The following is a 143,598-nucleotide window of genomic DNA, read 5'->3' as shown; positions in this document are numbered from 1 at the left end:
TTTGTCCTCACACACATTGCATCTGTTTTCAGATAAATCTGAACAGCTCCAAGCTTAAACTCTGTGACGTATCACCTTAGCTTCCAAAGTTACAAAATAAATTCTCTTTACAGCATTCAGATGTGGGAGATTCACTCAACTGACAAACCAGTTTATTGACAGTATCTCTCACTAGTTATTTCCTTTATGTGCCAACTGCACAGTCATAAAAGCCTCCCAGCTCTTCTTCATACTTCTCAGCTTTGAAACAGGAAAGGATCAATATAGATATCTCAGGATTAACAGACCTAGGTGCAGGGAAGAAAGCAACTCTTCTGTACATCAGTAATTATTGCTCAGTATTTATCTGTTTTAAGCAACATCAAGACAGTATTTGAATTTATGCTGTACTTTAGCAGACAGGCTCCCTAACATTAAAGAACATGAGCCTTTCTACAGAAGAAAATCTCTATAATTTAACTGGCCATTTTTTCTCAACTGTTACTTGTAACAAGGCAGATTTGTTTAGGTTCCCATTCCAACAACATTATAGTTGTCAAAGTACATGGCTCATACCTGTGGCCAGTCTTTAGAGCAGGTGGGCTGCACATTTTCATAACTACAGAAGTTTATCAGCTATGCTAAAACACTACATAAAAAACCCAGGATTGTTTGCAGACTCCCCAGCTACCTACACAGAACAGCTGTTCCACAAAAGTGATTTCACTAACGACTGAACTTGAAGACAAACACTACAAGAAAGCCAACAAAGGATCTTGTGTGATCAAAGGTTCTCTTACTATCTCATTTGAAAGAAGCTACCTTCCACTTTGAACTATCTCCTCCTTTCATAGGAATAACCAACACACCTTTTTGAGGCAATTTAGACAGTGACTGCTCAAAACCATTTCAACAGAACTGCTTTTTGGAAGAGAGAATAAGTTATTTTACTATTTGCACAAATTGAATTTACTACACTCATTTTACTCTGGTAATGCTTTAGCTACAAGGTATCTGTACAAGACATATCAGCAGAGATAGCACATTGTTAACACTACATATGTAAACTGAGAGACAACAGGTCCTTCATCCAGGTGTCATATTGCAGATAAACCATTGATGTCAGTCTGAGAGGCTGCGGAACCGCACTTCAGCACCACGGAGATTCCCGGGGAGCCCAACAGAAAAGCTGTGCTCTACAAGGGTGACTGTCCATCCTGGAACAGCAGCAGGAGGAGAATCAAGCAACCAGTGTTTGCAGTAATATTCTTGAGGAGGATTCCATTCATTCGGTGCATATTGCTGTACATAAGGTGCATAAACCTGCCACGGAGGAGATCAGCGGGAAGAGAAGCCAGTGGCAAGGCTGCAACCAACTACTGGTGTCATGTCCCAGATCTGGAAGAGAATATCGTGGAGAATTGCACAGCTTTAGTGTCAGACTCACAGGTCTTTCTGCAAGAGGCATAAAAGCAAACACAAAGACATCCCTGGACACAAGGTAACAATTCCTTTTTAACTTATGCTTGAGGAAAATTTCATAAAGAGTTATACCAGCCTTACAAACCAAAAGCTAAATTTGGGGTTCAAGAGTCTTCTTGCACTTCTGTAGAGGTCTGTTTTAAGAAGTGCTATGCAGTTTGTCACAAACATGCTTACAGCAACACAAGGACAGGCTGGCACAGTCTCAGCTCTGGCATGCATGGTGAATGTAGAGCTCAAGCACAGCAAGATTCCGTATCAGTCTGAGCTCCGTGTCATTGTCTCACAACCAGGGCTTTCAGTGGCCATGCTCCTAGCCATGGAGCTCAGAGCAAAGGAACCTGTACATTTCCTCAGGTCTGTGTCTTTAAGGCTGATGGCAGATTCTCCTGCTGCCCATGCCTGCTGTGTTTGTTCAGAGACACAACAGTAACAGATCCAACAGCTGCACTCCATACAGTGGAGTTACAAGTCATTTCCTCACGCAGCTGCTGAAGAACAGCCTAGCAAATACAATTCCTTCTTCCCACAATAGATAGCTTGTAGCAGTAGTTGTCAGAAAGAAAAAAAATTTACAAAAATGAATTCTCTATTAAATATCTCTAAGAAATACAGAAAAATATGCAGGAATACCTTCACAATCCGGTCGCTCCCACAAGTCACCATTAGCCCTCTGGAGATGTCCATGGACATGTGTGAAATGTTGTGTTTTCCTTCATGAAAGGTTGCCAAGGAAGTACGGCTGCACAAGAACAATTGAAATGAAAGCCAGCCATGAGATGAAGCTCCATGGCATCATTACAGTAGTGCAAAATAAAAGAAAATTAAGTTGCTCAAGTACTAATAGATCAATTCCAAGAGCTGCAGTGCCGTATTAAAGGCGACAGAATTAAATTAGTAAGTCATGCTAAGGCACTGCTTGTGGAGTTACACAGGTGTGACATTTCCTGGCCTTCTGCAGCCTGACTGTTAATAATACTGGAGCAGAAGTGGGACACTGCATTAGCAAATACTTCTGCTCCTGGTTAACAAAGTCAAGCTCAGCTACATTTTTCCCCTGCTGGCTGCAGAAACCAACTAGGGCACCACATCTCACTTTTCAAGAAAACCCAACCCCAAGCAAACAAAAGGCCTCAACAATGAAAAACCCAACAACACAATAAAAAACCCCAAGCCCCCCCCACATTTTCACATCTGATTACTCTGTTCATATCCAGAGAAAAGGCGGTCCTTCATTTCTAAGACAAGTTTAATGAGACAGCAAATGATGTTTAACCCCAGTTGCTTGCATGGGGAAAAATCATGTTGAGCTCTGAAGAATATTCCCAAAGAAATAGTTTTTAGAAAGTGTACATGAACTAATGCATATACATTCTGGCAGCTGAAATGCATTGTCTGGCACCCACTTAGCAATGTTAAGTGCAATCAATAGCTTTTAACTAAACTGAAATGTTGAGACAAATATATTTCAAGTTTAGATCTGGGCTCTTGGAAAAGAACAACTAAAAAGGATAAAAAGTTGTAATTCCACATCTGATCCAAATGCACTTGCAGAGCCAGATGGGGGATCTCTGCCATCAGAGTGCTTTCAGTCCCCAAGGCCTATTAGCAGAGAGTCAGCTCAGTGGGTTTTGTAGCATTGTGTGTGGATGTGGAGCAAGCCCAAGGGTTTCTGCACACCAGCAGTGTTACTACAGTTTATTACTCCTTAATACTCACTCTTCATCCTTGATTGACTCAAAACAAGAATCACAGACACGGACCTGGAACTCAAATCCCATGATTGGGTAACTCGACCGTTTGGTACTGCACTTGCCACACACTGCTTGTCCACATTTTCTACAATGATGCTTCATGGAGCAAGAAGAAAACAAACAAGTAAGTCACTATACTATGTCACTTGAGCACCGTACCAAAGGTCCACCAAACAACAATACAACAAAACTTCTGTTTTGCGACCTGTTAGAAAGCAACCTGTTAGGAAATGCTCTGTTACTTCAACCAAAGACCGTCTCTGAAGTTCTGAACAGCTGTTTGGGTCATTAATGGATTTATCTCCATATTCTCTGCATACATCATCTTCTCCAGCAAGCTCCTTCTGGGAGAAGGGGAAAAAGAGGGTTGAACAAGCACCCCAGTTAAAAACAGTCTAAGGAAGCCAGAAACAGATGAATGTCTTGGTGCCTGTCCAGTCCCTTCTTAAAGAAAACTACCTGGAAAGCTTTCACATTCTGGTACAGTAAGAACAGGGCCATTACTGCTTCCCTGGAGTGAGCATCAATATGCTCAGTTATGGGGCACTGTTTGCCATTTTACACAACACTTGAAGATTAGCTGCCCATGGTTCCAAAGCATGGAAACATTCAGAGAAATCCAAAAGAGCACTCCTAGCTCAGCCTGCTTCAACCTGTGACAGAAGTTTGATGCAACACTTTCATAGAATTTGGAAATGTCTTAGCAGTGCCTAGAAGCTGTAACTTCTCAATATACCCTCACTTCAAAGCAGCAAAAATACCAAGAGTTGAAAAGATCTACCAGCCTTAGTGGTTTTCTGTTTGCATTTTGCTCAAATGCTGACTGAAACCAGGCATCTCACCTGTCTCAACCCTATCGTCTTTGTGTCCCACATTTGCTTTATATTCCAGAAGAAAGGTTGTTCACACTTCTGACAGGAATCACTTTCTAGCCATTGAGGAGCCTACAAAAGAGCAGGAGATGCAAGCAATCAGAATTGTTTTCCCCTCATACAACAATCAAGGAAGTTTATTTTAAGAACCCAAAGTAAAATTCTACTTGGAAAGATGCCCTGGCTCAGTTCTGGACATTTCAACAGTAAATTGCCTAGAACATAGTACATAGTAAGTTCAACACAAAAACCCCAAACCCCAGAATACAGTTATTAGTTACCTACACACCTCCCACACTTTTTAAGCCTACAGTAACATGTTATGTTACTGCCTTAATAAGAAAACTCATTCAAACATCTAAGTTACTAAACCTGCTGCAGGCATTCAAAGACTGCTGCTCTGGTTTGCCTGGATGGCTTTTAAGGACCAGTGTAGTCCAAATTGTAGAAACTATGAGGCAGTAATCCCCTCTAAGAAAGGGGGTGTCCAGAAATAAATTCTGTGAGTAACTATCTTTTCTACTTTCATGGGATTGCAGTTGAAATAATTAGGAACTCATCTGCATTTTCCATCCTGCCCACATCTTCGTTAAGCAACCCTTTGCCCACCCACACACTTTTCCTGCCATAAATGGACTAGGCCAAATGAAAATAGAGCCTTTGCACATTTCAGCTGTAAAAGAGACACGATATTTTTAGTACACAGACTTGAATTTGAACATGTATATTCTATACAACTTTATACATTTCATGAGGAAGTCTCCCTTAGACTTGACAGGAGGAAAGCTGGAACAACGAAGCATTTTTTCTTTTCAATTCACTTACACTGCTGACAGTAAGAAAACAAGAGCATTCTGAGTTGCACCACCATGGATATGAACTGATGCAGGAAAAAAGTGTATAGCTGGGTCAATTGCTGTGTACTGTGATCTTTTAAAAAAAATGTTGCCTGGGGACTGAACCTCTGCCTTCTGAACTGCATCTCAAAACCTGCCTCTCACTTCTTTACCTGCTTTGCCACAAGTTGAGAGCTTATTTCAAGACTATTGAAGCATAGTCCACTAGTTTCTTTACTGCAAGAGTGTGACTGCTTTAGATTGTTCCAGCAGCAAAGGCCACAGCCATTCCAGTGAACCTGTTGTCTCTTTGAGAAAAAACTCTAAGCAGTCCCAAGATGTCTCGCACTTTTCCTGTCCTGGGAACCCATTTACAACAATGCAGCATGGACAGCCACTAGAACAGAACAGGTTTCAATAATATCATCCAGCCTTAAAGTGTCAGAGAACATGAGGAAAGCAGCCTGCAGAACTGGCTAAGGAAAGTAACATTAGTCTCTGAAAAAGGAAAAAAAAAAAAAAATCTTTGACCTAGGACATGAACTTACCTCTTCTCGGCTGATATCCATGTTCCAAACAGCAATTCCCCCATCAGCTGAACAAGACACCAGCTGCCGTGTCAGCTGGATGTAGCAGATAGCCTGCACCTTGTCACTGTGAACAAAGCACACACTATTTACCCACAGGTATTTAAACAAAGCTTGGTTTCCCAGCAAACCCTGATTTATCCTTGTAAATAAAGCTAGTGAGGAAGCCCAAAACTGATTTCCAGTTTGCTAAGTCCACTAAGTAGAGCTCTGAGGATGAGTGAACAGATGCTGTCACCTGAGCGCTACCCTAGCATCAGGATGTTGCTGAGAGTGTTCTTACAGGCCTGACCAGAATACCAGAGGTACAGTTCCATGTCAACATTTGCTGGCAGTAAGCCCTGATGGTGAACTGAGTGTCAGCTGGCTCAGAGTGTGTGTGCAAATACTCTTCTGCATTGGCAAGGAGAGCCACTTACCAAAACAGAGACAAGTGGAAAAATAAAGAGAAATATTTGTTTGAAGATGCAGCTAAGAAGCAGGTTCCACTGTTGCTAACAAATCACAGTAAGTCAGTCTGTAGCTGCCACGCAAAGTATAGATGCACCAGTAAAACAATTTAATCCTAAAGAAAGTCATGGCAAAACAAAAGTCTACCCTAAGAAAGTAAACAAAGAATCTGAATAGTATCACACTGCTTTGCAACATCTAAATTGAATTTAAAGTCATTCTGCTTCTCAGAAGAACTTACTTTCCCATTCAGTACGAAGAGAAACTGTTACAAGTCTTCACCAGGACACATGAGGCAGCAGTAATAGCAGTATAAAGTCCTCCAGTCACTAACTTCAGGTTTTTTTTGTTAACTAGGCCTCTATTATTAATTCTTTAGCCATAAAACTAAATCCTCAAGATTTAACAAGAGTTCTAGGGCTAAGGCTATCAGTCTTGATCAAAGGTGGATGGAGGCATCTATGGAATTAGACAAGAGGAGAATACACTATACAAATATCTTTAAACATAAAAAATATCTCTACTACCACTGCATTTCTAAGTAGAATATATCTTCAGTGGTGAACTGCCCATCAGACTGAATTAGAGCCCTACATTTAAAAATGGCAGCTAGCATTGTGTCTCTAAAAATTAAGAGTTGATTAATACAGGCAACTACCTCAACTGCAGAAGAGGGGAGACATAATACTTTCTGAAGTTGAGAGACTATCCCTGTAATTTAGCCAGTTTATCACCGTGCTGACAGAAAGAGAGAACAGGAACATATTGAAGCTTATTTTATACGGGTACATGAACATGTTTATACATAAAGGTTTTAGCCCTCCTCTCACAGGTAACTCAGTGCAGTATTTACAATACAGACACATGCAATTTTTACATAAAGGCCAAACCAGATGATTTAGGGGTTTTAGTAACTTCTGTGTTACTTCTAAACCATGGTAATAAGAATATATTAAACATGAACAAGAAAAAAGATGCATCAGTAAGGCTTTCCTAGTACTGATTATCCTTCTTCCCCCTCAAAGTCCTCAGGGTTCTGAAAAGAGTAACTTTCTCCATTATTCAAAATGACTGAAATATCTTGCCACACTATTTAGTGTTCCTGGGACTGTGTGTTCATTACAGGACATGTATGAAAAATAAGACTCCATTACATACTGATGTCCCTGGAGCAGCAGCGTTCGCCCCTTCCTTCCACCAATATCCCACATGATAATGCTGTGGTCAGAGGCACCTGAGAAGAGCAGCCGTTGAACAGGATCCCACCACAGGGAAGTAATACTCCCTAGGAAAGAACATTCTGCAGTTAGATGTTAAGGGACTGGCTCCCCAACACAGTGATGCCCTCCTGGAGCATTAAAGTGAAACCTGAGGTACTGCCTTACTCCAGTAACATATTGAAAGCCTTAAGGCAAAGGAAGCACCCAACAGCAAGGTGCAGTCCTGACAGAGAGGCAAGGAGTACTGGACAGTAGAACAGAATGTCCCTAAGAAGACAGATATAGCATAAGCCAGAAAGTCTGAGTTCTGCCCCTTGTATTTAGGCAGGTGATTTTAAGAGTTACCAGGCTGCTATGTGAGCTTTGGAAGATGGAAGTACTAACACTTGCCAAGCAGAAACCATTATCTACAACACAATGAGATGCTTGGTCAGTGGTTGCAGGACAGCTCACAGTGCTCTCAGGTAAAGCCACTGTCACATAACCATTTACAACCTTAAAATAGCTGGACTAAGAAACGAAGGGACAGTTTCACTGCTGTTAGCAAATCTGCCACTACTCACTAAATTACAAAACTAGATTTCAGAAGGCCCAGTGCAGCTGTGAATTAGTGGATAGAAAGAAATGAGTCATCTAACAGTAGCAGCCTTATACTAAACCCATATGCATGGTAATGTAGCCAGGAGACTAAAGGAGTAATTTTGTTACTCATGCCACATATAGGTGTGAAGTTGGGACATTTTGTTCCCTTGCAGAGATCCTTAACTTTAAAGAATCCTTCCATTGCTCAGTTGTCATCAAAAGCCTTGTTAGTCTGAAACTGAGATGATGAATGATAATTAGAACCCAAATCAGTCCTTTCCAGTGCTCCGGAGCAAGACGGTTTTTTTGCCTCCTTTAAGGCTACACTATTTTCAGACTGACCCATTTGGGAATAGCATGTGCACCAAAAAGGCACTAACTTTGAGTATTATCTCAGCATTACACAGAGCAGGCTGTTATATATGGTGAATTCTGGAAGCTGAGAACAAACTCTGAAACCATTTAAACTGCAAAGCAAACACTGCTTGCTTATGAAGTCACATTTACCAAGAGCTAGAAAGCAAACAAGATGAAATCAGACTTTTGAAGTCTGTCAAACACAGCTGCACTCAAAAAAGAACTAGATGCCATTTAAGTTTAGAGTTTCTGTATCTTGAGAATATTACAGAAATACTATGGAAGAAAAAAGGTTACACATAATCTGATTTGCTTTAAAAAAAAAAAGGAAAAAAGATGAAATAACTAGGATTATACCAGTTGAAGAAAAACCTGCTTCTGCCCCTGAAATCCTCTTTTATGCTAGCTCAATTCTTGTTTTAAGGATCACAGTCCCCATATGGAAATATATGAGCCGAAGTTGGCGGCTGTGTAGACAGCACTGCTGAAGTTGGTGCTTGGAAGCCCATCACAACTCAAGAGATAGAACACACACTATAAGAAAGTGCCACACAGACATACTGCTTTTAGACTAACAGTAACATTTACCAAGGGAGCTGCATTTGAACACAGACCAGTGCAAAAGTATAGAGAGGCAAAGGAGTCTCTAGGGCCAAGAGAATGATTTTGCTCTAAACTGAAACAATCTGAAATTCCCCTTGAAAGCAGAAGAGACATTTATCACTTGAAAATCTCAACTTGCCTCCTGCATTCAAAACCAGCTGTATCATTTTACAGTCATCTGTAGATCAGGAGTCTACGCAGCTTTAACAAAGCCTACTCTATACTTACAGCTGTTATACAAAGCAGCCTTTTCCAGTGGGTCAGAGACTCATGACCCAGTAGTTCCATCCCTACCCACATGCAAACTGTCAGCTGATTTGAAAGTGACCACATGGGAAAAGACATTGTCTTGTTTATTTTTCTCAGCATGCTATTAAGTTACCCATTATTCTGTGATTTGCTTCTTCCCTTACTCATTACAGCAGATGGTGGCTCCATATCATGTTATGGACCACCTGATTCGTCATTGGTATAAGGACTTCAGCTGTACTATACAGGATGAGACATATGCCTTAGACTAGGCAGCTTCTCCAGTGTTAAAGAGACTAAAGCTTTTAAAGGTGGCCATCTAGTGGGTAACTTGTGTTTAACTGAATGCATATGTTTACCTTTATTTTTCATCTATAATAAAAATACCTGTAGGTATTTATAAGGCTAAGATTTCCCCTCAGCAAGAATGTGTTTGTTCTTTAACAGGAAGTCATGTACAGCTTTGAACAGCTTATGATAACCACTACCCTGAACTGGTTTTTCATCCAATATCTACTCTTAAGAGGCAGATATGCAACTGACCATCTCACCCCAGCTTACAAAGAGGGACCGTATCTGGGACAAGTGGATTTAGGACAAGGAGTTACTTTACCTTCATGCCCTTTGAGAGTTGTGATAACTGAGCAGGTATTCTGCTCAAGCTTCAGAAGAGTGATCTGTCCAGAATAATCACCAACAAATGCATGCTGAGTTTCATGATCGTATCTGAACACCAGTCAAGGAGAAGCTTCATTTGATCAAAGAGTATTTTACATGAGTGAAACAGTCAGCTACAGCGTCTAAAAAAATTGGAAAAGAACATTTTAATATGCCAGATAAATATTTACATAATTAATTCTAAAGTGGTTAGAGGGTGTAATAAACCTTTTTGATTCCTTCCTTCCCATCACTCTTCCCTACACGTGCAAGTAAAACTGTATAGAAATTAAGCGATGAGAGTTTTAGAAAGCCAGTAGAGGAAGCCAGGAGATAATCCATGCCCTAGTTTAAGGCAAGCCAAGTAGCTTTAGGCCATTTCTAGCAGATACTCACAGAAAACGCTCATGCTCGTCTACAAGATGCCAAAACTCATCAGGCTACTTGTTGCAGTGCAGAGCTCTCTACAACCATTACGAGCACCTCACTGGACACTGGATGGCATTCAGTCTTACCTACTATCTCCTCCAATAAACCCTTAGTTTTCTAGCATGTTAGCAGTTGATATCCCCAGGAGAGGAAAACCAAGATACAAGGATGCTGTCCCTCCACAGCAAGTTCACCTTACAGTGGAAGTACATGCACAGTGTTCTAGCTACTGCCAAGGTAAGACTGTCTCATTTCTTGTCCTGTTCTCTGGACTTCCCAGTTTACCAGTGCAGGTCCTTGAGTGTGGTATTGAAAACTGAACTGTATTTCAGAAAGGATTCTCTCAGTTAACACTGAGACAAAAGCCACACCACATTCTAACATAAGATCCATTAACAGGGTGGCACATTGGGCAAAAGCATTACACCTCGTAACAGTTCTGGTAGTCAAATTTTGCCACGATGTAACTATGAATCCAGAAACCAAAGCATAGCAAGCCAATGGAACTAGATAATTTGCTGCTTTTAGAAAACTTCTGCTATTCAGAATATAAGCAAGAGCTATGAAAGACCCATGCAGCTGACACCACAAAACCCAAGAGCTGTGTATAAACTTAGGTGTCCTCCTGGAACCACATAAAAACAAAAGCAGCAGCTAGAAAAGTAGTCTCTGGTATCCAACAGAAAACGCTAACTTTAAAAAGACAGCCTACCAAAAAGCGCACCAGCCTAAGTGAAAATCTAGAGCCTTTGCCATCTGATGACATTCCGAAATCTCTTAAGCCTTCAGGATCTTGAGATAAACAATTTGCTTTCAACAAGTCCTCTAAGTCCCTGAATATGTGATCCTTTCTTCATCTTGGAAGTTCAGACTTGCCTTATCCCCACTAATTCAGTAAAGAATAGGCACTCTGATGTGTTTTTTAGAAGCTTACACATAGGATCATTAAGAAACAACTTCTAAGGGACCTCCTGATAGGGAGGCCAAGCACCTAGTGCAGGCTGGTTCTTCCAAACACAAGTCCAAAGGCCGATCAATTACAATGGATTTTCAAATGTCATGTTCTTCAGTGGAAATTTATTTTTATATTGATATAAAAGGTCATATTCTTTTCTCCATTTTAATAATAAACTGTGCCATTATTTGCAATAGCATTAGCTATAGAAACCACTAAATTCAGTGAGGCTCAGACTGTTCACCAGACTGTGCTGTGAGCTGGTCTCCAACACACACACCAGCTTTAACCTATTCTGTGCTGCACTCAGCTGAGGTGAGCTGCACATGGAATGTCTTATGGGACGCAACTCCCCTGGACTCTAAAAAAGAGCAGCAGTACAACAGTACAAACCTGACAATTCTTCAGTCAGTAAGGCAGGGTCTGCACAGATGGGAGACCTCAGAAGGCCAGACATGCAGCTGGCAACTGAGCTTTCCTCCCAGCTTCTTACCAGGACACAGGTGTACAGCCACTCTGGAGAGCTCTTCATGTTTTCAAGCGATGTAGTTGACTTGTTTCAGCTTTTGAATCTTGTATTTCTAAAACATTACTGCCATTAAACCTCATACAGCAACCAGTACACCTTCAATTACCGTCCAGCCACATCTAAATTGCCACCATTAACAAGTGCTAAAAAAAAGTTTTAGAATTTCAAGTATTTAACTTGCTTTCAAAAGCTTTGATAAGTGAACTACCTTTCAAGTTACTGGCTTTGTAAGTCTTTTACATAGGGTAAAGAATGCCCTGAAGTACTTACAGCTGAATAGACAACCAGAGTGCCTAAGCTGAAAATGCTGCAGTTAAATGCAGCTTGCAGAAAGCAAATTGCACACAAACAAATTACTACTGGTGGTGAATAATGTTTCAATGTACCCTTGTAGCTTAAAGATAGAAAAGATTAACTTGAGCAAAAATAGAAAAATTAAAGCAGTTCAAAGGGTTTTCATGATGTTTTATGCTCTAGAAGGACTCAAATGCACACTGACATCTGTTGAACAAAGTGACTTGCCCAGGAAGTCTACAGGCCAGGCTATAGATACAGTCACTGCCACAACATGCTATGGACAAACACCTCAAAATTAGCAACTAGTACAGATTGGGATTTCTGCAGCGCAAGGTCTCTTCTGCTATCTAATAACCACTAATAGAAATAAAGGTATTAAAATAACGAGAATAAGGGTTAGCAGACTTGCAAGAGATGTCACTCTAGGTTTTATACATGCAAAGTTGAGAACAAATTGAGGTAAAGGAACAAAGTACTCTTCCAGCTTCAGGGTAGCAATCATTTTTCAAAGGATACTGTAGACATGAAGCCCAAGAGGTGAAGTAATGTCTCCCCAGCATGCTCCCACTCCTGGTGCACATCCAGCTGATACACTTGTCATGACCTGTGCTGATAAGCCACTCTGATGCCAGGCAGAAAGTAATAGCAGACACTCGATTCTGGTGAGCTGCAATAAGAAAAAGATTCTGGCACTTTTTCCCCAAAAATCCAAGTGCTGTGTACTTCCATTCTAATTCAGACAGACAGAGGTTGAAGATGATATCTAGGCAATGCCCCAGGGAGATCTTTTACCATTATATTATACTTGCATCTAGGCTGAATGAAAAGGTTCCCATAGCTCTGTTTAGGATTTGCCTTCTGAATAGCTCAAGTGAACCAAATCCATCAGTCAGCTGATGTAAGCCTTTCTCCCAAAGAGAGAGAAGCTGAGTTCAGCCCAGACACCCAAGGTTAAGGAATACACAAACCCTCAACTTCCTCTAGTTAGCCCAGGACTTCTGGGGAGTAATGCAACACATCTAAAAACTTGAATTGCTTTACTAAATGCATCTTTTCCTAACCCCAGAGAGCTACGCTCACATTCATACGTTTAAGCACCTGAAGGGATATCTAGTCCATGGCATTCAAACTGCTTCCTGTGACAGCAACCAAATCCTGCCCAGCTTTGTTGAGAATGCTGCCCCTAAGCAAGAAGTTACACGTCCTTTAGAAAGAAGCCTCCCCTGCCCCCCAAGATGCAAGTACTTCCCTTGACTGAATTGTAATCATCTCCCTCAGGATAAAGGGAGGTTTTGTTGCTTTAAGAACAAGGTCTTTTTCTCCCAAGCAAGAACATTGCTTCTATCGGTATCAGGGAGTTACAAGACAAACTGCACTTTGTTTTGCTACATAATCTGCAGTCTTTAACAGCTTCTTTCAGGCCTTTCACATTAATATTCCAATTTTAACCAACAATTGAGTTTTGTGTTTCTTTAAAGGATGTGTAGACAAATGCTGAAATTAGCATCTCTGTAAATATTAGAATAATCCCACAATCCTTGTTTCCCACATAATGGAAAAATAAGCTCTTTTTCATCCCTGTTGCTCTCCTAAGATGACAGAGAAAGGAAGGACTCTTACCTTGAGCTAGAAGCAACCAAGTCCATTGATTACAAAAAGTAAGGACAGAAATTGCAAACACCAAAATGCACCTTTAGAAAGCTCTTACACCAACACTCACACAGCACTACTTCAGCTGAAGAGCAAAATCTGAGCTCACTAGTTCTGGCTCATTAAACTTGCAGGCTAATGATGTAGTGAACTTAATGATAATGACTACAACTTAGACTCAGCAGTTATCCCCAACTAAGCGACAACTATAAGGTCAGTCAGAGTTAAAGCATATCTGGTCTTGATTAATCTGTGACTGTGTCCAGTTTCCCAAGCATTTTAGATGCCTTTCCTTCACACAAATGTTAGTGTAGATAGTGGTTAACAGTTTACCTGGATAGGTTTTCACAAAGTTCATCTTATTAAAGTCCTCAGAAATATGAAACTCCTAAAAGCAAAGTGAAATTGTTAGAAGATACCACAGTGGCACAAGCAACATTGATACCCAAAAAAGAGCAGCAACCTCACAGACCGATATTTGCATAGCAGCAGTATATCTCACAAAAAACAAGCACCTTCTGAGGCTGGAGCAAAGCACACTGAAATACCAACTGTAAATTAAAGTTTTAAGTGACTGAATTTTCAACAGGGAACATTCTTTCAGAATTGAGTTTGCTGAAGGGAGATTATAGGAAGAGATAAGATCTCATCTGTCCCCAGCAGGAGCAAACAAAACTATCTTGTAGTATTTAGGATTTGCATGTTTGCGACTTCACAATGGACAGGTTTATGTGAGAGTGTTTTCTATGTGATCCATTAGACTTAATGAAATTTTTGAAGTCTCAACTTAAAATTTCCAGTAGTTATCACTAGAATTCTATGCAGTTCTTTGTAGGCTATTCATAGCAGTTATCTGTAGAATATGACTATGACACTCATGTACCCTGGCTCCTTATTATTTTGACCTTATCTTCACAGAGAAAGGAAACCATTAAAGCATCTGAGAGTCATAGGATTCCTCTCCTTTACCAAGGAGGGAAGAATAAAACCTAATTTCTCTTCTGCCAAGTGTATGCTCTCCAAGACAGGGACAGCAATTACAGCAAGAGTATAGAAAGAGAGAAGAAAGAATTCCCAGCAAGAAAAGAGATGAACCCAGCCTCTTATAACTTCAGAGCTAGTGTTGAAATTTCTACATCATAAAAAGATCTGCAGCAAGCAAATCCAGAGATGTGTGCACGGCAGGATACAGACAGATCCATACTCCTGGCCAGGAGCAAACCAACTGCAGTTCACCACCCCTGTCAGAGCACCACCATGGCACTCTGCCCAGCTTACTGTACTCCCCTCAAAACAACTCCTTGGCAAAGCATAACTGTTTGGGCCCACTGCTGCACTAATGGCTCAAGGGCTTCTTGAGGCTACCTGGCTCACACCTAGTCAGAAGAACCTTTGCTTTGCAGTCCTCTCATGTACATCTCAGCTGAACTGCCAAGAAGCTCAGCCATTTAGCAGTAGCTGCATTCCAAAATGAATGGAAAGAAAACAGACTATCAGCTGCCAGCAACACATGGACAATCAGAGCAATTCTAACCTACATTTGGAAGAAAAGTCACAACAACTTACCATGACAGCTCCATTATCCTGGCCAACAAATATCCGTCTGCTGTCATGATGATAAGCCATGGCAGAACATGGTGCTGTCAAAAAAAAGCAAGTACATTACAGTTACTTAAATGGAGGTATTAGGATACACATGACTTTAATAAAAGTAAATTCTTTCACTCAGGACAAAAGCTGTTCAAGTAACATGATAGAAACTAGTCTGCATAGCTAACATCCCTTGGAAAGACAGTTCAATTCCCACATATGAAGCTGAGGACAGGAACATGACTACTGTAACTCAGATATACCAACAGGAACCATATGCAAACACGATTTCCTGCCACAAGGCACAGCTCAGCAAGAGGAATTTTACACAGGCTGAAAGGTGAGCTAACAGTAACAGCTGGTTACACTTAAGATCTTGAGCTCACTCCAATTATCTCAAAGGGAGCCCTGAAAGATAAAAATGCACACCTTGGAAAGCAGAGAGTATTCTTATGTCTGAACTTTCACTTAGTGATTAGAAAAGCTCACTTAATTGGCAGACAAATTATTTGCCATCATTTGAGGCACCTCCTGCTGCAGATCCACAATGATTTACCTGGTAAAGGATGTGGTTCTGACAGAACACTGCCACAGATCTCACCCACTATGCAGCTAGTTTCAAATCAAAGTCTGAGCTAGATGCTGCAAAGCTCCCAAAATCAAGATCATTGAGGGAATCCAGCCCTTGAGGAAATGAGAAGGAGGTATTCCCACACACAGCACAGGTACAAAACCCACACTATGCCTGGCCACCACTTACCATCTCTATATTGTACTTACATGCCATAGTGTGATAGATGCTGGGCCAGTATTGCCCACTGTCTCTCTTCAGCCATACTCGGATTGTTCTGTGTCATGGGAAGAGCAGGGAGAAGCCAGCTGTAAGTGCACCAGCCCTTGCATCTGAACCACTTCATTACTTATGTATCAGCTCCATTCCCCTAAGTTTTTGTGCTACTCAAATATAATAGTGGAATGACATACCAGAAATAACAGTACTCAAATACTACTCTAACATAACAAGAATATTAGCACTAAGAATAGTCACCCTTGGATTTGGAGAAGTTTTCTTCAAAACTATTTATACAATGAGTTTCAGTAAGTATGAAATGAAAATACTATTTCAGCTAACTTCAGAAACTGCTACAAATTGCATCCCTTTACTTCCTTCTTGGCTCTGGCTGATATAAGTCAAATTCAAATTGCAGAAATGTTCTGTCTTTGGAAGAGCAAACCACAGTTTGTTTATAGCTTGCTTGTTTATAGCAGATTATGTGTCTGATACATTTCATAAAAAAAAAGAATTGCAAATAATTTCATTATGGAAGTCCAAACTTTTTAATTTTAACAGCATCTCTGTGTAACTCACCCTTCAGCAAGCCAGATACTGAATATTAATAACAGAAGCACCTCATCCTCTAGACCAGCACATTACTGACATCTCCATCCCCAAATATTAAGAATCCATAGAGGACAACATATCTAACTCAGTATTATTTCCTCTAAGCCATGCCTCTAATCCCTCATGCAGGAATGCAAAGGGCAAGCAACATTAATTGCTGTTAGTTTCCACTGCTTCTCTGCCCTAAATATGATTAGGATTGATGAGCCAGTCAAATGGAAACTGAAAAGCTGACAAGGTAAGTTGGACAGCATGTTAAGATTCTTTATAAAAATGGCTTTAGTTTGCGACCTTCCAGAATAATCTCTTGGAAGGAAGGGATAAATGGTCTTGAGAACATTTAGCATTATACTACTCCGATGACTGTCAAATCCTGGGAGGAGGGATATAAGAGTATCAGTAAGGAAGTGGAAAACTACTGTCAATTAAAACCATTGCTACAACAGACACATTGAAGGGATTCTACATCAAGAAATTAAGAGCACACATGTAGACAGTATTAAGGTTTATTTAAGTCCTCTTGAAATTTCCTCTCCAAACAATTGTTTGCCTTTTTGTTACTGTTTAAATACAACTTCCTCATTCCTAAATGATCTGTAAATATACGTACCTGGAAACACTGTCAAGAGGCTTCATTGAGATGTGCTGTTCTATTTACTGTTAGCTAATAGAAGTTCTGGTGTTCAGAATTTTCTAGAAAAATACTAGGGGACTGATTTGCTAATCGTGTAAGATCGACAGTAAGGAGTTTAGCTAAAAGAGCACAGGAGGGGACTGGTGTCTTGCACCAGAACTAGAACTTTTCAGAACTTTTACTTTTGAAGATACAACAGTAGCATTCTAATTTTGCAATCCATTTAAGGGCTTTTCTTTAACAGACCATCCAAAATAAAGCAGACAATGCCCACCCTTAATGTACTACTTTTAGAAAACTTGAAATCACTACAGCTAAGCATACACTGCCCCAAAACAATGATTTTCAGCTTTTAAATCAAGTTACTTTTTCACCAGTTTAGGGGCATGTGTACATTAGTGTAGTCCACTAAATATTTTACATTAAGCCTGTCTCTTAAAATGTATCACTTCCCCTTTACAATAATCAGGCCTGCCTTATGCCAATAAGTCAACACTTCAGAAGAGCAGTTGCTATTTCTTGGTAACAGGGAATATGGGGAAAACAATGTTTCTAAGTCATTCTGATGATGCCAATGCCACTAATAGCACAGGTTAGCACCTATGGACTTCTATCAGCTTTTTAACTTGCTTTTTAAAGCAGATCCATCATATTCAAACTGTTCTGAACATCTCAGGTGGTACCTTCCACCCTCACTTATTTGACTCTTTCACTTCAAGCCAAAGTCATGTAATTATTTTTTATTTAAAAAAATTACATGATAACAAGTTATCATGATGATCAAGACCATGCATTGCTGATTTTTCAAAAGCAGACTTAGCTTCCTCTCAGTATTGTGGTTAATTATACTAAACTAAAGGAAGCAAAGATTTGGTTTTTTAAAGAAATTATTTAATGGGAGTATAATTTCTGCATTAATTATCAACAGTACAGTTCCTCAGTGAAGTCAAGAGCCTAAGCAAATAGCTGCAAGAGTTAGCAAAATTAACTTCTGAAAGCTTCTTATTTTGGTTTAAGTAAGATTTAGACTCCGCTCACCTCATGTTTGCAAAGATAAGCTGTCAGACAGCTTTATATCTAATTATATAAAGCTCTGACTGAGCAAAATTTGAAGAGATCGTTTCACAGTAGTCAGCAAGTGATCTGTGCCAAAGTGCCACTTCTCCTTGATTCTCTCTCCTACAGTCCTGTTTTTGTGATGCATCTCCTTATGTTAGGACAAACTAATTCGTGAAATACTAGTTCCTAAAGAACTAAAGAAGTCCTCCAGTAATGCTGCTCCCACAATCTCCATCTACCACTCAACTGTCCTAGAGTCTTTAGCACTTTCCTCAAAACTTGGTGTTTATTTAATGGAGAATCCTGTGCTCAGTACCTGAGAAGAGCTGGCTACTGCTCACTTCTCCTTAAGCATTCCCTCCTAAGGGTCTAGAAGGACACAGGGTTGTTTGACAGCAGTCTCAGTAAGAATATAAAAATGCTAAAACTCTTTAAGGAGCACCCAGAGATAGATACAGACTTTTAAAATTTTAGACTCGGATCTCTGAGAGTGGCAGGAGGAAGCAAAACTTTTTAAAAAAAGATTAAAAATTACCTCCAAACTTCCTTAACATTCAGTATTGAGCCAGAAGCTGCTTTCAGCTGGGCAGCATGCACATTTATAGAAGAGCAATTCAAAGGGGTTTTTGCATAAAGAAAGACACTCAAAAGCCATCTTCAAGCAACATTGACCATGGCCTTACCAATTTCTAAGAGTTTTTATTGTTCTCAATCACTGTTTCATTTACAGAGTGAGTAAGCACCCAAGAGAGCTGAGAAAAAAATTGGGGTTTGAGAGCAGAGACAATGCTGTGTTCCAACAGTGTTTGTGCTCCTGCTACAAAGCTGCCCTCTGAAAGCCAACAACACAGGTTTCAGGGACGGAGAAGTGATGAAAGACCAGCAGGCAAATCCCAATCTGTTACAATACCAGCATTGCTGCAGGTTACTACACAGCTACACCAGCCCTGTTCCCAGCAGTGCATCTTCCTAACTCCTTCAAACCACCACCAACTGCTTTCCTACCCAAAATCAATCACCGACAGTTGTTTTCCTAGCAAGAACAGAATACTGTCTCTTTCTGGTAGTTAAACTAAATAAAACATATTTATACTGTTAATGACCTTGTTCCCAAAACAGCATTAGGAATCTGGTTTAATCACAGTACAATGGAAGCTCAAGGACACAGCTGATAGTTTTTATCAAATTTCTGCTAAAACTAAAACATGTTTTGACCAATATTTAAGTTTCATAAGCAAAAACCAACAAAAGCTAATACTGTACTTTAAGCAGCTACTGATGGTCACCAAACACCAGCACTGAAATGTGCCAGTGATTCCAGAGCTCCTGTTAGCCTGTAGTAAATACATTACTTTCATCTTGCATTTAGGGTCTTGTATACAGCTTATCATCCCTCAGCACTCCCAACTGCAGCTGGGAAACACTCATCTTGGCGTAGCTATTTGTCTGCTGAGGGACACACTACAACAATTCCCAACATTGTCCTCGAGCCAGGGTCAGACAAGATGCCAACAGGAACAGAGAGTTAATCATCCTTTCTAGATAAGTTCTGAGAAAGCTTCACAGATGGCAAGTGTCCTGCTGAAAAATCCAATTGGGAAAATTAACTCTTTGTCTCCTGCAGGTACTCTTGCTTCGTTCTTCATCTTGAAAACTCGAAAAGAAAATCCTAGAATTTTGTTGGCATTCACAGATCTACTATGAAATTTTTTGTATCCTCTGAAAAAATAAAACCATTACTTTTCATTCTAGGAAATATAATTTAAAATAGAACTACAACAAGTAGTTCTAACAAGAGAATAATCTACAACATTCTCAAAGAATGTTTTTGCACCAATGTTTTCCTCACTACCCAACTTGTAAACACATTCCTTTGACTGGTTATTATGAAATACTTGACAGCCTTAGCTGCATTAAGATGTAATAAAAAATACTTTAGCCCTGCTCTTAGTGCACACAGCAGCTCTTTTGCTCCTTGTACTCTACTCTGTACTTAGCTGCCAGTAGCATAATCAGCTACACAGTATTAACACCTACACCCCACTTGTAGTGAACAAACAGGGGAGCACTGTTTGACAACATGTTAAACTGCAGGTGAAAGCTTTGATGTACTGTAGGAGGTATCCCAGATTAGAGGTAATACAGTGCAACGGTTTCTGAAAGTTTAAAGATTAAAGTAATTTCTCACAGTAAGGCAGGTGACACAAATTCAGCCACAAGTCCACAGACTCACTTGGAAATTACACACACCAAAGGTGGGCGGTGGCCTCTGTACTCCTTGCACAGGTCTGTATCTGACATCGAAACTTGCCCAGATAAAGATGCAGCTCCATCCTTGCCTCTTATCAGCAGTCCAAGCATGCAGACTGTTTAACCTTTGGCATTAGACCTTGAGTTTAAAAGCTGGCACTGTCTGCCACAGGCAAGCCTCTGCAAGCCTGTACCATGAAACTCTGTGCAGGGTAAGCTCTGATATGGACTCTTAAAATTTACTATTTCCTCTTCTCTCCTTCAGGAAGCCCACCAAAGCAAACTGAACACAAGCACAAACAATCACACCTAAGTGTGGAACAAAAAGGAAGCTGCCCAGTCCCATCCAAAAGCTGTTGTCCAACATGTACTGCACGAAGCCATCTCCATGGGAAGGGATGATACGAACCAACTAGACAGCTGATCTGTTTGCACTTTTTGACCTAAAAATAAATGCCAGAAAACCCAGTTCAGGTAACACCCAGTTCAGCACTCATACCCTCCTGTTTCTCACAAGGTCAAGCTTTTCAAACAAAAATTCATGCAAATTTAATATTAAAAGTTTTATAGTATAATAGTAAAATTATCCCTGCATCAAGCTACACCTCAAAGAATGCACTTTCATACTTTTACCATCCTCCTTCCAAACCATGCCCCAGTTTCTTAAGAAGCGTCTCCTACCCCTCTTCACATTTAAGAGTCACTTTCCACATAGCATGGGTGAAATTCCATCTCTCGCTATACACTGCAGACCCCTCAGCACTCTCCTGGCCACAACCCTCTGTGCTATCTGCTTCCTCATTTCCACTTTCCTTTCATCTGAGTAACTGCTTAATGACATTACCAGCTCTTGTGGCAGACGTTTCACATGCTATGCGAGCCAGTGACGAGGATCGGGATCAGACTCTGAAGACACGTTCCTTTCGAAGCAGAAAGCACCGTGCTCAGCAGCTCATCACCCGCTCTCACCTCAAGTCTGCCACCTCACTCCCTGAACGGCTTCAGCCAGAGGGAAGCAGGTTTGAGACCTGCACACCGAGCCATCAGAATGGGCTCGTTCCGACTGGAGCAGCTCGGGAAGCTCCAGCTCTCCCGACGGGCAGGGGAAGCAGTAACACACTGCAAGTGTTTCAGCCAGCAGAGCGGAAGGCCGAGGGAAACATATTCCCTCACTCCTTGTTCTGCTCATAACCTCTGCAAAACCCATTTACACATAATACAAGCTGTGCTTTCCCAGCTGCTCCGCGGGACAGCGCCCATGGAGCACAGCAGCTTCTCCCCGCCGGTGGGAAAGTGTCAGCCCCGCGTCCCGCACGGGCGGGCCGAGCCAGTCCTCCCTCACAGCTGATGGCATCTTCCTCCCCCCGGAACCGCGCCTCCGCGGATTTCCTTACGGCTGCAGGCACGGAGTCCCTGGCGCCTCCCGGCAAAGGGACAACGCCAACGCACACACGGATTTCCCTCAACAGCCCCCGCTGCCCCGGCTCCCGCCCCAGCCCCAGCCCCGCGGCCCGGCCCTGCCCGGCGGCGAACGGGCGCTGGGTCACCTGTCCTCGCCGGCCGTGATGACGCCGTCCTCTTTGGGGATGAGGAGCGCGGCACTCACGGCGTCCTGGTGGCCCTCGACCTTGCTGAGCAGGACGGGCCGGCGGCTCTGCGGCCGCGAGTGAATCTCGGCAGCCATGGCCCGTAACGCTGCGTGTAGCGGCGCCGCCCCGCCGAGGTGTCCCGAGTAGCGGCGCAGCCCCACCGCGCGCCGATGTCGTCACGGGCATGGGCGGGCCGCCGCCAGCCGTATTCGCTGGAATAGAACGGCCGCGAGGCCGTATTTCATAGAAGAGCGGAGAAATCCATCTGGCGGTGGGGGGCTCCGGCCGCCTACCCGGGGTGGGACGTGTCCCCTCCGCTGTCCCTGGGCTCAACCACGGGTTTCTGTGGCGTGGGCCGGGGGGCTGGCTGTGCTCCCCGTGGGTTCTGTCCAGGAAAAGTCGTTGCCGTGACCCTGGCTCTTGGAGCCCAGCTCGCTGCCCAGCCCCGCTGGCATGGGGCCACCACAAGGCAGCAAAGGAAAGGCTGTTCCCCCTGCACTAACTAACGGAGGGATAGGGGCTGAGGAAGGATGTGTAGTTACAGGAAATACATTAGCTCCTTTCTGTCTGTTACAGCAGCTGTAATCCTTCATTTTATAAGTTCTTAAGCAGCTGGAGTGTGCTGTTACTTTCTCTGTGAACACTGCATGGGAATGTTGGCCACGTAGCTGGGTAACCAACAGCGGCATTCCTCCCCTCGGTGCTCGGGTTTTGGTCTTATATCTGAACACCAGCGTTTGGATATAGCCAACACGCACTGTGCTTAACTGAAAACTCTAACTGGGAACTGGGTGAAGCTATTTGTGCTCTGGATGTCCCAGACAGAGCTGAGCTCCAAGAGGAGCTGCAGACAAACCTCCTGGAGCAGGGGGCTGGGGATTGTACCATTTGATAAGCTGTCACAGACCATGTCACACACCTGCAGCCAGGGAGGGTGAATGAGGCTTCCCCAGGATCCTGGGGGAGGGCAGCAGACAGCAATTATCTTTCCCGTGAGCTCTCCCAAGAGAGGAATAGTGTAGCTCAGAAAGCCAGTAAGGGAGATTGGCTACGCAGCAAAGAAAACAGACATAGGAAGAATGGGTCCATCTTGAAGCTTTAAAGATACATGTGGTTAAATACACTTTGTTTTGCCTCAGTTTTTCCCTGCTTCCTTATTTTTCCTCTGTATTTCCAGAGTGACTTGGTCACTGAGGACAAGAATATTACTTCAGGTCTGACCTAACAAATCATCATAGTCAAGACAACAGGCAATGACCACTTAAGCAAAATACCTGGCACAGCTGGATCTAAAATTCTTCAGACACGATATTTCAGGCCTTGACCCCGTTTGCTGTGCAAGGTTTCACTGTGCTTGCGAATAGCAATGCAGTGCTTGGCCCAAGACATACCTATAGTCAGAATGATAATTTGTGATCCAAGCAGACACCAAAAAGCACCTTGTTGCCCAATGCTCTGGTTATTATTCAGAGTTGTACACACCTATTCCTCTGCTTTTTAAGCCTGACCTGCTTAGCTCCTGCCAGTTGTCAGAGTGAGTCTGGCTCTCTGCCCAAGGAGGGGAAGACAGTGTTCTCCCCATACAGAGGCTTCGCAGCAGGGATTCTGAACGAACGTGCAGCTCTAGGATGGCATATCCACAGGGAAACGTTTTCAAGAACTACTATCCAAAAACTTTATTTGATGACTAGTGGGTATGAGCTTTTTTTAAACCTTCCTTTCTTATCACATGACACATTCCCTCTAGCCTCATCGTCTGCTACTCATCACCCTGCTGACTTTGGCTAGAGACGCGTGGTGGTATTTCGGCTTGGAGGTACATCCTTCTACCCGCTCCTTCGTCTCCTGGCTGGGGACGCCCGTCCCGCAGGCTGCGGGGGTGTGCAGATGCCCGGTGTTTTCCTGCTCCCGCACCGGGGCCCCGTCGCGCCCCCGGCTGAGGGACCGGCACCGGGCTGCGCCGTGCGCTCAGGGCCGCCAGGGGGCGCTGCGGCCGCGCCCGCGGCTGAGGGACGGATCCGCCGGACGCTGGGACAGAGGGATGTGGGGACAGCAAGAGATGGGGACAGGGGGATATAGAGACAGGACGATGTGGGGAAAGGGGTGCAGGGGAAATGGGGATGGGGACAGGAAGATATGGGGCAGGGGGAGAGGGGAAGAGACACAATAAGATACAGGGAGATGGGGACAGGAACAGCACGGTATGGGCATATGGGGAAGATGGGGGCGGGGAGATAGGGACAGCAGGAGATGGGGAGACGGTGAAGGGGGACAGCGGCATGTGGCGAGAGGGGGACAGTGGGATGTGGGGAGAGGGACAGGAAGATATGGAGCAGGGGGAGAGAGGGAGAGAGGGAGAAGAAGATATGGGGAGATGGGGACGGGGGTTAGGAGGCTATGGGGACAGGGGGATATGGGGACAGGAGGGCATGGAGAACCTCCTGATGAATCACTGTCTTGTGCAGAGGCCAGCTGGGCAGGAAAGTTACCCGTTCAGTCCCCTCTGCTTGACCCTAGTGCTTAGAGGACACTGGTAAGAGCTACCAACAGAAAAAAAACGCCAAAAGCCAGAATAAAACTGTCCAAATGCCATCATTCTGCCTCAGAATGGATTTAGAGGGGTTTGGGGGGATTTTCTTTGATTGCGTTTTTTTGTCATTGTTTTGGTTTGGGAACTTTTTTAAGCCCAAGGTGGAGCATCAAGGATGGGACTGCTTCTCAGAGGCACTCACAGTGCCCCATCCCCCTGAAGTCCAATTGCTGCTGGGGACAGCTAGCAGCCAGCCCGGTCCAGGGGCAAGAAGGGCCAGAGATGACACAGGGCTGTGCTTCCCACGGGCACACAGCTGCTAGCAAAACCTTGAACAGGCCAATTGCAGTGTCCTCACCTGAACCATTTCAGGAAGGGAGAAGAGCCCAGGTTGGTCAGATACAGTAAAAGATATAGCCCTGCCTTCCCCCTTCTCCACCATCTGTTCTGATCCCAAACCAGCCGAGACGCTTTAGTCTGGAAGTGAAACAAATACTGCCTGGGATCCAAGCAGACAAACCCAGCCCTTCTGTCTAGGACAGGGTGGCTCACAGCCAGTGTAATTAACTGATGGCCACAGGCTCCAGGTGCTCAGTGCCCCAAAGAAAAATCATCTGATTCACTCCCTCTGTTGCACAAGCGCCCTTCAGGAGCTTATACACTTAATTACAGGGACCAAGGTGCATTAGGAGCCCAATATTCAAGGGGGATGCCATGGACTTAGCAACCCAAAAAGTTTGGGAAGATAATCCTTGGATCAGGGTTGACTGTGTGTTGGCAGCATGTTGGAATGGAAATGACACTGGGTTAATGCACAGTGCATGGCACATGCATCCCACAGGGCCCAATCTTTCTTCCAGTCTGTAGCAGTTATCCTCACCACAGCCTTGAAAGCAAAAATTAGCATCCCTGGGAACTTGAGCATGATGTGAAGGAAAGAGAGGACAGCACAGCACTGAGATGGCCATCCTGCTGTGAGCTGGCAATACACACCCATCACTGCTCCAGTAGCAGCACAGAGAAGTGTCATCTAGTAAGTGAACAGTGCCCACCGGGCTATAGCAGCAAGCCCAGAAGTCCTAGATCAAGGAGAGCTGCACTCTGTCACCACCACCACCCTCTTGGGGAGGAGGGCACCCGCAGCTTCTACCTTTAGGTTCCCCTACAGCGTTTGATAGGGGCTGATCCCCTGGGTATCACATCCAACACAAGACCGTCACAGCCTCCTGGTACCACAGCAATAATGGAAATTGCTAGTGTTAGACAAGTTTCAACCACTGCAGGTATTGGCATTACTAATAAATGCACACAGTTTAAACTGGTGGGGCTAAGCTAAAGGGCTTTTACTTTCTTTGAAGCACAAGGGAGAGTTTTTAAAATATTGCTTACAAAAGAGATATTTGAATTTCTTGCTCTTTTTCATCTTTTTCATTTCTTGCTCATTTTCTTATTAAGCCTCGTTGCTGCTGGGAGGCAATGCAGCCATGTTTTTAAGGGAGAGGTTGCTGTCAGAAGGCTGCCAGCAGGAAATGTGCTGCGATGCCAAAGGGTGAACAGCAGTTATCCCTTTACACAGGCTGAGAAACTGGCCCTTCCCTACACTCTCCACTCTGTCCAGCAAAAAGGATTTGAGAACAACAGTGTTAATGAAAATGTGGAAGTTGTAAAAGAAGAACAGCCTTTTTAGAGCTCTCTGAAGTTATGAAAACAAAGTTAAGACATGGTTTGGCAGATTAATAGCCTGCTATTTCACCTGTTAATTACTTCATGACTAACCACTTACTTTATTACAGATCTGGCTCAGGAAATGTATGGCAAGGTTTACCAAACTCTTTCTCCCTATTTAATCTCTAGGCTAAAGCAACTGTAATCATAAGCATTTTCCACAGTCATTCCCTGCCCAGGGTTTCAGTCTCAGTGCTGAAGAGCCATCAGTTTCTCAGGGCTTTCCACCTCAGGAAAGTTTACAAAGGATGTGTTATCTCTTTTGAAGACAGAAAATGAGGCAGTGGAGAGCAGCCAGGAACAGCAGATAATGAGACCATCTGAGCAGCAATTCTACAACTCCTGCTTGACGTTACCAATCCATTATTATAATAAGTTAAGCTTTGCACATTCATGGTCTCTGTTCTTCCTTGAGAACGGTCCCTTCCCAGCCCTCCTACCCTCAAGCATTGGAGGACTCAGGGGTTCAAAACAACCTCAGCTTTGCTAGGAAGACAAAGTTTGACTGTGAAGCAGTTGGGAGTAAAGGAGGGATAGGCTGGACCAAGCAGCATGAGCACCTTACACTTGACAGTCCTAGAGACAAAGATGACTTTGAAAAAATTAACATGCAACCTCTGCTGATTGCAATCAGATTCCCCAAAGCCTTTCAAGAGCAGCTGACAGACTGCTACACTAAGGGTTAATAGACTATAGTAAGAACTGCCTTAATGCTAAAACCTCACACTGAACTCATTACTCTGTCAAGCAGGACTGGAAATTTGATATTAATCAACTCCCAGGATAGAAGAGAACAGACAGTGTTTTTACAGCACTACTAAAGAGGAAGTTTTTACCAGCTAACCTGACCTCCCACCTTCCAAGGCTTTTAATTCATTTCCCTTCACACTGAGCTCCTCTACTCAGTTTATAGGCAAATACCACCAGCATTTTAGCTCAAACCTGCACTTTAACTTTTCCAGCAGTGAAAAAAAGTGCTGCCTAGGAGCAGTGGAGCTGAAACCCCCCTTTTTCTGAGTGGTGACATTATTTCACCCTTGTACTGCAGGACACTGAAGCTCACCAGGAGTAGCTGCTACATGTGACATTCCTCATCAGTTTGCTCAGAGCTCAGCTTGGGCAGGTAGTCCTGGCTCCAGCAGACTAAATAATTGCGTTCACCTTTGCCAAGCCACCCTCTTCACTGTTCACTTCTGGAAAAAAAAAAAAAAAATACCCAGTTACTCACTGTTCTTGCTCTAAAGCAATCATCTTATTTTGCCAATTATTTCGGGACTAACAGAAGGGACTGACAGTTGTTTATGTAGAAACTGTGCTAATGCAAACCTGAAAGCTTATGTCACTGCACTTTTTTCCTTGCCCAAACCTAATCCCAAGCCTGCTTGCTGCCCCAAAGCAGACGCTGCTGCTGTGTATAAGTCCTGTGGGAGTTCAGTTTGAATGCCAACCCTGTAATATTTGAATTCTTAACACAAACATTAAATAGAAGTAACTGGAAAATTAATTCTCATATTGCAATTTTAATTTGGTATCAAAACAGCAGCTGTTACTCTAAAATACAATCCCAAATTGCTTCAGAGCCCAAAGATGATGTCTTGCACCCCAGTAGTCAAAAAAACACAATGCATGTGTGAGGTAAGCCCAGCTCAGGTCCTGGCTCTGTAGTTTCTGTGAGGCAACATTTCTCTATTCTTGCAGGACAAACCATATCCAAGATAGATACAAGACAAACCAATGCAAGTGTCACTGTAACTTTACAGCCCAGTAACTATTCCGTTGTTACTTGTGCTCCTTCCCTCCATGAGACACAAGGAACTGAAGGCAGGTATGTCTGGGTTAGCCAGGAGAGCTCTCCTGCTCAGCACCAGACTCTTTAGTTACACCACCCACATACTTAGTTATTTTTGGTTGTTACTTTGGCGTTTGTCTTTTTTTTTGCCTTCTCCACCTGCAGGGCTCACTTTCTCTTCAACAAGATAGGAAGATAATGAGGCCATGCTAGTTTCTCCATTCACCTATTGCAGCAGACCTAGTCCTTAGCATGCAGCAGGAGCACCCCTTTCCCAGTTTATGAGAACTGGGTGGTAGGCAGCTAATACATCCCATAAAACACCTACAGATTTATTCTTCTTGATGATTGCAATGTTTAACTCAAGCAGGAAAAGAGAGGCAAGCAGATTGACTCAATATCTGGCAGCATATTATGAGCTCTCAGCCTGGGGTTTGTACTGGGTTAGGACTGGCCATGCATAACACATTCAGGTATTTTCAGCTGGAAGCATTTTCTCTTCATCTTGTTTTCTTACCTGACCAAGAGACTCAACACTCATTCACCCTCCACTTTATGGATACATGATACAGTCACCTACTTCCACCAGGGCTGAGGCTGCAGGAATTTCTCCCCCCAGACCAGCAGCCTCCTTTCCCTGTGTGCCCCTCAGAGCAGCCAAAGATTTACCTCACCCACCCAAATCCCTCAGTTGCCACAGAAGCAGTACAACAAAGAACCATCTGAGACAAGCCAAAGGGATTTACTGCATATCTTCTGAAAAGGGTTTTGCACTCAGGGGAGTCCTGCAAAGGGCATGAAGAGATGCCCATGTGCATATAAACTGCACCACGGTGAACAGGAGGAAAGGCCCCAAAGGTGCACCAAGATGTCCTCACAGGGCAGTTTTCAGCAGTAACTTGGGCACAGCAAAATAGAGTTCTCTTCAGGTACCAAACCTATGGATAATTCATCCACAGCAGAATGACTTCAGCGAAAAAGGTCATCACAAGGAGGGACTAAAACAAACAAGCAAAATCCAAACAAACAAAACCCACCACAAAAAACCCAAACAACACCCCCCCCCCCCCAAAAAAAAAAAAAAGTCTCAGAGAACCACTCTTCTTCACCCTTCTTAGAAGTAAATCTCAAACAAGTACATGGGGCTCTGGACCCCAATATCCATCAGCACATCCACAATCCACAACATTGACTGTTCATAATGCAGTTTTATTTTTTCCTTTGTACAAAAACAAATATAAAATTTAAATCCAATAGAAAGTGTATACTAGCAATGACAAGTTTACATTACAATGAGACAGGACAATGCGATGTGTATTGAACACCACATTAGTTTTAAAACTCTCAGTGATACATGCACTATATAAAAACTGCTAGAACTTTTATTCTATTTCTACCAAGAATGTCCAGGTACCAAGATACTCAAGAACCAAAAGTAATCTTGATAGGTGGTATCTACAAAATTAGGCCTTTTCCACACACAAGAAGAAACCAACATTAATAGAAACGTTTAACATTCTTTGTTAAAATCCTCTCACAAAAATCCATACATAAAATTCTTAGTAGATACAGAAAAAGCTCAAAAGCTGTTAGCATAGGTAACCATTCAGTAGTTTAGAGAATCTTTTAGACATTTTGAAGAGATACTGTAGTTTTCAATCTGTATTTTCCCCACAACGCCAGAACTATGTTGACTCCTGTTTCAAAACCTAGTCAGTGGTTAAAACTAGCTCTTGAGTGAAGTCAAAGTGTAATGTACAAAATATTTAACAGAACAGGGGTGTGCCTGTTTACTTCTTGAAGGAAGTATTTTCCACATTCAAGGTTTGTTTATTTGTCCCATAAACAAGATTGTACCTGAGGGATGAAACAAAAACAAGGATTACCATCATCTGTAAATAAACTTACCCATGAAAGCATGAAGTCCACAGAGCACAGCCAAGCCATGTCATCAGTCTTGTCCAGCCTACCCCAGGTCTGAGCGCCCAGGGAAGAGCATGTTTGCATAGGTGGCCACCTCCTATTCCTAGAGACACACAGCTCTGTTGATGCTCTGCAGAGCCTCAGGATGGGGACTACTGCCAGCAGCCTGCTCTTCCCCCAGTGCTGGCAGCTGCACCTTGTCCCCTTCTAACTGACATAGTGATCACACGCATGTCACTGCAAGAAGGGCAATTCTGCTCTAGGAGAGCCAGCCCATACTGCAAAGAAGCAGTGAGCACTCTATTGCAACACTCCCTTCTGGTCAGAGCAGGCTCGAGCAGCACCCTGGATCCCCAAAGCCCTATTCCGCCTTGGCCCTCACTACCTGACTGCCCAGAAAACTGGGCAATTCAGCAATTCACCAATTCACTATCAGTAAAGAGTTGTTTCCTCTGCACTCAGGGGAACTATGACAATTAAAGACTTCTTTTATACCCACAAACCTACCATGCTTGTTTCTGTTAACTGGGCAGCCAATATGTATTTTTTCCCCTGTTCCAAGTTGTATTCCCAATAAAATAATCTAAAATTAAAGGCATAAAAATGCACTTGCAGGATTTTTTTAATAGTTATTCAGTAGCTCCAGGCTTATTTTGTCACTATTACATAGCTGACACTCAACTTCTAAGCCAAAAAGTACTTACAAATGCTGCTTACCTGTAGGGTTGTGCCGGATGAAAAATACAAATGGTCTGTCTACTATGAACCAAGGAGGGGATGACCTGGCTATTAAAATTGCAGCTTGCAAAAAAAATAAGGTTTAGAGTGAGACAAATCAAGCACCACAACACATTACATACCCTATCAAAGTAAAGTTTCCTTGTAGATATACAGGTATGTGTGTGTATATATATTTATATAGGCTTGAACAGGTGCAGACAAATGCCTAAAACCTACCAACTTGGACATTTCAAGCCACACAGGTCACATGATACTCTTACAGGAAGCATATTAAAAAGACACAACACAAGACCAACAGAAAGCTGGAAGTCTTGGGTTGTCACCCAAAGGCTGTAGTAGCTTACTCCTCTTTGTAACCTGGATAGCCAGAACATGCTGTCAGTGGCCTGACACAAAGTCTGAGATATGAGAAGGCACTTCTCTAGAAGTAAGCCTGTTAATATTTCTTACAATGATCAACACTGACAAATTGAGATTTCCTTGAGATATTACATAAAACCCATTAACTGATCTAGAGTCCGTGTATGTTCCTGCAATGATCTCCAAGTGGGCTATCTTTGCTTAGTGCAATAGCCTTCTAACAGCGTTTTCCCAAGTCTGACAGTTATCAGTACAGTTGCTTACTTGTTGCTGCAGAAGCTTTGGTTCCATCTTCACTAACTTCAATTTTTGTCTTTTGGAGAACATTAGATACATGAAGACCTTCTGTTCCTGAAGGACGCAAGGAGAACAGCACCTTCAGTAAAACTCACTGAGAGAGTCCTGAAGTACTTTGTAGCTAAGTGGCTCTGTTAGCATGGCTCAGAATACTAAAAGCTGCTACAATCCTGCTGGAATCCCAAAGCTGCAGTGCAGAACACTACTGCAGTACCTTTGAATAGTCGGTGAGTAATTACAAAAATAGGGAATAACATATCTTACTCCTCGTTCCTCCCCATTTACTAAGTTTTTTTTATCAATGGCTTAAGCTAGAAGTGTTCACATGCATTTTTAGTTTTAATTAAAAAAACCTGAGAAAATACGCCATCTGAATTTAAGTTACACTCCCATTTGTCTCAATGTCAGGGAAAAAAAAAGCACTTAGCAACACACCTTGCTTTCAGTGAAACACAGGAATTTGTTTTCAAATTAAGACAGAATGAGGTAGGCTTTTTTGTTAGACAATTCTATAGAAGCTAATCAGGATCTTAATGAAAGCAGAGAAGAGAAGCAAGATGACATTTTACAGCTGTGAGTTCAAAAGTGTTTACACCCCATTTTCAGATACTAATATTCACAGCTGTGAGTTGGTTCAGTCCCTTAAAGTGTGAATGTTTTTCATACATGCTTTCCTACAGCTCAAGAAAAAGTCACTAAACACATACTTCAGGAGAGGTTACACACTGTAGTTGCAGTATTTGCTACAGACTAAGGTATGGTATTGTTTAAGTCCCACCAAAGATTTTAGCAATGCTCAAGACCCTCAGGTTGCAATATCAAATCTTAAGAAGCTGACCAGCATGATTTACTGCTGTAATGTACGATAAGGGAGAAAAAAAGCCACTGCAATGTTGAACAGAAGCAAGCAGTCATGCCTCACTGGCTACAACATAAAACCAGCTCCAGTGTCATGGCAACACTTAGCCAAGAGAAAGCAGACAACTGCATTGGTAAAGCAGCACTTTATTCAGAGCTAGAAACTATGAAGGACCACCATGAATTGAAACAAAAAAGCCCCTTACTTGTTATTTTTGCAAAGTTTGCCTTTGACTGGTCAAACATATCTGTAATACCAAGTGCTTGCAGAGGTTCCTTTAAGTCTGTTTCTGCTTCTGCTGTGAATCTGGTTGGAACAACAAAAAATCCATCAGTATTATGCAGGAAAGTCACCAGAAGTATTCCTTCTCCTGTAGCAGATGAGAGACATATAAATAACTCCCCAAACACTACCTGAAGGAGAAATTAATTATATAAGTACTTACTTTGGTAAAATAACCTGCACTCTTTTTGCTACCATGGTTGTCATCCAGCTTCCTATTGTTTTTGTGCTGATGTGGGGGATGATAGCAGAGAGTGGTGTTGTGCTTTCAGTGGGTAGTGCAATCAACATGCTGATCATTTCCCCATGGTATGGCAGCTCAATGATGTTGTACCACAGCTCATTCGGGGTACTTGTAGTGCCTAAAAAAAATAGAAACAAACAAACCCAAACAAACTAATGAGCTGTAGCCCTTACAGCCTTAAATCTCTACCTTTACACAACTACTGCTAGAAGAGTCTGTTAGAAAAGCTTTGCCCACATCTCAAAACTGACTCTAAAGTCCCAGACTTCCTTCTGGGCAGCTCTTTGAAAGGCATGGGTTTTGTACAGATGCTAGTCTGACATAAAGCACAGACACCATGGAGCAAATACTCATTTGACATACATACTTGTTTTCCCAGATAAATCTCAGCAGCCCAGAGCTGCAAGCCAGCTACATTAGAAGTGATCAGGTCTGTGAATTAGCTGGATCTCTGCTTCAGATCTCAGCTGTACCAGAACCAACTGTGAACTGAGAATTAAAAAAGCAAGGAATAGCAGCAGACTCTTTCCAAACTGAAGAGATCTTGCAGACAAGCTTTTTCCTCCAAGAGTTATTGCAAGAGCTCCTGGTTCCTTTCTGAAGTAGTCTGTTGCATTTGCTCAATTTTCTTGCTTAATAAGGATCTGATTAGGAAGCAATCTGATGTCTTTCAAGACAGTGGAAAGCAGCCACTTCGAGGCAGTGCAAGAGGCCAATTAGATGAGCTAGAGGGAGATAGCAATGCATCCAAGTTACAGCAAGACTGTCTTTGAGCAGCCGTCTCCTCCAAGTTCCCTTTGCTTAAGGTGGGATTTCTGGCATGTGCCTGGGAAGCAAAGGCTTTTTATAGTAGTTTCAAGTTAAAATTTGTCAGTTTGGCTACAGACAGGATTTCAGGCAAAGTTTTAGGATAGCAGCAAGATCTTATTGTCTCTCCCCTTTTCTCATCTAAATCTGTACTTGTCAGCCCAAGCTGAAAATCAACAGCTTCGTTACAAATTTAATCTTGTTGCCAGGGTCATGAAACCTGCCCTAAACTTTTATTGCTACAAAACTGGCAGTATTGCGCCTCTATTGTGCAGGAATCATGTCAAAGCTGGCAGTTTCACTATTCCTTTTATTATGGCAGTGGTTCTCAGGCTAGAGCCCACAGACCTAACACTGGTTGTGTAAGTCAGCTTCAGGACAGTCACACAAGGCCAACTGTCCAACAGGTACGTGCTGCTTTCCTGATTTGCTACATGCTGCTGTCATTACTGAGGCAAACTAAACAGGAGGGGAGTTCAGCTTCAGTCAGCTGATGGGATGGAAGATACTTAAGAAATTTAAACTTTTAAAGATCCCTTTGCAAGCATGAATAAAATAGAAGCCCTGTGTTAGGAAATCCAGAGATACACAAACTCAGATGAGTCCTAACTCAGCAATATTTCTTTTTTTCCTTTCTAGCCTTTATAGCTTTTCTAGCTTAAACATAGGCCAACAGAATGGATATTTTAACCAGCATCAGAAGTCAAAAGCCTTCAATATAATACTCTTGCTAAATCCCACCTTAAGTTATGAACTTCTTTGAAACTCCACTATTAGTATATACAGCAGTAGGCTTCCCTACCTCCCCCTGCTCACACTTTCAGCAGTTACTTGAAGTATTACATTACATCTGCTCTAATATACAGCTTTGGGACAGAGTCACAGCTGTTTACTTTAACATAAATCTACTAATATTAGTTGAGCACTGCTGACAGTAAAACTAAGCATTTAAAGGTACAATGGGTCTTTTTTTTTTGATTTATAGCAAGCTGTATTCTCAGGCCTATGTCTCAGACTGTATTTAGTACACATGGAAGTAAGTTCCAGGCAGCACTTCTTAGAAGGATGCAAGACAAGTTTTTATCAGAGCATCCATCTTACTTTGACCACTCAAATCCCCATAAGGCTGCAAACTGGAGCTCTGAAGTACATTGTCAGTCACATCAAGCTGCTGGTGTCAGCTCTGAGAGTCTCTGATGGAAGTCTGGCAGAACCTGCTGAACTTCTTTTCACTTGTGACTCAATCTGAAGAGCAGTTTCACACCTCGGGAGATACAGCCAACATTCTAACCTTGCATTCCTCTGGCTCCCACAGGACTGGGGACTGTGCAAGTCCCATTTCTCTATCTGCAGCGAAATATAAATTGATTCTACTCCAATCTCTCTTTTATATACAGCTCACCATCAGGTAAACCTCCACCACTCTGCCTGTTAGCAGCTTTCCTTTATTCTCACCCCTTATAAACATGTACTTTTCTTTCTTACACCAAAGCTTAACTAACATGCAAACTTCTCAATTTGGGTACTTCAGACTTTCCTTTCTGAAGGCAAAGGATAAGGCAATACTTGACAGTGTTCAACCTTAAGGCAACTATTAAGTACCTTGCCCATGCCTCAGCAGCAGGAGACACTTCTCTAACACAATCCCTCTATACCAGCTACAAGAAGCAACACCATTAAACACCACACAGACAGCAAGCTCTTGTTTCACTTTGAAGAAAAGAGCAAGTTCTACACCCATTGTTGGTGGTAGTGGGAGTCACTGAGCTTACCACAGCGGAAGATGGACAACTGAGACAGCATAGGAACTTGGTAGGTCTTCCCATCAGCTCCATAAAATGGGCGTTTCTTTGTATTTTCAGGTCGAAATCGTGATTTCCATAAGCCCTTGAAATACACAGCATTCACTAGAACCAGTCTGGTCAAACTGCCTTCAATATCATCTGGAGCTACAATCTGATCAATCATACCTAGAAGAAATAAAGGAATTCTTGAGCATTTGCTGTCATAACACTGGACAACTGTTCTTGAACAACCTGACACACGTATTACTTTAGACCCTTTGATCTGTGAGTGTGCCAGCTCCTCATTGGGCAGTATATTTAAAATTCATAAAGTCAATGGTATCCTTTGTTTGGGATAACTAGAAATCAAACATATCTTGCTGACAGTCCGATGTTTTAACTAACAAGGCTTTACCCTTTCCAGCATGTGAGCAGATCCAAGACTACTTGGAATAGTTTCAGCTGAAACACCTCCCCATTCACACACTGCTTGCAACATTACTATGCAAAACTGGTGATGTGGTAGAGAAAGAATTTGACAACCTCATTTCACAAATACCACATCCAACATCATTAACACACTCCTCACATCCAGGAGGGACTTGCTTTAGCTCCAAAAGGTACCAAACAGGTAGTTCACCTAGACTGGGAACATGCTGCAAAACACGATCTCTGGCTTTAGCGTATGTAAGCTTGACAACTGGTTCAAGAGGCTTGAAGCATGAGGAGTTCTGTCAAGGCAGGGTTAGTTAAGAATCCTCCACCAACTGCGAGTCCTAAGAACAGGGTCATATCTTAGGACAGTTTAGGGCAGTCAGAGCAAAAGCTGAAATGCCCTACAGCTTCTCATAAGTCTGATTTGCTGAGTGGAACATCTGATTTGCCTGAAAGCATCTTCTGTGCTTGATAAAGCATGGACCTAAGAGAACTCTGCTTGGATTTCTCACCAATTATATGAATGCAAAGAAGAGTAAAAGCTCCCCTGATCCCACGGACAGATGGACACACATCCCTCCAGGCTACCAGACAGGCATATCTTCTGGGGCAACAAGACTGCTGGTTCCTGACACACCAGCTCTAAAACATCACACTAATGCCAGCTAAAAGACAGTTCTAAGCCACAGGACAGAGCTTTCTCTACCTCCCCATCTTTCTCCAGTATTTCCATCTGAATTGGAGGTCTCAGACACCACAAAGGCACTCACCAATACTCACCCCTTGTTTCATTTTTCACCCACTGGTTGATGGAATCACATGCTGCATTTGGGTCCTCGAAGTCCACACTCTTGACACTGCACTGAAACACCTCTTTGTTCCTTGTAACAAAAGGCACTTCCATTTTAAAGCCACTCTTTGCAAACACTGCATTAGCAATTGTTACAATGTCTTTATTCTTTTTTGAGACTATGAGCCTGTTTATCTTCTTTAAGGCTTTACCAACTCCTAGTTGGAAAAAACAGCAAGTTTAATTTAGAATAACATGATAAACCAACAGTAACTTTATATGCAACTATTAATGACATGAAAGGTTAGACATCAAGTCTGGACTAGGAAAGAAAGACCAAAGCAAGCATTCTGAAAGGACTTCCAAAATACCCATTTCTGATGTCTCATCTGCAGAACGCTACTGATTCCCAGCAAAAACATGAACTTCCACTGTGATGCCCACTGCACCTCTAGCTGTCTGCTCAGAATGTTACAGACAGTGCTTGGGATTACACTGAGGTTCAAATATTAGTGTAGAGCTACAAATCATGCTCTTCCACAGAACAAACTGTTCCAAAAATATTTCATATCATGTAAGCCAGGTCACTTGTCAGTTCTGTGACAGTGACAAAGAAAGTCAAAGGGTCAGCCTGCTCACTCAGAGAGCTCAGCAGGATTTGCATACCAAATGGTCTTGAGCCTCAGAATGTAAAGCAAAAATTGTTTTCTTTACTTCCTTTCCATTTACTGGAGAATAAAGGAAGCTGTCAAGATTTCTATAATAAACTTCAAGTTGAGTCTTAGTTTTCTCAAAGACTAAGTCCTGGCCTAAAACAGTTACAAGCAGGACTTAATCCCTTAACACATGAGCTTGCCTCTAAAAAAGAAAAGGGAAAGTAGTTGGTTCCAGCGCTTAGTCAAGATCCTTAGGACCTGAAAGCAGATTGTACAAAGTGCTTGCTAGCTCCTTCACTGTGTGTGAGGGAAAGCATATGGCAGCACAGAAGAACTGCTATGCTCACCATACCCAGTTCTCCCATGTTATGGCTTATCAGGGAGTGCTTGTCTACACAAGGAAGTTAATGCCAGGCAGGCAACTTCATGTTCAACCACTGTATTGAACAGCATCCTTGGGTGGCTGTTTTTACTGCTGTTATATTAATGGGTTCCCTCTGTTTCCCAATTCAATTTAGGGAGAAACATTTCCTGACTACTTTCTTATGTAGACAAACAAGAGATATGAAGGGAATAAATTAGTTCAGTGTTATTCTCTTAGCTGCAGGTAAGAAAAAGCCTCAGATGGCTTTGCTGTTTCAAGTATCATGAATGCTTTAACAGCACCATTAGTATGAATTTCTACATGTTCACTCTCCAATATTATGGGCAAATTCTTTTGGAGAACATACCATAACAGAGGTTCTCAAACTGTATTCTGTGGACCACTGGTGGTCCACGGAGCACTTTCTGGTGGTCCGGGGAGAGCTGGCTGGTCTCATGATGCTGGCTCTCCTCTTTGCTTCCAGCTGCTAAATTGCATTAAAAGACAGCTAAAGACAAATTAAATACTTTTCAACTATTACCTTCCCGAAGAAGCAGTTGCTGCAGTTGCCAAAGGACTGTAACACAGTCATGAACAAGAGCAGGGGAAACCTGTGCAAGGACATAGGTAGCATCCCATAAAAAGTCTCTAACCAGGTAGTGGCTACTTTTTAAAGTGTTTGAGAACCTCTGTGTCTCACAGTTAGGATTAGGAAGTCTGCAGGCCAAATAAAACCAGTTGATACAATGCTTTAACATTTTTGCAAGTACCTAGATTTTGAGCATTCAAATGCTCCTAGAGCTGATTATCCCATGAAGAGATTCCAATCTACATCATTTAGATGTTAAGGTGTCAAATCATTTTGTTGTACTTTAAACTCAGGACCAAAACAGCAAAGCAAATGAAGACAGGACAACATGTTATATGACACTACTGCTGAAGATTTAAATGTGCACTTACCTCCTGGAGGGTTTTCTATTCTTGGAAGTAAGGCAGAATGCTGGCACTAAGATGTTAAGTCTTGCTGGCAAACACTCACAAAAATAGCATGCAAATTAAAGCAGGAAGAATCTTCAGCCTACTCCCTCTCAAGGGGCAGACACTGGCAGAAGAATATGAACACAGATGCATGCAGTGTCAGGCACAGGAAAGCAGAAATGGCTGTTTCTAGAAGAGGGCACTACAAGAACTACACATACATGGATTTTGACAGCAGAAACACAAACAAAACTGAAGAGTAAAGTGAAAGTATCAACTGTATGGTTAGTTTGCACTGCTTTCAGTGAGGTGCCAAGAAATATCCTCTCACTCTTATCTAAGGAACGGCACATTAAAAGTTGTTCAGTACAGCCTGAAATAGATACCGCCACCTTCCTGCTCAAAGCTAGCAGTGGACCATCATCCACCCCGTTCTGGAATACCAATTTGGCAGCTCTAGACAGGGCCCTGAGGTCATTAACCAAGCTGCTTACAAGCCAGTTTAGGTATATATACATGTCCATGCTCAAATTGCCATTTAACTTGAAGCACATCCATTTTGTGCTTTGGTAAACAGAGCTAATTGGTGCATGATGCAATCTACCACATTTTGAAAGCCATCTCATACATCATGAAGAGTCTGACAAAACACACCCAAAACCACCTTAGGATCACTGACCATTTACACTGTATCTCATCATAGTAGTCAGCTGCTTCTTTGTCTTGCCATCAGCTCCCAGCTGCAACACCCCCAGGACAGACGAAATCCCATGAGGAGAAACAACAACATTGTCCTGAGGCTTAGCTTTCACTATTTGATTGAAGACCTGGATTCCAACATCAGAGCTTAGCTCCTCCAGAGGGTAAAAACTGAACTGGGAACATACAGACATTAAAGTCCCAAGAACAAAGAGGAGTGAAAAGTGCCAATTCATGATTCCTGGTTGGAGATACCTGTAAGAAAACAGAGAGGAAAGTTAAGTCAGCTGTCACAAGTACAGCATTTTTAACCTAAATTCTTATTTACCTGAAGAGCAGGCAAGTCTTGCACACATGCCACACACCATTCACAGAGCTCTGGCAATGGGATTCACACCTCATTTTACTTACCACTACCAGGATTTTAAGTCTAGGGATTTCCAGATGCAGTGATAATCATGACATAGCTACATATCAGTGCCTAGATAAAGGACAAAAGCCACCAAGTTAGGAGACTACCTCCCACCACACCCAAGTTCAGACAGTTTTATGTTTCAGTTTAAAGGAGCCTTGGCATTCTGTTTAGATTGCCCTTTAGAAGAATTGAGTGCTGAGAAGTGTTGTGGTATGGTCCTCACCCACTACAATGTGATGCACAGTACACCTCATAGATAATTTTCTGCAGCGAACAGAAGCATATATACATAATGCAAACGGACCTTCTGTTGTGGGAATTTACACCTGCCTAGAACAATAAAGAGTTAGCTGCATAATTGACATTCTCAATAACAGGAATGTAGAGGAAAATTTTAGATTTTAAAATGCAAACGTTAAATTTGGATTTCAACCTGTACTTTTCCATTTAAGAAAATAGAGCACCTAATGAATACACAATGAAGTTAACATTCAAAATGGGCCTATCTTCATCTGCAGGTCTAACACCTGAGAGTTCAGTATCATTACCCATGAGCTCCTAAGAACTGAAGCACAAGAAGCAGAAGCAGCAACATTTTGTTCAGGACCTCCCAGCAACTGATCATAGAGAACCAAGCCCAAATGTCAACAACTGAGCACTGTAACTACTAGGCTGTATTTCCTCCTCAGGAAACTGCACTCAACCCCTTTTTTTGTTAGGGCAAAGAGACACTTAGAGAAACATGCAATAATGTCCAATTTCATTAAATTACATTCCCTGTTCACAATATTTTAAAGACATTTCATTTGCACAGTTAACAGAACTGACTTCCACTTCCAGACCAGCCAGGAGCCTGTTTCCTCACCGAGCTGACTTCAGAAGAAAGACTGCAGAAGGTGTGCAACTGAATGAAGTGTTATTTGCATAACAAATACAAAAACAGGTCTCTGCTCCCCCGGAGCCCCCTGTGCAGCATGGCACACTGCTCTTCTAGGTGCAGCACCCCAGGGTGCTGGGGCCCAGCAGAGCCACAGCCTTGTCATTCCCACCCTCCTCCCACACAGCCCAAGGAGCTGTGCCATCGCCAGCCTACCTACACTGTGAGTTCAAACCATGCTGGAGCACTTGACTATCAGAAAACCAGCTGGTGTTTGTACAGATTTGTTTAATCATCTTTTAATAGCATGTACTTTAACTGTGCTAAAACACTTGAAAGCAACAAATACAGCATTTCCACTTTCTTCTACATCATTTGAGGGGACAGAATTGGCTTTGTCAAAGTTTGTCACTGCAGCACAGAATAAACCAAATGCTAAACATGCAATAATGCAGGAGTTTAGACATCTTTCTCCCCAGAACCCAACTTTAGTATACTTCTGACCAGAGGAACTTGCTGGACTGATTTAAGTTAGGCAAGAAAAAGTGAAAACGCTGTCCTACAAAGCAGGGTAACAGCCCACCCAATAATTAAGTCTTTTCCATCAACCTACTAATCCCCCAAGCAATTCTGAAGTCACTTAAGTACAATTCCTTCCAAAGGAGCTTCATACCAGCCATCAACTGCAACTACTCAAGCTTAGCCCAAAATTTAAAACGGATTGGGCTAGCTGCAGCTGAGCCTTGCAGGAAGAAAACCCAAGCACCACCCGACCCCCTGAGGCAGGTCACACAAGTCACTCCTAGGTTTGTCTTGCACCCCTCACCACCAGCTACAGCAGGAAGATGTTATGGGGGAGAGCCAACAGCCTGACAGGAAAAGTAAACTTGCATTTAAAAAAAAAAATTTAAATTGTTAAGGAATATTCTTCAGTGTTCTTCGATACTAACACAAACCACCTGAACCATCTAGTTTTGTTTTTAAGGGCAAGGATTCCCTCTCTCACAGGCAGCAGCTCCACACTGATAGCAATGCTGCCTTGCAGGAGGCAAATGTGGCTTACCACTCCAAGAAAAGCTAGATTTAGGGCTAAGGGTTTTCTTTGGTTTGGTGACCATCTCTTCTCCCTAACCTGGAAACCTAAGGGGTAATTTAAACAAATTCTTAATCCTGATATTAAGCAGACTTATACCTTGACCTAGTATCTCAGCAAAAAGAAACTTCAAGGCCGTAAAACTATTACGGAGTCTTACTATTTGCACTTAGAACCAAGCAACGGTTCATGTTAGTGCAATACAGCCTGTCCCATGCAGTGAGGGACAGGGACCATGCCAGATAACAATCACAGAGCACAGTTTGAGCTGCAATTTGAAAACCCTGCTCTTGACCAAGGCAGCTCCACCTGATCCTGACAGTAAACCAAAGGAAACTCTGGTATTTTGAGTGCAATCTACCCTTGACACATTATACAGCAAGAAGCATGGCAAGACTATGAGGGCAGAGACAGGAGACTTTGAAATCAACTAAAACAATGTTTCATTGTCATTTATGCACTTCATCTGCACAAGCCTAAAGGAAGTCAGACACTTCTCTTCTTGCCTTTCCCAGAATATATTGCAAGCCTCCAAGTTTTCTACTTCACTGGTGACAGTCCCTGCCAGACTCAGGGTGACAGCCTGGCATTTTCCCCATGACATGTGAAGCCTTGTCAAAACAACCCAATTATGCTCCCAAGGCCGCTGCTGCAGAATTTTGGTGGGTTTTCTTTTTTTGTTTCAACCAATTACATCCCACATCTTGTTTCCCCAGAATTCTCCACATTTGCCTAACCTCTCCCTCCTGACACACCATTAAGGTGGGTTGTTCTCTGTTTTGGAGCACAATCTCTAGCAGATACCTATTCAATAAGTGAAACAAAGTCGTACAGTGCTCTGAGCACAGAAGAAGAGTAAAAGCACTTTTTATCACAAATTACAGAGCAGTCACTTCTTGGCCTGGTCCTGCTATGGCCACTGCGTAATTTAACCAGGTAACTGAGGAGATAACGGGATCTTTGAGCAGAAGTGGCATCCCTATAATTAACATTTCCATCATGGATTTCACTATATTCAACTTCGGTTCAGTAACAAGAAGTGTATTTGCATATCCTGAAAGAAACAGCTTAAGTACAGTGCTGAGGGAAGAAATCCAAAAGGATGTATGATGTGTAGGATGGAAAACAGCTGACCTGCTATACAGAATATCAACAAGCTTTCATAACACTGAAGCTAAAACCTTAGTGATAGTTAAATCTGAATCTAATGCTTCAGAAAACGAAACAAAAATACAAGCCAGGCATTTCTTTGCCTATGACCATTATATTTTTTACAAAGTTCACTGAGAAGAAGGAAGGTGTATAGGCGAATTCATTTACATAAATGTGGGCTTTTGAAAGATGTTGGAGCAAATAAAAATGTCCCTCTTCAAGGGTAGGCTGCCCACTTCTTAGACTGAGCAGTTACAGGAAGGACAACATCCACAATTTAAACTTCTTAACACGCAATGGAAATACTGTCAGTAACTCAAAGAAATGTAGCCAGTGTTATCATGCATTGCAATTTCTTATGCAAACCCAGTTCTTAACCCTAATGCTAGAATTTCTGGGCAAAACAGATCAGTGTCACACATTCAGCTGTATGAGAGATGCCATTTCCACAGCAAGCACACCGAGAACTCAACTCCCCCTGCCTCACTGAACAGCAGCACACCAATTCCTGTACATCACACTGAAGTACCAGTTATACCTCTATCTAATTGCAGAGCCTAGCCTGAGCCACAAGAGAATTTTTAGACAACTATTCCAGTCAGGCACAGAGCTCTGGGGAAGGCAGAGGAAGAAAACAGCAGCATGTCCTATCTACACCAATGGTTCTGTGTTGTTTCATGACAGATGACGAAAAGTCTTCAGGCTACCAATCTTGGGATGACCTCAGCTTCAAGCTGGTGTTGCAAACACTAACTCTCAGACATACTGGGCAGCATATTCAACTCTCACTAGGCTCAGCTATTCAGATCATCCCCATAGTACCTAGTTTAAATTTTTTGGATGAAATTATTATGGAAGTAGTTATATTAACAAAGAGGACATGAATGCTTTCAGTCTGCATTTATAGAATGCCTATTACAAAAGCAAAGCTGTATTAATATGGACTGTTTAATCTATGTCTAGAAAAGCATTTGCAGAGCAGGGAGAAGTTACATCTTCAGCCCCAGGCACAAAAAACTGCTAATAATGAAGATCTTCCTACAGGAAAAAAACAGCTTAGGGAGGACCTCACTTTCAGAGAGCCACACGAAGCTGCTGCAGTCTTCCCAAGAAGAAGAAGAGAAATTAGTTTGGTTCAAGATCAGAGGCAAAAACATGATCTGAAAAAATACGCATATTTAATATCTAAGTTGGAGAAAAGGCCTTTCCCAGAGAGGCTGAAGAACACTTTCCAGTGGATTGAGGGTGAAATAATGAACTGTCCATAGATTTTTAGATATCTGTAATGACAGCACTCCCTATGAGACACCTCGAAATGTTTATTTTGAAGCCTGACTTCAACAGCAATAATGTATAGTCCAAAAGGCAGTTGCAAGATTGATTCTGTAGTTTCTTTAAAGACATATCAAGCATAAGGAAGTTTAGACACCAGACCGCACTTCTGTGACTAGCCATAACCAGCAGCAAGCACAGCTAAAGGGACCAAAACTGAAGAGCAGTCTCACAGCATTGCTGGTGTTATTGTATTAAGCCCAAAAACCTCAGATCCCCTGAGCCCACGGGAAGGCACTGGGCAGCCCATGTGCCCAGAGAAAGTCAGCCTGGAACAAACATTCAGGGAGATCTCCAAGTTTGAGATGTTGACATTTCCAGCCACTGTCATCTGGGGGACTAATTTAAAAGTCTTATTTCAATTGACATATGAGCTGAAAGAAAGCAGCTTCACTTCAGGCATTTAACCAACTCCCTCCAGCAGGACTGAATAAATACTCAACCAAACTTGTTAACAGTCATTAAAGGAGCTGGATGAACACACAGCAATTGTTTCTCCCAAGACATGAGACCACTCCGGTTACAGTGGGAAGGTCATATGGTGGGTCTTGTTTTTCAGCTGATGCCCACTTGGAAGCATGGTAAAACACTCCAGCCTCTTGGTAGGCTTCTCCCCACCTCACAGGTGTTCTAACTCCCCTTTCGCCTAAGCCTCTTCCATACCAAAGCCTTCAGCGTCAGTATCCACTCCTCATCCTGAACGCGAGTTCAGCCTGCTGAAGTTCTGAGTTTTCTGAAATGACAGATCTGTGAAATGTTTCATCTTCCTCCACATTTCCTGGTATGTCCTGAATGTTGGCTCTCCCTTTTAACCTAACAACTCCATTATTACTCAATACCTGGAAAGTTTAGTACATGCAGAGCATTACCAAGAAAGGATGATTGCTAGCTTTTAAACAGCTCAGTACTCACATTGCTCTGAAGAGGAGTAAGTTACTGTCAACAAGATATAAACATAACTTGTACACAGAGATAAGCTGGAAGTAATGGGTTTTTTAAAGAAATAATTTTGTATGTTAAGATATCAGTCTGGCTTCAGGTACTACAGTCACCATTACACATGAGTCCAAAAAGCATGGTACTGGTTCTGGAGATTTCCTCTCCTAACCTTAATCCTTTCTCTGCTATTCATATTTCTCTCAGGCTTTTTGTGCATTCTGGAAAGCCTGTTCAGCTGTGTCCAACAAGCCTCCCCTGCCAAGTGGGAATTTCCCTGCAGAGCACCAGCTTGTAAAACCAGCTGGTCCCACACAGGAACCATCCCTTTGTCCAAGCACTGCTCCCACATGAGCCAGAAGTTAGAGTTTAGTGCTTCTTTAAGCAGAGTCCTGACCACCACCTCTTTTTGGGAGTTTCTGGTAAGCATGAAGTGCAGAGAGACAAGCTCCATTTCAAACTGTCTGCAGCCTCATGACCAGGGTCTGCAGTTCACAAACCAGACTGATTTTTCTCACCAGTATCTGTCTTCTACAGCATTGGTGGTGACTCATGGTAGTTCAAAGATCAATTTCACATCACGCAAAGCTGACCAGAGTTTTTTACTTCACCACTGAGCTGTGACCATACAACAACTACACAGGCACTATTCAGAGTTTCAAGAACATAGATAGGCATTTATGTATCATTTGCTTTTACTTCCATCCCTCTACGTGATTTAAAAAGCCAACTTTAGCTCTGCTTCATGAAGCAAATAGAGCTGACAGGGCAGGGGGCTTGTGGAGACTATTCTGGTACTGCACAATTCTATCACCATTTTCAAATTTTATGTGTTCTCTTGTTACTGTAAGCTCAACTACTATTGCTTAAGTTTCTAGGTATTATTTATTCCTGTATTTAAAGTAGAGTTTCCACAGAATTCTCCAAGATTTATTATCAAGTCTTACAGTATCAGGAAGATTAAAGAGAATTATGTTTTTAATTTACTGGTATCCCTTTATTAAAGAAGTGCTTTGGTTGATCTTAAACTCTTTATGCAATGTGGTTATTTTAACATAATGAAGAAACACGCATGGGACAATCAGCTCACCAAGACTAATGCTGCAGAACCAGTTTCCCCAAAAGAGGGAGCACAGCAGTGTTTCACAACATGGTGGGGAGGCTCCTTGTCTGGATTCACCCCAGTAGAGGGAACAGGGCTTCAACAATCATAGCATTTACCTAAACTCAAGCTCCCACTTACAGTTTTTTTTGTGGAAGAAAGGCCTCACGGAACCACAGCTCCCACATTTACTGCATATTAACAATGCTCACTATGCAACCACAGGCTCATTAGGAGCCAAACGCAAGCCTACAGCACTGCAAGCTCCCATTAATAAGGTACAGGGTATTAACTCCTTGGAATGGGCTGTGTAAGTACAGATTTATGAAGTAAATAGTCCAAAAGGTGCTGGACTAACAATGGCTTGTGTCTTATCAGGCACCTCACTACCACCTTCACCCTAAGTTCCCCTGTGCTTTAGGATTTTACCATCTTTTCTTCCTTAAAAAATACTAAAGGGAAACCCAGTACCCTCACTCATTTTCACTTGTTGCAGGTATCTTGGCGCCATCTGACAGCAAGACTCTCACACCACTACATCCCTGCAGCGCAAACAAATCTGGTTCTCCTTTTCCAGTAAATTTTAATCTGCTGGCCAGTGACCCATGCCCTGCTTCTTGCACCTATTAGGCTGGGAGAGTAGAAACAGACTTGTGGAGATGGCTCCATGGCCACTTGGGAACTGTGTGGAAAGCTGTACTTGCAGAAGATTGAATGCCAAGAACTTTCCAGTATACATCCTTCTTCAGAAGGGTTAAGAGACCAATATCTGTAACACTTGGACTTAAAGAACTGTCAAGCAAAGAAAAAAATATCTGTATAAAAAATAAAGAAAACTAAAGGTATAGAATGGAGTCCTCAAGTCAATAGTGAAAATTTCAGTAGTGCTTTGACACCCACTGTTGCTGCAAAGTAGAAAAGAGATGACTGCCTTCAGATTCTACACCTTTTAGGTTTAGGTTACTCTACAAAAGGGGTACTTGTATTTCCTACTAAACAATGCTCCAAAGCCCAATGCCCATCACTCCACACTCTATGGTTCAGTTGGGGCTTACAGCCCCAAAATTAGGTTTTCTATGGAGCCATAATATTTTTACATTATTTACATTTTTATTACTCCTGGGAAGCTAAGAGAGGTGGCAGGATCTATCAGACACACAACATCTAACCAAAGCCAATGCATGCTGGGTTTAGAGATGCCCAACTGGTAACAGAAGATGGGGAGACAGTCTCCCAAGAGGACTTTAAGAAACCTCACTTAAAATAATTCAAGTAATTCAATATATTACTAAGTTTTTACTTAACCCTCCTCCTACAAGAGGAAAGACTGTGGCAGTAACAGTATAGGCAGTTCTCTAAAGTTACATAGATACAGTCAATACAGTCATTTCACCATAAAAATAAACTGGAATTCCAGTATTCTCTGTTTGTAACGAGAACTTTCATAAAAAACATGTACTTACACAAACTCATTGATAGCCAAGACCTGATACTTTAAGCATTTGTAAGTAGGGAATGCTACCAAGTGACAAAATACTTGGAGAGATCAGGAACACTGTTCTAACCATTTACTGTACTTGTGGTTAGAGATATGCAGAATATTAGGTGACTAGCCTTTTATTTATTTATTAATCACACTGTACAACATTAGCAATCAACCACTTCCTATTTGCAAGCTAATTTAGAAACCTTCTTATCCGAAAAAACAGATAACAAATCTATAACCCTTAAAGTGTAATGTAGCCAAGTTATTAACATTTAAGATGAAAAAAGTATATTGATTTTCTGTATACAGGACAGCATTTCTGAAACAGACCTAAACTCATAGGAACATGAGATACTAGTTTTTAGTGGCCTTTTCTCAGCCATTCCAGCCCTAGCTTGAAGGTTACCCAAAAAGGATAAGAACACTCATACAGCAAGCATACACTTATATTCATCTTTTCCCCTCAAAGCTCCAGAAGCAGAAGTAGCCAACCACAAAAGCATCAGAAGTCACAGATTCTGTAAGGATGCAGAAATGAAGTCTTGTGCTGGGAACCCCGTCCACATGCTCAGGCAGACACCTCCTCAGTCATCTGCAAGAACCTTACATTAACCAGTTAATAAGAGCTATTAACCAGCTATTTAAAGACCTGTACTTAAGAAAACACACTTTTTGTTAAACTGACCTCACTGCGACTGATCCCACTGGCTTTACTACAGGTTTCTGGGAAGACAAGACTTAAATTTCCATAGTAAAAAATGGAACAACTGAGTATGAACTACGCACAAGAATTCTCCAAGAGCAGGTCATGACCTGATATATTAAACTGTCTGATTCAGTTCAGCTTGAGAGTTTGTAGGCTGAGTTGTGAGCCGTGTTGGCTGAGAAGCCTCCACAGAGTCCATCACTATTTCTGTAATGCAGATGACGAACCTCTGCAGAGGAAGTAGGCAATTAGCTGGGAAAGCAGCCTCTTCAACTGAGCTGCCAGAGCAGCTGGAGGCCTCAGCTTGTTTAACTGCTGAGACAGCCACATGAACTACTCTTTCTGGAAGAGGAGGGTGTATAGCAAGATGGAGACATATAGCTAACAGATAATACACCAACTTCTACGTAGCATTTCTCAGATTGCTTAGGGATATAAAGTTATAGGATAACAGAATGGAAGAGGAAAAGTTAGTTATGTTCAGTTCTCCTCTTGGTTTTGTACCTGTAACCTGTCAGAGCTAATGGGAAACTGCCCCTCTCCTATTAAAACAAAAAACCTCAAATGCTGCTCAGCCTTTGGCCAGCAGAAGCTTACAGTTCACACCAGATGATAGAGCCATCTCAGAAGCAGTGAGAAACATCACTAAATACCACAACATGCCCTTCTACAGGAACAGAAGCTTAAAGTGCAAGTTGTTAAATAATACAGAAAGCATTTAAGTAAAAATCAAGGCTTGGTCAAAGCCACATAGCTGATGAACATAAATTCATATCGCCTGTACATCAGCCAAACTAAGAGCTAGAATGTAGCAGCATTTCTCACTAGTGCTTCTGGAGACTCCAGTGGTATTGAAGACTGTAGCTTACAGTCTCTTGGCAACTCATGTTTCTCACAAACCAACCTACCTGCATGCCAAGGCCGCTACATATACATGGCCTTAAACAGGCTTCTTCCATTCAGAACTCACTGGCAATCAGTCTTGATGCCTTGCTTTCATGGTCCCATAATACTAAAGAGAATTTCAGGCTGCTGAAATTTCTAAAGCCCAGGATGACAACAGGAGACTGCCTGAAGCCCACACTTTATGTCACACAGCTGAGCATGGTCAGCAAAACTGACATTTTCACCAAGGGAGATAATTCCACAAGATGAATATGCTTTCATACTTAAACTGCTTTGTGGCATAATTATTGGACCCCAGCACGAGGCACCTTCTGATTTCAGCCCGAAAATAAGGGAAAAAACATCCTTCTGGCCATTAAAGGTGAACACCAGACCACAGAAAAGATACAGCAGCTGCCAAAATGCATGTTTTTCCATAGACACTGCTTGAGGAGAGGTGCTAACAGATTTAGAAAGCATTTCAGTTAGCACTTAAGTGTATCTCAAGGCCATGACAAACAGCTCAAGAACCTATGGCTAGCATTGCCACTAAAATTGCCCCATCCTTTTCCTGTCCACGATTACTGGCTCTCACTTCAGCAGAGACCTCAGCTCTGCTTGAAGAAGTATTCACATAAGTACGAACTAGAGCCTATCCCTAAAGGGAGATAGGAACAAGCAGAACACAGGACAGCTTTTTTTCCCTATAGCATGCCACCTTAAACATTTGTGTAGCTACAGCTGTAGAATGCTACGACCTCTTTTTGCTCTCCTCCCACCACTTTAATCATCACAGAGGAGACACACTTGAACATGTACATAGTTGCACATATTCAGCTTTCTCATTTTTACACAAAGAAGCTATCTACTTTAATAATAATAAAAACATTCTTATATTTTCATAGTTCCCCAACTTACACTGAATCTTTAAATTTACACTAAATCTTTAAATTCACATGTAGGTGATTGACTACTCCCATGCTCCCACTACCTGCTCTTCAAAGCCAAGAAGAGGCAATTCTTTATATCACTCTGCTTATTCAAAAGAGTTTTATGGCTAGTATAGGTGCACTGAATTACACGGTTCTTACAGGCCAGCACTTTGCTGTAAAACGTGATTTGTTAGCTATGTCACAGGTAGATGCCCAGAGGCACGTAAAGATGACTGTATCTAGCAACACTTTACAGATTAGCGATGATTACTCCATCTTTTCCCTGTCTTCTCATGTATAAAACCTTTGACCCTAGAGAATTGCAGAATTCAGTTAACATACCAAGTTACTGGAAATGTTTTGATGATTAGAATGAATTCCCCCCTAATTAGTATTACAAAAGCATGCTCTTTCATGCATGCTTGTGATTAAGCAATTCAAGCAGCCCAGACAACCCTAGCCCCAGCTTCCAACAAAAACCTTCCACCGAGCCTCAGCTTTTTCAAGAATGAGCACAGTGGCTGCCTATCAAGAATTAAAAGCCACAACCAGGTGCATGAACCAGGTAGATGCTGTGCCCACTACCAGAGCAGCAACACAAATCTCTAGCCAGAGCTCCCTCTGAACAGATCCCTTGCTGTGGATGCATGCAATATCTGTGCACCTCCATTGTAAATCCTAGCAGTAAGGTGAGGTGGTTATTTTTCATATTTTTACACACACACATACACACACTTCAGTCTAGTCTAAAAATACCTGGTGCTCCTGCTTGACAGTTTTCTGCCTAACAGTATGCTGGCAAGCTCTAGGACAGGAACACATTTCTGCCTGTGTGATTTAGAGACCCAGACTAAAAGTCTCCACATGCCACTAAGACATGCTATTCTCCTGGTTGTCAATGACAACACCAAACAGAAGCTTCAACACTTCTGTATACACCTTGAGACAAAATGCATTGCAGGTTTCTGTTTTCCCTTTTTTGTTCTGACATGAGTTTCTATTGCCTCCCACATGAGATACATAGAGCTATATATAGATATAAATATATGTGTGTCTATAGTGATGGCCATTTCACCAATCAAAGCGGAGTTCTTCTGTCATCCTCATAGCTGGGGAGCACATAAAACAGCAATGACCAGAGAAGCTGCTTTTCAGCATCTCAAGAGCACTGACAAAATTTGCTTATAGGTTGCCTGACATACAACTTGTCTGTAATTGTAAAAAGCTGTGGACTAGCATTCATCACTTGAAGTTTGCTCCTGTGCCAAACAGCTGCTATTCTCATGAGTTTAATCACACCCCACAAAACGCTAGAACTCCAACCTAGTACATCTTGCATGCAGTTGAATTAATTTACTTAATCATTCTGCTTTTTTATTTGCATTGGTCTTCACCTCACGCTTCAAAGACTCATCTGAGCACTCAGCAGGCATGCAGCTGCTTTTCACTTTCCTCAAGGATGTCTGCAGCTTCTCCTGTTTTCCGAAGCTACACGGCAGCACAGCTGCTTACACCTATGTACTATTTTGTGAATAGTCCCTAAAAAATCAGGTTTCTAATGAATTCCTGTGGCAAGCTGGGGACAAGACATTACTAAATGCTCACACAAGAGAAAGTGAAGGAAGAGGTCATTTTTCAGTGTGGTGAGAAAAAAAAAAAAAAATCAGTCTACCAGGTTTCTCTTTCAGGAAGTTGCCCAAGAATGCGATTACAACCACAAAAGCCAAACCATGTTCAGAATCATATGTAGGCATGAGAAAGGGGGAGAGAAATAAATCACACTGAGGCCTCTAATCCACAAATAGATATTCCCTAGTTTTATGGGAAATTTTACATTTTAACACCTATTTGTTAGTACAATGGTTTCTCCAAAGGTATTTTTCTGTTAAGATCCTCCTACACTGCACGGCACTGAGCCAAAATATCGAACACCATTTTCACCAAGAGACAAAAGATTCTCTCCTGAGGCATACTCTGCATTTCCGAATATTCCCAGAACTCGATACATGAAGCAGCTCCCATATCATTCCAAAGTGAGCCGAGGTCAGAGTTTTGGCGAACCAGTTCTCTGCTTCAGCACACAACATGATGCCACCAGCACTATCCAAACGCTGTTACAGTATCAGAATATCACCCCTTCCTCCCCAACCGGCAATGATTGTAATTGTTTCTCCCCCGTTACTCTATCATTCAACATGCCAAGAAAATTTCAGTTACTAACTGAATCATAATTTATTACTTTTATTTAGCACGAGACCAGCAAGCTCTCTCTTAAAGCACACAAGAGACACGAATGAAGCGAGCAACTTCCAGTTTCCAAGCTCTCCCGGCGCAGCCGATGCTCGGGAAGTGCCACCTCTTCCGCACCCGGGAGCGAAGCGTCTCCCGCGCCGCCCGGGACGCACCGCCGATGCTGCGACCCGCGGGCTGCCAGCCTTAAAACCCGTTTCTTTTGGGGGAAAAAACCCTCCCTGCTTTCAAAAAGCCAACACGCAGAAGGAACTCAGCGCGCCAGAAGCCCCGCTCCCGGCACAGCGCCCACGCACCCGCACCGGGGAAACTTGTGAGAGGCAGGTAACAGGCAGCGCACGGCGAGGAGCCGCCCGAGAGACCCCCGCGGCCTCCGGCTTGTCAGCAGCCAAACTTTGGGGCCCCCGGTTCCCCCGCCCGGTGCCCCGGTCCCCTCCCTCCCGCCGGGCGCCAGCGCGACCCCCGCTCACCTCCCCCGCCGCTCTCCGCCGGCACCGCACGACCGCCACCACCCCGCGCCGCTCGGCCGGAGCGCGGCAGCGCCGCCCGGCCTTTATAGGGCCCGCGGCCGCCCCGCCCGCCCGCCCGCCCCTCGCCGAGCGCCGCGGGCCCGCCCAGGGCAGCGCTGCCCGTGGCTGGGAGCGGGGCGGGGGGCGAGCCCCGGGGACGGGCTCGGCCTGAGCTCCGAAGTGTTGGGCGGGGCCGTGACCCCGGACCCCCATCGCCCAGACCCGGGGATGCCCCGGGGATCCTCCCCAGCCCCACTGGCTCAGCGGGAGGCTCCACCAGCCGTGTCGGGGAGAAGGAGAAGGCGAGGCAGCGGTGGAGGTGCCCACGGGGCGACGCTCGGCCCGGCAGGACGGCAGGAGACCCAGGGGGTGGTGAGGGGACAGAGACCCCCGAGGCCAATGCCATGCGGTCCCTTCCTGGCAGTGGCGTGGTGGGAGGTTGGGGGATTTCGGCTAAGGGACACGTCCCCGCAGCATCCAGGCCTCCCCGTGTGCTCCCCACTGCACCCATGTCCGCACTAAGGGATGAGGAAATGCCTCAACCCAGGACCTCCGTCCCTTGTATGGGACTGGAGTTTTAATCTGCACAAACAACGGGAGGGATCTGAGGGAGGGAAGTTATTGCTGCTGCAGCATAACAGCACAGGCACAGCGGTGTGGCAAGGACAGAAGTGTAGACTGGGAAAACACGCGTTAACCTTAACACTGACTGACAGCCCTGGACTCTTTGACTGACAAAGCATAAGAAGGAATTCCACTCTTCATACAAAAACAGTAGTGCTGACGACTTCAGAAAAACCGGCAGTGTGTTGGTGTGGCAGTGGACAGCACTGCCTTGTTAAGTCATCATTTCTGCTCCTGGTCTCCAAAAAATTTTTCATGCATGGCACAGTTCAGCTTTGAAGAAACAGGATGAGTATGCAATAAACCACATTTCTTCCCTCAGGAGTTTGGACTTCTCTGGATAAAAAATCAAAACAACCCATCTCCTGGCATGAGCCAGAGCAGCAGTGGTGGCAGCTGCTGTTGGTCTTTAGGCTGGAGAGCCTTGTGTCACCATCAAGATGGCTCTCTCAGTACAGGGGCCCTGTGCCTGGACAAAACCAAAATGATGGAAAGAAGGATGAGAGAGGTGGCACAGCAAGGCAGTGCATGGAGGCAAGGAGCTCAGCCTCAGCCAAGGCAGGGGGAATTACGCCAAGATAAAGTGCTGGTGCCAGAAGGCTGGGCTGTCCAGGAATGGTTTCTTCATGGGCAGTGCCAGCTGAGGTGGACATTTCTTAGGCTATTTACTAGCTAGTTCGATTTTTAAATTTTAATTAAAATTTAGCTTCTTTTCACAAAATGCTTCATAACATCATTTCTACACAGATCCATTTCTGAATTGAGAATAGAGATTAATTAAGAAACCAAAAAAACCCACAAAAAAACCTAACAGCCACCTTTTGCATGTTTCATATTAGCAGAGACAACCCTTGGGTATCCATTTTCTCTCAGGGATGAAGGCAGAAAGCTGGGTAGACCATGTCACATCTGCCCAACTGCTTAGCATCATGAAAACCACATAGGAAAATACCATTGAATGATTTTTAGGGAGCATTTTGGTACAATCTGGCTTATGGAAAGGCAGCAGAAGAGCTAGACCCTGAGTAGCTAGCTGAACTCAAATCTTGGAGCAGGAATCCTGGTTGTAGTCTGACAGCCTGAAGACCTAAGCCAACAGCCAAGCCCCCAAACACCCTCAGCTTGGATCTGAATCCAGCGTCTGCACGTGCAGACTTTGTAGTCTGTCTCCAGTAGAAATGGGACAGGGATAAAGAAGCTGTGCTCCAAGCAAATTACACGAAATTGTCCAAGTTTTGATTCCACCCAGTTTGGACAGCACAGTTCCAGTCCAGTGAAACTGGAGCTAAAGAGTAAAAGCCAAAAGTGCAGTTCCTCCCCTTAGTTATTGCCACAGAGCCCATGGCCCATTCAGTTCCTGGTTGTGGGCAACCACCTCCCACCCAGGCAAGAAGTCATTGTTCCTTCTCCTTAGCAAATGGTTTATGTGATCAAATTTGTGCCCACTAAACAGTTAACTAGTCAGGGTTTTTGGAAAGATTGAGGTACCACACCTACTAAGTACTTTGCATCAACAAAAATTTGTGGAAATCAGGCAGAAATAGCTGAAGTCAAGAGGAGTTTGAGGTGAAGCTGCCTGAGATTTGCCCGCCCAACCAAACAGCTGCCAAAAGGGGAGCACTACCATCCTCTCCTTTTCTCCCTACCCTGCTCAGGGTCTCAGAGCCTCACCAGCTCTGCTGCTTGCCCAGTGCTGGTGTGAGACATCTCACCCTGGCAGGGAAAAAACCAAAAAAGCAATGAGCCTTTTTTTCTGAATTTATTCTCTGATTCCTTTAGTGGGACACGGTTGCTACTAGAATTAATTTCATAGATAAGTACCTATGCACAGAGATGAAAGATGCGTTCATGAAAGCAAAATTCACTGACAAGTTGCATGTGCTGTGAGGCTATATTTAAAAGCAGAGAGGTTCTTCAGATGGTATCTCACCTTAGAAAGGGCAGATTTCAAACCGTACACCACATTGCTAGTGAGGATACAGGAAATCTCATCCATTTTTTCCACTTGATGCAAAACATCTCTTCCCACAAAGGGAAATGTTGATGTTTCCCTGTATGATTTAGGCTGAAAGAGGAAGCTGACAGGCAAAAAGTCACAGTGAAATAGAAAAACTGGCTCCAACACAAACAAGCCTAAGCTTGACAAAATAGGCTGTAGTTTTAACAAGCAGGTTAGGAGAAGACCAAGGAAGAGGCCCTTAAAGAAATGTACTGCCTCTTGAGGCCAAAAATTTGAAAGTAACATATCTCAAGCAGTTCAGATAGGAAATCCTATATAAAAGGGGAAAAAAACCAAAAAACAAACAAACAAAAAACAAAAAAGAAACTTCCCAGTTCTCATCCATGTTTTATAAAGCTAAAGTAAAAAAAAATATGGTAAAAGTGATAAGCCTAAAGAATTTATTGTTTCATGTATGGTTTTGACGGGTTGCCAAGAGAATGGTGCTGTGCTATGGAGAGTAGAAGAAATGACATTTTCTTTGCTTTAGATTGTTATAAAATTTTCAGTTCTTTACAAGCCCCCAGATGGTTTTTATAACCCCTTCAGGGGTTGCAACATATTGACTGAGAAATACCGATTTATATAGCAAACTCCACTCTCTTATTGCTGGCAAAAATTACTGCTTTGTGTCTGCGTATACACACAGTGGCTGAATATAAATAAAAACCCAAAAATAATGAGATCTGAGGCAAAATCCACCACCTGGCAGTGCATTGAATTGGATGAAATTTCCCTAAATTTACACTGGTGCAAGTAAGAGGAATATTTGGCCCTAAATCTTTTAGGTGAATTTGGGACTGAGGATTAAAAAAGTTTGTACTCTGTTTCACCCTGCAAGCAAGCAGACTGCCTTCATTGGTGGCAGAAATAGGGAAACATTTCCAATCAACAATTCTTCCATTTTTTATTGGCTTTTATTGTGTTCATCTGAAGTGTTTTCACTGGGAAGTATTGGTGACTTGGGACACAGCAGGCTTAGAACAGAATCACCACAGCAGGTGACCTTAGCACCTCAGGAGGAGCAGCTCTGAAATGCTTGGCCTGTAATAAGTAAATAATTACTGAAGTAAACAGTGTGGTTTTGGGTTTTATAGACCACTATAATCATCTGTATTTTGTACATTCATGAGTATATACAACAATTCTTACTGAATGGTGACTTCACAAAGAATGTTTAAATCCAGGAGTGGACCATGAAGAGCTCATATCCCTTGGGTGACTAAGTCTGTGCTTTTGCTCTTGCCCACACTCCTGTACAATCAGGCTGGTGGTTTAGCTCACTGGATGACTGGTCACTGCTGAGACCGCCTAGGTACAAAACACCAGCATAGCTGGTGCTGTGCTCCAACACACAGCTCAGGAGGAGGTAGCACCCCATTCTTCCCCTACCTCAGGGTTAGGTGGTCACTCAGAACACAGGAAGAGTGATTTTAATTCCACTGAAGGCAGGAGAAGAGTTGCTGGTGTTCCCAGGAGAAGTCTCTGTCCACCCTATCTGAGGCTTTTCTGGAGCAAGAGAGAGATCTTCATTTTGGTGCCTTCCTACTTTGCATTAAAGAATTAAAAATGCATTTGAGCAGACAGAAGGAAAGGAAGAACATGGCATCATAGCTTCATATTTAAGTCATCCTTTGGGAGGGTGGAGACTGCAGTTCTGCTCCTAGCTTGCCAGGCAGAATACTTTTGTATTTTACATTAGTCAGCCAGTGGATAAAATACATGAAGAACCCTTAGGCTGGGCAGAAAGTTTAACTGATGTCCTTGTACTCAGCATCTCCTCTCCTCCTTTGCATTGCAATACCTCACTCTTCTTGGAGCTGAGCCTTAACCTGTGCCCTGTAGCTCTGCATGGGAAAAAGCAGAACTGCTGCACTAAACTTTCTGGAAGTTTTCATTATGCAGATTTTGAAACCTTTAGATCACAAACTTTCTCTGTCAAGGCACGCACACAACTCCCAGCTCTTTCAGCCCCCATCTCAGCTGAAGCCGTCTCAGCCTGATATTAAAGCAGCAGTGAGCTGCTTCCAGATTACCTTGGATTTGTGTAGATTTAGGGCTAAGTCCCATCAACGAAGCTGCTGCTTAAACTTTCACACACTGCGTTTAAGTTGTAGGACCCAAGTGAGCAGAGCTGGCGAAGCTTTAGCGTTGGTTTGACTATTCCTGCGCACTTGGACAGCTGTTAAAAGAGCAGGCAGCAGAACAGCTCCAGACCTGAAAGAAGGCAGCAAAGCAGACTTGGCAGAGGGGAAAAAGCACAGGCAAGTCAGCTGGCTCAGGGAAGGCAAGTCAGAGGAATGAGCCCAACGCACAAACAAAGCAAATGGCAGCCCTGAGGCTGGCCCGGGTCCTGGTGGGGCAGAGCCGAGCCCCGGCCAAGGAATGGCTGCTTCCCAAGGCCGAGACAGACATATGTGGGCAACGGGGTCAACGAGGGGGATGATCTGAATGAATGGCACCGTTTTTTGGCTGAATTTGCCTGTTACTTCAGGCTAGAAATGGTGCCATTTGCCATTGTAAATACCGTATTCAAAAACATGGTCTCTATGGCACTCAGCTGAAGGACTAAAGATCTCATCTGCAACTCCTCAGTGCTAGGAAAAGCTAGCACTGCTGCATCAAGCCTAAATTAATTTCCCTCGTGTGGGCAGGATGTAGCGCTTAAACTCCTTTGACATGTATCTCCTAGAGACAAATGGCAATTCCCTCTGTGGCCCATCATTTACTATCTACATAAAAGCAGAAGCAGATGATTAGAGTGGGGAAGTGCCCTGCTATTGCTATATTTAGTGCTCTGTCAGCTCAGCCTATAACATTCTGCTATTCAGTTGTAAATAATACTCTAAGGAGGGGAATAAAATGAATATCAAACACGAAGAAGCTGGTATAGAAAAGCAGACAAAAGACTGTATGTCCAGAACGCACAGGAATAAACCTTCTACTTGGGTTTAAGTAGTAACTAATTTAAGTAAGTAATGAAGGAGGCATTAATGGAGCTCATCCCACTACCTGCCCCACGGCTGGGAGTGATAGGGGGTTGCAGTCTTTGGGGTCTTCCAGCAGAAAGCTGCACATATCAGTCTGGCTCCTTCTGCCTGGCACCTGCCCATATCGTCTGACGTGAAGGCTTCCAGCACTATACCTAAAGGAATTCTCACATTTATATTTCAAAGAGTGCTGGGAGGCTGCACATATTTCTTTCACATGTATGTATTTAAATCTATTCAAATTTGTTCTTCTTAAGAGTGAATTCCTCATCATGAATCATCATTGGGACTTATTAGCTTAAACTCTACACAGCACACACTTGTAAGGGAAAATACAAACTGTATATATGCCTTGAATACTCCTGTGTTAGCTGGACATCTTACAGCAATAAATAGATTTTCTAGCAAAAACCTTCTAAGGTAAAGTGGAATATTCCCATTTTACAGAACAGTAATGGAGGTAAAGTGGCTGTTCAGGAAATCTGTGGAAATGACCCAAGATCTCTAGTACTTCAAAATCTTTGCTAACCCAAAGGACCAGCTTCTTCTAAAACCAGATGGAAAAGCAATGCATAAAGGAAAAGAACAAAGAAAAGGGTTTGGTTTGGTTTGGTATGGTTTGGTGCCAATGAAGAGTGAAAGAAGAAAGCCATTACAAAGCATTTTCCCATGTGATTCAAATTAGGGCAGCCCATAATGGCTGAAGACAATTGTACTTTTATTCTTTTTCAGTGGTATTTTCAAATTTTGGAAAGTTTTTGTTGTTCTTTTGCCATTCAACATAAGTAAGTTGAGTTTAGTTCCACCACCAGAATGAATCACAGCACTGAAAAAATTCAGAACATCCCCAGTAGAGGAAGTACATTACTAAATTTTAAATCTTGACCACATCAATACAGATTTTTCTGTGCCGGGAAACAATTTGTCTACAGCCTAGAGGAAATGCTCTCTAACAAATGAAAAATGAATCCATTATTGTAAACCCCACTTAAGTTCAATGGGTTGTTGTTGGTTTTTTTCATGAGTAAGAAATGAGTAAAAACAAACAAATATCCTTTCGGATATGAACCAAAAAGACACATCAAACATTAGTCAGGCTTTTAGCCATAACCTACTTGGAGATCCACGGTCTCAGTGCATTTTTGGTCATGCTCTTCAGGAAATATGCAGCACATAGTTTATTCAAGAGAACTTAATGCAAACAGCTCGAGGCATTTTGGTTATAAGCTGTAGGTTTCTTTATTACTGACTCATTCTTCTGCATACCTGGCGCTGACTCCACGTTTTGCCTGAGACAGGTTTTTGTAGATGTTAGTTTTTTCAGTTCTTTCAAACTGAAAAAGAATAAAAGAGTTTATAAGGAATGTAAAGCAAAAAAAAATAAATCACATGCACAATAATTTTAATCTTGAAGTTTCTATTCACTCTTTATGGCTTCTTTTGTCTGAAAACTCCCAAAATTCAATTTTTAAAATAAATATTTATGAAACAAGCATTTGCAAAATGTGCTTGCCTGCCAACTCCAGTGAATACTTACTGATTATCCATTTTTCCAAGACTACCTGGGTGTTTTCATACTCTCAGCTCATAATACAATTCAGAGCATTGCCTTCTCCGAGAGCTCACACTCTGAAACAGCAGCACATGAAGGCACTTTGCATTTGATTGAACAGAGTTTGGATCTGTTCTGTTCCATATGCTGAACTGTAGGACATGCTTGCATAATCTATGTGCAAGAGTAAACCAAAAGGCTTGGAAGAAGGGACATTTGATATGATAAATAATGGGAAGTTGTACAGGTGAAGCATTTAGTACTATTTCCTGCATTTTATTGATAGGGAAACAATAAAAAGCTAAAATTCTCTCCAGAGATTTACAGATTAAGAATTCAGGTTTTTGGTTTGGGGTGGTTTTGTTGTGTTTTATCCACCCACTCAAGTGACTTTTGGGGCTAGCAAGTGTATTGGATCCTCTGAGGATTAGTTCTGAAGAGAAATTCAGTACTCAGCCCAAGAATATTAAATCAATTTTGATTACTATTCTCTCTCAGAGGCCTGTAGAGATGAACAAGGTTCAGGGTTTTGATTTCAACCTGCTTGGATGAAACAGGCTGCTGCTGAGCCTGTTGGAGAAAGCAAGCTATGGGCCTGCTCAGCCAGCAGTAAACCCCTAAAGGACAAAGAGTCCAGAAGAGAAGTGCTATGGCTTTGATTCCCCAAAGGTTCAAACCACCCTCTGAAATAATTAGCAGCTGCAGCCTGTAATCACTGGCCCCTCAGGCAGGAAGGAAACCCAGCAGCAGCCGGGGCACAATGCAAATGTCCCTTGCTCCTGCCTGACCCAAACAGGCTGCGCTTTGTGCACCAGGGCTTGCCCCAAGCACAGGACTTCCAGCTTTCTGTTCCCACAATCCTCCCTCCTCACAGGGCAGCCAGACCTGACACCTCAGCCAAACCTCAGCATCTCACAGCCTGCCTTCTTCCCAAAACAAAGGCAGCTTGAATTTGCAGGCTGACATGACACACAGAAAATCTTGCTTTGGTAGTTTTGCTAAAATAATGTGTGAAATGGCAGATCAGGCAGTCTTTGGCTAAAAGTAAAGGTGTTTTGCCTTTCCACTAATTAACATACTTCAGGTCTTGCTTTGAATACCCTGTTATTTATTAGCAAGATATTTCTGGTCTCTTTATTTTCCTGCCTGCTCTTAAATTCTGATCATGCTAATGATCTTCACCTTCTGTGCCTTCTGTCATGTTTTTTGTGACCTCTCTAGCTCTCTAGGCCTTGGCAATTAAAAACTCAACTCTGGTTAAAGCAAGGTTTTTAATATATTTTTAGATATATATATGTATATAAGTTTTATATGTATAAAGCACCTACCATCATATTGATAAGCACTCTTTTTCTATTTTCACCAATTTATTTCTCCACTCACCAGCTCTGGTGTGTTTGATGCCTCAGTGTCTTGGGTTTGCCCACTCCCTTCTGAATTCCAGCATGAGCTTCTTCCAGGAATCCTCTCTGTTTGGGAGGAGAGATTCTTGCCTATGGTTCAGTCCAGACATCCCATTGAGTCAGTTTGTGCTGCAACAACAGTAAAGACAGGATTAACTGGTTCGAAGCTTAAAGAATTAATTTGAGACATGATGGGAAAGGTCCTTTCCCCTGTCCCCTTCTCCAAGCTGGAGTTCAGGCTAATAATTTCTTAAGTGACATTTCATTTTCTGAAGGCAGAAGTAGACTGAATGGTTCACAATTCAAACTCATTCTTTCAGAAGAGGGTGGGGTTTATTTTAATAGTGCCACACTAATTTGTGAATTAATGTCTCAATTTTCTGAGGAACAAGAGCAGTCTGCTTCGGAAGAATGGTATGTATGTAACAAAAAAAAAAGATGAGGTCAAATCTAACTCTTTAGGACTGTGTTTAGGACTAAAGTACCACTATCCACTATCAGTCAGTCTATAAGAAAGGTTTAATATATTACAATACATGGTGAATATATAAAAACATATGACATCAATTTTGTTTGGGGATTGGGTTTTTTGTTTGTTTGTAATTAAAAGGTAAAACTCAGCAGCACTATGGGAGACAGATACTCTTAAAAAATAGAGAAACAGTAAGGTTCAGGAAAATTTTTTGTAACTACCAATAACAGAACAAGCACCTTTAATCATAAAAGACATTTTTTTAGTACAAACAGTTAGACTGAAGCTCAAATACATTACATCTGCTCAGGTCAGTGCTTGCAGGGAATGATACCACAAGGGAAAAACAAAGGAAGCGGGGGACACACAGGATGCTGAAGTGTTTCCCAGGCCTCAGCAGTGCCATTCCCATGGTGTGTGGGCGTTGTGGACAGATGCAGCCCATGCTCTTGTCCTGTGGTTATCCTCCACAACTTCCCACCCACTTCATTTATGTCCCTTTTGGTGCCAGGTCCAACTCTGGCCAGATGACCAAGGCCAGCTCCTGCCACACACAAGGTTGTCTCTGCTGGTCCCCTTCCTGGCTGCACCAGCACAATCTTCTTCTCTTTCTGAGGCTTCAGCAGACGGTCCCATCCATGAATCCTAACACCATGAGGAAAGCGAGGGAAGATGTTCAGTCTGTCCCAGGCTGGTCACCTTTCACCATGCCAGAAATTGGGAGGCCGGACAGTTGCACCAGCCAGTGGTTCCCTCTGGAAGTAATTAGGCACCGTGAAGTCATTGTGTGGGGCTGAACAGCTCCGGTGGAGCACATTTCCCTCCCACGTCTGAACCTCTGGCTGGTGCCCAAGTACCAGGAGTGTCCCTTCCTGAACAGAGGATGTTGCCACAGTGATCCATCTTGCTGTGGCTCCACAGAGAGCAACTGTCATTTCCACAGCAATCATAACAGTTCTGGGGTGTGTTCCAGTCTCCAAGCTGTGTGTGCTGTCTGCATTCTGAAACCACATGTAAGTTGGTGGGGTCATGGACCAGTCTCAGAAAACCTCAGCTCTGCACCGAAGTCTCTCTCTCAGGGTCTTCCCTGGGTCAGCACCTTTTCACCTCAAACACACATAGCCCAGCAGACCAGAGATTAAAGCTATCCCTTAACCAAGACAGGACACGGTGAACCAGAAGCTGTCCCATATCACCTCCTTCTAAAAGAAAAACAAACATGACTTTTTCTATTTTTGTTGTTGTGCTGGATAGATAGCTCTGCCTTCCCCACTGTGTTTCAGTGTCATAAGAGGGGCATAAATCAAGGTCCAAGTCCTCAAGCCTTCTCTGTGCTCATCACTGCATGGACTACCCCGGCCACACAAGAATTCTTTTTTTTTTTTTTTTAACTGGGCTGAGATGATCTATATTTTACTTGCAGCTTTTGTTTTGTTCTAGTCCTGGCTTGCCTCCATCCACTTTTGTCAACTAGGATTTTGCTGCTTTGTTTCCCAGTCGCACCATTTGGGCCCAGTGGATAAGCCGTTCAGTCAGAAAGGTCCCACACAGGCAGCAGCATCCTTGGCTCAGGCTTGCTCTTGCCCCATCAGGCTTGACAACACTTGAGAAATGATTGATGTGGTAGCCCCAGTGCCCTCCCTTGAGATGACGGCACTCAGGAAAGATGTCAGTGCTCGAGGAGAAAGGGTCACCGCTGAAATGATGTCTCGTTCCAGCTTATCTCCAGAGTCACTTACTCAAAGATCATAAATACATGGATTAGGGTTTCTACCTTCAGGAGTTCCTGGATAGTTGACACTGAGAGCTGTATTTTTGCAGTAGAATGTGGATGTGCCTCCTCTGAGTAACAATGCCATGAAGCAGCCAATATCTACAGTTCATTTGGTGCACTCTGTGGTTCAGAGGTCATGGAGGGCCATGTAAAACATCTGCCCAGGTTTGAATAACTGCAGGTAAGTCCCCTCATAGAGGATTCTTCTAACTGTGCCTGGAGGGGTGAGAGGCACATGGTGTGAGAAGCAACAGGAGTCAGACACCTTATGTTGCACTGGCCTTACATTATCATTCTCATGCCCTGTGGCATCAGAGGAAGCTATTTTTGGCAATCAGGAAGGTCCAGGAAGGTAATCCAGATGGCAATGAGCTGCATAAAGCAAATTCAGCTTTTCTAAGGAATTTCCCACTTGTTTCATACACTGGACTAAAGGTAGTGTTCTTACCTGGTGCCTTTATGACTGCCCCTTGTGACTGGTGTTTGTTCAGGCTGAACAATCATTTGTGTTAAATAAATGGCACCTATCAAACTGCTGGGTTTAGTCCCTTGTAAGAGAAAGGCTGGGTATTAGGCCTAAAGTAGCTCTGAGAGAGCTCAGAGCACCAGCCTCTCACATCTATCCATTTCTTCTAAGTCACTTCAGATTCCCTGTGCTTCTGGAGAAACCATTTCTCAGGGTCATGTCTGGCCAGCCCTGACCTCACAGGTGCTCTGGACTTTGCTTTCTTAGGGTGGCTATTTCTGTCACACAAGAGTTCCTGGTAGCTTGCCATGGTTTCTCTCAATAAATCTTCACATACCCAATTTTTATGAGCTTTTTTTCCATGTTGAGTGTTGAGCAATCTAATATTACATCATTTGTACTGTGTGTTCACTGTCATCAAGAGCAGAGAACTGCCTACTGGATATTATTTCCTTTCAGAAGCAAAACAAAGACATTTTTACTAAACCTGAGTGTTCCAGTCAAATACAGCAAGTCTGACCTCAGTCTTTCACACATGTGTAGAACCAGTGTCAGGCAGCCACCAAACACCACAGAGCTCCCTCATCTTTCAGGGGAGTGGTCTGTTCACACTTGCAGAGCAACACAGGACGACTGAATTCCAGTTCAGCAGCATTTAGAGCCCAGTTTGCATAGAAAGAAATAATTACCAAGCATCAAAGGCAGAGAGTCAGAGCCTCAGGTATCCATACACTGTATTCAAGATGCACGAAACCTTGCTGGTCTCTTTTTGTGATCATTAGGATTGCCTCATTCTAAGATGCTATTATTAAACAGAGTCAAGGTACATTACATCTCTGGTAATAACCCTCATACCTTCAAGACTTGATTTTCGAGTTTCCTGTTCGCACACACGTCTCTTGGCAATGGCATGGCAATTGTGTGCACAAAAGTGGCATCTGTGCACACACATGGCCAGCTACTTACCAGCTGGACTTGGACTGCACTCCCAGGTGGGACACACACATCTCTCAGAGCAGCTGACTCCTACTTATATTAAGTTACTGTCAAAACAGTGCAGTAATAGAGCAGCAGAAGCCAAAAGCCAATTCTGAGCAACGTAGACAAAACCGAGCTCATGGATCACTCAAGCAGTGCCAGCAGCTGCTTTGATTTTGCGTCCATCTTTCCTAAACATGCTGCATTCAGCAATTCACACCTCACACCTCAGGCTAAAACATTTCTTCTCTTGTACAACCCTCTTGCCAAGTATCCCTTATATTTTATTACCAATTCCTATTATTTGGACCAAGTCATTCCCTTGGTATGTCTGGCTACGTCTCAGCTGCCTCTGACACCAACAGAGATGAAGCGGCGGAAACAAAAGCAGCAGATGCTCTTCCTTCAGTCCCCACCACACTCACTGCCCTGCTCTCAGTGCTCCATCCCCAGACCTCAGTCCTCTCTCCATCCTTTCTGGATCTAGAGAGTGGGAGAACTGCCACTGCTAGCAAGTGGGATGGTGATAAATGCCATTTTCTTCTTAATATTTTATAATAATCTCTGTCAGAATGTTTTTAAAAATCCAAAATCAAAACTAAAAAAACAAAACAAAACAACTCCAACAAAACAAAAACAACAATACAAACCAAAAAACTCCACAAACCAAATCAGCCAAATTCCATTGTCCTCAACAAATCTCCTTGTCCTCAGGGTCTTCACATTTTTCCTTTTGGTGCCCATTTAACATAGACCCCCTTAATGCTGGTAATTATCATGAATTCTGCTGTGTCTAGCTGGAAATCTCTAAGCAGCCATTTGAATATCAGGTACTTTAAGATACATCATGACAGCATCATCTCTATTCACACTTCTCCAATATGCTCTTGATAAATCATCTACTATATTTTCAACTCCTTTTCTGGATTGGCATTCAAACCTTCACTTGGTATTTCTGGAGTGTTAACAGCTGTCTCCCTATTCCTGGTGAATACTTAGCAAAGGTTCTTGAAAATAATCTCAAACACCCAGTGATCTGTTCCGAGGGCTGCTCAAGTTTTCCAGAGATGCACTATGGAGACCATGAGGGGCACTACTGTTGCAGTCACCCCTTGTGACACTGGTATCTGGGTTTGCTAAACACTGCTTGAGATTAGAGATACACTTATAAGAGACAATGCAGAGGTGGGATGGGAGATAAGTTGCAACATAAAACAAGCAGGTGGGGAACTGAGGCACACTTGGCTTTCAACCAAATATGCAGAGCATGCTCTGTATAAAGTACAAGAGAACAAGGAGGTGGCACTGAAAACCCTTAAATCTGTCAAAGGAGAAAACAAACCATTCTGGATTATTAACAATGACCCATTTCACAACTCAGGAGAAAAAAAAAATCCAGTGGTCAAAGATTTAGCTATTTCTTTGGGGGCTGGGGTTCAGTCCCTGACCAGTGAACAAACTCTCAGGGCAACCTTTAGAAAATCACTTCATTTGCTTTCATCTACCTCCCTGTCTGTAAAATAGGGTAAGTGACATTTCTTTACTGTGGTGCCAGACCGAAAGAATTTGGAGCATGGAGGTGCTCAGATGTCACAAAATCTACTTCTGCTCCTAAAAAAGTTGAATATTCCTCATCTTTACGAGTGGTTTTTGATGTGCATGCAACAGAGGGTAGCTAGCAAAATGAAACAATTAGTTCTGTGACATTTTCAGCTGCCTAATGAGTTTCTCTTCTGCTTGTCACACAAGTGTTTCAGAATTGGAGCTTGTGTTACCAGTGCTCAATATTTTATGCTTTTTCTGACTGAAATTCAACAGCTGTTTCAATATTGCAGTTGGAGCCAGCATATTCCATATAGACTTTCCTCAGTATGTTGCCATTTTTTAAAACGTTTGCCATGCCTCTTTTTTTTCATGGCTTGATCATGGCTACCTCTTCATTAGAAATTTGGCAGATGAGTTTTTCTCCTACAAATATGTGAACTGAGTTTGCTTTAATGTCAGTGAGAATAATTTCTCTGAAAACTCAGGTTTCTGTCCCAGCACTTTCCCCCCACTCTACCAAGCTGCACATCATGTGCTTGTTAGTCAGTTTTCCACAAAAATACCACAAAAGTCATGCACAATACTGCTCTTTACAGCCTTCCTACTTCTCTTTCTAGGTTCAAGAAGGTATTATATTTATTACGCATGTTATTGCAGGGCTTTTTTTTGGTCCAGACTTTGTTTCTTGGAGCTGGTCCAGAAAAAATTTCCTTATGATCAGCTCTATATACTATTGTTGTTAATATTATTCTCTCAAAAGTACTGTACTTCATTGAGGATAAGCCTCCTTTTTACTTCTCCTGACACAGTAAAAATCCATCTAGTGGGATCTATACTCTGAAATTGGCCTTTCTCTCCTGTCCTGAACTAATCTCCCCCTTATGTTCCCTGTCCTGGCTTCACCAGCTCTCATGACAAGGGATGTAAGAGTCTTGCTTCCTGCTATTAGAAATCATCACAATGCCTATATTGATTTTAAAACTAAACTGACACGGTCTGTCACATACATAGATAAATATTCTTTCAAGCTTTTCATTCCTGCTGTGTTGCACATTTCACAAGAAGGAGCCCCTTTCTTTGTCAGAAGGACTCTCTGCAGCAGATCCATCACTGTCCAGGGCTGGAACACACGTGCAGATTATTATTTCTGAAAAGCTTTCAGTTGTATACTTTGAACCACTTGAAACAGATTTTTTTTTTTTAATACAGTATTTAGGACAAAGGAATATAGACCTTTGCATTTGATAGTACTTTAAAGTACTATGAGAAAAATGGAAAAAAGTATCTCTTGTGTGAGCCTTTCTTCACCTGCTGGGTGCCTCCTTTTTCCCTTAGTTCCTCCTTCCTGGTCATGGGGACCCAGCTCTCCCACGAGCCCTGCCTGGTGACCCTTTTCCTGCCACTCTGGGGCTCCAGGTGCACAGGGTCAGCCCAGCATCGAGGTGCTGCCAACAAAGAAAGCTCATGGTGACCCACAGCTTCCCAGGGCTCAGCCAGGCAGAGCAAAGGGTTAAAAAACTGTGAGGAATTTCCCTGTGAGCCATGGAAAGGACTAAGAAAACGGAAACTAGCCTGAATTTAAACTGAAGACCTCATTCTTCCGCCAAGCCATTCGGTTTCTTAATCAACTGGGGCCTTGTTTCACAGTCAGTCATCAGAGGCTTTAGAAAGTTGTTCAGACAAATCTGTAAGGGGAGATCAACAAAGGATGTCTTTTCTGTGGCACTCTCTACCTAGAATATGCAATGCTGGGGACAGGGTGCCCTCAGTGGTGCTTCTGTGCCATGGAGCACAATGCACAATGATGCTATAGGATACTTCCACTGCTGAGCTCCTGCTTATTTAAATATGCATTTAATTAAGGAAAGTACTGTAGGAAATTAAGCAGCGAGCTTTCCCAATGGTATTTCTCCTCCTTCCTAGGAGAAAATCTTTCTCAGGTTTCAGAAGTGCTGCAGTCTGCTCCAAGTCAGACCTTTCTTTCTCTCATTAGCTCTGCAGTCCTGTCGTTTACTAGATTTCTAGCTTCTAAGGAAATGATTCCTTTTTTTTTCTTCTCAGTCTGGTAATGCTTTAAATGACTTCTGAGAACTACACTTTTATTACTCATTATTATTGAGTCAGGAGAAAAAAAATACCTCACATAATAGCAGAAATCTGATTATTCTGGGAAACTTTGAAATTCCCTTCTCCAGTGGTATTCTTTGATGTGCTTGTTAAATAAATAATGATTTTTACATCTAAGGTTTATCTTACAGTGCAAATACACCATTATCCTCAGTGTAAAAAACACTTTTCATTGTTAGCCACCGTAAACATGAGCTGAAGCTGTGATTCAGGAGTGCTCGAAGCTGACCTGCCCAGGTATGGGGCAGTGTAGTTTTTTCACATTAACAACTTGTGAAGGAGAAATGGGCCATGGAGACAGAGGCACTGCAACAGGCAGAGGGAAAGAAGAGGTTAGATCAAAATAGAAATGTCATGCAGGCAAAAAGAAACTAGCAGGCACTCTAAAGAGAGAAACACATCAGATTAGAAACAGAATATGAGTCTTTTCATAAGATTTTTCAATCACAGCCTCGGGCACTTTGTATGACAGCGGGAAATAGGATGACATTTCTGGAATGGTACAGAATTAAAAATAATAATAAAAAAGATCAGATTTTACTGGAGAAGGAACTCACTAAAGACTTCAGAGATGGTACATGCAGGACATTACTGTGTAAAGCCACCTACAGTAATCTATTTTTATGTATTTACTTGGTGTGATAATGGCTTCGACTGTTAAGTTTGCCGAGTCTGGAGTCCAGCACTGCTCAGTACCTGTTCATCTCTCTCCAGGTCTGCCAGGACCTGTGCTCTGTGCCAGTTACTTGTTCCCCTCACTGTCCCCCTGGGAGGCTGGGAACTGCCTCATTTGCAGCCCGGGATGGAGCTGTGCCACTGTGGGCAGGGGCAGAGCCAGGATGCGTGTCCTGAGCTGCAACAGAGGAGCTCTTGTAGAGCCCACAGGCTTTTGTGGGGAGGTGTGTTATCAGGGCAGTGAGAGAGTCCCAAACCTCTCTTCATCATCTGACTTTCACCCACAACATCCTGGCATGGGGAAGCCCCTCTAATGTCACACACAAGCCGTGTCCACATCACTTCGGGTGCCTGGTAGGCAGGACGCTTCTGGAAATGCAAGGGGCTCCCAGCCCACCTGCCTGAGGTGGGCACCCACCTGGGTGATCTGCAGCTGTGTCTCAGAGAACATCCCCTGGAGCACCACTCTGTGAGCCACTGAGGAGGAGCACGTGGGACTCATGGCAGCACTGCAGGGGAGAGCACAGAGCAGCAATAGACCAACACCGAACACAGGGAGAACACAGTGAGCAAGACAGGGAAGCAGAAGCTGGAAGAACTACCATGTTTTTTCCTGCTTTTATCCACACTTTTATGTCCTGATTTCTTTGAGGGTTGGTGGGGGGAGGGGGCATTGGTTGGTTTGGGGTTTTTTGTTTCATTTTGGTTTTCGCATCACAGGTTAAACCGAGATGTGTTCTCCTGTCTCTCACTTTCAGCTCCCACCTATGTCTTCCCAAAATTCCCTGATCTGCTGCTCCTCCCAGAAGTTTTGTAACACCTTTTGTTACCACTCTGCAAGCACACTCATCAGACAAGACTGGAAGAAGCCATCACCACAAGCTTCTCACAACAGAGAAGCAGTCTTGTGCTCTGGAAGCGAGGCCCTGTGCAACAGATTGCTGGAAACTGGGAATTTACCCTGCCAGAATCCTGCTCTTCCACTTGTTTTCCAAAACAAATGCCCATTTCCAGAAACCAGAGGTGATAAACCTGGAAAGTGTTTACACCTGGAATGGAAAAGCTGTGTTTAAAATGAGGGCATAAGAAGAGCAGTGATGAAAGGATGCTTAGTTTGGATTGTGTTCCCTCACAGCACTGTGCGAGCACTGAACCCCAGCCCCTCTCCAACTGTTGCTATCCCTGTCCTGAAACAGGAGCAAGGAATAGTAAAAGAAATGGAAGAGAGCTGTGATCAGTAGTAAAGTGAATGCGAGAGAGGATGTTTATCTGGAAACTAGAGCTCCTTCCTGGCCTCCAGACTGTTCACCTGTATAAATGTATCAGCAAGCCCCATCAAACCACCTTTGGCTGGCTGGTTTCTTCCAAGTGATATTTCCAAAAGAAGGCTCCTCAGTTTGCAGTTCTGCTTACTGGAGCTTGGTGCAAGGCTCCAGGTTGTGTGTGCTTCCTACATGAAGTAGGTAAGAGGAGCTTTGAACGGTTTTCTGATTTTTAGTCTCCTGAGCTGCTGGATCCAGTTCAGCCCTGAGTATTATCCAAATTGGCTTCTGTGCACTCCAGTTTCTTTTTACTCAATCCAGTCTAAGTGAAGGCTACCAAACAGAGCAGCATTTCTCCTTCAGCCCTACCAGATGGGGCCTCCTAGGTCAGATCCTTGTATGCATAGTTATGGCCTGACACAAACTGAGCCTACAGTGAATGTCATCTGCTTTTTACTGGGTGAACAGGGTCCGAGTCAACCTACAGCTCAGGGATGCCCAGAGGCAAGAGAAGGGAGAGGGTGGGAATGCACATGTGAGATGTGAGGAGGTCACCTCTGCTAGAAGCAGCTTGCATTTAAATCGGATTAAGTGTTTCATGAATCGACACCCTTAGTTACATGGGATTTAGCTTCCAGGCCACTCTCAGTCATCACAGTTTGCAGCGTCCCTCCCAGAGGCTGCTCCACAAAGTGTGTGCCACAGCACACCATCATTTCCAGCACTTCTGCTCCCTTGTTTGGCCTGGAAGCTGATGGAAGGGTTTCTGCACGTCAGCCCTGCTAGCTCCTTACCAGTCAGGGCAGCCAAGGCTGTACCTGCTGTGAAGACTCCTCCAAGGCTCCTCTCAGACTCAGGGATGCAGCAGCCAAGGCAAGCCTTGGCCCTGGGGTTTGTCCATGTCACAGCCCAGCAGCTGTGCCTGCTGTGAGGAGGAGTGACCAGCCCAATGACACTGCTGCTGCCCATCAGTCAGCATCAGCCCAGCTCCAGACAAACACGTTTAGCATCTCCAGAGCAAGCTGTGATTATATCCTGGGCAGCACAAAGAGCCACAGGCAGGTAAATTAACAGAGAACAAAAATTAGCTCCAGTCTGTGTGGCTTGCCAAATTGCAGTTGGTTTCATGTCCTCAATTGAGTTCAAATATGATAGCAGTTCCCAATACAACACAAGACTTAGAAAAAGGCCTAAACCTGGCACATTGGGGAGGGCAGCTCCTGCTGTCTCAGAGGATGAGCTAATCAAATTACACAAGAGGAAGAGGGTGGCAGTACTCAACTTTCACCTTTTCTGAACTGTTGCAATTTTTCCAGGAAGGGTGTTGGTTCTTTCAAGAAATCCAGTCATCTCCTGTAGATTCACATAGTGAAAGTGCTTGCAGGTACTTTTAAGAAGCAGCCATGGGCCACACATGTAGTTCTCAGCCCAAAGTCAGCTAAACAGCCTTGCTTCTCCTTTTCTTTACATCTCTGGCAAGGCATGGTAGCCCTGTCCCATTTCAGCAGAACTTCGGACTGTGCCCAGAGCTTTATCCAACTGCTTTGGCTGCAGTTGTGTCACTGGGTAAGTGAACCTAAAATGGATGTCACTCTAGGCCTCTCCTTGCCCTGACACTGGCTGCATGCTCCCATCTCTCTTCCTTACATCAGTGGTGATATTTATTTGACCTCTGGAGCTGAGTGGAGCTCCAGCCACCAACTGGGCTGAAAACTAACTCCACAAGGAAAAATGAATATATTTTTGCTGGTTTAAATCATATCCATAAAACCAGAACCGATCTGAACCCTCTATAAGACAGTCTCAAATGGTAAGTTACTGTAAACTTAGACTCCTCTTGTATTTCTCATCCTGCAAGATGTCAGATACACACACAACCACAGACAAATAAATTTTTGAAAACATGAGTGTATCTAAAGACCTTGTTCTCCAGAAAGTCTTTCTTTCTTAACTCAGGGAAAAAAAAATCCCAAATCTGCTTCCTTCTTTCTAAACTCAGGGGGAAAATCCCCAAATCTGCTTCTAGGAATTTCTTTTTTGAAGCATTTTCAGGAAACAAAAATGTGCAAGATTATTATGCCCCCTCCCCAAACAATGAAAAATAAACAAAAAGAAAAAGGAAAAAAAAAAAAAGAGAGAGAAGAAAGAAAATTTCAGTTGAAGAAGCAAAAATCCTGAATAATTTCTCATAGTCTTTTACTGGAATCCAGTAAACACATTACCAAAATACGCTGTGTATTTTACTAGGCTAACTTATCTCTGTGTGTATTAGAGGCACAGCATGAAGAAAAACGATAAAAAATATTAACCTCCTTTGTATAACTCAGTAGAGTTATGAAATATGTAATTGAATAAACTACATTTGACAAGAACAAATGGTGAGATTTCCATGTAATGTTGTCTTTTTGGCTTCCTGACAAAGAAAAGCTTAAGGAACCATGAGTTTTGTTTCCTAAGGGTAAGTTCTTCTACTTGTATCAACTCAACAATCAATAATAAAGTATGAGCATAAGCACTTTTAATTTATGAACTGGATACTTTGAGTGAGTTTAATAGTTTAATCTTACGCACATTGCTCTGAGTGTTTATTTTTGTTGTGCTGCATAGAACTGCTTAATGGAAAATACTGCATTAAAGCAGTAAAGCAGCCATACATGTAGGAAATCAGAAAAGGAATAATTAAGACACAGTGAAATTAATACTGTGCTGATTTCTTGTAAGCAGAAGAGCACCATTACCTTAAGGGGGAGCAAAACCCCAAACAGGGAGCTTGCACTGATGTCATCTTTCAGCAGATGACCAGGCTTCTTCCCTGGCAGATATTTGTCACTCTTTCCCTCAAAGAGTAAAGTTCAGCACTCCTGAATTTTGGTATTTGGCTTAGGTGCAGTTTTGTACCCAGTTCCCAATTCTGTCAGTGTGGCTTGTCTGGCATGTCCCCTCCGAATCACCACTGCAGTGGATCTGCCAGCTTGCACGAAGCTGGGAGTCAGCCAGGAGGGGTTACGTGTGTTGGTTTGAACTGACCTAGAAAGGGCTTACCAACAATAACACTTGTCTATGAAAATATCACTCCTATTTATCTCTGGGAATAAGGAGTGGAGTTTTATGAGACTGGCTGTGGAGTGAATCATGATGTTCATTACTCACAGCTGAAATTGGATGTGACCTGCACCTGGTTTTAGGGAGAGGGTAGCTTGTCCCACCTAGCTCTCATTCAGACCTGATAAGGATTTTCATAGTATGTATTTATCCTGTCAAAAGCAGGCTCTTTCACTGTAGGCTATTGATGTTAGGCACAGATGGTCTTCTGGTTGCCACGCAGATGATAATGTTCCAGTGAATTTCAGTTAATATTAAATGGAAAGTGGCTCAATCTGCATGTCTCTCTAGAAACAACAAACCAACCATCTTGAGAATCAATATTGATAATACTGTGAATGTTAAGCAAAAAAATAAACACAGCAACAAGGAGCACATGGCATGTGGTGACTCCAGTAGCTGTTAAGAACCTGCAATATCATGCAACAGGAAAAGCAGGACATTTAAGAGAGCCAATTCTTCAGAACTGTATTCTAATTAAGACCAGGCATTATCAGATTGCAGATCATCTATCCATAGCCACAAGCTTTACTTGCCAAATCCATGTTCTGGTGTAGGTGAGCACCATGGGCAGGAGCAATACACAGGAAGAAAAGGCAGGCCCAGGCCAGCTGACACGTAGGTCATGGATGTCCTAGGACCATTCATGCATTGGGAAGAGCCCTCTCACCCTCCTTTGGCAAGGGAACACAGGGCTGAGGCAAGCCCACACTTGCGTTATTGGATGTGGGGTTTTTGTTCTTCTTGGCCTATGAAAACGCGATGAGACAAACCAGCAGGCAAGGAGGTTAGTTTTGTAATTCTATCTCAACCCACATCACACACAATGAAGAAAAGTGATACTTGCTCACCCAGCTGCTTCAAGCAAGGATAAAGTGCTCATGACCATGTGTGGGCTCAAATGGCTCACATGGACCTTACCTTTCTCAGAGAATTTTAACTTTCTCAACCTGGTTACACAGTCAGTAATTCATGGAAAATCATATTATCTGACATTTCTACACCAGCCAAACTGAGGTCTCTGATAGCCTGCTCTGTTTTATAAGTGCCAGCTATCTTACTTCTAATTTATGGAGGAAAGCTTTTCAGGAAAGCCTAGAATTATGGCCCCTTCCAACCCAGAGTGGCCTGGGTTGGAAGGGACCTAAAGACCATCTAGTTCCAACCCCAGTGTTCAGCTAAAATAGATTTAATCAACTCATCAAAACAGAGGATTGTTTGAATCAAGACAGTTGGTGTGTCTCATCATACAAGCAGGATTCTCTTTTATTTAAACATGAGTGTATGTGTATGTGCAAGAAAATTAAAAAAAAAATTACTATGTTCTAAACGAATTTAAAGCAAGCAAAACCCACAGGAGACAGAACTAGGAAAGACACCCTGTGTCTGGTTTTGAACTAAAAGAAATGCATTTTGGCCTTAGTTCCTCAATGTGTTCATCCCAGAACAGTCCATGTTACATTCTAAGCTTCTCAGTGGAGGACAGCACTGAGATTTTGGACACAGGTGAAAGATAAAACATGTGCAAAACCACTGAACAACTGGCAGCGCTGGGGCAAATCCTGGTTCAGGGCTGGTGCTGAGCCATAGCAATTCCACTGGCCTTGATGCACCTCCTCTGAGGCCGGAGTCAGGCAGCCTACTCATTTCCTGATGAGCAGGGCAGCATTGTCATTACCCACATGCACACACAAGAGAAGGATGTCACAAACTAACCTGGAAAGTAGAAACAATTTGTACATCACTCAGCAGAGCCAAGAAAAACAGTAGGGAAAAGGAGTGAGTGCAGTCCTCGAGGAAGGGAAAACAGAGAACAATATTGTCAAAGCTTAAGTAAAACACAAATGAGAGTGTTTGTGTGTTCCCTCATCTGCAGTCTCAGCTCTCCAGCCGGCTTATGCAGGCTTGCCCCTCACTACAGCAGCGAGACGAGAAAAGTCATGTGCTCAGCTCAATATGCCATGATTTAATGCCCTAGGAATCAACTTAATTTTTAGTATTTTTTTATAGTTTGCAATTTCAGTTGGAGCCAGATCATTTTTTTCAAAAAGATTGCCACCGTTTTACCTTTTCTAGTAACAGTGAAGTTATTATGGATGCAAATTATCACATTATAGTTGTTGCCACGGAAATAAACTGCAATGTTATAAGCACAAAAATAAAGAGCCTGCTGCAAAAGGAGATGCAGCAGCCACAGCTTCAGGGGAGTGCTTTTTTGGTAGGAAATGATGAACGAATTGCTCCAAACCTCTTGAGCTACAGGAGGTAATACAGCAGCCCCATTTTGCATTTTTATAGAACTGTGCGTAATGCCTCAAGTCAGTTTAGAAACAGAGCACCAACACCTCATGGCTCGAGGTTAAAGGGTAGTTTTGTCACACCAGGAACTCATGTGGGACCTTCTGAAGGGTCTTTGCACTACAGCCTGTTCATCCCATGCTGAAACACAATCCCAGGAGCACAGCTGCCAAAAAACCAATTCTCTTTTGTAGTGATAATGTGCATACATGAGCATGACTAATACACCTCATAGCAGACCCATCCTTTCAGAACTTCCCCTTAGGCAGGAAGATTTCTCCACTGGCCATATCCTTTGAGCCTGTAGCCATGTGAAGTCACAGAGAGCTAGAAGGGGCCAGAGTCTGATGTGATTTAGGGACCCATTTTAAAGGATGAAAAGAAAAAAAAACATTAAAATCAGCACTGCTTAGTTTCTCTTGCATCATGGTGAAGGCAAAAAAACCATGGTCAAAAACTCATCAGTTACAATCATCTATTTTGATTTCAACAGATTTTGAGAAGAGCCATCTCCTAATCTTGCTCAGAGGATCCAACAGAGCACTGGGAACACCAAGCCCCGGGACAGGCTGCGTGCAGGGGCAGCTGCTGTCGGCGGCACACGCCTGGTGCTTGGGCGGAAAGCACAGGAGTGGGTGGGTGAGGAGAACAACACTCACTGCAGAGAAGCCCTGACACCCAGAAGAGCTGGTTTGCATCTTGTGAAGTCTGACTCCAGGGCACGGGGAGTAAGGAGCTGTGGGTGCAGCTGCTCTCCTGTGCTACATGTTCACAGTGAGCAGTGGGTGCCTAGCCTTTCCAAAGGGCATGTCTGTGCCAGGGAGGGGAAGTAGGGACAGTGGAATTAGAGAGGACACAGGCCCACCTCTCTCACCACAAACATCTTCCTTCAGTTAACAGAGACACAAAGGTTGCTATAGAAATTCTCAACATTTTATTTTCAAATCTGCTTTTCTAGCCCCACCAGAGGAACCAGAGGATCAGGCTTGCAGTGGCTCCGCATCCACATCCCTTGATGCCTTACTTGATGCTAACGCACTCTCTCCAGGTGGGATTCTGCCTTGCTTGGGCACGGCTGCAAGGCACCAGCCCTGGCAGCTGCCCGTGCCCGACCTGCATGGCTGCCAGGTTGCTGGCCAGCCCCACCAGCCACCCTCCTCCGGGAAAACAGCCTCCTTGGGGGCACACGGGCAGGCACAGCAGGACAGAGCCAGTCCCCAGCTCCTGGAACATCCAGAGGCTGCTGTGGAAGTGGTGGGCACTGCCAGAGCCCACCCACTGTCCACGCTGTGGGTGCACACAGGCAAACTCTGCTTTCCCAGTCTCAGGCAGACTCATGTCACAAACAGTCAATTAGCTTTTTGGAAGTTAAATAAACAAACAGAGAGGAGATTATAACTGATTAACTGAAGGGCAGGAAACATGAGAAGCTGGTTTGCTAGAAAGAAAAGCTCTTGTGCTGAGATCTCCAGTAATTAGCAGCAACAAGACTTACAGAAATTCATGAGGGGAAAAAAAATCCATGAACCCTTCCTGTTTAAATGTTCTCTTTTCACATGTTTTGCTTGGAAAGCTAACTTAAAACACAAATACAGACTGGGTCTCAAATACGGAATAGATTCCTGTTCTGCAGCAGTCATATACTTGGATTGCAAAGCAAATGGATGTGTATCAATGCAAGTCCTTTTTTTTCCCCCCCAAATTATGTATTTTGTTAACAACTATCAGGTTGACAGCTCTATCACTCCCTCGAAGCACCTGGAAGGCAATTTGGTTACTGCTGGCAGATGCTGGGGGTGCTCCTTGGAGCACAGTTGAAGACTGAAGCCGCTGGAGAGCCAAAGGCCTTTGCCAGGACTGACCAGTGAGATTCAGCACTTAGCAATTCCAGCTCAGCGATGGCCTACGGGACCTGTTTACCAGTCTGCAGTGGAGCTGCTGTTGATTATGCAGAAGCCTACCTGGTTTCACTACACTGGTTCAGAAGTGTCCTCCACCCGGCTCCTGGAGCAGCACAGAGTCTCCCCGAGCCATGTATTGAAATCCCCAGGCAAAGCTGAAACCCTGACCTATATTTCAATGGCTCTCCAAGCTGTATTTATGCATCTTCAGAATGGCTGTGTTTACTCCCTTAAATTGCAGATAAACTGCAAATTAAAGAGAGCCCTGCAGATTCCTGTCTGCTTTGCTGTCCTGGATTTGCCTTTCTTGGATAACTCAGAAGACAACTGGAATCAAAAGTGAGACTTGCTCAAATTGATTGCAAACCTTAGCATACACTTGGAAAAGCAGCATGAGCAGGGCAGCAGTAATTTCATTGGGAAGGAGGATGGCAGGTCTGATCCTGACTGAAAGCATAGAGCTCATTAGCTTCGAGTTACTATTCTGCATTGTGGTGTGTCCCAGCAATTACAGCTCCAGGATGCAGCTCTTCACACATGGCTAAGGATGGTTATACTCGAATACAAAGGTGAAGTAAAGGAGTATTATTCTATTTCCCTGACAGTAAACTGCAAAAAACTCAAGGTAAATTGGCGTATCAATGCGAAGTGATGTAAAGAAGCAGAGCTATGATGGCTTCCCCGTCACATATCAGTGGCAGCAGGATTAGGCCACTGCAGGGGATTCTGAAATACTCTCAAATACAGGGCAGCCCTTCTTCCCCTTCTAAAAACAAACAACCATGGATTTGGGGAAAAAAGAACTGAAAACCTGACCACCTTCCATTACAGCGTGTGACGGCTGTTGCTGTGCAGGAGCTGGGGAGGTTGTTAGCACCCAGTAATATCTTGTGGGAAATGAGCAGAGCAGGGGGCTCCTACATTTCCTTTGCTAATTTGCCACTTTTGAAAGTGTGGAGCCCTTTTTCCAGGCTACAGTCATAGGCACAGGAGGAGCTGTTTGACTCCTTGAACAGTGATCATGTAGTTGCTTTAAAACCTGCCTGTGGACAGGCTGGAGGTCCCTGGCTGGGGCTGCTCTAGGGCAGAGTGAGAGTGGGTGTCAATGCTGTTTGGAGCCTGCTGAAGCCTTGTTCACATTAAGAAGCAAATGAGTGGGTGACAATTAAAGTGGTGTATATTTATATTTTTGACTAAAAAGAGCTCTCCCACAATCCCACTCCACTTATTTCAGCAGAGCGCTGAACTGCCATTAATTTACACTCACCAGAAGAGAGAAGAAATTAGAACGTTTGACTTCTTTAAATAAATATTTTCTATTTTAGTGCCTAACACTGTGCACTTCCCTCACAGCCCAGGCAAGAGGTATCAACAAAGGTTGACAGTACTTGCAATGGTAAAAATTCAGAAATCCCTGTCAGTGTTTGGGTATTTGTGGAGCTGTGAAAGGCCAGCTTGTCCCGCAAAAGAGCTGTCACCCAGCAGGAGCTCCCCAGCAGCCAGCTGTGTGGTGACACAGGTGGCAGGCACAGGTCTCCTCTGCAGGTGTAGGTGGGAGCTGGGCAAGAGCTCTGCCCTTTTCAGCCCATCAGTTTGCACTCAGAATAATCTTGCTGAGAAAAAAAACCAACAGGGTTGAGAGGTAGAAAAGAGTGGCACAGTCAAGGCTCTTCTTGGAGTCAGGCAGGGCTACAAGAGCCTTTAAGATGGAGAAGGGAATCCAGCTCAGTTTTGAATGCATGGGAAGCTGAAGGTGAAGTCTGAACTTCCTTGTCACCTCTGGCTTTGCTTTGTGTCAGGTACCACAGGTCTTCCCCCAGCCTGCTCTGCTCCTGGTGTCTTAAGGAGCCATGCCAGTGCCCAGAGACTAATCCTGGAAAAAAGCCCTGCTCTTCTTTATGAAGAGTGAGAGAATGAGTGTTCAGATGAGCAGGAGGTCCTGCTCCCACCCTGCTGTGGGCTGCACCCTCACAAGCAGCCCTGTGGCAACCACTTGGCCACTCAGTGTGGGTCAGACCCTGCTCTCATTTGGCCAAAAGCTACCCCACCACAAAAGGCTTTGGAGTGACACTGGCAGGGAGGGAGGGTGAGGGGAGCCAGCCCACCCCCTCTCATCACAACGTGCAGCTCTGCCAGGCTGAGCAAACCCTAAAGCTCTTCCTGCTGTGTTAAGTGCTGTGAGCCTGTGGTGGAGCAGCCTCCTCCTGGGCATGGAGCTCCACATCCAAGATCATGTCAACCAGTCAGGCTGACAGCTGGCCAAGAGGAGCAAAGCTTTGTCCAGGAAGGGACATTAGCTTCCCTTTCAACTGTTCCCCAAGGAAACATTTGGACAGTGGTCCCTGTAATGAGGGGGGTATTAAATTTCTGCTGTTCTGCAGAGGCTTGTGAAAGCCAGGCACTGCCTGGCACTGCTCTGCCTGCAGCAGAAGGGCCGTTTCTACTCTGTCCATTTTCCCCACAGATACATTCATGAAACTACCTCTACTCCTAGCCCCTTGCTGGCCCTGCCTGTGCAGCCCAAACACTGTCCTGTTGTTTTCAGTCAGCACTGTCAATAACCCTTTTGCAAGATGAGGTCCCTGCCTCTGAATCAGTTGCATCAGTAGCCTCTTCTGTTCATTGTTGATCTCCAAAACATGACTGCAAAATTCTGCAGTTGGTTAAATGAGAAAACCTATTTTTTCCATGCACCCTGATGGCACTATCATGCTCTGTTGTGCTTGCCATGGCCATGTGCACTACAGTGCCCAGTGAGTCTCCCTGTATGGCCTTGCCTCCACTGGTATGACTTGCTGGTGAGGCTGTTTGGTGCATCACCCACCCCATCCCACTTCCTCAGCTCCAGTTTGTTCCTCTGCTCCTCGATATGGCTCAGATGAGGGCTCTGATGCTGATTAAAAAGAACTTTAAAATATATCTGGTTGAATTTATGTCTTCAAAGGTCTCTGAGAAATGTTAATCTATATTTTGGAAAAAAATTTGAAAGTACATTTTTGAAACAGCTGCTATTTCAGCATATGTGATAAAAGGCGAGGAAACAGAGGGCTGGACAGATGAGTGAGGAGTGGGAATGCATTTTCCCTCCTTTGGCACGTGGCTGGGGCAGTCACCAGTGGCTCATGGGCAGCTGTCCAGGCCTGGGCCTGCCTGGTGACCACGGCAAGTCCACGTGAAGCACCAGGCTGTCAGCAGGGCCCTGGACAGCCCTGGCAGGGGTGAGGTTTCCTCAGGGGGCAAGAGAATGGAGCAAAAGGCTGAAATGCTGGGGGATGCCTGAGCAGTGGCTGAGCCCTCCTGGCCACACAGCTGCCCCAAGGGCCGAGGCTGGAACAGTCCCTGCCCTGTTGGGGACTGCTGTGGCTCCCTGGGCAGAGTGAGTGCATCAGGGGCTTGCTGTTCCTAATGCTTGCCTGCCTTTCGTGGTGTATGCCTGGGAACAGTAACGACCAGTACAAATACAGATTGATACAGTCAAAAAGATTTGGCTGCTTAAGTCTGTAGCTTTTAGAACAGATGGCTGCTGTAGGACCCCACTGTCTCAAAAAAGCAGGATGCAGGGAAGAAAAGACTGCCCATGTGTTCCCATCAAACACACTGTGCCTTTTCTTTGTTTTGGAATGGCACTAGAGGACCATGAGACCACTGACAGACCATAATGAGCTGAAACTGCTGATCAGGGCGTAGCTGTATTTAATTACAACTCCAGTACCTGCACAGTGCCATGGAGGTGTGCTCAGGGAGTGGTGTGCAGTGCTCCGACAGCCTTCCCATACCCCACTGCCTCTCCCAGGGCGAGACCACCATGCCAGGAGCCTTCTCTCAGCCAGGAACCACCATTGGTGGCTGGTCCCCCATCCTGGCAGGGCTGCCCTCCTTCACCAGTCCTGGCAAGCCCACTGGAGGGGGCTCAGCCTTTGCCTGAGGAAAGCAATATGAATGAACAGCAAAGTCCCAACTACCAGCACTTGCAGATGCCCTAAAGGTGATATGGGTTCTTTTATGTTCTCCTAAATTAGATTCATGGGAATTCATTTGGCAGTGCCAATACTGAGGGCTCAGGAGCACTACATCATCCTTTATGGGCACATTAATATGGGTTTCAGTCTCTGTCACATTTAGTATTGGCAATTATTTCACACACAGCTGTAGATCAGCTCCCTTTTGATCACAATCTGCCACCCTTTTCTACCATTCAAATTTACAGCAACATTAATAGTTCAAAAGTAATAGTGTTTACTGTGTACTGGGTTTCAATAAATTAGGAGGAAGCAACAGTTCCTAAACAAAGACTCCAGAAAGCACCAAAGATGAACTGAATGCAAGCTTTTTCACCCCAATTAACACATCCTTGTCTACTGGCAGAAAGTTTCCATTGCAGCTGTGAGAAAATAATTCCACGGATTTGTCACATCAATTCAAAGTGAAATTCAAAGCCAAAGAGAAAGCAGAAAGCATTCCCTGTGCTCTTACAGAAAATATCACTGCTTCAATTAGGTGCTACAGATGCTTGGAGTAAACATATTTTCCACTGGTTTTCTTAGAACCATACCCACTTAAATCTCCAATATTCTTCTGCATGTTCATTTCTTATCCCAGTTTAATACCACGCCTCCGGGTGTTAGTGGTTAAGGGGATACTGCCAAGCAATGAAAGCCAAGGAAAGCTGGGATAAGAAGGGAAAATATGGCCTTTATATAGTAAATAAACTTTTCAGCCTTAATGTTACGGCTGCTGTCAGCATAATTCAGAAGGGAAAAAAAATAACCCAGTGCTAGTTGTACCTTTCAGTTCTTGGGCCATGTGAATGTCCAGTTCTCCAGTTTTGAATCTGCTCCCAATCCAATGGAAATAGTGCACACAACTGAGCATTCAAGCCTCTAATAAATCTCATCTTTGTGTGGAATCCCTGGGATTCAGAACAAAACCAAAGCTAGATAAGGCTTCTCAATATTTCAGTAAATACCATCCCTTTTTTCCAGTAAAATCTTGAATTATAGGAAATCTAGATATCCTTTTGATGTAACAAGCATGGAGCAATAAGGTTGGAACGGAAACATCGAGTAATTAGTACATGTGAACTGCACATGCATACATGTCACACATATCTGGATCTCTTCAAAACAATAACTACAGTTAGCAGTATCCAAAATATGAATGCTCTAGAAGATACAAACCTCCTCTCCCACCAAAGTCCTTCCCAGAAAACTTTCACCCCAAGTTACTACCATGTGTATCCTTCCCTTGCAAAAGTGTGGGCAGAGAAGCGGGGAAGAAATCACTGGGTTTATAAGTGTTATAAACTGCAGCTTACTTTAGAGCTAAAACATCCTGGCAGATGGTACCCAGCATCTGGGAGAATGCAAATGCCCAGATATAAAATTTGTTTTCTTTATTCCTCTTTATTGGGACTCTATTTGGTTACACTGTATTGTGATAAGATCTATTTCCTATGCTTGTCTCATAAATTTAAATCTCAAAGCAACGTTTATAAACATTACAACCTATCAGTTATTGCTGTCGTGCAGTATCACTGATCTGAATTCTGATTAGTGACAGTTTGCATAAATATGTCACATAAAAATATATCTAACAACACTTTCCCAAACAAACATCTAAGAATTTTTTTTAAGAGATGGCTGAGGAAGAAGAAAAAATAGATTACATTAGCATACCTTGTGAAAACAAATGGTTTGACCTTGTGGGAATAAAGGTAGGAAAAGCTCCATTAGTCAGGTAAAACCCCCTAGAATTATAAAGGTTGGCTGTTTGAGGGACAAGAACCACCTCTCTTTATTTGTCCTTGACAGCAGCGGGTGCAGCAGGCAGCACGAGCCATGGAGAGCTCTCCTCAGCCCTGCAATAACCCTGTGCCACACTGGATCTGCCCTCAGTCCCGGGGCAGCACGGGCAGGATGCCACAGCAGTGGGCCCTGAGCCTGTCCCAGCTGGTCACCAGTAAGCTGTGAGGACCCCAGTGGGGAGCAGACCCGAGATGACACCGGGCTCCTGCCTGGGGAGCCTTGCTGGGGTGCAGCAGCACAGCAGGCTCCTCACTCCTGCCTTGCCCTTTCCTGTAATTAGTTCCGTGTTCTATGTAAGTGGGAAAATCTGGGTTTACCTGCTCGGGCTGCTGCTGCAGCTTCCCCAGTCCCCCTAGGGATGCCATGCAGATTTTGCTTTTCATCAGTGTGCTGGAAAACCACAGGACCTCTTTGTTTAGGATAGCAGGTCAAGGATGTTCCCAGCTGAAATACTGCAGGAGAAAACAACAATCAAAAGAAGGATAGCTTCTTCCCAGCACCAGCAACATGCTGAGAGCCTTCTGTGACAACTTTCCTGGGGCTAAGGGGAGTGAGCAGCTCGATTTTGCTTGCTAAATTAGCAGCTAGGGTATCAAGGGCTATCTGCAACAGCTGTTCACCTGAAAAACATAGAAAATATTCCCATCAGAGGTCTGGGAGTAAGAGACCTGGAGACACATGTCTTTTAAAAGTTGTGTCTCTCCTTAGCATTGCTCTCTTCTTCTGCCATAAACACAGGTGAGAGTAGACAGGCGACAGGATGCTGGTAAACACAACCTGCTGCAGAACCTGCAGATGGCCCAGCTGTTACCAGAAATGGGAATGGAATGGGAATATTTTCTTCAAACCAAGTAAAATCTAATCATAACAGTTTGTTTCCACAGCCCAATCCCCTTTGTAGTGCATTACTAGCTCTTGCTCCAGCCCCTTCCCTCTCTCCCCACTACATCCATCCCCCAAGGTCCCTGTGGAGAGGCAGCATCACTCTTGTGCACAGGCTAAGGTGCTGCTCCTCGTGGAGAGGCTTCAGGTTTCTGTCCTGTACTCTGAAGGCCCTTCCTCTCCTTCTCCTGCCTGGCTGCCGGGCTGGCTCAGCTGCCTCCACCTGCCTCACCCCACTGCTCTGGCCAGTCTCCAGCTTTCAGATTTGGATGGCAAGGGCCAGTCCCACACAGAAAGTCTAATGAGAACCAGGACTGTCACTCATTCCAAATCAAGTTGCTGCACTATGTATCTAATTCTGAGCACCTCAGTTTGAAAGGCTTGATTCACCAAGTCATTTCCTTATTGCTGCCCTTGTGTTATTGGTGGTAGCTGTAGATTTCCTTCCTGTCCCCTCATAACAGGGTGGTTCTCTCCTCCCCACAGTGGCATCTGTCTTGCCTATTGTCAGCTCAAACACTTTGCTGGGGATGCCCAGCACCAGGTCCAGATAACCCCCAGCCAGTCTGGTGGAGGAACCTGCAGCCCCCCAGGTGATCCCTTGGTGCTGTCTCGGGGGTGTTGCTGTTCCAGAGGATGTCACAAGCTGCAATAAGCAAAAAGAAGTTTTTTACACTCCATACCCAGAAAGGGACATCACTCTCCAGTGAGATCAGGTGTTCTCCAGAAACTTTCCCTTATCTTTGGCCAAGTAAATAGTTGCATGTAAGGAAAAGAGAGAAGAGAGAAACTCCCTTTTGTAAATGTTAGTGTGGTCTGCAAGAAATTCATAGGCTGACGAGATAAAATGAGAGCATGCTTTTAATAGCAAAAGTATGTTTTCTTTGGCCTAAATGCAACCCAGGGTTTTCCAGTGCTCAAACTTAAGCTAGGGTGATATTAATTATTTAACAGGCACAAAAAGAGACCTGAGGAAATTATTCCTCCTTCCTCCTATTCAGTGTGAGGGTACAGCCAACCCTGGATCTGGGATCACAGAGGGATTTTTCATCTGTTCTGAAAACATGAGGTTTAGTTTTCCCTTCATTTCCTTGCTGCTAACAACCACCTTGGTGCACAAAGCCTTGGAGTTTATCCATGTTCTCTTACCAGGAGCACAGCTTTGGGTGAGCCCAGTCTGAAGTCCATTGCTCGGGCCCTGAAGACAAACACTCACCCTCAGAGGTGCAGCTGGAGCCCATCAAAAACTGCTGCCAGAAGTTTCAGTTCTTTATCTAGTGTCAGGAGGGGAGTGTGGGGTAGAGTTGCTCCCTTCTCGACACCAGGTAAACGCAGCTTGCCAGGAAGCTGCGAGGGTGCCACAGGGACCAGTGTCCATCGGGAATGATCCCCATCCCTGCCGTGCTGCCCGTGTGCCCAGACCCTGGTGCCCATGCACTGGTCATCCTGGTCACACCTCTGGTCCTGCTGATTTGAAGTACAGGCAATTAATCTCCTGCCTAAATTTACTGCAAATGCTTCCTGTCATGGCACAGGAATTGCGCCAAGGGATTGTCCTGGGAAATTAACAGCTGTAACAATTTCCAGAAGCCAGTGACTGTGCACAGAGTTCCCAGGGCAGATGATTCAGTGGATTCATCTTGTGTTTCATTCTCAGCCTCTCAGCCCCTGACACCAGAGTCCCCAGAAGAACCTATTGCCTTAGCTTTTGCCCCACAGCTTCCTGGCTTTACACCTGGCATGAGACAGACACCACTGGGAAGGCACAGGGGAGTTAATTCTAACTGCACAGGGCAGGGAGCAGCACCTGCTGAACAAACACCAATGGTAAGTCGGGGTTGGCTTCTGCCAGGATTTTACCATCACCACCACCAGCCTTGTAGTGATGTTTGCTGACTGTGACATTTAATGCTGACTGCATTTTTTTCACAAGAGTTTGCACAAGCTGGGACTACTTTAACTCAATTCAAGAAACCCAAACCAAAACCAAAACCCAAATGGTCAGAAACCATTCAGATGAGTCATTTGTTATTCTCATTTTTCAGGCTGTGTTGAATAATATTTTCTCCACACATAACTAGGTGGAAACAATGGAGATTTGAGAAGGAGCCCTTAGATAAAGCTAAGACATACTGCAAAAGACAGACTTTGCAAGAGAAAGGAGCTGAAGTAGGGCAGAATGATACAGGCAAAAGGGACACGTTCCTCATCTATCACATGATTTTATAAGATGCTGTAAGTGAAGTTAATTTTAAGAGCTGTCTGCAACTGGTCTTCCTAAGGAATTTTCAAGAGAAATCAGTAGGGCTTCAACTTGATGTTAACCCTCCATGTGGGAACTTACTTCATTTGCTGTGCAAAACTTCATTTCTATTCATCCCTCCAAGTGGAATATGAGTGGGGTGATGGTGGGGGTCTTCTTTTCACCCACTGGATCAAGTTTCTTGTCTTTTATGACCCAGGTGTAGAATTACTACTAAGGCAAAATAACCCAACAGTATACTGTAACGCAGCTCCTCTGAGCTGTAGCAAACACCTTCGAGGTTGTTTTGGAATACATCAGTGCTGCAAAGTCCCCAGTGAAACCTCACAACACTCACAGCCAACACAACAACAGCTCAGAACAACTACAGGGAAACAATGAAGAGTCATTTTCTGCTTTTAGCACTGGGCAGAAAAGCTCAGTCTTTACCTACTGTCCAGCAGCAGCCCTGTCACACAGAGAACAAGCTGGGATGCCATTGCTTGATCCCATACCTTTCCAAGCAAGTCAGTGATATTCTGGTTCTTACACTCTTCCAACCCATGGTTTAGCATTGGCTTGTCACTTGTCCCATGCCCCTATTGCCCAGCCATGTAGCCCCACAGTGCAGGGGAAATCCCTTCCACCTCGGCCAGGGACTGCAGCGAGCTGGCAGCCCCAGGCAAGGCCATGTTCATGGGGGCAGAGGTGGTGATTAAATACAGCTTATTGCTGCAATGCTCTGCAAGGTGGGAACACTCTGCAGAGGAGGAGTCAGAGCTGTGCTGCTGTCCCTAGCCAACATATTGAAATGTCCTATCTTCCAAACCCACGTGTTTTCTCTTCATTTAAAATCGCAGTGCTTTGTTTGAGGCAGAGCTGATGACAGAAGAACAATCTGCCCTGGCCATTTCTGTTGCAATCCTTGTAAAATATTTTGGCTGTCTCTAGGGCCACTGTGTATCTGTGCTATTAAGCCTGACTTACAACACCTTAAGGTGGGCCACGGGTCATGGTTCGAGAATCCCTGGGTTTTCCCATTTGAAACTCTGGTTGGCTTTGTCCTAAAGCAGAACATAAAAGGTCATGGTTTTGCAACCTCCCTTGAAGTGTGGGAGCTCAGAACATTCTTGGCTTAAACCTCCCTTTGTGGGGAATCAGCCACATGTACCTGCTGAGATGAGCAGCTGTAGAATTTGTTCAGAGGCCCCCTGCTCCTCCCTGCAGTGTATGAGGAGCTCCTGGCAGAGCACCTGCCCCAGTGGCAGTGAATCCCTCACAGGACACTGCTCAGCCACTGAGGTTTAGCCACAGCGCTGGCCCGCAGCCACTGTTGTAAAAGCAGACAAGTATCAGCATTTCATCAACATTTCCCAGAGGAAGTGTCTCCTCCTGATTTCCTTGACAGAGAATTGAATTGCCCTGCTCCTCCAAATCAAGTGTTGGATCTTTCTTTCTTAAAAAAAAAGAAACACTGTGTTTTACTAAAACCACATATTTATCTCAGGAAATAGTGAGGGCAACCTCCCAGCCAGATCAATGTTCTGTACAGCCTCTGCCACCAAGACACACAGGCTTTCCAGTCAGGAGGTGGCTTTCCAGCCTAGTACTCCACACCACGCTGCCTTACTGTCATCAGAGCTTCAGCTGGGAAAAAGCACGGGAAACCTGTTACACAAGCACAGGGGTGTTTTGCTATACCAAGGAGGGTCCATGACCACATTCAGAACATGAAAGTTACAGAAGTTTCTCAGAATTTCTACTAAAACTTGTAAACAAAAAAACCCCACCCTCCCAACCAACCAACAAAAAGCCCCAAAACAAAAACACGAAACCCTGAGTTTTGCTTCTTATTCAGTTTGGTCACAAGAGACCAGATGTTTTCAGGCTGCTAGATAGAGAACTCAATAGCAAGTTCAGTTCAGTGTCAGCTGTGAGTCTGAAGTACAAGCATAAGGATGTAAGTGCTATGGACAAGATCACCTCATTTTTCTAGATTAGGTGATGACTTGAACTCAAATACCTGCCACAGTTAAAAGCAGGTCTTTTGGAAGGATGGAAGGCTCAGGCAAAGGGATATGGTGCTTATTCCATATTAAAAGGATAATGTCCTTTTAATAAATTAGCATACTTGTAAGAAAGATCTAATTAAAAGGCTCTGTACACAACAGCAGTTTAGGAAAAAAACCTGAATGGAAAAAAACTTTGGGAAAAAACTTTTGCTTGTGAGTTGGAAAAAAATTTGTTTGACAGGTATGATGATGACTTCCAGAGATCAGTGATGGATGCTGAATCATGGACATTTTGGCCAAAAAAAAGCATTCTTACCAACAACTCCTCTGGTAAGTCAGGGCCTTTATACACCTATAAACCTGTTTTGTTCTGCTACGGATATTGTCCTGCCAAGTGCATAGACAGGTAATTGCTAAACCTGCAACCACTCAGAACACAATCTGCACTTTGAAAAAGGTGATTTTAGGAGAAGTAAAAAGGCAGAACAGAGTGAGTATCCCCTGTGGAGCAGGCTGCACCAATGCCATAAAGTCTGGAAGCTGATCTTTGCACTGAGAGCAGGACCTTTGATATATAAAGGCATAACAGAGCAGAAAGCAAGAGCCTCACAGACATGGACTCCTAGGAGTGATGTGTGCTGAAACCTGTGCTAGCCCAAGACAGCACATGGAGCCTGCTGAGCCAGACTCTCTAGGACATTTCCTTAACCTGTGCCTAAAAGCTGAACGTGCAGAGCATCAGTTTCGCAATATGTCAGTTGTACTTATTAAATAACTTTCCATAACACATACAGATACCATCTTCTGTCACGGCCTGAGAAACACTCTAAACAACCGTTTCCTCAAAAATCAAACAAAAATTTATATCAAGCTGAGAGATGATGACAGACTTCTGTGGGATTAAGCAATTTCTCTCAGCATTTTTGTGGGTTTAACTAAACTGTGAGATTACAAGCAGAAAGGAAAGAACCACCCCCAGATTTTCCATTAAAAAAACCCAAACAACAGTGAGGAAACATTCTGAAAGAACTATAGAAGATAAACAACTGTTAGACATGACGTACCATAACCTTGACCTCCCATCAACAACTGTCTGTTATTCCCATTCAAATCAATTGCTGATAGGGTTTTCTTCTCACCCAGCAGCTCCAGCTGTTTCTGAACAATTCTGCTTGCCAAAGGAGAGCATTCCTGGGGAGCAAAGGAGAACACAGTAAAAAAGACCCAGTAAAACCTTTGACTCTCTGAGCACCAAGAGACCAACCACAAATGCAGCATCTCTTCCAACAGCTCCTCAGTGCCAAGGCTGGCCCAGGCCAATCTCCTGGGAGGGCACAGCAGTTCCACACCATTGCCTGTCCCTACAGCCAGATTTAGGATAAGCTATGCAGGTACAGGCGCATCACTCACCCTCTGAGGGGAACAGAAGCGGGACAAGCATCATAGATAAGCAGGCTGCTTCTCCAGAGCCATTCAGGGAAGTTGCAATGAGTCACTTCCAGTCACAGAGGGGAAAAAACCCACACAGAGGTATTAAGAAGTCAGATGGATTGATTGCACCATCTTCATAATGGGAATCTTGGATTAAAGCACCTCACCTGCTGCTTCAGGTGCACTGTACAGCTGTGAAGCAGAGTTGGTTATTTTGAATGCACAATGTATGACTGATAGGAGAATAAACCATGCTTGGTGCTGTTTTTAAAACAGTTAGGATAAAGTGTAGTCATCTGACACAGAAAACCACATTGTAAAATTAGAGATGAAGCCTGCCAGGATGGATTTAGTTGTATTTATGAAGTGTCTGTCAGTGATGTGGGTACTGTCCAAAAAAATTAAACAATGTACTGGATTGCTAGAGGAAGGACCAAAGATCAGCTGAAGTTCACAGAGGAGCTTGTGCATTTCCACACAGACAACAGCTAAGGTGTTCATGGAATGCACACCCTGTACATTTGTTGGAACTTCTAACGTGCTTTTCTAACACATGTTATTATGCCCCCTATACCTTCAGGGGCATAAAAATTATGCACCAGAATTCATATTGCTAACTGGACCTGGAAGTTCTCCCAAGGTTTGTAGTCCTGGCACAACCTCCCTGCACCAGGTGCCCCCTCTACCTCTGCCCAGGGATGCACAGGGTAGGAATGCTGCCTCAAGCCTGGGCAGCCTGTTCCCCCCAGCCCATCCCCTAGCTTGTTGCCAGACATTAGCAGTAGAGAGGTTAGGGCACTTTTCAGCTTTTCTGTCTCCTTTACTTAGTGACACAAGTCTGTGGATGTCTTTCATATTGCAGGCAGGAGATGCTGTCACCTGAGGTAAGTCTCACTGCAAATGGTGCTGATATACAACACGTGACTCTGCAAGTTAACACAGCAATTCTCCCTGAAAGTGTGTCTGTGGGGCAGTGTCTTCACAGATTAATCCTTGCTAGGATCTGAAAACTGGTAACTCTCTAATGTATCAAATTGTAAATCAATAAATTCTAGGATATTAAACCTGAAATGGAGCAAAAAGAGGGAAGTAAATGGTAGTATCTTATGCAGAGAAGAAAAGTCATCGACACTGATTTTCTAGGCTGGGAAGTCAGATTTGACTTCTCTCTCAAATCAGCAATAAAAAAAGAAACATTCAAGTTTCCACAGTTATTAGCTGCTTGTTACATGACCACCAAAGAGTTAAGTACCCAAGGCCTGCAGTTTTTCCAGGGTGTTTTGCATTTTTCAGCCCTTAGACTGAGAGCCATTGAGCACATTACCACAGGCAAACCTCTCTCCAACCAGATGCCAGAGCTTGGGAGGCTGGGGCACTGCTGAGCCTGCTCTGGCGAGCTGGGACAGCAGCCAAGCCACACAGAAAAGAACAAGTCAGGTAACTTCTTACAGCAGCTATTTTTCTGCTTACTCTTCTTCTGACTCCAAAGAAGCACACAAACCAAAATGCACCAGTGAAGCACATGTGAGTGCCCAGGAGGTCAGGCAGGAAGAGGGAAAGGGGCAGAAGGAGCAGCCCCACAGAAGGGCTGAGTCACCCGCTGCTGGGATTAGGGTCAGCAGTGAAGCAGTGCAGGATGGGGTTGGCAAAGGTTTGGAACACAAATGCCCAGCCCTACTGCAGCCCAAGGAAAATGTGCCGGGAGGGAGGGGGACGGCAAGCAGCTCCAGGGGAGAACAGTGTCCCAAGCAACATGGGGTCCCACTCCACCAGTGGCAGGTCTGGCCCTGCAGCAGCAGCAGCGTTTTGGGTTTCCTCTCATATGCAGAACATTTGGTTCATTATTTTCAATTAAAAATAAGTGAGCTGTAGTCGCTCTGTCAAGGACACTGCCCCTCAGACTGCTTTTCTGCACAGCACACTGGGCTGATTTAGAGGGCAAAAGAAACTGGGCTTCGAAACTCCAGTGTTCTGGGGGTTTGGCAGTGTGACAAAACTTCCTGACGAGAGGGACGCATGTAATGCCCTTTCCCTTGCTGTTCTCCTCAGCTCAGGCATCTGTAAGCACTTCTCTTTAGATCATCTGGAAGTGACATATGGAAGAAGTTAGATCTTAAGTAGAGCTTACTCTATGCTCAGGCACAAGATTGTTGGTAACCTGGATTTGAAGGGCCAGTTCTCTGTCAGTCCCCTGTGGAGGAATATTCAACAGATAAATTTTAATAGGCAACAAAAACTGTGGGATTCACCAGCTTGGACAGTAATATACCCATCATTAACAATCATTACTTCATCCTCTGCTGCTACGGTTATGCTGAGTAACAGAAGGGGATAAATTGCTGTTGAAATAACCTGTGCAAATAAAGAACACATACCCAAAGAACACGTACTCAAAAATTGGATGTATTTTGCTTCTAATAATGTATTTATCAACCTGATTTTGCATGGCTCTGATTACTGATTATGTACAGTCCAAGTGACTAAACATATAATAACAATTAGCAACTTGCACACAGCAAAAAAGAAAGGTGTTCCCAAGGGTTTTATGCCTGTCTCTGCTCTCTCTTTGAAGTGGTGAATGAGTTACAAGTGGTGGTTGCTAAGAAAAATAGGCAAACAGAGACTAGTACTTACCCAAACTGTGATCAGCATTGCACCACCCTGCCTTGTGCCTGTTTAGAGGAAAGATTCATTATTTTCCCAAGCGAGCTATCCAGGCCAGCCCATGCTGCCCGGAGCAGGGCCAGGCAGTGAGGCAGGGGACAGGCTCCGAAATGCTAAAACCAAAATTAAACCCGAAGACTGTAGTCCTGTGCTTGACAGGTTAGTTATACACAGGCCTGACCATGCTGATTGCAGCAGAATCTCTTATCTTTCCAGACAGGTATCTGCTGTGTTCAAACAAAGATGCTTTTCCATTCCCATTATCTTGCTCTTTCCCAGGACAATCCTCTCCTGTTACACAGGCAGGACCCACCCTGCCAAAAAACGGGAGCAGGAAAAGCATCAGTTTAAAGTCACATCACAGCAATGATTTTGAAAGATGCCTTGAATGCACAGACACAGCCATCTGCTGCGATATGTGCACGGATTGAAGGCTCTCTGTGCTCTGCCAAACAGCTCCAGACCCACGAAGGATTCCTGTGGCAAAGCCTTGGCAAGTCAGAGAATATTCCCATTCATTTTCCTCTCTCCATAAATTGGCCAAAGCCACCTCCTGCAGCTCAGGCCTCAGCAGAGCTCCTGGGCAGGGGGATTATTTCTTCCCAGGATCCTACACACCCATAACCCTCAGTACTCTTTCCATTAACAAGGTTGAAAACCCCAAAAACAAGCAAGGATGAAAACCCAGTGGCAGCACATGATTTGGAATGCAGCCCTAGGCTCATGCCCATCTTTGTGTGCATCTGCTCCAGTCCCACTGGAAATTTGTGAAGTTTGAGAAATGGAGTGCCAGTCAGGCCTTGGCTTCTACTTGAGTTGTTGAGGATGCAGAGGTACTTCCGCCTCATGACACAGTCTTACCTGTTCCTTCTTTGCCTCAGTAGTTCATACAATTATGCCCCAAAATACAAGTTTTGGCATGAGAACATGAGCAGATATCAAAATATTCTTTTATAAAGATTTAAAATTACACTGCTGGCTCTCTACAACTGTAATTCCCTCCCTGAATTTAAAATTTAACCTGAAGCAGAATTATTATAGCTTTCTCTTCAATGATTTTGTGGAGAATTAAAGATATAGGTCAGTACCACGCAATTGTGCAGGATCTGCTGTACAAGAGGATGTTACAAAGCAAGGTGGGTGTTTCACATTCCCGGCTGGGGTACCAGGGTGAATTTTGCCACCGTGAAAGCATGAAGAAGCTCCAGCAGCAACAAACAGAAGTTTTCCAGGCTTACATACCCTTACCTCTGGTGAAAGTAATATAACATGGACTTGGGCAGCAATTAAAAACCTTCCTCCCCAACTGCCCTTGGCCACACTCAGGACTTCCCAGTGACTGTGCTTAGTGGCACAGGCACAACACAGACAAGCCCTGACACGCCGTGCTTTAAACTTGCTTATCTCACGGGTGTCAGCAGCACATGCTGCAGGACCTTCCCTGCCTAGGCATCCCAGAGTGCATACTGTCAGGAAAAGAAGCACCTGGAAAGGAGTTTAGAGGCAGGCACTTAGTAAAGGCATTTTCTTGAATAACTTTTAAAGAAAATCAAGTGCTTCTTGCCCTCCAGAGGAATCTGAGAACAGGATGAGCATGGGCGCCAGGGCATAACAAGCATTTATTTTTAAATCCATTGCAGGTTTTGTCTGTGTTTGGAGGAGGAGGCATGCCTGGCAGACAGCAGAACAAGAACCACACTGGGGAAAGAGAATAATGTTCAAATTAAGTGGGAGGAGAGGGAGAGGAGGAAAAAGAATTGATTTTCTTCAGTCTGAAGGTGCTTGGCCAGAAACTACAAGCCTGAGAACAAGAAAACACTAATCATTTTTTTAAATGCATATTTCAAAGTATTTGTCATTTCAACTCACCCAACATATTTATATTAAACTACTTTTCTTTTCTTGGAGACTTGGTATTTAAAATGTTAATTGGAGACTAAAGAACACCCTTAAGGAAACAGATTTGCTGGCATTTCTGGCTGGGTATATTCAGATTATAGATTTGAAAGGTTGGGGTCTTGGGGTGTTTTGTCTTTTTCCTCTAAAAGGAAAGTAAGGAATTGCTTACATTTTCATTGCTGAAACTGTATTTCCTCCGAATACCTTCCCACCCCCATTATAAAGAAAAAGAGCAAGATTTGAAAGCTTGAGAGTTTGGCTTTTCAGTGACCAAGGCTGGAAGGATTTCAAAGGCTTCCAACTTCAAAAATCTGGTGGTGCCCAAATACCATATTGACATAAGCTGCAGGTTCTGGCTTTCACAAGAGTGTCTGCACTCCCCATCCCTTGCTAGAGGTAGCTACATTAATCCTTTTTATAAGGAGCGCACCAAGAAATGAGGTTTTATGGAATAATCTAACCTTAAAAGCAGAAAGGATGGGGAGGTCTGACACACAAAGCTTTGTTGTGAGCTGCTCTCAGAGCTGTCCAAGTGAGGTGGAGGAGCAGCTCTGGGGCAGGCAAAGAGCCCATAGGCAGAGGCTGCTTCACTGACCACAGCCCAGAAAACTTTTCTATCTAAAACTTTAAGTTCTAATTTGTTATGACCTCTGCTAACTGGCAGTTAGATTTATGCACACTGCAGCTCCTAATGCATTTTTGCAAGTGTAGTTTACTCATTTTTCAGTTGACCTACTTCAAGTCAGGCCTGGTATTAAAGAAATCGTTCAAAAGGCACTACAAGCTCTATGCTATATGCGAAACACTTACTTGTGTGTGCCCCTGAAAAGCAGGAGTTGGAAAGGGAAACTCAATAGTGTTCTACTTTAATTCCTGATGAAGCTGCAGCCAAGCTGGCATGCAGGCAGCATGCTCTGGTTGGTGGCCCTGGCCAGCTACTCCTTCCCTGCTCTCAGGCCTCCCAGGTAGCTGCAGCCACAGCTGCCTCCTGCTTTCTGCCTCCAAACCTTCCCTTTCCAGGTGTCTATAGAAGCTGCACAATTGAAATCAATAATCTTGAGATTTTTTTCCCCTCAAGTTAGGTGTTTCACTGAGGCTGAGTTTTTCCAGAAGATTTTAGTGGAAATGTTTGTGTCAGGAATAGGAAGGAAAAGGGAAAATCCTCATTTTGACTCAGTGAAAACCTGGCAGAAATTTATCCAGATGTGGAGCAATGCTTTGACATGATGGAAGGGTGGTCTCAGCAGCCTTCAGTGTCTCTGTATCTGCTTCAGTTCCAGCGTGTCCTGTGCCACTGCAGAGAGCCACCCTGGTGGGGCATGGAGAGAGATGGGGCTTGGGAAGAGAAGTTAGGGATACAGAGATGAGAAGGAAAGCAGCACATCACAGGGACGACAGCTGGATGAGGGGGTTGAGAGGAGCCATCACCACTGCAAATCTCCCCGGAGATAGTTTTGGAAGTGGCTGTCTTGCAGCTGCCCATGGCACCCGGGGGAGGAGCACACAGCCCTCCGTGCAGGAGAAACACTGGGAGCCTTCTGCTGCTGCCGATTCCAGTCCTCGGAAGGTCGGTGGGAAGAAACAAGATATGCAGAGCACATGAACTGCATTTCTGGCTGTGGGGTTGAGACTGTGCCTGAGCAACACCCTGGGAAGGGAAGTGAGAGCTGAGGAGCCTCTGTGGAGCCTGGAGCTGGAGGAGAGCCTGCTGGACCCTCCCGTGGAAACTCGGCTCAGCCTCTCCCGAGCCACAGGCTCTCTCTGGCTGCTGTCCTGCGCTGGCAGCTGCACCGCAGTGGCTCGGGGATGGGAAGGGAAGCACAGAGCACGTGTTCACTCCCTGTCGGACTTTCCATCTGCACTGCCTGGGCTCTGCCCGTGCTTGGCATGGCCAGCAGCAGCCGGCAAAGACAAACCGGGAGCTCTGGAGCAGGGAGAGCAGCTTTGTCCAGCTTGAAGGGTGCTCAAAACCTGCAGGCAAGCAGCCCAGCAGCGAGCAAAGGGAGGGACCCAGGGAGAGACCCAGCCCTGTGTCATGGCTGTGTTCTCCTGCAAGCACAGCAAGGCCCTGCTGCCTGTGTCAGGCTTCACCATGAAGGGGACGGCAGGTCATTTTGGTATCCTCCTGCACTCTGTCCGTGCCCCTCAATCTTTATGGCATTTATAGGGGAGCAAAACTGCCAGTGGCATCCAAGGTCACAGCCTGCGTGAGGTCCTAGGGCTGCCTTTGATGCCCGAGTGTGCTCACAGCACTTCAGTGCTTTTATGCTGAATGGGGAAATAATTTCAATAACAGACTTAGGGAGCTCCACACAGACTTACTCTGAGCACAGCCTGCTGCCTGCCTGCAAAAGCAGCTCCATGCACATGATTGAATTCAAGGGATACTCCGGTGTAAATCTGGAAATCATTGGCCCTGAAGCATCAGGACAATTAGGTTGACATCAGCATCATAACCCCACTGAATGGCAGCTTGCCAGTCTCTCATTTCCCTGAGTGCTGCTGCTCAGGACTGGAAGGGGGCTGTGTCCTACAGGGAGGAGGAGGGGGAAAGCATGACACAGCAAGCCCCCAGAACAACCACTGCAGCAGGGAGAGAACGGCAGCTCCTGCCAGCTAACCCTGAGAGCCCCAGGACACACCAAAGGGCATCACAAAGAACTGGCGGTCAGCTGGCAAGGGCACAGAGACATCCCCTCCCTGCTGTGCTCTCCCTGATGCCCTAAGCCACCAGCTGTCATTTTGACATTGGAAATCATGTGCTTGCCAGTGATTCCCACTGCAACCATCAACTGCTGTGGGTGTGCAGGAGCACCTTTGCCAAGACCAGCTCCTTTTGCCAGGCACAGCTCCTGACGTGTGCCCAGAGGAGTGACCACGGGCAGAGCCAGCACACCCCTCCCCAGCCACCCTGCTGCTGTTCCAGCCTCCTGCAGTCACCAGGCTGGTTCCTGCTCAGCCCCAGCTCATGCATGCTCATGCTTCAGCCACAGAGAGTAAAAAATCATAGAAAATACAGCTCATCTGTAGTAAGCAAGGATGTTGTGCAACAGCCTATGTATGGTTCTGAACAAAGAATATGTTGTGGGGGGGTTTTATGGGGTATTAACATGGGAAAGCAGCTTAACACTGACATAACTACTCCAAAAATATTTTGTTTAGTTCTCCAATCATAACCATAATAAAAAATAATATTTTTATCAAATTTGACTTATTACAAAGCCCATGGCATAATCACAGTTCTCAAAGGGTATAACCTGCCAATATCTTTCCAGAGAGCTGTCTGTGCTTGCCACGAGCTCCATCCCTAGCACAAGCCAGCAAGCTGTGGATGACAAGCTGCAAGGGTACACACTCCCAGCTGCCTGTGAAATGCCAGCTGGTCCCCTGGATGATTAACCATGTGCAGGACACAGGTACCTGATGGGGTTTCAGGCACAGTGTGCACAGTGGCAAAGGACCCCACAACTCCCAGCACGAAGCAATGAAGCTCTGCTTTGGTAACCTGGGGCACATGAGGCACCTGTGTATTGCTGGATGGGGAAATGCCAGAGACCTGCATCTATCTACAGGGTCTTCTCAGGGAGGGAAGAAGCTCTGAAGATGGCATCTAAACAGAGCCTGGAGACAAACAACTTACCTCTGAGACCAGAGAGGCCAAAGAAGGCAGAGCAGCTGTTTCTTGTTCAAGTGGCTCGGCAGGCTCCACAGCATCCTGTCCCACTGCAGCACAGCATTGGTAAACCACATGCCTGAAGGGGCAAAAGGAGTGCAGGTTCCTAAAACAGCACAGGGAAAGCAGTGGAGTGGTGGGACTTTGTCAAGAAGAAGGCTACAGGGAACTCCCACCCAGCAGAGTGCTGGTGGAGGAGTTTAAAATTCTTTAAACTCCTATAAAAAGTCTTTAAAAATCACAATATTCAGACTCACCTTTACCCAAAAAAAAAAAAAAAAAAAGTCTAAAGGTATTTTTGCATCCCAGCCAAAGGAAGGGCAATGGGTGCACTGTAACTTCACAAGCACGTATCAGCACTGTATTTCCAATAAATATTGCCCCAAGACCCTTTCAAAATGATAGGAGGTTTACAATAACACTGTGACTCTGCTAACTGCAGGAGGGTTCCTCCCAGCTTCCCTTCAGAGAGCTGAGAAAGAAATTATCCTCACAGAAAGATCATTTCTGTGAGCTCACATAATCCCACTTTTAATCAAATGATAATTTAAGTGTGAGTTCCACTTCATGCATTTAGAAAAACATTGGTGTAATAAACACTCCTATTAAAGCCTCATCCTCAAAAAAGATCATTCCCACAGTTGCCATTTAACAAGGCAGGAAAAAGAAACAAGTGCAGTTCAGAATTTAGGCAGCTATTTAATCTCTTCCTCCGAAAAAGATTCATTTTATATAATACTATAATCTCATATAGTAGTTACAGAGCCCAAAAGGGAAACTACAGCAGATAAAGCACACAGAGATATTTATTTTATTATTATAAAATAAATATTATTTATTTATTTATTTCCTTCTGAAGGATAAACCTGTACCATGAATATTCTGTTAATAGTCTTCCTTGAGTAATGTGCTTACAAACAATTGCTTTGAAACCATAACTCCTGTGAAGTTTTAGGGACCCGATCTGCTCCTTTACTGACAAAAATGTGAAAATTGGAATATTTACAGGACCATCAAGAGAGTTGAAATTCATTAGCATGAAATTCACATCAAATGCAAGGAGAAAACTGAAATAAATGTACTCAGAAGTTTCCGAGCTCTCAGTAAAAGCCAAGACATTCAACACACGGCTTGCGCAGGATGCGCCGTTAGCAGAGATGGGCCACTTCATCAGCTGCTGTATCATAGCAGATATGATGAGCTGGCTCATTATTCTTGCTAAATTATGCATGCTGGATTGGGGAGGGGGAGGGCTGGGGGGGTCAGGAGTGAAGTCAGAAATTCTCCCAGTTCATCGTATGCCAGATCACTGGGAAAGCTTCAGTAGCTCCTGCTGGCAGCGAGCAGTGCACAGACTGTGCAGGCAGGCGTTCCCTTGCACAGATATTTCCCTTTCACCTGCGACTGCCCTGCTGCTAACAGTAGGGATGGATCAGAACCACTAGCAAGCTGGAGAAAGTCCTCTGTATTAATCCCACATTATCACAGTGATCCAGAGTTGCCTGGCTTGATCAGAAATGAGCAAATGCTTTGGGGCCCACCACAGCAGGATTCCTCCCTCCAAGCAGCAGGATTGCTGCCTGCACCCAGCTGGGCACAAGTGGGAGGAGGACTGAATTCTCCTGTCATTTAGCATCTTCACATCAAAGTGTGTGAAGAAAAGGCACACAGGAAGACTGGGCTGGCTCCTCCTCTGCACAGCCATAGTGGAGTGTCAGGAAAGCTTCAAAGATGTGTGCTGGAGGGAAAAACACAAAAACCACATATATTTTATACATATATATGGTGTTGCTCTGACTTATAAAAATGCATAAGGACTCAAACCCTTGAAACAGCCTGACAGACAGGCTCTCGCTTCCCAGCCACCCCTAGCTTCATGCTGAGGGCTGCAGAGATTGTCTTACCGAGCTGGATAATCCAGTTCCTCTGAAGACCAGCCCAAAATAGATTTCAGGGCATTTGCTTATTTTATTTCATATGCAAGCCCATCTCACAATGGAAATTCTTCCTTTTGGAGATACTTATCTGGTGGCTGGGTGTTTAGTCTTAAAAGCACTGAGTCCCAGAGGAGCTGTTCCCAAAGGTCTGGGATGCAGTGGCTCCCGGCAGACCACCCAGCAGAGGCAGGCGCCCCAGGTGCCATGAGCAGGCTGGGTGGCCAGCCACAGGAGCTGCTGGAATGCCATTTGGTGACTTCCCATCCCTTTTCCCAGCCCCACACGGTGCTGGCACACTGGGTTTGCAAGCAGGCCTGGGCAGCACAGCTACGGAAGGTGCTGGCAGAGGTGGAGCCACCAGCACCTGGCAAAGCAGTCCGACACCCCGGGCTGCTGGCACAGCAGGGATGGCCATGGATCACCTGGCAGCAGGAGCTCACTCAGGCCCTGGGAATCCTGCCAGCAGCCCCAGGAGCTCTGCTCACCCCCTGGGCATCTGGGCCAGCAGTTAAGTGCTCCTTATCAGTGCTGGGAAGATACAGCAGTATGAGAGCAGAATAACAAAAGCCCTGAGACGTGATTTATGGAGAAAAAAAAAAACTTAGTATTAGTTTCCAATGGCATTTAAGTTTGAGAGGCCAGCCAAAATGTCTTTTCTTTTTTTACAAAAAAAATCTACTTCACTGAAATACTCTTTCCTACAGGGACTTCTCTGTGTTGTGCTTAGACAGTGTTATAACAATAAACAGGCATCCTTGCCTTAAGGGACTGGAGATACTGCCAAAGCAGGCAACATTTTAAACCTACAATAACCTTTCACTAATTGCAGAAGTCAAGCCAGACAGCCCAAACAGGCACAGAGCTGGGAGAGCACTTCAAGGAAGAGTGACACAGCATGGGCTTTTACCCAGGCACTGCTGCCAGCTGGCTTACAGAGAAACTTTACATCACCCTACAGCCCAGAGCAAAGCCCTGTGGCTGGGAGGAGACCTGGGCTCCCTTCAGGGGCCATGCAGCAGCCCTGGGGTGAGACCACAGCACAAAGTCCAGCCCGCACCAAGGCTTCCTTCCCAAAGCCTTTATGGGGCTGTGTACCAAGGCCCTTTCACCTGGCTTACATACTAGAGTGGCTCAGGGAGTTAATTTTAAACCGAGTCAATTTTTAGAGTTATTGTTTATGAGCCAAGAGGATTTAATTTGAAATCCTACATAGTTGGTTTTTTTTTTTGTTTTTTGGGGGTTTTTTTATTAAATTGAGAGCAGCCTTCCCCCAGCCTGGTCCACAACACTTTCCCTGGAGATGCTCAATTGAAAGGATCTGGAACTCATCACCATACCATCTGCCTCTCTCTGAGAGGTGATCAATCATCCTGAAAGTTTAAACACCCACAGTGCCTAATCTATTACAGTGTTCAAATCCACCTATTTTAAACAGTGAAAGGGAGGACATGCTGTCCCCTCATGGCACAGCAGTCAAGCCCCAGCTTCTATGCCTGCCAAGCTGTAAAACCCCAATGTTTCCTAGTTTTGCAGTTAGTACTAAGAGAGGGAACCTTCTTAGGATAGACAGGCAGACAGAGATGGAGAGCTGTGTGTGACACCACCCTGTAACAGGGCTGCAGGAGCAGTGCATCCTAACACACGGGCCAGAGGAGGGAAGGGCACTCCCCAAACCTGCCTTCCTTCTGCCCACATGCAGAAACTTTGCCTGGGAGTAAAGAGCAAAACCAGTGCCTCACCCTACCATGATCAGCTTTGGAGGTGCACGAAGGGCTCCTTCTCCATAGGACACAGGTAAATTCAGAAGTCAGTGGAAACCAAACAGGTACTGATGGCTCCACTCCACTCTGCTAGGAGCAGGTACAAGGCTGGGCCAGACCTACAACACAGCTTTATCCATCCCAAAAGAACAGTGGTCAATCTACAGAAAAAGTGCATGGAAACTCATGTTCCTTGTGCTGTCTGCAAGCTTTGGTCTTGCCCAATGTGGGTGTCTTGGTCCACACGGAATCACTGCCTGAGAATAGGAGTGGCCCCCAGTGCTAGTGAGGTTGGCTTTGCTCTGCCCTGTGTGACTCAGGGCACAGGCTGGGTGTTGCCAATGAAGGTGGCAGAGGCCACAGTTCTGGTCCCCTTGGGTCCCCCTGTCCTGCACAGCCCTTTGTGTCTGAGAGGCATCACTGGCCTGTCATGGTGGGGCTGTACAGAGACCAAGGGACCCAAAGGAGCTTGCCAGGAGAGCAACAGCCAGCCTTTTAATCTTGCTGGCACCTCTGTCAACAGCAACACATTGCTTCTATGGTTTGAACTGGGGACACACCATGCAAGCCATCAATGCAGGCACTGCTGTGTGAAACACTGGGGGAAATGGCACAAAGCATTTACTATCATGTCTGTTCCTAGCAGATGAGTAGGCAGACTATTAACAGAGATCAGTTGAATGTAGAACCTCCTATAACAACCCCAGATGACACATGCTGTCATCATTGGCTTAGAACAAGTCCTGATCAAAAAGTCACTGTTTGTCCAGATTGGCAACAAATTGTTTGTTTTCTTAAACAAGAACACCAGGTAGTCCACACATTCATGATTCATTCTTCACCACGAAGATCTCCACCCCAAGTTTGTCTAACAGACAGTTACTTATTGACCTGCTAAAACCTATTCCTTAGCTTACCTGGAGACACCAGCCAGCTTCCTTGTGCCGATCTTCATCTACAAGGAGAAACAGCTGGAGCACCTGAGGGTTCTGCTCATCACTTCACAGTTCAAGCTCCTGGATGTGGTTCTCCCATGTTGGAAATGAGCTGTAGCTATGCAGGCTGCAATTCTAGAAAACAGATGGAGGTTCAAAAAAGCCCCCCAAAGTTGTCTCAGTTGGAGCTTAATAGGAAAGGAAGTAATTTATGGTAATGTTGTGGAGTGCATATGCAGTATCTAAAAGAGGGGTGAAAAATAATTCAGGCACACTTACAGACAAGCCTTCCCTGACTCCATTGAGCCTTGTTAAGATAGGGACAAAAGAAGAAAATGGAGTGGCCAGGGGAGGAAGTAGAATAAAGTTGAAATATATAAGGATTTTCTGGATGAGTATGTGATTTAGGGGAAATTTAGGCATTGAAATTTTGTACTAAAACATCCTGGGTTTTCAGTGCAGATGTCCAAGAGACACCTGCACATTGAGCAATTGTCAGAGGGACACCAAGCCATCTCCAAAGAGGCCACAATAGGCACCACGGGATTTGTGAAAACAGAATAAATATGACAGATGCCCTACATTTATAGATTTAAAGAGAAATTTCCCTGACAAGCTCTGAGCCCAAGCCAATTGTGCTGTGCTGCTATATGCTGACTACAGGGCAACCGAGGCATGAAATGCAGTGTCCATCCCAGACCTTTTGAGCCTCCATCCAGCTGAGGTTCTCTCTGTCCTGGCCATTAGACAGACCAGACTGTAACAGGGATGGATCCAAACCTGGGTGTGACCCCCACTTCAGAGCCACTTCACCTGCCAGAGCATTGCTGGGTAGAAAAGCATTTTCAAAAACACTCACCTGAGTAATAACTCATTGTCACTGGGAGCCAAAGGTGGCAAATGTCCCTGTACCACTGACCAGGCAGCCCTGCTATTCTCACTTAGTAATGATATGGACAGCCCACAAGACCTGCTGCCTCTCAGGACTTCAACCACAGACCCATGGAACTTGTCTAGGAGACAGTTTTCCTGAAGAAGAGGGCTTTCTTAAGCTAACAAAGCCACATGAGGATTGGCCAAGACTGATAATTAAAAACTATGGCAAATGATCCCAAAATTAAAAATACAGTTAAAGTGTGTGCTTTGGGAAAGAGCACAAAGGGCCAAAATTTAATTTTCCTTAAGTCAGCATATAAAACCATTGGCTACTGAGTGAAACACAGTGATGCCCACTGAGACTTCTCTGGAAAAGAGAGGGAGAAGAATGTATTCAAGACGTAAGACAAGTAGTGTGAGCTAAGTTGTTTTAATTCTCTCCTTCCCCATCCCCAGGTTTCACTCCAGTGTCACTCACATTGCTGGGTTTTTACCAATGTCTACATCTGACACATTTTCAAAGCCCAGAAGTGAACAGCATTCAAAACACAGTGCAAGCTGCTTGATAACAGCTTTCCAGTATTTATACAAGCAACCTCGGGGCTTTGAAAACATCTCAAAGCCCCCGTGTCCCACAGAGGCCCTCCATCACAGGCGTGAGCTCTGGGTTTGGCCCGCAGCACAGGAAAAGCCTGCACTGGTGAAGCAGAGGTGAGTCAGATGTGACTGAACATCTGATCATCGTCAGCGTGGAGAGCAGCGCTCCGAGGTGGGCGTTGGTGGTGCTGGCCCTGAACTGCTGCCATCTCTTACAAAATGGACAATGTACAAGCTTGTCCTATGCAAGGCTGTTTGCTGGATTCTGTTGCTGTTTCCATCAGTTCCCTTTCCCAACGCCCATGCTGCAGGAGAAGCAGTGATCACATCCAGCAGACACCTCCCCAGACACCCAGTACAGACCTGGCTCTGTCAGCAGCAGTGGCACTGCCATGCACCCCGTAGGAACAGCTCCACCTCAGGCTGGGAATCCTCTGCTGCTGATCCTGGGCCAGTACAGGCTGTTTGCAGCACTCTCAGATCAGCTCCACGGGATTAAAAAGAATACCTAGCTCCAATCACAGTGATAGGCTTATGGAGTTTGCAATTATAAAGAAAATGTAGGCCAGCAATTGCATGTTTGACTCTGGCAGCAGGGACTCCCTCTCACCCCTTGAAACGCAGCCATTTTTGTCAGAGGTGCCTTCTTTGAGGCAGTCGCGCTGGAAAATCGTTGGCCAGAAATGTGTGAATTAATCAGGAACTCTGTGAGTAACAGGAAGGGAGGTCTCACAACCAGATGAGTGCTGCCTCGTCACTTGGGCTGTGGGGCTCCATGGAAAATGGGAAAAGCATTATTCATCCTGGCACTCACCAGGGGTGCACATGCTCCCTGCAAGGCTGGGGGGGATGCTGTCCACCTCTGGGATGTGTCTGGGCAGTGCCCATGCTGGGGACACTGTGAATACTGCCATGGGCCAAATGGGGAACAGGAGCTGTACTCATGCTGTGTCACCACACATTCCCAATGCACGTAGGAAGCGGAGATTTCTCTTCCTTGGAGAGAGAGAGAGAGAGATTATTTATTGCAGCTGCATGGGGTGACATCCCCAAAACCCAGCTGTTCTCAATAAGACAGCAGCCCTGCCAGTGGGCAGTGCTTATGTGTCCTGTCATGGTCTCCAGGCCAGCTCAGCCTGTGTCAACATTGCTCCAGAGCAGAGAGCCCCATGTGGCACTGGATTCCTCAGCTGTGGAGAGGCTGTAGATCCCAGCAGAGCCCTCCATCAGACCTCTCTGAGGGACTGCATGGTGCAGGTCCCACTACCTCACACAGACCAGAAGAGCCAACCATACTGAAACCCCTCAGAGGAGAGGCACTGGCTCCCCTGTGTCTCTGAAGAGCCTTGCTGTGCCCATCAGGGTCCTTCCCACACTTTGTACTGAGCCTGAAGGGATTCAGAGCAGAAATACTTGAGCACACACTTTCCTGAATCAAGGTCACAGCTCCAGATTGTTTCTCTGTGTTCAAACAACCAGGTTAATAAATCAAAATAAGTTCTCAGAAGAGTCTTTTTCAAAAAGGATTAAAAACATCAGGGTTTTGCCAGAAATAGGAGGCTCAGATACAGGGTTTGACCGCTCTTCTGCTGAACACACAGAAAACATCTGCCTGGCCAAGCAAAACTACAGAGTAAACTGGATCAAGATGATTCTGACCATGTTTGTGGGCTCTGAAATCCTTTCTTCAGTTGGATAATAAAGCTAATTCATATGCAAGTGTTATAAAGTTGGGATATGCATCAATTTATAGGGGGGGTTTATGCCTCTAGGTAACAAAGCAATCTACCAAGTGTTTAAAAGAGCACAAGACAGAGAATAGAAGCATTTCCACAGCACAGTGTGAGGCTCTCCATTGTTTGTAGGTTAGATTTAATGCACAAATACAATAAAAAGGAAGTCATGCTGACAAAATACCAAGTTTATCACTGTTCAGCACTAGACACTAAAATTCCAGTATTCACCCATCCCAGAGCAACGTCACCAGCAAGTCACAGCCCCTTGAAATGCAGAACATCACAAACATAGGAAAAGACTCAGTTTTTGCCAAGAGAAGTCACACTGACAAAAGAACATTGGGGCTTGGCTGATTTAGGCAAAGAAGTCACCTATACCAAATCCCAGTTAAACCAGGTATCTCCACCCAAGGTTCTCTACACGTTTCCCTTTGGCCCAAGTTGCTGAATATCCCATAAAATTTGATTTAGCGGTATTGACCTCACACTCTCTGAACATGGGCTAAGAGAAACAGTATTTGTTTACCTTCTGCATAACGCAGATTATATCCCAGAGGATTTACACTGATATCTCATTTCACATTTCCATGACTCGCTGCGAGCTGCCTGCCTACACGGATGGCCCATTCCGGGGCAGATCCCACTGCTCTCCCGGGAGCTCCTCCGCCCCGCCGGCAGCAGCTGCTGGCTGCTGCTGCTGACAGCAGAGGCTTCTGAAAGGTGACGGGCTAAATTCGGTTGTTGTTGCTGAGATTGTGCCACTGAGATCTTATCACCCTGGGAAACACTCTGGGAAGAGATTTAAACAAACATGGACACACAAAGCCGAGAAGAACATTAGAGCTAAAACTGCACCCGTTAGAAAAACACAGCAATGCCTCGTCTCTGACTAAACACAGAACCTGCAGCGATGTCCTTGGCTCCTAAATCCTACGGAGGAGGGATGGCCTGACTACCAGCTAGACCAGCAGTGGGCGTGGGTAAGAGAGAAAGCGTGGCTTCAGGCTATCACTGACAGCTCCTAATTTGAGTGATTGTTTACACAACCCACGATCTCCTGAGAGCAGCAGTACTCTGGACTCACCTTTCTTTTGGTACTGTGATGACACAGGCTAAGCCACACTGAAATGGTATGAGGCACTCCCATGTTTTAACTGGAACACTATCATAAGTTTTTAGTTCTTGGCTTGAATTACTCAGTCAGGAGCACTTCTTACAGCACTGGGACACCTTCCAGGCATAACATCTACCAAAGGCACTGAGTATGTCCTAGTTTTTCTCAGAAAACAGCCTAGAGCAAAATGACTACAATTCAGCAAGTGCGGAAGAGAACCAGCAGTGAGGAGGTCAAATACTAATTAAAACCAAACTGGGAAAAGAGCAAACCAAAACTGCCTAATCTATGACCCCAGGAGAAAATTATTGCAAGCAACAAACAAAATCAATTTCAGTCATGCTTTGCAGAACCAGCAGTACACAACTCTGCAGGGCAACACATGAGCAGGGGCAGCCTTGGTATTTCCAAGGCCCAGCACTGCCAGACCAGCATCTGTTTTCTGTCACTGACAGGAGCCTGGGAATGAGCACTCCCCACCTGCACACTGAGAAGGGAACCGACAGGTGGATGTGGGGCTTCCTCAGCACCAGAGCACCTGAAGGATGAGGCAAACCTACTGCAGGTGTGTGACTTCTGAAAGGTAGCACCAACCACTGGCTGAGTGACCTAAACCCATGGGAGATGAGCCCAGCAAAGATACCTTAGGATCTACCCCCTGGAACCCAGGGCACTTGCACAGCACACAAGTGGAACTGTGCACCTTCACTGGAAGTGAAGCGCAGTGGAAACTGAATGCTGTTAAGAACTTCATTTCCAAGCACAATCAATGCAAAGCAGGACCGTCCTATCCCCAGGATCTTCCAGCACCCTGTAGTAGTAAGCGCCTCCAAAGACGGGAGGAAAAAAAAGACAATAGTAGTTCAATTAATATAAACACTCATTAATTATTTCTGTCCCCACTATGCACATCCCTCCAAGATATCCCGTTGTCTGTGAATGCCCAGATTCACCAAGAAGTGCCTTAACTTTAGTCCAGCTGGCCTCTCAACTCCTACTTCAGATGGAAGGAAGGGAAGATGCACTGAATAGCTCATCACTCCTCCAAGCAAGAAGAACGATGTCTTCACTGTCATCCAAAAGCCCCTTCTCCTCCTACAGGTGCTAAGACTTCCCTCCCTTCCACCCACCACTGACCAGCCTCCACAGAGCCATTCTCAGCAGCCAGCATCTCCAGTTAAAGGCATCATCATTATTTCAGCACATCCCTGACAAAGAGGAATTCTAAAAACTGAAACAGGGAGTGATGGTGCAGCATAAGAAAACAGAGAATCCAGCCTGAGTACCTGAGATCACTGCAGTTTGTATGTATGCCATACCTCAGCATTCATCCTCTTCCTACTTGTTCTCATCTTTCTTTCTAAACAATAATGTTTTGGGTTGTTTTTTTTTTTTAAATATCAGATAGGGTTCCAACCTCTGGATGCCTGTTCAGGTGTAAAGCCTTGGCACGCTGTTGAATTTCTATTAAGCCAGCTCATTACTGCTGAACAACATCTGTGAATTGGTGATTGTTCAAAGAAGTCACTTATCAAGGCCATGCCCAACAAAAACAAACTGTTAGTGCAAAGTTTTGAAGTGTATGAAAGAAGGATTAAGGAAAAAGGATGTTGTTACATTTAATCTGTACGATTAGGAGATGAGAGATCTGGTTTTTATTAAAGGGAGTCTCCCTGTGATGTTAGGCAAGCTGTACAAAATCCCTGTTTTTTCATTTCCATCTGAGTAAAACGAGAATAATAGTATTTTCCTATCCAGTGGAGAGGTTTAGATCACTTCAGCCCTAATGCTCACATTGCCGACCACCAAACTGTCTGTGAAGCGTGAGGTGAAAGAAAAAACAACTCAGCCAACCACATCTGATTGACTGAATTTTTAAACTCAAATGAATTGACTTTCATCCAACTTCCAAAACCCAAACCAACTACACACGATTAGGCTAAGAATAAGCATGAGAAATGACACTCCACGGGGTAATTTTCTGGAGAGGCTGGAAGCCCCGGGAGAGGGGCTGGGGACGAGAGCGGCTCCTCAGCCGTGACCGGGCGGCTGCGCCTGTGACAATCTCATTAATTTTGTGCAGCGGCTCCGCGTCCCAGGGGCGGCTGGAGCCGGGGGCTCGCTCCTCATCCCGCCGGCTCCCAGCTCCTGCCCTCACCCCACGGGCCCGATGGCTTCCACGGCATTAAACTGCAGCTATGCACCCGAGCCCTCCGCAGCCCCGCGGAGGTCACCGGTTTTTGTCCTGTCTCTTCGGAGCAGGCTGGTGCATTGCATCCTTCCCAGCAACAGGAGTGGCTGTGCAGTCTCCATGCTGGGGAAAGGCCATGCTCAGAGCCGAGCTCTGTGAGCTGCAGGTGTGCAGGGGCTGGGCACACCTGGGCTGAGAGGGGACGCGGTTGCTCCTCTGACACCTTGGTGGACCAAAGGGCAATTACATCCAGGGCTTCATTTCCCACATTTCTGGGGAAATTGCTGTGCTGCCTCCTACATGTTTTGAAAAGGATGCTGCACTGAGCGATGCTGCCTCCAGAGCCGATCCTGCGCTCCACTCTGACACGGCGCAGCTGGAACTGCCAGCCACCGCTGTGAGAAATGGCTTTCAATCATGAAAAGGAAAAAAAGAAAAGAAAAATTCACTTCAAGCTTGGAAAAGCTTTGTAGTAAATTTTCAATGTTTCTCCCACACAATCTTTGCATCAGCAAGGTTATTATTATTATTATCACAATTTAAGATTACAGGCAAATAGCTTTTAGAACATACAACGGGCAACTGCTTCCAAAAAGCATCCAAAATGTTGATGTTAAAAGGGGCTGCTGCATGCCCAAAACGTCTCCTTTCCCATTACTATCAGCAACCCTGTGCAATCCTCCATAAAGTAAAACCACATGCTGGAGCATTAATGATAATGGATGGACAGGCTGAGGCTGCCAACGTGCATTGCTAGGTGTAGGTCAAGCAAGACAGAGCACAAAACAGACACAGATAGGAGAAATGCTCTCAAATAATCACCCTCCAAGCAGTAACCGTGTGTTGAATCAAAACCATGATAGATTCCCTTGCAAACAAATCCTACCCAGAAGAACAACTGAGAAATGCAGACAAGTCCCTAGGTGGCCAGCACTGCCATCTTCACCCACCTCTCAGAGGCCCAGGATCTCCATGGTGGGTGTGGAGGGAAGAGATCTCCATTCAGCCTTTGCATTCAACTTGCAAAGTATTTTCATTGTCAACACAGCTTCCCTCACAAACAACTCAAACACAGATTCTGATGACGAGCCTGGTCTGAAGCTTGTCATTGCTCCTGCCATAAAAGCACAGCAGAACACAGAAAACACAGGAGTCCCTCAAATCTCACAGCTACACCAGAATCAAGAAAAGCTCCAATTAGACCTGGAAAAAAATCCCATCCTGCTCTGCTTTTGCTAAATTGTGTGCAATCCAGCTGCAGCAAGTCCCAGGGGCACCTTGCCAGGCAGAGCTGTGGCAGCCCAGGGATGCAGCAGCCCCCACCCTCCCTGGGGATCACAGCCATGGAAGCACCACCTTGCCGGCTCACCATGGATGGCTTGAGTCACCAGGGGGATGGAAGTGGTCCCCACACTTCAAAAGGCTCCAAAACATGCTCTCACGAATCAAACAGCTGAAAATAAAACCCAGCAGCCAGATAAGTGGGGCAAGGGCTGTGAATCTGCAAGACATCAGAAGAAAGTGTTTTATGGGTTTTCCTTCCTTCCTCTCCTCCCTGTTGTTTTTTGGCTAAAGGCTTAAGGTTGTCTCCGGGACACAGCTTTCTCCATCCCCCGTGAGCTGAAGTGACCCAGCTTGTGCTGGCAGGCTGGCTGGTACTGCAGGGGGCTGCCGGCCTGACCTCAGCCCCTGGCCTGGCAGCTCCCACTCTGAAACCTGAATCCCAGGAGCTCCCAGTGCTGTGAGTGCTTCCTCTCGGGTCACACTGGCTGCTGCTGGGTTGTGTGTGCTGCACTCCCCCAGGCAGATTCAGCAGAGGCAGGCTGTGCCAACAGTACCTGGGGACAATGACAAGTGGCAGGAGCTGTTCCTCAAGGCCAGCCTGCCCTGCTGCATGGAGAGGGACCAACTCCAGCCCCTGGTATGTCCTCCTGCCCCCACCCTGCTCCTGGCAACCTGTCCACCTGAGCCTGCCTGCCAAGTTACTGCACCTCTGACACCCACACACCTCCTGGTCCTACCTCCTGCTCCCACTGATGCCTTGGCAGCAATTCCCTTTTTCCAAACTAAACCTAGGAACCAAACACAACACGGATGGAGCATGAGGGTGCTTCAGGATGCCCATGTCACAGCACCTGCCTTACTGATGCCAGCAAACTACAAATCAAATGAACCTCTTTGAACAAGAGATGTCTCGAAGCACAGACTGAGGGATCCCCTGTGTGGGGAGGCACAGGGATGGTACAAGGTCAGGGTTGTTCACAGCTGAGTTTCATGGCAAGCAGAGCAAGAGAGAGAAAGCTCTTGGTGCTGATGAAGGCAAGCAAAGCCAGCACACTGACACAGGAAGAATTAAATGCTGGGGAGGCTTCTGGCCTGTCATCGCTTAGAACTTGTAAACACAACAGTGGTTATTACCAGAGCTGAACAATGAGACTGGAAAACAGAAGTCTCCACTGAGGCAATTGCTGAATTAAAGCAGCTATAAGAAGTAAAAGATTTGCTCTTCCCTACCAGAAGGCTTGGATTCCCATGGTACCTGTCTGGTCTCAACTGCTTTAATACCTTGTGCCATGTGCTGCAGGATGAGGTGGCTGAGCAGCTCAAGTGGGTGTCAGAGAGCTGCACCTAAGGGTGGCCAAACTTCCAAGTTTGTGAGAAATCTAAGTGTCCTGAAATCTGGTTTCACTCCAACTTGCAAAAAAAGCTAACACTTGTGAAATTTCTCATGACACTGAATGACTTTCCCATATAAAAAGAATATCTGGTAAACATCAGCATGAGGCATTTCTGCAATCAGCTGTTCTCTCCACAAAGCCCAGTAGCTCTGAATTAAAACAAGATGAGAAAACCACAGTTAAATTCTCAGGGAAACTCTGCTCTCATCCTACCCCTTCCCCTGGGGACCCAGCTCACACAGACTGCCTGGAAACCCTCATAGCCTGTCTTAGGTTGGGTTTGTAGATTTTGGGGAGCTGGACTGCAGAGCCAGGAGCCCAGTGCCTTCCTCAGTGTGAAACCACTGAACCTGCAAGTGAAACCAGCTGGTGGCCAAACCACCCCACCAAGGCCAGTGGGGACCCAGTAGGACCCTCAGTGAAGCCCAGGGAGTGTCACTGTACATCTGCTCCACCAAGACACTTCTGGTGGTGGCAGAACCAGCCTGATAAGTCACCTTCCAACAACTTGCTTCTGGAGAGTGCAGCAGCAGCTCAAAGAGCTGGCTGGACTGGCAGGAGGCCACGTAGGTCACACAACACCCACTATGCCCAGTGGACAAGGAAGCTCCTACGGAAGTGGAGTATCAGTGCCATGAAATGATGCATTTCATCTAAGCACAAGGTTTCATAACACCCATTTATTCATCCCAGTTATGTGCACCCACCCCAGTGACCATTTCCAGCTTCCAGACCAGTGCATCCAAAGGAAGCTGCTCTTGGTGCTGTTCCTAGCACATGTGGTCATCCTGAGAGGATGCTTCTAACTAACACAGCCAACAAATAAGGGAGGGACAGGAACACAACCAAGATCTGCTTGCTTAGTTCTGCTGCCAGACTGGAAATAAAACTTCCAGCCACTGGAATAGCCAAAACACGTTCCCTTTGTACTCACTGCACACTCAGAATTACCGCTTTTGTGTTATCCTGGGAGTTTCCTTTAATATAATCTCCTTTTTCTGTTGTTTTAATTGTGAATCCCTGGAGCATTTAAAGCCAATTCTGGTAAAGCAAAAGCAAAACCACAAACCACACTTCCACTCCAAATATCCACTCATAAAGCTTCAGGTTCAAAAAGCAACAAGGGGACAGGATGGCTCAGGTGCCCCCCCAACACCTGTGAGTGAATTGCTCCCACAGTCACTGCTGCCTTGCTAGGAGGAGGGGGCAGCTGAGAAAGGATCAGGGATGAGCATTTATGGCCCGGGCTCCCAAACCGGGCACTCCTATGAGCGTGGCAGATCCAGTTGGAGGCTGATGACAGCCCTCCTGTGTCTGCAGCCTCTGACCAGGCAGCACCACACCCACCAGGGACAATCCCAGCTCCCAGCACAGCGACACAAGGGCACAAGGGACACAGCGTTAGAAGGACTGGGAGGCTTTGGATGCCTCATCATCCCTCCATCTCTCACACCACTCCCAAGGAGGCAAACTTAAGGCAAGAGTATGAGGAGGGACTTTCTCCTCTTTCTCCCCACCAAGGTGCTGAAACCCAGTGAGGCCAACGGGGAGGGGGGGGGCGGTTACCTCAGAGCAAGGGACATCTTTCATCTCCAGTCAGTTGTCAGGGTATTTCAAATCCTATTTTTCAGGTTTGGGAACTGAGGATCAGTCTTCACCAGCTGTGGCAGCTAAGAGCCCCAGCAGCTCCTGCCTGTGCCCTGTGAGGCATCTGCTGATGCTGAGATGCTCCTGGAGATGATCCCAATTAAAGAAGTGAGGCTGACACAATTTCAGCTGCACGAGGGAGATGAGAAAATGAACAGTGTCACTGAGTGTCTGCAGGAGCAAATTTACAAACCTAATCACCTCCCAGCATAGCCAGACTGCCAGTGCCTGAAGAAGGGTGATAGGGGAGAAGAAAGCTTTTGGGACTCTTAAAGAATATAAATTCACCCTAATAGGAATTGGATCTGTCCCTGCCTGTAATCAACAGCAGAACTTAGATCCTGAACTGGAATATTAATACAAGTGTTCAATGGGAGATGAAAACCTCTCAAAACCTCCCTCAAATGATGAGAATTAAACATCAGAAGCACAGCACAGCAAACTGCAATGCAGTTGTGCTGTCGGGAGGAGTCTGCTGAAAGGGGAGGTTGAGAAATTCCATGGAAGATATGACTGCCTCCTGGTAGTGCCCAGGACAACACATCCATTCTGACTGCTTCCTGGCACACTGATTTTTCATTCCAGATACCCTCCAAACTTGGGTGTGATCCCTGTTTCTCTTTAAAAAACAGGATAACTGAATTTTTAGTCCAGGTTGATCAGGTGCATCCTCTGCGCTCCTCTGTGCCTAAAGAAGACCAATACATGGGAACAGGAAAGAATCTGTTATTGTAACATCTGCTGTATTTTGTTATTCTGCATTACTGCTGTTATGGTTTAGGGGGTGGGGAGTATCTCTTGACACTTCAGTGAGGTACTAAGTATTTGGGGTGTTCAGTTTAGGATATTGCATTGCAAAAGAGCAGCTTTTCCTTAAAATAAAGTTGATAGGGAACAGCTAACACTGAGAAGGGCACAGTTCCAGGACAGAGCTTGCTGCTGAAGCCCAGGCTGCAGGCACACCTTCCTCTGGCAGAAGAGGGGCCTGACAGAGTGATCACCCTGAGGAACATACTCCAGGTGGCAGGCAGCTCTTGCAAAAGGCATTTTTGTTCTCTCACATTCGGTTTCCCTCCATGGTGTGTTTGGCCACAGGGGTTACAAAGCAGCAGAGACCTCCAGCACACCGAGGCACTGCAGGGTGGGACAGAGCCCACAGCCAGCAGGCACTTGGCCAAATGGAAGCCCATCATACCCCAGGTTCCACCCCGAGGCCCAAGTGGGGCACTCAGGCGATTCCTGTGCATCCTACCCCATCCTCAGGAAGCTTCTGCTGCCAAGGCCCTCTCCCATCTTCCCTGCTGTCCACAAGCAAGCAGCACTCTGAGACAGGGGTGTGTCTTCCACACTTACCACATCAGGCCCCTGAAGACTGAAGGAAGAATGAGTTTTCACTTCCCTGAGGACAAAAGAAAGGTGCTGGCAAGCCTTGCAGGAAAACACTGTCTTGAGAAGGGGACAAAGCAGAGCTCCAGCAGGAACATGCACAGGTTGGGCAGCTCCATACCAGCTAAGCCCCCAGCCCTGACATGTGCACGCTCCACTCCTGCATGTCCCAACCCAGGTGCTCTGTCAGACTGGCATGACTAATATTTGGAGGTTTACTCGGCAAAATCCAGCAGCAAGACCTTACATCTTCACCACACAGGCCCAAACAGCTGCTGCAAAGCCGAGTCTGTGTTCAGGAGGTGCCAGGAGGGTGCCAGGGAGTTCCAGGCTGAAGAGGCCTTCCTCCCCTGAGCAGTGTCAGCAGCACCACAGGCAAAAGGGGCTGCTCAGAATTCTCCTGATTTCCAGCCCACACAGAATGATGGGAGGGGAAGAGAAGGATGTGTGCCACACATACAGGGTGCCACAGGGCGACCCCAGACCCTCTGTGTCCCTCTCACAGCCCAGACCTCTCCTTTGGCTTCACTTTGGCTTCAGCAGAAATTTCCTGTTCCTCAGAGAAAAGCAAAACCTCAGGGCCTTTGAGCTTCGTAATTCACTTCGCAAGCGAGGCACAGAGAGAGACAGACATGACCTAGAATGCTCGGTATCTCCTCCTGCTCTGCCCTGTCAAAGCAAAGGTCCCACTCCTCACCCCACTCCCTGCCCTGCTCCATCACGCCTCTCCTAGAGTGATCATTCAGTGCTCAACTACTGAAGAAAAGGGAGAATTCATAGCATTTTTTAGCAAAACATCTTTGTTGCAAGCTTGTCAGTACCATATCAACTCTTCTTACACACAGCAGATGCACAGTAACAACTGCACATGACATTGCAGAGCATCAGTGACTGAGGCTGCCAAAAACCAATAAAATACATTAAGAAGAACTCTATTTTCCCCTGTCACTTACATGACAGATCTCCTTAATTAACTACTTTGCTGTCAGAGAAAATTAATGAATGAGAGAGAAATGGGGTTTCTTTGTTATTAGTACCTCTATTGCTTTCTAATCTATCAGGTTAATTTCGTGTTAAGGAAAGTGAGGATTAAAAGCCCCAGTTGCTGGAAGGGTGGGGCCAGGGACTGAAGCTCCGTTAGGAGCTGGACCACGGCTGGGCTTAGAGATCTGATGCTGCAGAAAGGCAAAGCCTGGGGAGAGCAGTGCAGAGGAACCTGTGGCTGGAGTTGGCAGGCAGCTCCCATCTTTCTGTCGGGGCAGTGGAGCCATAGAGGCATCATCGCCCAGCCGGTGGGGACTGCTCGGGCCGTGCAGGGCAGGAGGTGAGGGGCAGACTGACGCTGGGACTGAGCTGAAAGGGGGACGAAGACAGCAGCTGCCGCCTGCCCGCGGTCCCCGTGCACCCTGAGCTGCTGCTCCCGAGGGGGCGACAGGGACACACGGCTGGGGGAGGAGGGTGACAGAGACACACCGCCGGGGAGGAGGGTGACGGGGACCCGCGGGAGGAAAGATGCCGGCGGAGCTGGTGCCACAGGGACGGGCGGGACCAGCCCCGCAGCCCCCGCACCCCGGGACCCCGCCCAGCGCAGCCGCGACACGCGGGGACAACAGAATCCCAACAAACCTAACTATAATAACAACAACAATAATAACACCAAAAATAACAATAGCAACAATAATCTGGCAAACTCTGCAATGACCAAGAGGTGACGGGACAATAGAGGAAGTGACCATCGCTGCTCCAGCCCTGCACAGGTGAGCACTGGGCCCCGATTGCACAGCCTGTGCAGGGGCTGGAGCTGCCACACTCGTCTTCAGCAAACGAGACAATTTCTGGTTTGCGCTCCTGTTACAAACACAAGATTTCTGAAACGCGTGTTTTCCTCTATCAAGCAGCTGCAAAGCTTTGTACTGGGTACAGAGCACGGCACCAGCACAGGTGAAGAGAAGCAAACTCCCGCCCCAGACCCACCAGTGTAAATCTGGGAAGCTCAGCTGTCCTCATAGGACTGCCTTAGGATTTACCAAAGCATTAATGAAAGCTGAAATTGGCCCAGAATTCAGGAAAGAAGAGTGCTTTCAGCATTTTCTTCCCCGAAAGAATCAAGTTTGCCAGCTTCTTTTTAACAAGAGAGGCTGAGCCTGTGATCTCACTGACCATGCCAGTGGTTTCCTGGGTGCCTGCCTGCACCACGGCACCGTGCCAGGAGTGGGGAGCAAGGGAGCACCCCCTGCCTTTGTGCTCGTATCCAGGCATGAGGGAGTGCTCCCGCTGCTCCTGGGCAACTCATCCCTCAGAAATACCACTGTGCTTGCTTCAGCGGAGACAAAAGACACAATTTCTGTTGCCAGGGGCTAAACAACAAAAAAAACCCCCACCAAACCAACAGCAGTCACCTCTTCAGGCTGTGTTAAAGTGACCCCAGAGCAAGTTCTCCTGCTTCTTCTGACCCCCACTGCTCATGACTCCATCCCTCAGCACACACCCTGCTCCTGCAAGAACAGATTTCCTGCCTCCACCACCCAGACTGTGCCAGTGACCCAGTGACCCTTGTCAAACTCCCTCTTCAGTTTCCCACCAAGGCTGTTTTCCCCAGTGTGCTTTGCTGGGACCAGCACACAGGATGGGAAGCCCTGGCTGAGCTTGCTGCCAGCCTTGCCAGCCCCACACACCTCATGCATCCACTCCCTCTGGCTGCTTACCAGGAAGCTCCTCTCAGGGTGTGTGGAACACAGACCTTCAGCAGATCCTGCCAACCTGTGCTCCTTATTAGACTGTTTTTAAAAGCCTGAAAGAAATGGCACAGTGTGCAAGGAAGAAGGATAAAATAGAGGCTGCAGAGATATAAACGGTCTGGAAAATGTGAATCTTTGCTTTCCACTACTGAAGCCATCCATGGAGAAATGTGCCCTCTGACCCAATACACCTTGCACACCTGCCTGTGTCATAGAGAATTTGTACTAGATATATCCTGTGCTTAAAATACATAGATTTTACACACTACCTGTTAAAAGCAATATTTTCAGAGCCATTCTCCATTGACTTGAAGCCCTTTTCCACGACCTGCTGCAGGCAGGTGAAACTTGTCCCTTTTTTTTTCCAAATGATGAAGCATTTCCCCCAGGCTAGATACTGACCTTCTATCCCTTTCTTTTAGGTAAAATAAGATTTATGATAAATACTCTCACTCAAGTACCTTTGGCATGAGAGAGTAGAGAGAAGGCCATGAAATCTCTCTTTAAAGCTGCTTCTCCCACTTCTGGCTTTATTCCCAAGTTCATGATTATCCCATCCATGCCCACTGCAGGCCTGTAACCTCGTGTTTGAAGAGCACTGCCCTGCTCTGATCCCCCTCCTCTCCCCATGTGCCTCCAGCCCACCCTTGCACACACCACAGCAGGCCCAGGGATCCAGCCCCTGCAAGCTCCTCTTTGCTGCTTCCCCACTGACCAGACATTTTCTCCAGCTCTGAAAAGACCTGGCTGAGTTTCTAGTGTGCTAGGAAAGATTAAATAATCACCCTTGTAGATATAAAATAGCACAGTATGAGTCATTAAAAAGTCCACAATTTTTGCAGAGCTTGTGAAAACCTGGGGGATGTTTGTAGGTGTCCAGTGGATGAATTGTCCTGTTGTGAAGGTTTTGGCCCCCAAATTGAAGGATTCATGAGCATCACTTGGCAGGGTAGCACCAGCTGGGAGGGCCCAGAGCAGGGACTGCCCTATACCCCCAGCAGAATTCAGGTATCTTTAAGGGAGAAAATACCTCTTTGTTGTACTCTTTGGACGGTAAGTATCATCAGATGTGGCTTTTCTTTGAATAATTTCACTCCTCCTTCATATTCTTCCCATCTCTTTCCCTCTGAGATTTATTTAATCCTACTTGAGAAAGAAAACTGATCAAGATGGGAGTTATTTCAGCATCTGTTGATGCTGAATCATGACCACATTTCTCCCATCCTTTTTACTCTCGAGCATTTAGCAATTCCCTCCAAGACTCTTAACTTCTCTTGTCTTTTGTTAATTAAAACCCAGCTAGGATTGCCTGCTAATTGCACTCTGGTTTAACAAAGCCTGGCCCGTTGCTGTGTTTATTTTAAGTGTCATATGAATAGGCAACAGCAGATTTTACTGGCACTTCTCTTCAAGTGTGTGGTTTTTTGCATGTACTGTGCTGAGTTGGGAAAGAGGCCTCACAAGAAATATTTTTCTTGAGAAATATTTAAAAGAACATTCTTATGTTTCAAAGCTTGCATAAAATTGACAGCACTGATAGATTTTAAATACCAACAATAGGGGAAACAAGAAAGAACACAAAGGAAAACCAGCATAAGCCCTGTGACCATGCCACAACCTTGTTCCAGTACGTCCTGGCAAGGGATGGTGAGTCCCCACGGCTGGGGGCATCCAGCTGCCTGGGCAGCTCAGGCAAGCTGCACCTTCAAAAACCGTCTGAAGATGTCACTGTCTGTTTTTTAGCATCTTAGAACAGCTGTAGGAGTCATATGGCTTATTCCTGTTCATTGCACAACATACCCATCACCTAGTGTGCACTAGAAAAACCAAACCAAAACAACAACTTTCCGTAAACAGTGTTATTTTTCCTGCAGCCTCCTTAGCACCTCTCCATGGAAAGTTAGTGTCTGCCTCGGTGACCGCATTACTGAGGTGTCACAGCTACAGAGGGACAACCTGAGCAGCAGCAGCCACAGGACATCCAAAAGTGCTCTGCTGTCCTTTGGGAAGGATGAGTCCATCTGGCACGTTTGGTTTCAGTCATATAAAGAATTCCTCCTCGTCGTCCTCTGCTGGGTGTGCGGGGCTGGCCCGCGGTGTCTGCGAGTGGCAGCCCGGAGCTCCGTGCGCCGCTGCTTTGCTCCTTCGCAGCAGCCGGGTCCCGTCCTGGGCGGGCAGGGCAGCGCTGGCCCCCGCCCCGGCCCCGGGGGATGGCGGCTCCAGGAGGCTGCTCCGCAGGGCCCTGGGGAAGTGGCTCAGCGGGCAGCGGCCGCTGCTGGGGTTCCCCACGGCGAGCCCGGTGTCCACGTCGGTCTCCGTTCCGCGATGCCGGCGGCTCTCCGGGAGAGGAGCCTGCAGCCTCCCGCCCGCCTGCCTGCGCAGCGATGGCGCTTCCCACCACGGCCGGGCTGCTGCGACACCAGGAGGAGAGCAGGAGTGCCTCTGGAGGTCACTGCTGGCTTGCTCAGAGGCAAGGGCTCCACCTGGGTCAGATTTTGTTTTACTCTTCAGAGCTCTGACCTCCCGGCTCCTCCGCCCAGCATTATCCTGCTTTACATGGAGAGGGGCTGGGATACAGTCCTGCGGGATTTTTCCACTGCCTGTACTATTACACTGCTGGGAAAGCCCGATGCCTGTTTCAAGGGTCTTGGAGCTGTTTGGAACCTGTTGAAAATTAGAGAGAACCCAGTTAACACACAGTTTTAGCTTGACCAGTGATGATGCTCTCGCCCAGCTTCACTGTGCTGAGGTCACCTGCAGCCTGAGTCAGTACACCTGGGGAAGGCCTTGCCGAAGTAGGTTGTGAATACAAAAGATCCACATGCATTCCAGGGAAACCTGGATAAACACCTGGAAAGGAGAGCCACTGCCAGTTACCACAATGAGCTTCAGGGGGGAATGTCAACTCCACATGGAGTCTACAAGCAGAGCCTTGGATTCAGTTTGCAACGTGGCAGAAAGTCGGGGCAGGGGGGTAAATTGCAGGTACTTAGAATAAAGATTTACAGATGAAGAGCTGCAAAATAAAGCACTAGGCTGTCAGCCTGCTGAGTGGAGCTTGGACACAAGATATATCCTCAAGTTCAAGTGGATTACGCCTTCCTTTGCGAGAAGCACAGTGCAGCATGGTCACATCCCCAAAAAAGCTTCCAAATTTCCTACCAGTGAATTAATGTACATCTGACAGCTCAAAGACCTTGTATCTACAGCAGGAAGAACCACACAGTAATTTAGGAAGGGACTTTTGGAGGTCACCTGGGCCAGTCCCCTGCTCCAAGTAGGACCAACTTCAAAGCTATGTGAAGATACCCAGGGCCTTGACCAGTCCGAGAGGGTGCAAACCCGTTTATAAAATTGATACTGAGTGAGGCAGCAAGGGCTGCTCTGAGATTAGTGTTCAGAGCAGCATAAAAATAGGCTGAACCGAGTAATTAACTTTATCTGTAACGATTTCTGTAAGGAAAAAGAACAGGATGGGCAAATAATCTAAAATCCAAATTACAAGAAAAAAAAAAAACAGAGGTGGGAGGGGTTGTTACAATGGAAAGAAAGCACACTGAACTAAACTGCCATTCTGCTCACGTGTATACTTCTCACTACATGTCATCTCAGCACTGACTTTTTCTTTTTTAAAATTTGTATTCATATAACCGCTGAACTGCACACTTGAACAGAAAAGGCCGAGATTTCCTAGGACACATCTCTTTGTCACTCTTGCCCAACTGCAACTCACTTGTGAGCTCACAGCCTCTATTGCAGGCGGTGCTGTATCAACATTACACTTACAAAACTTCTGGTTTTGGATGCCAAAAAGCAGCTTTGAAAAACATTTAAACAGCAATGACTTATCAGAAAAAGATTAGGCTGCTACAATCATTTGTTTGAGGCAGAGCAGGGAAGATGTTAAGCTAGTGTACCCTAGAAAGCATTAATAATCTCCATTTCAGGCAAGCAGTAATGATGTTAATTTAACAGTACAAAAACACTCCAAGGATCAGTGCTTATATTTATCAACAGCATCACAGCACTGGCAGACTCCGATTACTGCATTCACAAATTCAAAAGAAAACATGAACAAACAAAATCGTAATTTCCATTTTGAACCAGTCCTGCTTTCCTTGGAAAAACGTAGGTAAATCCCCTCCTCTGAGAGCACCACAGACACATACCTTGAGCAGAATTGTATTTCCTTCATAGTCCTGTGTTTGCCACCTGGTGCTGCTGATGGGAACACACGGGTTGGGCAGGAGGGGCACCAGCTGCCCGATTTCTTGTACCTTGAACTGCAAGGCTGACGAGTCCCTGGGCTCGGCAGCCACCCCGATGGGCAGCTGTTTCAGGCACAGCTGCACGGCCACGTGTGGGGTGGCGTGCAGCACGAAGACACAGAAAGTGGTTTTCTGCAGAGTGGCTTCTTTCTGGAGGATCATCTCGTAGAGCCTCACTGCATCCTCATAGTTATCAAAGCTGCAGTAGAGGGTGATGCGCAGGATTTCGGGGCTGCAGTGCACCCGCCTGATGCCCCACACGGGCAGCTGCTCATCCAGGCCATAGAAGTCCTGGTGGGCTGGGGCATAGCGAGGGCTTTGCCCGTTAGCAAACTGGGCACGCTGGTACCGCCAGGGTGGGCGCTGGAATTGCTCATGGACCTGGACAATCCGTTCTTCTCCCAAGTCCTCGTGCAGAAAAAGGAGGACAGATATTCCAGGAAAGCTGCAGCTCCTCTTGCAGTATCTCTCATAGTATTTCAGTGGAGGAATCCGCTCAGACACCAGGAAAAGGCGAATGTCCAGGCAGAGCCACTCCAAAAGCCGATCCAGAGTTTGCTGCAGAAGAAATGTGTGTCCCAAATGGGTGAGGAGATGCACAGTCATCAGAGACTCTGCTCCATCATCCATTGCAAAGATGGATGGCAAAAAATTAAAACAGACAAATTGGTGCCTTCCTTCTACTCTTGTGGCCTCAGGAACACAAGGTGTACTCTGAGACTTGAACAGAATGAGTTCAGACTCCTGCAGGCTGTGCAGTAGCCTGATGAAACACGTGGGTAAGCACAGTGAACGTGCAGAGCTGGCAGGTGGAGAACGACAAGGCTTTAAGCAAGCAGTCCCAGGTCACATCCCAGCAGAGCTCGGCTCAGGGCTCATTCCCAGCTCTGGAGCTCTGGTCACTGAGTACGTGCAATCCAAGTGTCCAGACTCAGCTCTGTGTCCTCCTGCTCCTGTCGTTCATGACACAGGACAGCAGAGATGCACAGCATTGGAACACAAGCAGCGATCTTCCAGGATGAGGTGATGCTCACTTGTCTCTCGGCAGTGGAAGCCGTGGCCGCTTTGGACCCAGCCGAGTCCCACCAGTGCAATCACTGCCTTTTGCAAAGCCCATGTAGCACTCATGGCTGAAACCCTCAGCAAGTTTTCTTCTAGTCAGCAGGCTGGCTTTGGCTCATTGTAAAAAGCCTGTGATCTCTGGGAGTCCCACCCTTCTGGGGCACACAGATAAGCTATTCTGTGAAAACAAGGAAGGAAAACAGAATAACAAAAGAAAAACTCCAGCCATGTGAACACAACAGATAACAATAAGGGCAGATATAAATCAGGAAAGAGGAGCTTTGGGAAAAAACCTCGACTCCTAGTTACACCCTTCACAACACAGGTACCTTGCTGCCTAATTGGAAACCAGGTCCTGGGTACTGTAGCCCATAAAAGCTGGCTTTCCATTTTCAGTGCCCTCTTTGCTTCTTTTTCCTCCTTTATTTTTTTTTTTTTCCTGAGATACCCATGTCATCAGCAGCCTTAAGCAAAGTCCAAGGGTTTTTTTTCCTTGCTCCTTGGCTTTACATATTAGTACTTAGCTTAGCTTACTTCATAAGCTACAATAGGAGTGCTGAAAATACACCTCTTTCCAGGTCTCTTCTAGTGTCTGGACAATAAATCACACTGACCCTTCATCTCCCTATTTGCAGCCCAGGAGCAACACAATACAGGTCAAGCCAAACCCACTTCCTATACAGAACTGCCCCCACTGCAGCCAGTATGTAAATCAAAACTGGGGCCTCTGGTGGTCTGTCCAGCTCCATCTAATTGAGAGCAGCACACCTCTCTCTGCTGACATACCAACTTCCCTCTCAAACAGCCAAGCACACAAACCAGTGGTTTACTGTGCAGAAATCCCAGCATTAGTAAATGTGTTATTCATAACTCTGAACTATTTTTTTAATATGACCCAAACTTCGTAAGTAAAATCTCCAAGGTCTAAAAGTACAAGCAGCAGTGCCTTGGTTTCGTTTAGGGAGATCCCTCTCACTGGTAGAAACTCACATTCATTCTTTAAAAGCTATGCTGGCACCTATGTACAATAAAAATTTAAAAGACTGTCTAGAAAATGAGGAAAAAATTATTTTGCACCCACCTGCAACACTTTGAGCAAGTAACAACTGCTGTTGGGAGGGAGACAAAAACAAAATCCAGCCTTCAGACAATTGCAGGAAGAAAGTGAAGAGTGCAAGTGCTTAAAACATTAAAATGCTCTAGATGAGCTCTGAACAACACAATTTCACTAAAATATGGAAAAGGAAATGATTCATCAACTCCTTGCTACAGGGCAGGGGCAGACAGTCATCTGCCTTCCTGCTTGTGAAGAACAGGGGGATTTTGTCTGTACAGGAAAACCCTGAAACTGAGCAAGTTCATCAGGGCTCAGTTTGTAGCTGGAAGCAGCTCCCATGACAGGTTCCCCTATTCCCACCCCAGGTGAGCACCCCTCGGGCTGCTACTGCACCACAGCCCCAGTGCCTGCTCCCACTCCCCCTTCTCCCTAGGAGCAGGACCCCCACTCCTGCACCTGCAAACTGCTCCCTCTCAGGGCAGTGAAGAGGGAGTGGGGGGACAAGCACTGCTTTCCTTGTGCAGTGCCATCACTGCTGGCTTGGGCAGCTCTCGGCCCCACTCCTGCTCCAATCTGCTGGGTAAAATCCCATGGGCAGCTGCAGCAGTGTGGTGAAGGTGACAGAGGACTGGGTATGCAAATTCCTGCAGAGCAGCCATAGAGAGTAAGGGCTGGTTAGGGAATGATGCAGAAACCTTGGCCCTCTCCAGTTCCTGCTGTGGCCAGTGGGAGCCAAATTGTTTCCCAGATGGGCAGGTGCTTGCTCCAGAGACTGCTGAAGGTGACCAGCATCTATCCTGGTTTTATAACAGCCAAAAACCTGAGCCTTACTCACAAAAAGGGTTAAATCCTTAACCCTCCGCCATGTATTTCTTCTGTGCTTGCTGGGGTGGGACAGGGAAACAATCTCAGCTCTGAAACTCTACCTAATGAAACTGCCTGGAGAACAATTTTAGGCCTGGTTCTCAGCTCTCCAGCAGCTCCAGGTCAGGAGCATGAGATGAGCTGAAGCTCAGCCTTTGCCTGACGCTCTCCCTCAGAGGAGGGGAGCCCCACCACCCAGCCTGAGCACCTCTGCTCCTCTTCCACTTGCTTTGACAACTAAATATCCTTGGGGAAGGGCTCAAACCAGGCTCCTCAGCCTCAGACAAGGGTATCCTCATGCCCTCACTTGGTCCCCAGTTTCTTGCCCCCCCCCCCCCAGCCTTGGAATAAAGCCTGGGTGCCATGGACCTCACTGCTGCAGCCTGGTGAGTTCAGACCCTTCATCCACAGCTCATCTCAGGTGGAAAAGGGATGGCTGCCACGAGAACAAAGTGCTGGCTTTTGCTGGATCTCCTAAGAAAAGCAAAGCGCTCATTTCATTCCGATCCCTGAATGGAATGAGTCCTTGCCCTCCTCTCTGCTTCCCCTTCCCCCAGCTTTCCAGTCTGGCTGCCAAACGGAAAAGCACATTTTTCATAGTGACCTAATGAACACAACAAGAAAGATTTCTTCAGGAGATTAGAAAAATAGCAGTTCAATCTTATGTGAAAAGTCACTTTGCTGAGGGGAGGAGGGGCAGGTAATTCTGATATGGCACTCAAAAAAATTGGGGCCCCATTCCCACATGGCAGTGACTGGTAACACAGCAGAACTTACAGGAAGCTGCTGGGGCACTCCAGCTGTGTGTAAGAGCAAGTCAAAGATGAATATTTGTATCTGGCACTAATACATACACTGGTAAGCCCTGCACAAATTAAAGTCCAAATGTGAACAACTAATAAACACTTTATGATGTGAAGCCTCAGAGAATACTGTCTGCTGTATGTCTAAAATCCTACAGTGGAAAGGTACAGCAAAATAATTAAAAATTCCTTTTCATAATGAATTCCTGAGTTGTGCCTAGTCCTCTCCACTGCTCAGAGCCCTTTGCTTCAGCTGACACCACCAAAACTGATGATGCATCACAGGATTTAAAAGTTCATAGAAACATCTGTAAGGAAGGTCCTTTACAAGGATTATTAGAACATAATTAACTTGAGAGAGGCTGAGTATGTATTACCTAAGCACCTTGGGAGAAGGCCTCATTAAATACATGACTCAGGCTTCCTAATTTCTTTTAAAAACTTTTTTTTTTTTTTTTTTTTGTTTTACACCAATCTGAAGCTCTGCCTATAACAAGGACAAAACTACTAAATTAACCTGCTAGGTGACAGTTATATATAGCATATACAGTACTGAGATAAAAATCAAGATTAAGGCCTTACTTGAATACAAAAGTCTTTTCGGAGTTTGGCTTCAAAACCCATGACTCCAATTCATCACTGCTTTTGAAGAAGCCAAAGACCCAATGACCAAAAGAGCAAAAACCCATCTAACCTACTGCATTTATTTAAGTGGACTTCTCTCCCAAACGATTCTTGTTTCTTCTTTTTAGCCAGCTATCAAAAAGTAAGCATCCAGCAAGGGTCTGTCAGCAGGCAGAAAATACAGAGAGCTCCACCATACACTGTGAGTCAGGATCCGAGCACATACACACACAAGGAGAAGGAAACAAGAACACAGCCGTAAAGACCAGAGGGAGCTGTCTCAGGCTGCAGCCTGTCCTACCTGGCAGAGCTTCTGTAGCGCTGCCCTGGGCTCTGCTGGAGCCGCAGCTCAGCCTGGCAGCACCGCGGCTTCAGGTCCTCCCAGAGACTCCAGCTCCTGCCGGGAGGAACACCTCGCCTGGAGGCGCACGGACAAGGGAGAGCTTAAAGGCTCACAGGAGATAAAATGTAAAGTGAGAGGGGTTCCTCCTGACACTGAGCCACGACTCCCGGGGGAATAGGGATCCTCGTGGCACTACGGCACACGCTGCAGAGGGACACCCAGGATTAAACCACATCTTCCCTGTGCACCTGGTGATTACAGTAACGAGAGTACAGCAAAGTTATCCTCAGGTGACACAGGCTTTGGGGCAAGGGCAAGGCTGAGAGAGGAGCAATGAGACACAGAGATTAGTGTCCTAGTAGTAACAAATATGTTGTAAAAAGGCAATGTGTGTCCTTGGCTGGTTTTTATATTCGTCTCCCACCAAACATGGGCTATGTGTCCTCAGCCAGTTATGGGACACTTGCAGATAGTTCCATTCTTCCTCATTTTTCAGTTTGTCTAAAATATTTAAAAAAAAAAAAACCAACCAAAACACTCTATGCACCCAAACCAAGATCCACTAAAAATAATGAGCCAATCTCAGGTCATAGCAGAAACAAGTATTCAATAAAAAAAGTGAGATCACAGAATCATAGAATGGGTCAGATTGGAAGGGACCACTGTGGGGAATCTGCTCCAATCTCCCTGCTCAGGCAGCATCATCCCAGAGCATACATGGCACAGGATTGTGTCCAGACGATTGTTCTGGAATATCTCCAGTGAGGGAGACTCCACACCCTGTCAGGACAACCTGATCCAGTGCTCAGAGGAAATTCTTCCTCACATTCAGGTGGAACTTCCTGGGCATCAGTTTCTGCCATTGTCTCTTGTCCTATTGCTTCATACCACAGAGCAGAGCCCAGTCCATTCCCTTGACACCCTTCCTTCAGTCTTTTATAGATACTGATTAGATCCCCTCTCAGTCTTCTGGAGACTGAACAAGCCCAACCTTCTCAGCCTTTCCTGTGGTGACTTGACTTCAAAGAGCCAACATTCAGCACTGACCCAAGATGGCATCTTTGGGATCCCTCTGCCCACATCCCCAGTGTCAGTCCACTTCCACAGAGGTCAGAGTGGGACAAGGGGGAAGTCAGCCTGCCTATGTGTGAATTTAAGTGCCCAGCTTAAGGGACTCATTTCTGAAAGATTCAACCCAGCAATTTTTATATAAATTACACCTCAATTAAAAACCTTCCAGAAAAAGAAAACAGGCAGATCCAAACAAACCCAAGACTTGCAGGAGCCAGCAAAGTGTTTGTTTAATCAGCTTACATTTGGCATTGTTGAAGGCAATTCAAAGCAGACTTCTTGGAAGGCCAGCAGCAGAGCCGGCCGTGACTGCACCCTGCCGGGCGCTAATAAGAGCGAGTCCCCAGGAGATGGTGACCTTGCCAGCGAGGCCAAGCTCCAGCTTAAGGAACAAGTCAGACCCACGCAGTGTGAAGGCTTCTAATTACTCCCTTTCCTGAAGACAACCTTCCTGAGATACAGAATAATACACCCCAACTTCTAATTAAAAAAAAGTGTTGATCCCACATTATGCTGGAATTGAAGATTTGCATAATTAAGTTGATACCAAATGCTGTGACAGACAAGCTGCAGGAGATTATTAGTCTCTTCTTTAACAGAATTTCAAAAGAAGCAAGATCCAAACAGCCAACAAATATTAGCAGAAGTGGTTCTCAAGGTCTAGGAAACTCAGGCATTATTTGGATTTGGGGCGTATGCTGGTAACTTTGCAAAGGAAAATCTGCACATGAACTCAAAAGCCATAGTAAGGCACCACCAGGCTCTGATGTGGCATCACTTTGAGGACTTCAGGAGCTCTTATTGTGAATTTTTCCTCCCAAGAACAGGATTGCTAAAGTTATGAATGCTATTCATAAACAGGGGCTGGAAGCACTTTATCCAACTTCTATACAACTGAAAAATCAGAGTTCATTATCAAATTTCATCACTCAAAGAACATGAAACATGCACAGGAAATACCCTGTTTCCAAGATTTCCAGTAATACTCATTTTGGGAGGGCAAAATCCCTCCCTGATTTCCACAATACCTGTTTCCTTATACAAGTAACAACCAGTGAGCCCAGGTCCTGTCATATCACATAACTGCACATCAGCTTCTGGAACAACAGAGCTCAAGGCACCAGGATTTTAGCCTAGACAGTTGTTAGTATTTTTCTGTTCACTTCTTGAAACCCACTCCAAGTTCAGGATGTGCAAGACTCTCAGTACATGCTAAATCTCATAAGTCACTCCAATGGTGCCACACTTATCTAAAGAAGTGGTTACAGTAAGGGAGAAATAAATAATAAATAATAAACATAACAAATATATGTGTCACTGCAAACTAATCCACATCCTTCTGTGGCCTGTGGAAATCTCAAAGTTTTTTCAGCTTCTAAGAAACATATTCAAGAAATAAAATCTGGCATTATAACTTAAAAAGATGACGTCCCATGACTACATTAAAAAGTCGTGATTTTCAGATTCAATTTGCAGATCTAACAGTGTTTTGTTTCATCATCTGGTGCTGTGTATGTAACTCTCAGTCCTCATTCACCTCAAACATTTTATGCTACATGGGAAGTTGCTTTTCCTGTCACTCCATGCTATTCCAAAACACAATCTCAAAAGTTTTGAGACACAACCTGCAGGAACACCTTGTTAAAGACGCTACTGGGTGCTTAACATAGCTTCAGTCAAGGAAAGGAGAAGAAAGGAAAGGGGGAGAAAGAAAAGGGAAAGGGAAAAAGAAAGACTGGGAAGCCCTGTGAGACCAGAAGGCAGGTGAGGTCACTGCCCGGGACACGCCCGGCTCGGCTGCCCCGGCTCCCACCTTCGGATGTTCAGAGCAGGTCTGTACTGCACTCTCCGCATCCCCAGTAGTACACGTTTCTTGCTGGCAGTCCCCCAGGATGCCCCGAAGCTACCAGCACAGGTTAACGTCTATACGTAGTGAATACAAGTTACTAATCCCGCATTTTGCACCCTCTGCCCCATAAAGCTCAGCACAATCTCAGAACAAGTTTTGCTCCAGCCCTCCGTTGCTCTCCCGAGATGCAGCTGCCTCCCCGCAAGGCAGCCGGCATGATGACAGCCAACAGCCCTGTGGAGCAAACACACCTCACTCGGCTACGTAGACATTTCTCCCCTGAGCATGCACCACATCCTGCACTACCTTTGCTTCAGCTTCAGCTTCTGACAGACCAAACATCACTGCTCTGACAGGATTTGAAGAATACAGCACACAAATGAAGTGAACCGCAGCAGCACGATGTTCACACAGGAGGAAGAGAGTAGCTCTAAGATCGGAGGGTTCCGCTGCATCTGTTGTATCTGGGATAAAAGTTAAGTTTTGAACCGCAGGAGAAAGAATAATTAACAAAACATCACTGATGTATGTTCAAATGTTATTTCTTTTCCTACCCATAAACTCTGTGTTCATCTCAGTGCTACTGAATGCATTAGCTCCCATGGACTTACTCCCCAGGAAAGCTCCAGTTTTGAAGAAAGGAAGAGCAGAAAGGAGGTTGTTTATACAGTTGACACACACTAATGCCAGCACAAAAAGCACTGTCCTGGGGCAAGAGGTCCAGCCATGTCCATACTGTTACACCAAACATGAACCACAGCTGAAAGATTCAGAATATTAAATGCAGTTTGTGGGCACAATATATGAACACTTCCTTGCACAGTGAAGGACAGAAAAGTAGGTGAACTATTGTCCTGTACTTTTATCCAGCTTTCAGTTGGATGGATATATAAGTTCTGCATCTTACAATCTTTTCATATGACACATTCCAGAGGACAGAGGAGCCATTAAAACTCACACTTCAGACTGAGCACAATGGTTATTACATTTACTGTCCAATGTATCAAAATGAGTATCAACAGAAACTCAACTTTGGCCCAGACACACACAAGATGATGCCTGTTACCAGCTGTGCACACTACTGAGTCCAGTTCTAGGCTGCCAAACCCTTGCCCTAAAGCACAGGGCTCTATGGAAGGGGGAGCTCAGGATCAGAGCCCAGCTCACCGCTAAGCATCATGAGGAACAAAGCAGAGCCAAAGGGTTTGATTGAGCTGTGCAGGTTCTGGCCAGTTTTGGACATGCAGAGGCCATAAGCAGTTCCAGTTTTTGCTACTTTTGAAAAGATGGGAACTCCATCTCTGTGCAAGCTTATCCCCAAAATTATCCATTATGACAGGCTCTATTACTGTATATATATATATATATATATATATATATATGAAAGTGCCACCCATCAGGTACTATACAATTTGATTGCAATACATGTAAATAAAAATACTTCAGTCATCCAGCACATTTAGTGCAAGGCTTCTGTTTCCACAGGCAAAGTAAATCTGACACCAGTGGCTCATTCTCAATGAGCAGTGGCAAGGACAACAAATAGTGTTGCCTTGGAAGCTTTAGGGTTGACAGAGCAGTTTGTCCTTGGAAAAAGGGGTGAGGAAAGACATTGCATTCAGGAGTAGCTTAGCATCACAGACTTGGTCTGCTTGGCATTCATTTATTCTGTAGCCAGTGGGAAAATTGTATGGACTAATTCTAGGAGACACAAAGAGTAAATCAAAGCTGTAAAGGTAGCTAACATGGAAAAGAGCAAGAACTGCACCAGGGATCCATAGGATTATATTTGTTATGATGGTAAATGAGGCATACTCTCAATCCTTTTAAATAAACTTGTGTACAAGGAAAGTACATGCCTACACATCTTCAAACAGCTATAAAACTCAAACCCTACTTTTAATTTAAAAAATTCCAAAGTATTAAACTCCATGTTTACTAAGTCCTGTTACTGCATTTAGCTGCACATTAATGCAAACAAACCAAACTTATTAATTGCACTCACACATTTAACTGCAATCCTACAAATGAAATTTTAACAAAATTACAAAGAAGCTTTAAGTAGAAATTGAGAAAGAGAAATGAAATTAGATAAGGCACAGCAGAATTCTACTATAGATCGCAAATGGAATCCCATTAACGTACAAATGTGTAAACATCAAACTCACCTTACGCAATGTTCTAGTGATGTCTTGTTCTCTCTGACAAAATTTTTCATAGTCTCCATTTTTCAATCCTCTACCTCACTGTTCAATGGTAAAGGGCATATTTTAAAAATCTGACTTCAGCAGAAATCCCTTCCTGAATAGTGTCTTCAAAATTCTAGTAAAATGGAAAATATGCTCTTAATATTTGCTACTGAAGATAGCCATCACCGCCTGCTGTTCTTCTGGCAAAAACTCTTGCCCACATAGCTTTTAAAAACACACTTTTCAACACCTAACTATACAGTCAGTCATGTAACACTCAGCCTCAGAGCTTCCAAAAGCCACCAGAAGAAAGAAACTTCAGATGATGCACAACAGAAGTACAGAGGCAAAGCAAAGGACAAAGACCTCCTGTCCCAAATCACAACACTCATGGCTCTGTAGACTTCACAGGTAAAAGGACTTGAACCCATTTCTCCCAGCAAAGCACATGGGAAAGCATTAACATGCAGTATCACAACATTCATGCTAATAAAGAGTAAGTTATGCATAAAAGAAAACCTTCATACTGGTACATGGAAGAGCGATTTATATTTTGAGAAAGATGTTTCTGATGACTTTGAACAAAATCAAACCTCCAAATCAGCTCCAGCCTGTATTTAGTACTGTTGTATGGCTAAACAATAACCACATTTCTACTGAAGATTTGCATACACTGTGCAGAGACAGAGGTGCTTTAGTAACAGCCAGCAAACACCTTTTCAGAAGGACCAGTGGCCCAGCTCATTTCTCTTGGGGCTGAATTCTTGATGGACAAGGGCAAGAAAGTTCTTCAGCCACCACCGCCTTCTGCTGATTCAAAAAACTACTGTGTGTGTGTAGGTGTGTTGGGGGTGTGCAGTAAATTTAAAGCTTCATTTAAAAAAGCTTCCAAACAGTCAAGCTAAAATCTCATCCTAATTCCAGTCCCTCTCTTTAGAAGATAGATCCTACGCTCTTGAACAATAGCCAGGATTTGTAGCCTAACAGGCTGGAGAGAGATGAAAGTGTGGACATGTTATGAGAAATACTCTCCAGTCACAGTGGACCATTGCACCAGTACCATGCACTTGTTCAGTACAGCCCATCGAGAACTGCTATGGCAGAACTGAAATGCTCTACAACCGAGCTTTTTTTTTTTGCTTCAGTTCCAGCTCTACATATTGGAAAGCCCATCCCAACTATATTTTTCAAGATCTATGGGTGACAGTAATGTGAACCAAGACAAAAATACTGTCTTGAATTAAAGCAGAAAGATAGTTATGGCCAGGAAACCAGGGAATATATGCACTGGAATGCCAGAAATATGGTTTAATAAAAACTGCAGTACAATGCACACTCAAAAATTTCTAACTGTGAGAAGAATGATGCCACCAAAGTGCTATTTTTAATCTATTTTTGCAGCATACTGTCAAGAAGAAAAAAGTTCCAGGGTAAGAACTAAAAATTTCATTACAGTAACAATTTTTTATTGCATGTTTAAAATGCATTTTTAAAAACAAATAGTGCATGCTGACTTCACTTTAATCTCCTGAAATATGCACTTATGATGGGGAGCCCTGGGGCTACAGATCCATCTATGATGTTTATTAACAAAATATAATCCCAGTACATTTCCCCAGGGGACAGTATTTAGTTCCAAAAGATTGTCAACCCTGTACTCTAACACACTTGAGTTAGTTGTTTGTGTACACTAAGTCCATTTATTTTAAATTTATTTTGTCTACATTTAGTGAAATAAAAACATCGCCCTGTACAATCCACCATCAGCAGTGAGTACAACAGCAAAAATTATTATACAGTTTATACACACTAAAATCTTGTCCTTTTTCCTATAAAGAAACCAGAACAAACCTAATCAATATAGAGTTTAATTTAGAAGAACTCAAATTACAGAAGGGAAAGCCAAAATTATTACGGTCTTTTCTGAGCCCCCAGAAGTTCCTGATTCATGTTGTTGGAACAGTGAGTGCAACTGGAAGAGTGAAACATGCTCAAGTTGTCTTCTCGGGTCTTCAAAAAATTATTAGCAAGTATTTAAATTAAACATGTCTAGTTAAAGAAACATTTGAAGCAGAGCAAGATAAGTGGGAATTTTGCCTTACCACTTGTGGTTTCTTTTAAACCCAACTTATACAATGCGCGAAGTGCTAAGCAACACTACAGAAACACATTTACATCAACACTGAAGATCTGGGGAAATGAAATTCCAACAAATTTATTTTTTTAAATGAGCTGTATTTTCTAAAGTCATTTTTATTTCTCTGTTTTCATACAGTATTGAAAACAAACGCGGCACATTCACATTTCCCGAAGAATTGTAAGGATGATCTCTACAGGGATAACGTTGAAAAGCCTGAAGCTCAATTAATTCATGTCAAAAACTCTCAAAAGGAGTAAAAGGCTTGATCTGAATGGTCTAGAACATGTATTGTAATTTAATAGAGAAGATGGTCGTCTTAATATTAATGATTTAAAAGAACTTCCCAGTTCATGCGAAGAGTATAGTCCAAGAATAAATCAAATTTTCTGAACGCATTTTATGCTACGTAAGTGTATACTTTGCGATCCTCAGGTGTTCGTGCCAAATATTCTCTCTCAATAAGTCCTTCAATACGCTTTTTAATAACAACTGGACTTGGTAAGAATCGGGCCTTCAGCTGCTGAGTTACCTAAAACAAAATAAAACCCGACAATATAAGATCACAGCACAAGTAAGATCTTGAAGCATCCTAACAGAACACAACAAACAGAAAAATGTATTAAGACAGAGATGGTGACAACTATGAAGCATAAAAAGCAGCCTGCAGGCTTCTGACCATCCCTCCACTTGCTTGCTCATGTTGGGGTATGATTCAAAGCTCTACAGAGGCATGGTCACAACCTGAGACTGCTCCCAATTTCACAGCTCTAAGGGAGTTCAGGAGTGCAAAACGTGTAACGTCCTGGAGCTGTGTGAGCTTAGGAGTGAAGAGCAGCAGGACTGTTTGTCTGCTAAGAACTCAAATCTCTCAAACCTGGACCCAAGAGTCAGTAACAAGATCAAAGCAGAAAATAATGTTAAGCACAGTGGTTTGCTTTTCAAGGAATTTAACATCATAACAGCACTAAAAGTAGGAAGGAAAATTAGATATCCTGTGAGTACATCCTAAAGTGAAGGGTAAGGATTTAGGTGTGTCTTCAGACAGGGAGAAAAGAATGGATGGGTTAAATACAGCATCCCTCAAAAGCCTTTCAGCATCATGTTAGCGAGAGCTGTGTAACTTTGATGAGTTACTAGCAAAAGCAACCTCTGTACAAGCATACCTCTGCTACTAGCACGTTGTGTTGCATCTTCTTTCTAGATTTCATTATCCGAACTATAGCAGCTTCTATCTCATGTTTTCTGTCATCATCTACCTTCTGCCTTGTTTCTTTCCTTTCTGGATCAGATTCTCCTTGTTTGGCAGCAACTTAAAGAAAATGGAGAATGTAAATAATGTTAGCAAAATTAACAATTATTTCATTGTGTGTTAGCTTCACTATTTATTTCATCTAGACATCAAGTTATATTTTTGTGAGTTTTGACATTCTCAAAGTCGATGTTTTTTTTTAAATGAAAACCAGCTACAAGAACATATTAACACTTTCTGGTATATTTTGATAGCAACTGACAAGATAACAAACTGTTATTTAATTACTACTATGTTAAAATTTGAACAGTACTCAAATCTGCTTACAGGCACAAGCACCAGCACTTCCATAAGCTAATGAAGTGGTATTATACACTTCGCTTCCCTTATTTGTTCAGCCCAAATCATTGCCCAAAACCATTATAAGCTACCTGGTACTTGAAAATGGCTGTTGTATCATGGGCTAAAAACATCACTCATTTCACAACAGTACAGCAACTTATGAGGCAATTTTCCTATTTCTGAATCAATCAGTAGCTTATTTTTCATTTTATTATTTAATTTGAATTTTATTTTTCTTTCAGTATTTCCTGTAAGAGATAAATACAAATTTTGTAAAGTAAAAGGCTTAACTGACTTCCACACTTTTCTTGGTATTTGAATTTTCATTTTGATGCAACTAATCATCAAGAAAAAAAAAAAAATCTCTCTTCCTTTCACTTCTATGGACATCAAACCTGTAAAAGATAATTTGAAAGTTTTAAGGCAGTTTTGGGACTGCAAGAGAGTAGAATATAAAGCTCACTTACCCGTCTGAATCTTGACTCTGTGTAGTTTAGATGTGAACTGATCATTCACTGTAAATATATGACCATTTTCTATTTCTTTTGATTTAGGCTCTTTTGTGAGAACACGTTGTGTTGGTTTGCCACATGCAAGGGACTGTAGGGCTCTAACCAGTTCTCTTTCGGGGATATCAGTTTCTTGTTGAATTTCCTAAAGAAGAATACTTAGTTAGCTTATGGCTGTGGCACAAGTATCACCTGCTGCAACCAACATCAGGGACTGCTTAAAAAAGTAATACTGTGACAGTTGTGGCACTTGAAGGGTAAGAACTCGTTCAGCAGCAAGGTCTCAGTTGGTACTGTGCAAAATGATCCACCTGGGTCAGTGCACAGACAGTGAATTCTGTCAAATGAACAACGCCATGAGCTGAAAGGAGAAGAATGAATAATCAGCTGTTCCATTTCCCTGCAATTTCTGAGAGGGCTGAAAGGATTTGTTAACTGTTTCCGAGGTTTGTTGAACAGGGTGAAACCAAACCTTCTGACTAACTCAGTATGGAAAACATCCATGACGTTCATGACCATTCCTGACCAAGAGCTGCACAAATGCTTTTGCATTCAGCCATGCTGTTGAAAAGAAGATCTTTACAAATAGAGCAAACAATGTCTGGTTTCACTGTAGCATAGAAATACTCTAGATTCATCATACTTCCTTTCTAAATAACTCAACTTATTTACAGCCCAGATGCCTTTCGCTAGGACTTCTCCAGGTGAAATACAAAAAGACCCCATTATAGTGCAGCAAACATACGAACTTTGAAGACTGTTTGTAAAAACATGTACATAACCTGGTGCACCTCTGTCAGTGTTCTTAAGAGTCAGCTGAGAAATGGATGTTAGGCAAGTCACCAGTGGTCATGAGCTAGTAAATAAATTACACTGGATGCAGAATGATGCTTTAATATGCTCTAGGAGAAGGCCAACTATGTTGCTCTCTCAGACCTAAAGTGTTTACTGAGCTCCCATTCAGTAAAAGTTCATTTTTCCTCATCTCTTTTCTTCCTTTTTCTAGCCTGAGGAAACTGCAGACACTTCTGATTTCACATTCCCATTCAGACTCTTGAGGGACTCATAGCTGCTAAAGAGAAAAAACAAACCTCGCAGATATGCAGCTGTCCACAAGAGCAAATACTGTCTCAGCTTCCCCAGCTTTGGTTCCAAGGGCAGTATCAAGCCCTTACACTGTCCCCATAAATTCCTGATTCTCATGGCACACAAGTCCATGTGATGACCTTAAGTTAAAAAGAGCAGTAACAACTCCAAGTGATCAAAATCCGTAAAGAACTACAAAGAACTTTTAACAAGTTCTTTAAAGAGTGACCAGAAAAATCAAACTAAATTCTATCAAATAATGTTATTTCTTGAGTATACTCAAGAATTTTTTTTCTAAATTTTCTAAATCAACCCAGAAAAAACAGCCACTTTTCTGTTGTCATCCACCACGGACAACATGCAATAAAAATAATTTCTCTGTGATGCCAAGGCTCAGACAAAATAGGCATTATTTTTCAACTCGACCAAACACTACACACAGAGTGTTGACTCTGAAACTGTTTTTGACATAAGGTCAAGTTAACTGGAACGAGGTAAAAAGAATAAAATCACTAAGTCCAAAATTTTAAAAATTCAGAATTTTTGGTACCTCCTGCTTAGAGGTGATTTGGAAATACTAAAATGGTCTTAAGAGTATTCTTAGCATAATGCACTCAGAAATACTTACATATTTGAAATAAATTGTGAATATCCACATATTTTAACTATTTGCTAGTATCAAAATGTCTCTTCCCAAGCTGCTCATAGAAAGTTACTATTTCTTCCTTTGCTGTTTTATTTAAAACACAGCTGTCACCTTCATACTTTTTTTTTTAGATTCAGCACAAAGTAGCATTAAAAAAATATCCCAAGAAGCTATAATCCTTTACATGGTCACAACAAAAAAGTCTTTCTGAAATGGACTGATCAGCATAAAATTTAAGAAACCAAGGGAAGGTGCCAGGTTTCAGAGCTTATATAAATGTAAAGCCTTAAAGGCTACAAACCAACCCCAGCTTATTAATGATGTAATGCCAGTGACGTGCAGATTGCCAAACTTTGACTTTTGCTCAACAATTAAAATTAATCCTTTCAAAACTGAATCAGTTCTACAAGGCCATATATATAGTCTGCTTTTAACAAAAATGAAATATAGAGCCAAAAGGAAAATTGAGTGGGGTTTCATGCTACCCGTCCTTATATAGACCACTGTGTATTTGCTATTGTACTTCACTCTGCAGCATTCCAGCTGAGCCATGAACGCACTCAAACCATTTCACTTTTAGAATTTATAAGCCAGCATTAAAGTAAGGACCACAAAGAACTGTACTGCAATATGCTGCCTCAGAAGGAGCCAAAAATTTCGAGCTGAATAAAAAAAAAAAAGGTTATGAATGTAAATGGGGATAACAGATGTTCCTGTGCTGTTTCCTTCAGCCTGTAGCATAAAGTTTTCCTAAACATATTTTTCTGAAGATATTTGATGTAGCAATGAGAAATGTGCATTTCTTCCCCATCTCCAAGAATGCCTTATTTTAAAGGCCACATTAGATTCATGCACAGGAGTAGTGTTGATTACACAATCTCAGTGCTAAAATATTACCAAGTGACCTCTATCTGGAGGCTACAAAAGAGATCATTCTAGGTATGAACTCTGTCAGTTCTACACAAGAAAACAGAATCAAAATATGCAGAAAAATCAGAAGGAAAAGAATTTTGTCATTTTGTTGAAATAATAAAAAGTATTTTTAGTTTTATTTACAGACTTCAACTTGTGTGCCTTCCAAAGCAGACATCAGCAAAAGATGAAACAGGTAGCCTAATTTACAGTTCTAATCTCTCACTTTTGTGGAATTATTCCACAACCTAACTTCTACTACAGTCACATTTGTATTTCTTATTTGTTAAACATAAAGAACCACCCTTATTTCTCATGTTATTACAAAAAGTGTGCATTTCACCTTTTAAAATACTGAGCTGCAATGTAAATCAACTGAAAAATATGTTATTACATGAGACTTGATTAGAAGAATTGAATTCTTAAAAAAAAATTAGCATTCTTTGAAGCTTGAATGAAGGTCATTCCTCTTCCACTTCAGCAGCATTAGCCTATGTGGCCAACAGTTATTTTGCATATACAAATAAAATGTTGCTGTACAGTAATACAATAAATTCATATATTTATTGTGAAGAATTTTTTTTATGCAACAATCTTTAAAGTTTCCATAACATTTTATGGATAATTTTTGCATTATCAGTATCCCATTTTTTCTTCAATCACATGGCCTAATGGCTATTAGGATTATTATGAGGATCTTATCAAGTTTACAATCGATAATCACACTGAATGCAAAATAAAACAGCAAAGTCTGTTCAGCTGCGAAGGCAACTTCAAATGAATCTGTTGAGCTGTGAATCTGCAGAAACACTTATGTATCAGACAGTTTTAGGATACACAAGCACACACAAGTCAGCTCACATGCTCTGCTGCACTGAAAGCACTAGTTTGACACAACAGAGAAGGAACAGTTGCCCAGCACTCAGCAGTTAATCAGGGTATTCAATAATCAATGAACAAAGATAAAATTCCTTCTCCTCCAAAGTTTTCATAACCTTTCTTGGCTGGAGTTAAAGACAACTCCCACACACTTCACCAAAGAAACCAAACAACACAAATATGCCTCCTTAATGTTTTAGTTCAAGCGGGACACAAAGGGAGAGCTTAAGAACTCCCAAACCAGAAATAAACAAAACACACAACTTAAAAGCAGATGGACAGATTTCTCTATCATCTGGTCTTGGTAAAATAAAGTATAATTAAGAGCATGTATTAAAAATTGTATTTTTCCCTGCTCTACCAAGTGTTATTTATTCATAGATGGGTAAGGCTCTACTACTCATTAAGCCTGCAATTTGGTGGAATAAGGCAGCCACCAGCCCAATTTTAGAATCAGCTTCAAGAAAAAAAATGAGCCGTAAAGTCTCCCTCCTTGTTTTCACTCCCTCAAATATTCTGCAAAGTACTCAAAGCTGTAATGCTCCTGCAACAGATTTCACAACACACAGGACTTTGTGTTCTAAAATAATGTTTAAATTATCAGTAGTTTATTAATAATCTCTTATCAAATCCTGCCTTCTTTAATCACTACTGAGACCATTTCAAAGAAACTGCTTTATTAACAAGCTAGAAGTGTGCCAAATAAGCTGAAAACACAATCCAAACAAAAAGGCAAATGATTACTATGCATAGCACAGTCAAGAGCAGATGAGAAAACCTGGAAATCTACTCTGTTTCAAACTGTACCCATACTACTTTTCAAGGCTGCCAATGGCCTCTCAAACAGAAGATAATGTCTAAAACAAAACTATCAATTAAAATTAACAATATAATGTTCACACAACAAAGCACATGATACTCCTCCACTCCTAAGGTGGTCTTCTTCATCATCATCTTTTAGCTGACATGCCAGCCTTCCCCAGCAACACCCCTCTAGTCTCCTTGTTAAGAATCTCTCCAGACCCTTCTTCACTGTCCTTTCTGGCTGATCAGCTCAGAGAAGGGCTGAAAGTTCTTTGATTCATCCTCCAGCTCAGTCCAGCCTGCCAATTTTACTTAGGTATTCAGGAAGCCAGGATACAAACCCCTCTCCACCCTTTGGCCTCTAAATCCAGTTTCTCAAAGACAAAATGAGGAAATGGAGCCACCTACTGCATTTCAACTTCAGCTTTTCTACAGCTCAATGGCCTAGAACAACCACACTCACAATTCTCAAACATTTCTGAAACCTTCTGCTTCCAAATAATTTCCTCCCCTAGAACTGCTTCCCAGGTGCATTGCTAATGATCTGCTTCTTGCGTTTATTGGCCTGATCCATACTCAAATAGAATGACAGGCACCTGATCTTCAAAGAGGACAAGAAAATGCCTAAAACAGTTATTTAGAATCAGGTAAGAAACCCACACCACTTACCTCAAATGTGTATTTTTCTCTGTTGTTAAATAGCATTAATATTGTCATCTGGAAAGTGGAGACTTGCAATATGTGCTTCCGTGTATTTGAGCCAGTTACTTGGGCACCTCCTACACCAACTTCTGAGCCATCTTCCTATTTTAAAATTCCAAAACTACTATTAGATTATTCTTAACTCAAAAATGTTTTATCCTGGTAAGATGAAACTTAAATTATGAAAAATTTGTCTAGGAGATCAGCCTACAGAAGCGACAGAAAAGCAACCACCTGGGGGCATAACCAGGATGTTCCTCCAGTAGCTGCCTCACAATGCCAGGAGGATTGAGGTCGGAGGCTCATCTGGAGGTCCTGTGGTCCAGCCACCACTCCAGGCCAGGCTATCTACAGCCACCAGTCAAATACTGACCATTGCTAAGGATGGAAACTCCACCACCTCTGTGGCCCCTGTTTCACTACTTGCCCACCCTCCAAGTTTTCTTATGCTTAAAATTACCAACATATTTATCCTACAGAAACACAATTTCAACATCCTCACAAATGCATGTTATTATTAATACTTTGTTATAAGAATTTTGTTTTCGTTTTGGATTGCCTCTTACATTCCCAAGCATCATGCCATTACTAGTTGTAACATGGGATTTTAGTACTGGTCTAATCACTATGAAATTCCTTTCTTGTATGCATACAAATTAAGCATTGTAGTTATATAAACTCTGCTTAGAATCTTGTTTTTGAAAAAATGCTGTCTACACTGCATTCTGCATAGGAAAAGCAGGCTGAAATTGGCTTAGCAAAAAAACTCTAACAAATTTCTTTTCACTTTTGACTAAAAAAACCCAGTCAAAAAACCCAAACCACTCAAACCATTGAGGTCCCTTCAAGATCACATTTACTACTTTTCTACAAGTAATGCTGAGCGATGCATTCAAATTAGATTCGGGGGGAGGGAAAAAAGTCAAAGCAAAACTGCTACAAAGAAAGAATCAGACTATAAGGCTGATGGAAGGCATCTTTTTCTCATCCTTACATTCTCAATGGGCTTGCTTTTATTTTACAGAATTCTGAAGTTACTAAAAAATATGCATTTGTTTACTTTTAAAAAGAGATACAATATTTACATAATCTTGATTTCCTACCTTTTTAACAGGCCCATAGAAAGTGGCATTGAGATCTGCAGAGCCCATGTGATGCTGGAGTGTCAGCTGTCGCCCACTGTGTTTGGCTAAATAAAATCTGTAATAGAATTGAATTGAAAATAATATATAGTTCACATTTTGTATTGAAGAATAAATACCTTTAAAAAGTTACATAGCCTTTTTGAGCTATTGAGGACATTCTTAAAACATTTATAACCTTCCGCTTTTTCAAAACATTAACTTTTGCCAGAATTCTATTTAAAATCTCCCAAAACATCAAGCATTGCATTCTCCAATTTTCACATGAGCTAAAGAAGAGCAGTTTGTCAGCACATCTTTAACAGTAAAACTGTTAAAAAAATCTGTACACATGAAAAAAAAAAATCTGTACAGGCAAGTTTAAAAAGTTTCTTCTCAAAAGAAGAAACTACCTAAAAATCTGTTTTAATACATACCTTCTAAATATTTCAAAAGCATGTCTGGGAGCTGGAGGGATGTTGCACTTTGGTGTGGCTGACTGGGTAGGCCAGTAACCTGTTGTGAGGACACGCACTGTGAGATCAACACCTCCTAATGAGACCTAAGGGTAATTGGAAGAAAACATACACTATTTTAAAACAAGACCATGTTTCACCACTTTTTCTATATCAGTGTAAAATGCTTGGAATTTTGTCTAACTATGAAAGAAACAGATGTATCTGTCAACATTCTTTTTACAAAACCAGACAAATAAATTAATTTATCACTGTCAGAGTAGATGGTACAGCAAAAATCCT

General features: G+C 44.2%; 4 protein-coding genes and 1 long non-coding RNA gene across 10 annotated transcripts in view; all 5 read right to left on the bottom strand.

Annotated features, from left to right (window-relative positions):
* The window catches only part of WDFY1 (WD repeat and FYVE domain containing 1), a 23,679-nt gene extending 1,493 nt beyond the window's left edge, over window positions 1-22,186 (bottom strand). The window contains exons 1-12 of one of the 3 annotated variants that reach the window (XM_039556622.1): window positions 21,971-22,186; window positions 15,859-15,926; window positions 15,055-15,128; window positions 13,822-13,876; window positions 12,355-12,505; window positions 9,585-9,697; window positions 7,119-7,245; window positions 5,472-5,577; window positions 4,058-4,159; window positions 3,181-3,311; window positions 2,095-2,203; window positions 1-1,377 (exon numbers count right to left, since the gene is read on the bottom strand). The exon at window positions 1-1,377 is cut by the window's left edge and continues 1,493 nt beyond it. In XM_039556622.1, the coding sequence (XP_039412556.1) occupies window positions 1,318-1,377; window positions 2,095-2,203; window positions 3,181-3,311; window positions 4,058-4,159; window positions 5,472-5,577; window positions 7,119-7,245; window positions 9,585-9,697; window positions 12,355-12,505; window positions 13,822-13,876; window positions 15,055-15,128; window positions 15,859-15,926; window positions 21,971-22,107 (1,233 nt within the window). In that variant the 5' untranslated portion in view covers window positions 22,108-22,186 and the 3' untranslated portion in view covers window positions 1-1,317. Of the gene's footprint in view, window positions 1,378-2,094; window positions 2,204-3,180; window positions 3,312-4,057; window positions 4,160-5,471; window positions 5,578-7,118; window positions 7,246-9,584; window positions 9,698-12,354; window positions 12,506-13,821; window positions 13,877-15,054; window positions 15,129-15,858; window positions 15,927-17,090; window positions 17,132-21,267; window positions 21,373-21,970 lie in introns of those variants that run through there. The other 2 variants (XM_010406014.4, XM_019289870.3) reach the window with 2 other exon arrangements.
* Window positions 22,187-29,244: 7,058 nt separating this feature from the next.
* Window positions 29,245-52,980, bottom strand: SERPINE2 (serpin family E member 2). 3 transcript variants are annotated; one of them, XM_039557128.1, is made up of 10 exons: window positions 52,912-52,980; window positions 39,256-39,530; window positions 37,966-38,085; window positions 36,569-36,796; window positions 35,342-35,539; window positions 32,682-32,880; window positions 32,442-32,542; window positions 31,345-31,431; window positions 30,697-30,780; window positions 29,245-29,913 (listed from the first exon to the last, which is right to left on the bottom strand). In XM_039557128.1, exons 2-10 carry the CDS (start codon window positions 39,509-39,511, stop codon window positions 29,876-29,878), a joined length of 1,311 nt encoding a protein of 436 aa, XP_039413062.1. In that variant the 5' UTR covers window positions 39,512-39,530; window positions 52,912-52,980; the 3' UTR covers window positions 29,245-29,875. The 3 variants fall into 3 exon arrangements, with proteins under 3 accessions (XP_039413062.1, XP_039413064.1, XP_039413065.1); XM_039557130.1 differs by having other exon boundaries at window positions 37,966-38,082; XM_039557131.1 differs by lacking the exon at window positions 37,966-38,085.
* A 6,718-nt stretch (window positions 52,981-59,698) lies between these two features.
* On the bottom strand, window positions 59,699-90,244 carry LOC120410452. The gene is made up of 3 exons (XR_005602589.1): window positions 90,123-90,244; window positions 61,499-61,647; window positions 59,699-59,897 (listed from the first exon to the last, which is right to left on the bottom strand). It is a non-coding gene; the product is annotated as an uncharacterized LOC120410452 (long non-coding RNA).
* Window positions 90,245-119,647: 29,403 nt separating this feature from the next.
* On the bottom strand, window positions 119,648-124,831 carry FAM124B (family with sequence similarity 124 member B). Its single transcript, XM_010406017.4, has 3 exons — window positions 124,732-124,831; window positions 122,490-123,828; window positions 119,648-120,984 (listed from the first exon to the last, which is right to left on the bottom strand). Exons 2-3 carry the CDS (start codon window positions 123,216-123,218, stop codon window positions 120,361-120,363), a joined length of 1,353 nt encoding a protein of 450 aa, XP_010404319.3. The 5' UTR covers window positions 123,219-123,828; window positions 124,732-124,831; the 3' UTR covers window positions 119,648-120,360.
* Window positions 124,832-133,894: 9,063 nt separating this feature from the next.
* The window catches only part of CUL3 (cullin 3), a 75,667-nt gene continuing 65,963 nt past the window's right edge, over window positions 133,895-143,598 (bottom strand). For both annotated transcript variants that reach the window (XM_039556823.1, XM_010406019.2), the window contains 6 exons: window positions 143,278-143,402; window positions 142,823-142,919; window positions 141,687-141,821; window positions 136,649-136,835; window positions 135,754-135,899; window positions 133,895-135,119 (listed from right to left, as the gene is read on the bottom strand). In XM_039556823.1, coding sequence (XP_039412757.1) covers window positions 134,988-135,119; window positions 135,754-135,899; window positions 136,649-136,835; window positions 141,687-141,821; window positions 142,823-142,919; window positions 143,278-143,402 — 822 coding nt within the window. In that variant the 3' untranslated portion in view covers window positions 133,895-134,987. The remainder of the gene's footprint in view (window positions 135,120-135,753; window positions 135,900-136,648; window positions 136,836-141,686; window positions 141,822-142,822; window positions 142,920-143,277; window positions 143,403-143,598) is intronic.

Source organism: Corvus cornix, chromosome 9 (assembly GCF_000738735.6).
Source record: "Corvus cornix cornix isolate S_Up_H32 chromosome 9, ASM73873v5, whole genome shotgun sequence".
NCBI classification, from domain to species: domain Eukaryota; kingdom Metazoa; phylum Chordata; class Aves; order Passeriformes; family Corvidae; genus Corvus; species Corvus cornix.
This window is presented reverse-complemented; position numbering and strand designations above follow the sequence as displayed.

What these genes read in the sequence shown, in the direction of transcription:
- SERPINE2 (XM_039557128.1), bottom strand. Translation starts at nt 39,511, where the DNA reads ATGAATTGGCACTTTTCACTCCTCTTTGTTCTTGGGACTTTAATGTCT. An exon ending in GTTGTCCATCTTCCGCTGTG is followed by an intron (nt 32,881 to 35,341) that starts GTAAGCTCAGTG and finishes TATTTTTTTTAG; the next exon opens with GCACTACAAGTACCCCGAAT. An exon ending in CATCCGGCACAACCCTACAG is followed by an intron (nt 29,914 to 30,696) that starts GTAAGCAGCATT and finishes TTCATCCCTCAG; the next exon opens with GTACAATCTTGTTTATGGGA.
- FAM124B (XM_010406017.4), bottom strand. Translation starts at nt 123,218, where the DNA reads ATGGATGATGGAGCAGAGTCTCTGATGACTGTGCATCTCCTCACCCAT. An exon ending in GAAATACAATTCTGCTCAAG is followed by an intron (nt 120,985 to 122,489) that starts GTATGTGTCTGT and finishes AATTTTCAACAG; the next exon opens with GTTCCAAACAGCTCCAAGAC.